This window comes from Mauremys reevesii, linkage group 2, assembly GCF_016161935.1.
Source record: "Mauremys reevesii isolate NIE-2019 linkage group 2, ASM1616193v1, whole genome shotgun sequence".
In the NCBI taxonomy this organism is placed as follows: Eukaryota; Metazoa; Chordata; order Testudines; family Geoemydidae; genus Mauremys; species Mauremys reevesii.
This window is the reverse complement of record NC_052624.1, coordinates 135,630,862-135,744,637: the sequence shown is the minus strand read 5'-3', so window position 1 is coordinate 135,744,637 and position 113,776 is coordinate 135,630,862. Positions and strand designations below refer to the sequence as shown.

Below are 113,776 nucleotides of genomic sequence, written 5' to 3'. Positions count from 1 at the left end.
AGAACTGAGAGGGTGTACTACTGGAGGATTGAGGAAACACCATACAATCAAGCAGTATCAGACACCAGGAGGATCCTATGGTGAGGATAAAAAAAGGTGTTTGAAGGAGGCTATTGGGAAGTAGCCCAGGGAGCTGTAGCGGTCAAGCAGCGGTTACAAGTAGCACTATAGAGACTGCTGCAATTCACAGGGCCCTGGGCTGGAACCTGGAGTAGAGGGCGGGCCCGGGTTCCCCCCAAGCCTCGCTACTCCTAATCAGACATAGGAGGAGGTGATCCAGACTGTGGGTTTCATCCAAGGGGAAGACCACTGAGGGGAGGAAATCTGCCAATAAGCGCAGGACCTACTAGAGGAGAGGAGGAACTTTGCCACAGTATATACAGATCATATTATATGAGTTATGTATCTATACTGGAAATTATGTTTTTAAGGTCTATGAGTTGAAGCAGGTCACCAGGAGGTGACAAACATGTTTCTTGCAGACAGGAGAGAGCATACATTTCTCACTGTCTGACTATACGTGAATTGAGTATTGTATGCCTATTTACACACTGAGCTAGCTCCTAGTCAACATTAGCAAAGTCTACAAGAAAGAAGCCTACAGGAAAGAACAGGTGAGGGGAAGGGGAGAATCCTGTCTACGTGTAAAGACTGGATTGTTGGAATATAACAAGGAGTGTACCCAGTATCCTTCTACGAGATAAGCTGGTATGTCTTACAAACAGAGGGTAACAACCAACCAGGCCGTAAAATTCTCAGCGAAAGATTTTGAAGTGAGCTAAACTTTACAGCAGGGGTTCTCAAACTGGTGGTTGGGCACTCTCAAGGGGTCATGAGGCTATTACATGGGGGATTGCGAGCTGTCAGCCTCCACCCCAAACCCTGCTTTGCCTCCAGCATTTATAATGATGTTATACATTAAAAACATGTTTTATATATTTAAGGGGGCGTGTCACACTCAGAGGCTTGCTTTGTGAAAGGAGTCACCAGTAAAAAAGTGAGAATCACTGCTCAACAGGACCTGAACACATTTTGTTAGATAAGTCTAGGTTCTGAAATGCATATATATGATTTTATTTTGTAGTAACCATTTATTTCCATTAATTGTACATACTTTTTCTCAAATAGGTATTCTTTGTTGTATACACATGGATATGTTTATAGTGAGAACAAGTACAAGTGCTATGTGTCAAAAAGAGCAGTGTTCTTGGGGTGAAACTGGTAATCTGGTGCGTTCTGTGTCTTCATGAAGAGTGGAGCTATGAATTCTGTGAATTTCCAGGGGAACTGGCCACTCCACGGGGGCGCTTGGAGGATTTTGGAGGAGGGATGGGAGTGCAGTGTGCATATTGCTTACCTGAAAAGGCACTGTGGAGCCAGGATAGTCTGAGAGGGGAGAAGTCAGGGAGCTGACCTAGGTAGACAGGCCAGGTTTCCTCATGCTAAAGGCAGGTGGTAGCAAGGTGTCTTGCAACCCAGAAGTGAAGAAAGATAGAGCCTGTGTGACTATTCAAACACGTTTATTTTGATGGGTTCCAATCCTGTGATGAAACAGGCACATGGCAGAAGTATATATTTTTAAAGCAGAATTAAAAAACAAGAAAACAACATTGGTCCTGCTAGTAAAGGCAGGGGGCTGGACTCGATGACCCTTCAGGGTCCCTTCCAGTTTGTCGAAGAAAAACTCAGTTCTCGCTTTTTGTTTGGGTGCAGCAAAATCAAATACTTTATTATTTCTCCAGTAATTACAATGGAGGGAGAGAGTGCCATAGGACACAGGGTCGCCCCAGTCCTGGACAGGTCTCTCAACTGGTAAACAATTACATCAAGCCTTTATACCTTTTGTTACAGACAATTTCTAGCAATCATGGAGACAGTAAAAAGCAACAAATACATTTTGTTTATACATAGCAGAAAGGCTTATCTTATTGTCTCACTCCTAAGAAAAGCAAGCCTGCATTTTGGTTAGTGATTGCAAGGTCGTAATAACTTTGTACACAGTTCCTGTCCTGTCGCCTCGCACTATCTTTGCTCCTACAAGTCTCACGTCATTAGGGTTACAGTATGGCCTGACTCTTGCTAACTGACTGACACGCATTAAAATCCACTTCAAATCCTTATTGAAGCTTTCCCTGCTTCCACACTCCCCCCTTTTGTACTTCTAGTACAACAAACAATTTCAAATCTCAATTCGCATTAAACCATGGATTTCAGATTCTACAGCAGACATGTCAACCTTCATGGGACGTAATGACAATGCATGATTAGCATGAACATGAAAGGTATTAGTACTATCATTATGTTTTTTCCTTTACAAAAACAACAACAACAACATAATCCTAAACTAACTAACACTACAAACAATAACATTCCCATAGGAATAAAATAATGGGGTTGTTGTACAGTTTTGGTCACAAAGCACAATACATCATACTTACTACATAAAGTAGACATTCTATAAGCTGTATGAAAGGCATTCTGTTCAGCATGATATACTGAAGCATATGAATTTGCCCATTGCAATTCAGAGATTCTTCAAACCTCTGGTAACAATGAAAGCAAATTTTAAAACCGATCAGGCACTACTCTGGTCCAATTAAAATATACCCGAAATCTAAAAGCTACTTGCAACATTCTATCTGCATTCTATCTGCAGGCCAGTAAATGATATAATTACCTGCAGCAGTGGTAAGATCAATATGTATATCTTGTAAAGTGGTATTAACGTACACACAGCTATCATTAGCTTGAAAAAGTGGGTGTCCTGTCAGGGTAGTTCCTTGACCTCTACCCTCCCAGCAAATATTGTCATAAACAGTGACAACTTCCCCTGGCTTCAGTTTCTGTACACACTGAAGCTGTGGTGGTTCTAACGGCCAAAATGTCCATAGATTTCCTAACCCCATCCAAATATCAGCTGTAATCCCAGGAGCACTAACTAAAAATCGATTAGGAGAATCAGGCGGTCTCACTTCCCAGATATCTCGGTGAATCACCCAATCCCACATGCATCCTCCCCATGGACCCGGCAGGATTCGGTATGTGGGAGCCCACACCCACCCTAACCGGTCCATATGCTTGGAAGGAGCACTGTGAATGTCCACACTTCCATCCAGAAAGTGTCCAAGTATGTCTTCATGACCACAGATCAGATGGTACTCCTGACGCGTCTGTAAGGGCAGTGGGCCAAGTCTAGTCTAGATCCCACTGCAATGCCTTCCCAGCCTCAGTGATATTCAATACCATCTCTGTCAGTAACTTCTGGGTCATAGAACTAAGGGCTGAAATGACATGTAACTTACCAACTCCAGCCTGTACTGAAGATAGCTGAGCTTCAAAAATAAGGCTAGTGGCCTTTTCTAGTTGGCCCAATTTCTTATCATGTTCTTGGCCTTTAAGAATAGTCCAAATGGCTACTACACTATTGGCCCCAGCCCACAGGGATCTGGTCAATTCCCTTTTTGTCCAGAGGAAATAACCCAGGCCTTTTTGTTGTGCTAATCTAATGGCAGCCCCTTGTGAGCAATCTGGGTATGTAGAAGTGATTTGAAAACTGGATAAGGGCAATGTCAGTTAAAATCCAATTAGGGAGGGCAATACATACTGAAGGATTTATCCAGAACACAGGGCGCAGCCTGTAGAATAAACCCCAAAATCCAATTAAGACTACAGTCCCAAGCATGGGCCCCACAAATTTCTTCCTGCCAGTATGTAATTCTTAGTTTCTTCACCAGGGTCAGTTCTCAATGTCCTTTTCAGTCAGGAATTCCTGGACTTTGGCAATGTCAGTGGAGTGAGTGTTTCTTCTTCTTTCCTGAAGCAGTTGTGGTTCAGCATCCTACAGGGGAGAGTACCAGGACATCATCCCGTAATGATTTGCTTTTTCTACAAAAGTTCAAAGGCACAGTAGTTTGTCAGTGGACAAGGGAGAGGTTGCCAGCACGTCACCTTGTCCTTTTTCCTGCTGTCCAGAAGCACAGTGGAACTAGAAGAAAGAATAGGGTAATCATCGCCCTAGGGTAATCATCAGTAGGAAAATTCTCCTGATGTGGAGGAGTCTTTTTGCAGTGAGAATCCTGGGTCCAAGCAGTCAGTCTGTGGCACTTCACAACGGTGTTGGTAGTCAGCAGGACTTGGAAAGGGCCTTTCCAGCGTGGAGCCAAGGCAGTCTTTCGTTGATGGATCTTTATGTAGACCCAGGCTCCTGGTTCCAACGAGTGGCAAGGTTGCACAGGATCCTTTGGTAGTGCTTCCATCACCTGTGTATAAAAAAGACTTAACATAATGCTTAAGTATTGTCAGGCACTAATGAAATGTGTTATCTGTCAAATGAATGTCCATCTGAACCAGGGCCGCCCAGAGGGGGGGGCAAGAGGGGCAATTTGCCCCAGGCCCCGAGCCCCACAGGGGCCCCCACCAGAGTTTTTCGGGGCCCCCGGAGCGGGGTCCCTCACTCGCTCCGGGGGGCCCGGCAAACTCTTGCGCAGCCGGGCGCAGGAGCTGCTTCTGCTCCCGGTCTTCACCGGCGGGGGGTCCTTCCGCTCCGGGGCGGAAGGACCCCCTGCTGGCGAATTACCGCCGAAGACGGAGCGGGACCCGGCGTCGAAGCGCAGCCCGGTCTTCGGCGGTAATTTGGCGGCGGGGGGCCCTTCCGTTCCAGGACCCGCCGCCGGTGCCCGAAGACCAGCGGGGCCCCGCCGAATTACCGCCAAGACCGGGCTGCGCTTTGGCGCCGGGTCCCGCTTCGTCGGTAATTCGGCGGCGGGGGGGGCCCCCGCGGGTCTTCGGGGCACTTCGGCGGCGGGTCCCGGAACGGAAGGGCCCCCCGCTGCCGAAGACCCCGGGCCCCCGGAATCCTCTGGGCGGCCCTGATCTGAACTGGGGTTAGTGGGGGTGCAGTTGGTAGTCAGCATTGGGTATCCCGTCAAAATTTCATGAGGGCTGAGTCCAGTCGTTGGATTGGGAATGGCTCTCATACTCATCAGTGCCAAAAGAAGGGCATCTGGCCACCTTAAGTTCGTTTCAGCACAAATCTGGGCCAGTTTATTCTTTAAAATCCCGTTCTGGCGTTCCACTGTCCCAACTGTGGGTGGTGAGGGCAGTGAGTTGCACATAACTCCTTTACAATCTGTCCAGTAAAATGAATTCCACGATCACTGTTGATACCCACAGGGATGGCAAAACGTGGCACAAAATCTTTAAGCAAAATTTCACAACAGTCCTGACATCTGCTTTCCTGCAGGGAAAAGCTTCAACCCAATTGGTAAATACATCAACTAAAACTAATACATATCCATAACCACAACATGTAGACATCGAAATGAAATCAATCTGAATATTTACAAAAGGTCCCCAAGGAGGAGGGTGGGCTGCCCGCTGCACACCAATTTCGTGTAACTGCAGCAACCATCCCCCCCTTGCCTTGGTAGTCAGCCAAGTCTTAGCCGTGAGCGGTGTCCTTGACCTTTTTTAACCTACAAAGGAAACTTTTACTCTGTACTTGTACACCTTCTTTTATACCATGAACACACAAACATTACTGTTATACAGTACATTAGTCATATTATTCAATGTATGCCACATATACCCTTTCACTAAAATAACCTTATTACAGAACTTTGGAACAACAAGCCAGGACAAGCACACCCACTTTGAGAAGTTCACTTAATATAACCTCTAGTCCAATAGCTTTCCACCATCCCCAGCCCTCTGGCTAAAAGTCTGAGGTAGCCAGAAGGATCCCTTGTACAATATGGGGAGTGGGTTAACTTTTCATGTCCTTGCTTCCAAAGACTGTCAGTATGCAAATTTTAACAACAATTCTCAATTAAAAGATTTGGCCAATGTAGTTTCTTTCTCTTACTTAAGAAAATGTATTAGACTTTAGTATATCACATTTTCTGATGTAACCAAACACTTTGTATTCTAAGTTGAACAAAACAAGTATCTGCATTTCAATCCAACACTTCCGCTTGAGTTCAAATCAGACCATCTCATGAAAATATTAAACACAACAATTCTGGCCACAAGACAAACACCACAAGACAGAACATAGAACACACAACATAATTTTGACTGTGCCAGTAAATCATGGTACGTTGAATGCTGTGCAGCTGGCATTAGTTTTCTTTGATTATCTGAAAGACAAAAACAGAGGTCCACCCCTTCCGGGCAGTTAAATACTTAAAATATACAAATACTCTTGTTCATTCTAGGCAAAACAGAGGAATTACCCCATATTTTCTCGTATGTGTTTCTTAGACAGCCTTGGTTCAGCGGCCTCTACCTTATCAGTTAGTTAATTTGCATTAACACAGATGCTTTCTGGCTTGCTTTTATTTCTTTTAACTCCTGCTTTTAAACACTGAAAGAAAACATCACCACTTATAGTGCCTTTAGAGCCTAATAAAAGTTTCATTACATAGCACTGTATACATTGTTCAACTGATTTAACAAAATTGTTCATAGCCAAATGATTGCAATCTAATAATTTCTTTGCCTGAATTTATTTACAAACATTTCAAAGACACCAAAAACTGTTCTCTTTAGCATTTTTACAAAGTTCAACTGCTGTTCCCTCCAGCAACCACAGAGTCAATTTTTCACTTTCCCTTAAAAATCACTTGCTTTTCCCTTCCAACAGCCACTTTACCAATGCAAATCACCATTCCAAATATCCTTCTGAGTATTTGAAATCCTCATGCTTATATTCACTTACTCCTTCTTTCCACTACACCCTCAAAAGTTTCCAACCTGTTTTCCAAATCTCTCTGTCTGTTGCCTGCCCGCCTGGGCCCGATCCTTTTTTTTTCTCGCTGAATCGTCCCGTCCATGGACACTAGCTTGTTCCACAACCAGTTCTTAGCTAGGAGGGTGGGCTACTCAACTAGCCCCCACCCTTCTGGTCTTTTCCCTAAAACATTTTTACTCCCAAAACTACTCGAGTCCTCCCTAGTAAGGCTTGCCACCTGGGCAAAAATACATGGCCATTGGGTAAAGGCCATTTACTTAACACACAATCCAAACTCCTTTGGGGGTCTACCCAGAGACCCACCCATTTGTCTGCTGACACTTAAACAGAAAAGAAAATTACACAGAGAGCAGAGAAAATTACAGTTTAAGCCAGATTTTTCCACTTCTAGTACATTGTCCGTTACAGGGGGCGGGACAGAAAGATCTCAATACAACCTCAGAGCTTCATCGCACACATGGCTTCCACTCTGAGGAATTACGAACGAGAAGTTCAGTTCTGCTCACACACCCAACGTCCAAATGAACAGAGCAGAAGAACAACAGTAACCGGTTAAACAAAACAGAACAAAACTAAATAGTGTTTCCTTATTCTATTAGGGCTCACCTATAATCATGCAATCCTTATCATATAACACCAACAATACCAAATAAAGCAAACATAAAATAACAAGGGTAAAACAGATAGATGGTGTAAATTCTGCAGGGCTCCCCCATACATAATTGCTCACCAAACTGTGACAAATTCCTGTTACTAATTTATCCCTCATGTCAGGTGATCAGACTGACAGAGCATATAATCAAATTTTAAAGCTTCATTAAAAATAATAAAACAACAATGGAGAGTGTTGGGAATGCTCCCACCTCACACAGGAAAAATATGAATGCCCCAAGCCTTAAGCCACTTTAATACTCACACATGTCTCACTGGAAAGTTAAGCTTTGCAAATATAATTCCAATTCTGTAACTTGTACTGCCTTTGGTTTGCCTGTGTCTCTATTTTTCCATAAGCAGCTGGGGCTGAAAGCAGTTTTTCTTTGCACTTAGCATAGTCCGCACTGATTCTTGACCTTGAACACAAAACAACTTCTCCTTTATCTCTGGGCGAAATTAACTTGTTCCTAGACAAATTGCTCACACTGTGTCAGAGGCTTTTCTTGGTGATTAAAAGCTCCTCTGAGATATATGATCTTATCTAGATTGAAGGTACCTTCTAATGGGCATTGTTTAAATGATTTTTTTCACGCGTGTACAGATTCCAATCATTTAAATACCTGCAGGTTTTAGGACCATAATGTACGTACATGTAATATGCTGGGGTACCCTTAGGGGGTGAGGTGGAATGTTTAGACTGTCCCTCCCCCATGTTCCAATCACACAAACTGAGGGGGTGCCCTGTCCGCGCTAGCGGATCAGAATCTAAGGATCTCTCCCTACAGGGCACTCACACAGGAGAGACTCACAAGGAAGACTACGACTCTCCTTTCAGCAAAGAGCGTCGGCTAGTCTCTGGGAGACGGCGCCGCGTACTCTAATTGCATCCAGTGAGACAAACAGATTGTCAGTAGCCCACACAGAAGGGAAAGGGGAGGGAAGATGGGTTCACACACTCCTAGACCCAGGCAGCTTCCTCGCCGGACTATGCCAGGCTGAGTCAGCCCACCGTGGGTCGGATCTCCTAAAGATCCACTAGTTATCGGGCTTGCATTAGAGCAGTCCTGATCATTAGCTTCCGCTTCACAGGGTACTCTGGCCGTCTTACGATAGCGATCACTCACACTGGTGTACACACACACACACACCAAGGCCTCTTTTCTTCCTTTTTGTTAACCCTTTTTTAACCTTTTTATCTTTTTAATTTTTTTTTTTTTTTTTACCACGATGCATCTTTACCTGGTCCGGACCAATACCATGAGGCGGTATGACAACCCCTCTTGAGGCGGTAAAACCCCCTCAGCACCGGTGCATTCTAATGCATTTACCTATGCATTACCTTATGCATTACCTTATGCATTTCCTTGGCCAACTCAGCAGTTCCCAGTACTGCTATAAACTAACCTTATTGGGGCCTCTCCCCAATACCACGTTGCATCTGATCCTGCTGCACAGTCAATAAGTTCAGATGGCGTGAGCCCAACAGAGACAGATGTCCTCACGGACAGTCCTCCTCCGATACCCCAATAGAGATTTCAAAAGGTCTCATACCTCTCATGTGGCGCCATGGGGTTCGAAGGGGAATGATCCGTAGTAGGCAATCTGTGGGTCCGTGGGCGTTGCCATCCCGGACGAGCCCCAAATTGTCGAAGAAAAACTCAGTTCTCGCTTTTGTTTGGGTGCAGCAAAATCAAATACTTTATTATTTCTCCAGTAATTACAATGGAGGGAGAGAGTGCCATAGGACACAGGGTCGCCCCAGTCCTGGACAGGTCTCTCAACTGGTAAACAATTACATCAAGCCTTTATACCTTTGTTACAGACAATTTCTAGCAATCATGGAGACAGTAAAAAGCAACAAATACATTTTGTTTATACATAGCAGAAAGGCTTATCTTATTGTCTCACTCCTAAGAAAAGCAAGCCTGCATTTTGGTTAGTGATTGCAAGGTCGTAATAACTTTGTACACAGTTCCTGTCCTGTCGCCTCGCACTATCTTTGCTCCTACAAGTCTCACGTCATTAGGGTTACAGTATGGCCTGACTCTTGCTAACTGACTGACACGCATTAAAATCCGCTTCAAATCCTTATTGAAGCTTTCCCTGCTTCCACAAGTTCTAGGAGATAGGTATATCTCCATTATTTAATAAAAAATAAAAATAAAAAAATCAACAGAGCCAGACGTGTACCCAGAAGCCTCCTACTGCAAGACAAACCCAAGAAAGAAACCAACAGGACTCCACTGGCCATCACATACAGTCCCCAGCTAAAACCCCTCCAATGAATCATCAGGGATCTACAACTCATCCTGGACAAAGATCCCTCACTTTCACAGGCCTTGGGTGGCAGGCCAGTCCTCGCCCACAGACAACCTGCCAACCTGAAGCATATTCTCACCAGTAACTGCATACTACACCATAGTAACTCTAACTCAGGAACCAATCCATGCAACAAACATTGATGCCAACTCTGCCCACATATCTACACCAGCGACACCATCACAGGACCTAACCAGATCAGCCACACCATCACTGGTTCATTCACCTGCACGTCCACCAATGTAATATACGCCATCATATGCCAGCAATGCCCCTCTGCTATGTACATTGGCCAAACTGGACAGTCCCTACAGAAAAGGATAAATGGACACAAATCAGATATTAGGAATGGCAATATACAAAAACCTGTAGGAGAACACTTCAATCTCCCTGGACACCCAATAGCGGATCTTAAGGTAGCCAGCCTGCAGCAAAAAACTTCAGGACCAGACTTCAAAGAGAAACTGCTGAGCTTCAGTTCATCTGCAAATTTGACACCATCGGCTCAGGATTAAACAGACTGTGAATGGCTTGCCAACTACAAAAGCAGTTTCTCCTCCCTTGGTTTTCACACCTCAACTCCTAGAAGAGGGCCTCATCCTCCCTGATTGAACTAACCTCGTTATCTCTAGCCCGATTCTTGCTTGTGCATATATATCTATATATCTATCTATACCTGCCCCTGGAAATTTCCACTACATGCATCCGACAAAGTGGGTATTCACCCATGAAAGCTCATGCTCCAATACGTCTGTTAGTCTCTAAGGTGCCACAGGATGCTTTGCCTTATTTTAGTGAAGTCCGTTTGTATGGAAGTTTGGTTATCTATGAGAGTCTCCAGGTTGGAGAGCTCTTTTTTGATGTTTTCCTGTTTGCTGTATAGGATGCTGATAAGGTGCTTCTATGTTACCTAGAAACAGTATTCAGTGATTCATAACCATTTTTTAAACATGTCCCTGATTGATCTACTTCTAATCCTCCCACACGGGTAATAGGAAGAGTGAGTCAGTCTATTTGGCATTGACTTGGTCTCTGCTCTTTTGTCCCCTCTCATTTTCTCAAGTGAATCAATGTATTTGTGAATACTGGACTGGAACCCACCCAGGAATTTCTCAAAATGCTGCCACATATTGCTTGAATCTATAAAGAGGAAATTAGTCAGATGACTGATGCACCTTAAGGGCAAAATATTAGATTGAGTCTTTGGCATTGAGCACCATATAAATTTACACAACAATTCCCATCAATACTAATGCAATTATCAGCGGAAAGGAGGGCTTATCTAGTGATGGTGGTGATTGTGCTGTTATTTTAAGAAGCAGATAAGAGGATGGTCTTCTGTATTTCATGCAATCACTTTTGCTGCATGTGTGTGTACGCACAGATAGAATATTGTCTTTGTGTTATAAAGAAACAATTCATGACACCATATCATGTACGCTTTATCTGTAAGGTTGGGATGGACACATTACTCATATCTGGCAAAACACTCAATGGAAATGGGGATCCTGGGGAAATAATAAGGAGTCCAGTGGCACCTTAAAGACTAACAGATTTATTTGGGTATAAGCTTTCGTGGGTAAAAAAAATCTCACTTCTTCAGATGCCTGGAGTGAAAGTTACAGATGCAGGCATTATATAATGACACATGAAGAGAAGGGGAGTTACCTCACAAGTGTAGAACCAGTGTTGACAGGGCCAATTGAATCAGGGTGGATGTAGTGCACTCCCAATAATAGATGAGGAGGTGTCAATTCCAGGAGAAGCAAAGCTGCTTCTGTAATGAGCCAGCCACTCCCAGTCCCTATTCAAGCCCAGATTAATGGTGATAAATTTGCAAATGAATTTTAGTTCTGCTGTTTCTCTTTGAAATGATAGTACAGGGGTAGGCAACCTATGGCACAGGTGCCAAAGGCGGCACACAAGCTGATTTTCAGTGGCACTCACGCTGCCTGGGTCCTGGCCACCAGTCCGGGGGGCTCTGCATTTTAATTTAATTTTTAAATGAAGCTTCTTAAACATTTTAAAAGCCTTATTTACTTTACATACAACAATAGTTTAGTTATATATTATAGACTTATAGAAAGAGACCTTCTAAAAACATTAAATGTATTACTGGCACGCGGAACCTTAAATCAGAGTGAATAAATGAAGATTCGGCACAGCACTTCTGAAAGGTTGCCGACCCTTGTGATAGTGTGATGTAATTAAAGACTATGGTCCAGGTCCTCTGCCTCACCAATTGAGTTGGGAGCTAGTTACAACTCCCTGACTCTCACAATGGATCCATACTGCTATGAGCATCAGCAGAGTTTATAGCAACTTGGTGATCACGAACTTTTCCTATCGGGCTATAGACCTCAAAGTACCATACGCCTACTTAGCATGGCTGGAGCATTAAGTGTTCCAGGTATGCCTTATCCATACCTGGCTGGCCAGATCCAGCTATTTCCCAGCCATTTTGTACTAATGAGGCAGTACAAGGAGGGCAGAATGCAAACAAGAATCTGGCCCTGTATTGCAATATATATATATAAACAAGAGGGTGAGGTTTCATGTACAGTCCTAACTAAGGCATTTACTGATTTTTTTTTCAGTGCATAACTTTGCAACCTTAGTGTTTGCTAAAACAGATTTTTTTTGTTTAGAATTTACATTTAATACAAACATTTTAAATATTCAGAGCTTTTTTCCAAAAAAGTATTTAACTGAGACTGTAAAACCATTAGTGACTCTATACACACATTCACAGAGACTTCTTGCTGCTTGTATACACATTTTAATGGAATACAATTATGCCATGTCTACAAGACTATAAAATTTACATCACAATTTAGATTTTTCAGCATAATATTCCACAGCTTTATTCTAATAGATTTAAATGGCAAAAAGCTTTATTAACTCAGAGTTAAGGTTGCCCAGTGATAGCTTGTGGCCTTACAGAGAGTGTTAAGTTCAGCAAAACTCACACAACTGAACACCAGGAAATTCCAGAATTTAAGTAACCACCCCCTCAAGCATACTACTGCCTTTTTTGAGCAATGCCCTATACACCCCTCACTTTTCTATACCCCCCGCAGACACATTCACACTCTGCCTTTTCACTGTAAATGGACGAGTGCTGTCCGCACTTGCCCTGGGATCAAATACTGAGCCTACTCCCCCAGCAGAATACCACACTTGTAAAATGTAACAACTTCATACCTTTTTACAATCCCTTCATACTTGCACACAGGATACCATCCAAACCTATAATTACTTTCCCTTACCCATAATTAAATCCATAGGCTGCTGTCATATCCCACCTCACTACAGACAATACCAATGGCAAGACGACCCCAGTGCCCTGCTACTGGCACAACCTATGCAATTCTGTATTGAAATAATGAAGAGAGAAATCTCAAAGTGCACACACCTCATTCCTTTGATAACACACATGGGGTCGTGACTTAGATCCAGGTCTCCCCATATCACATTCACAACTCTGTGACGCTCCTCAAACTAATCCCAAATCTCACAGCACAATCTCAGCTCTCCCAAACTGCTTCATCTTACTCCTCCAACATTAATACAGCTACTCCTAACACAGTGAATGCAGCAGAAATGCACAAAAATAATTCGCAGTGGCTATTGCCCGCTCCAACGGGGCAGAGTTAAGGTGCATGGGCATTTACTTTCATTCAGTATTTCCTGTTTTTCAGAAGTTTGAGTTTTGCTGAAGTCGGCATTCTTGGATGTTACTTAGTTGTGACAGTCTGCATCACTATGTTCACCCTAGACTATGATAAATTTGGTACAAAGTATGCCTTGTGAGGTATCATGTGAAAACTCAAACTGCAGAACATTATTGTCCTGGCAAAATGTGTGTGACAACATTGTATGTAAAGTTATGAAAGTCTACTGTATAAGACAGGTTCTAAGTTTAGAAAAGCAGGCACAAACAAAAGGCAGACAAAACGCAAACTGATGCCTCAGCAAAGGTGTCAACAAAATCAAATGGACTATCACCTGGTTAAGCAGCCCTTCTTTGGTGGGGGAAAAAGGGTTTGAGCAAGAAATTTACATGGTGGCAAAGAAACAGCTGGAAGTTTCTGACTCACAGACTTGCTGTAGGGTGATCAGATGTCCCGATTTTATAGGGACAGTCTCGATATTTGGGGCTTTTTTAATATGGGCTCCTATTACCCTCCAGCCCCGTCCTGATTTTTCACATTTGCTATCTGGTCACCTTAACTTGCTGTCACCTGAACCACAGCTGGAGATGATTCTCAAAGAAGAGAAATGCTATAAGAAAGGGGAGCAAACTCCTCAGATTACCTCTTTCCCCGTCTCTACTCATGGCATCAACAACACTTGAAAGACAAAGGAAGCAGCATAGAACTGGAGGAATGGATCCTGGCTAAAAGGAATCCAGACAGACTGCTGTAAGCATGTGGTGAGAGAAACCTTTTTGCTTTAAATTTACTTAGCTTGTTAAGTTAGGTATTCGTTTGCCTTTTTGCCTTTTATTTCTTTGTAACCAGTTCTGACTTTTATGCCTCATTACTTGTAATAACTTTAAGTGTAATTAATATACTTGTTTTATCTAAACCAGTGTGTGTTTGGGAAACTTCTTTTGAGATAGAAAATAATATGCACAAATCCTTCTGTTAATAAAATGATGGATTTTGTATGAACTTGTATTATCCACAAGGAAAGTGCTGGGCAATACAAGATGCACATTTCTGGAGACAAGTCTGGGGTTGGGAATTCGCTGGTGTGACTCTGCAATATAATTCAGGAGTGGCTGGCTAGAGCACTCAGATGGGAGTAATTTACACGCTAGATGCTGTGTGAGAGCAGGCCAGGAGTGGTTGCTCTCACAGCAAAGCAGTGTAAAATACAACTCAGGTTGGAGAATTGCGAGGAGACAACTGTTCAGCAGTCCAGATTGTACTCTGGGAAATGTCACAGGAGTCACGGTTGATATAATGAATACCTTAAAGGCTCTGTTTAAAGGTGCTTATCAAAACCCAACTCGTCCCAGATTACTTTTGGGGGCTATAATTTTTCATGCCTGGTTTTAGCCCCTAAATGAAAATTTGAGGTGTGTTTAATTTTAATTAAAGCTTGTTTCTTACCATTTTTATAGTTATCTGAGCTTAGAACAAACTAGGGAGAAAAATATTTTGAAAGCATATAACAAAGCTGATTTCCATACTAGTTGTGATCTAACTAACATACTAAAGTTTTGTAACCTAGCATCTGACTGAAACATTGAGTTAGCATCTCAAAATTCCATACTTTCTTTCATTGTGGCCAGATGAGTAAAGAACACACACCATCTTTCCACCAGATGTCATATTAACGAAAGTGGCTTCAGTTCCGACCAATCCCTTTCTCCCCACACATAGAATTTTACATTTTTTAAGAGTGCTGTACGAACAAATACTAGCTAATTAATCCATAAAGGATCCTTGTTGGATTAAGCATGCATTATCATCTCCATTTGACAGAGGAGAAAGTGAGCCATGTTACGTGATTCCATCACTGACTCGCTATATGGACATGGGCAAAAAGAGTTCTAATTTGAGAGATCTTGGTTCCCAGTCCCACGCTCAATCCACTATATCAGATTGCCTTACTTTTTAATTCTTGGCTCTGCTAGAGACAAAGAAGAAAACTTCACACATTTAGAAAGCGCTGCATAAAATATTTGGCTTGGGAATCTTCTGGCAGACTTGAAACAAGAGGAACAACTGCAAAAATAATTAAATATTTTGTCAACTAACACTCAGATTTATAATTTTTTTTAAAGAACAAAATAGTTAAAATCAAAGTCACGCTTTTTCCATTGCTGTCAAACATTTTAAGTACTTGTCTACCAAAACCTCACATGCACTAGGAGGGGCAGTATTGCACCCACACACGTATTGGGCTCTTGGCTGCTAATTTCAAGTGGAAGTATTATTTTCATTTTGCAAGCCAAATAAGACACCTGAAAGCCTATAACAGACAGAATTCAGAACTCTTCGAACTGCACACACAAAGGAGAGTTTGCACTTTTGCTAACAGATTCCTAACCAAGGACCCAATCCTGATTCCATTGAAGTCAATGGCAAAACTCCCCCATTGACTGCAGTAGAATCAGCATGAGACACCACTCTTTTTACTTACGTAGGCACGTGTTCCATGGTGGATACCACAGCTGTTGTATGCAGAAGGTTGTGGGGACATGTGGGTTTTTTAATGGACACACACATGGTTCAGATCCTCAGCTGATATAAAATGGGGTGGCTTCAGTGTAGTCAATAAAACAATGCAGATTTACACCAGTTGGGATTCTTGCCCATTCACAGGTCCATTAAAAGACACACATGAAAAAATTTGACAATGGAGTTAAACAGATATCCTCAGCTGATATAAATCTATCCAAGGATGGGTGAGCCACAAGAGATTCAGAAATATGGTTCATATGTGAACTTGAAAGTTCACCTGCTGATCTGAAGCTTCTTGTGACCTGGAAATCAGGCTGTCAAGCATAAAAGTGGAAAGCTTACAAGGTGGCCTCCCTCTCTACTGACAAGTGAAAACCAGGAAGTAATATCTATATTTCCATTATTCCTAGTTCAAGTCCCCATCCAAACTCAAATGTCAGAATTGGCACCTTTCCAAAATTCCACCCTCAAGAAACATCCAGATTCAAATGAGGGATGATGAATAAAAAAGCCAACTGAACCTTCAAGATGGTTCACCCTTCTCTAACATAAGGCACTGAAGGAGTTAAAACTGTGGTCCACTAGGAGTAAGTGCATGGCAATCTGTCTTTTGTGCTGCCAAACACAAAAACATAAAAATAAAATAGATGTATCAACGCACTTCTTTAGAGGTAGAACTTCCTGATTAAGAATAAATGCAGGGCACAGTGTACTTCATACTGAAATATATTCACCATTAGACTTGCATTAATACCGTTAGCCATTAATGAAAGACTTAAATGCAGAGACAGTCAAAGAGCATTGAGAAACAGCAACAGAGGCACAGGCTGAGAGGATAAGGAAAGAATAACAGCTAACTGTTCAGTAAGCATCACACTGAAATTGTCATTTCTGTCTTTAGTCAGGTTGAGGAGAGCAAGAGTTACTACACACCAGTTACCTTTACTAAGTTTAACCCTTAGAAGGCTGCAGTTTTCTAGCCTAATGTTTTAGCAGATCATTACATTGTCCAAAAACTTAGTGGCATAAAACATGCAAGTCTTGACCACAAGGCAATGTAGTCTAGGGGATAGGATAATAGACCGGGTTTCAGATCTGGATTAGATTTCCATCTCTGCCACTCATCTTGTGTGTAACCTTTTTTCATCTGCAAAACAGCAATAACCCTTCACCACCTTTAAGTGCCTCAAGCCCACAAATGACAAATTATTTTCTCCGAGTTTTAATTAATGTTTTATAGTGCTCCAAGTACTATTAAAAACAGAGATGGGTCTGAGCAGCAAAGTTTGGATGCTCATGTGAATCTGAACTGGATTTTTTTTCCAAAGTTTGGTGATGTTTGGGCCAACCTGAGATCAAAGGTACCTTTTTTTTGTTGTTTCATGGTTGATGGCGTCATCTCCATAGGGTTACTTTTTCCCTCTCACGTTTTCCCTTGCCATTGGTTTTGACAGAGGTTTGTATTTGGTCTCTGTGCACACAGTATTTGACATTTTTGCTTGTTTTATGTGCTGCAAGTATTCATTAGTGCAGACCATGGGGTACTTTTAGTATCCAGAGAGTCTTTGCATAAGTATGATATTTGCAGCATTCAGTTTCTATCACAAATTTAAGAGATGGGTCTGAGCTGCCAAGTTTGCCTCTGAACTTCTACAATGTTTGGTGGCATTTGAATCTAGGGCTTTGACTGAGGCCCATCTGTGGTAATGTCTGCTATAATGTTTCATTAATTATATTTTAATATGTATTAGAGCTAAGGATTTAGGAGAAATGGAAATGTTGGACAGTGTATCCTCCAAACATCAGTGTCAGATGTTTTGAGCTGATGTTCATGAAATGCTATTTAATATAGGCCTGATCCTGCACTGTGGAAGTCAAAGTGCACCTATATTCCCTATCTGTGGTCCAGCAAGGGCATCCACTCTAGGCTCCAGGATCCACAGCCATCACCTTTCTTGGGCAGAGATCTGAGTCTCTCCCTTCCTCCTGATCAGGGCGTTTCCAGGCTATCACAATATAGTCAGGGAACTGTGTATCCCCAGCAAAAGACAAACTTGCCTAAGCAAACCCGTTTTGCTTCTCTCCTCAGAGATGGTACACGGTGTAATTACCTCAATTAAAGTACCACACAGCTCTTCCTAAGCAAGCACATTTTTTAAGTAAAAGCATTACAGAGAAAACATATTATAACCAAAAAAGAACTTACTCTTGTGCTAATAATCTCACCAGAGATCACATCCTGACTCCAACAGTGGCAGTGGTTGGTGATTAATCCTTCAAGCCCCAAACAAGTTTTTTTTTTTCTGTGGTCACAAGTCCATCATAACTTCAGCTCAGAATGTGCATCCCCAGTTTTATGGGGGCTCAGTATTCCAAAATCCTACCAACCCTTCCCTAGAGATTAGGGGGGCCCCACTTGGACCAGAAGGAAGCCTATGAGTCAGTTTTAACTCAGGCTATTTAACCAAAAATTGTTTGTCTCTTGGTCCCGGGAGAATCCAGTTTGAACAAGTATATGCGAGCCTCTCTCCGGGTGGTGGCAGCACTATGGAGGGGTTATAACCTGAGTGAATGTGCCTAACCATCCCACCCCTTTTTAATTCCTGCTGCTCCCCCTCCCATAGAATTACATACAATCCCATAATAATACATCCACATTTTCATTTTTTTAAACAATGAACTCCCAAAATGCATAAACTTAGTTCAATAGGATTTGTCCAGGATAGTGTCACAGTAGCACCCTGACTTGAGTAGTGCATCACAAAAAGAGCTTGAAAGCAAGGTTGATTTGTACTCAAACTGTGTTGCCAAACCTCACAACTTAAAAGACTGCTCATTTCAGGTTCAAAGTGAACAAAGCCTAAATAGTTTCTGATGTGCAAACAAAACCACACCCCACATAAGTACAAAAAAATTCCAACTGTTAGCTCTTCTTATTTGTCAGAGATTGGTTTTGTTGTCAGTGATTTCATTGACACAGCTGGTGCTTACGGCGGGATATTTTCCCTGGAGTTAATTTCCTTAGAACTCAAATTGTATAAATTTTCTCAGCGATCATGCTGTGATGATCTTGTCATGTTTATTTTAAGTTTCTCTTTAAAAAGGAATAATTAACTAGGACATTTTGAAAGCTATAGAGAATTTAATTTAGGCTCCAGTGGGTCTCAGATTGCCCTATCAGCACTTTTGCTACTCCAACAGAATGGCCATACCATCTGCGTGATCTTATCTCTGTGTCTAGGGGTCCCTCCCCCCAGATGCTGGGTTCTAGGCAACTCAAGAACAGGGAGCCACCTGAGGAACTAGAGAGGCTTTTGAAGGAAAGAAGGACTTAGTCTTTATTGAGCCCATGCTTAGGGCCCACTCACAATCCTCATGGAGAGTTAGCACTGGGCACCTCATCCCCCAATGGCAAAAAGAGGGAAAGAGGCAGCCAAAACTTATTGAGGGCCGGCCAGCTAAAAAGACAGAAGTAAGGGCTCTAGGGGAATCACAGGAGACAGGGAGAGAATATGTGCGTATGTGCGCACACAGTGGGAGAGGGAAGGAGACATACTTTAAAAAGTGGCCATATATTCTAGAAGAGTCTTTGTTTTCTAACACTGTCCTGGTGTCACCAAAAGAGTAAAGCCAAAAAGTGTTTTGTCCCAGGTTTTTGTAACTCACAGTGCACAATGGTCACCTGGAAGAGCTGCCAGGGCAGATGAGCCAGTGAAATTGATAACAGCCTAGCACTGCACACATGCACAAGGAGAATTCCCAACCATGTCTATCATACACTTCTCTCTACAAAGCCCCCTAGTGAACTCCCCATTTCCTCGCTGTACAAGGACACTGTGCTGCCAAAACCATCCACTGCACGCCTCCCATACATCCCACCAGAACTGTTCCCTGTGCTACCACCCCTAGCCCTCACTACATATATCTCGGCTTCCCATTGCCTAGTATGGCAGGGTTCTCATTCTGGCACTCTCCCCTTACCCTGGAGCCCAGTGCTCAAATTTATTATGCAGATACAGAATATGTCTGCTGCCAGAAGTATTTTAATTCTGAAAATACACTTGAAGTATTTGGTGTTTGAAGCATTGTACAAATATCAAGTGCTACAAAATTGCCTATTTTTGTTTCATAGGGGCCAACTCATACCAGTGGAAAGCAGCTGTTTATTGGAGATATTCTGAACAATATGGCAAACTCCAGTTACCTACAAATCTGTACTACCGATCGTGATGGATATAAAACCCTGGACAAACCTTACTGAATTAAGTTTAGTATCTTTGAAATTCATTGTCTTACAAATGCAAGTGTTTACACACTGTGTACAATTGCATGGAAATTCGTTAGAAGGAAGACAGAATTAAGGCAATATTTGGGAGGTATTAGGAACTTCAAAGGACTTTTTTGGACAAAATGTGTCAAGTGGATTTCCTAGGAAATATTTGGGTGGGGGGGAAGAGATGAATGCAAATGCCCCCTTCCAATCCATCCTTTTGAAATTACACTGTGGGAAGAGAAACTGATTGTCTACTGATTACCTGCTTCTAGAAACTTCAGATTAAAGACCCCTGAACTGTATAAAGGATGGACAAGACTTTTCATGAGGATGCTAATTCTGAGCTAAGGCTGTTATGACCTTGTGGCCACAAAAGAGATGCCTTTGCAGGATGGGGTTAAAGGATTCATTTGCCAGAGCCCAGGTTGGAGACAGTTCAGGTGATCTCTGGTAAGTTTATTAGCATTCGTATAGGTTCTTTTATTGTTTTTAATGTTTTTGCTGTAATGTTTATAAATCAGGAACAAAGTAGGCTCTCATAGGAAGTGTGGGGGGCAACTTTTAACTATTTCAATTACACATTAAGGTGAAAGGCCAAGCAGGTCTGCTTAAGCAGTCTGATTTTACTGGTTAGTTCATAGTATAATCAAGGAGCTGCCCTATGAACCTGTTTAGAAGAATGTAGTGTCAACTGAAAAGGATTAACAAAGAGACCAGTCAGAATACAAAAAATGTCATTGCTCTGCCACTGTTGACTACAAAGAGACAATGCTGTCCGAAACATCCCCTTGAAGGCCACCAATATATAAAACATTGAATTGCACTTGCATAAAACCTGACCATTATGCATGTATTAATAGGGTGCCAATATATTTAGTTTTCAAAATGAATGAATATAGGAGACCCAGAGAGTCATGATTCTCAGCAGCTTTTTTGGTCCAATAGCTGCCCTCAAGCTTGGGAGTTACTTTCAAGAGCTGAAAAGAGCATGAAGTGATAGAGGAATCAGCAATTTGTCATCTACTGCTCCTCCCTGTGTGAGCCCAATATGAAAGTAAAATGAACAGTAACATTTCTAGCAGGATTCACAGCTCAGAAAACATCCAGAATGCCTGGGGGAAAAAAGAGAATAATGGATGTTGATGGGATTGCTTGAGCAATCCCTTTGTCTCAAAAGGGAAAACGGAAACCATTCTTTTCCAGGTTTCACACAGATTTTTGAAAGAGTTTACTTAACCCCCCCCCCAAAAACAAATCCCTAACATGCATTTCCTCCTCTTTTTTTGCTCCAGCTCAACTGTTTAATATTCAAATATACTTAAAGAAAAACTAGTAAAGAACACATTTTCCTTGGTTCTAGTTAATTAGTTTTTACAGCTATTTAGCCTCCTTCATATCATAGAAAGCCAAATTCCAACACCTTAATTCATGTTGAATAACACCTGATTTTGCATGTGACTCCATTGCTTTGAACAAGAAGTTACTTTTCAGCATCGGTAAAAGTATCAGGAATGGGCCCAGGATGTCAATGAGCAGATTGGTATTTCCTTTTATTTACACCCCTGCCCCACAGCACATGTGCATGCGTGCGTACACACACACACACACACACACACTTTTCAGTGCGATCAGAATAGTTCACTGCAATTACTCAATGGTCTTTTAAAAATGTGAGCTGTGGGCCTAATCACAAGTCATGTGATATTGTTTGTTCCCTGAGGGGTGAGTGTAGCTCTTCCTTAAGAGGAAGGTTTGAAGAAGCCACACAGGCTTTGAATCTCTTAGGGAAGTGTCACAGTTTGGGGACAGCTAAGACATATTTAAGGAATTTAAAATAACTTTTCCTTCCAGTGCAGTGAGAGTTACAGCCTTCACACTGGTGTCACAAGCGAAGTGAACCTTAACACAGCAGAGGCCAGCCCACGCTGCCTACTGGTTTCTAATCTGATTGGTGCATGGTATTTAGCCAGTCCCAACATAGGAAGCTGTAACTCTATAAGATTTAAGTGGAGTCAGCAAGATAAATCTGCAGGGCTAAAAATAATGACCTAAACCCCTCAATTCCTATTTCAGTGGTAACTGAAGTATTCAGAATCTCTTACACAAACTGTTCTCTAGACATCCCTGGAATATGGCTTCCTTGGATCATTTATCCCCCCTCCCCCAGCACTGAAGGACCTTTACACCTCCATGACACTAGATGTTAAGTTTCTTGAATCCACTGATGAAGCATCTTAATAGATCTCCTTCTGGGAGAATCAACTGTAGCATGCCAATTTGAGAAACACTAATAAGTTATCAATTGTTGGTCAGCTGTGTGAAAGCTACAAGAACTGAACTGAAAGGGGTGCCAAAAAAGAGGCTATCGATGGGCAATTACATGGGCCCTTGAGTTGAAAGATAACCAAGGTCAAGTATGTGAGTGGGAGGGACTGAGAGACTCCGTTAACGAAGAAGTGGTGCAAACTGCATCTCCCTAATTATTTTCTATTGTCTACTAAAACAATTGCATTAGAGAGCCTAATATAGGGTTCCATAAAGCTGTAGTTTAATCGCAGGGAGTGATTTTAAACAAAGTAAAAAGGAAAAGGTGAGTAGATAGAAACCATTAGGAAAGGCTATATTTCCATGAATCTTGTTGGGGGAAGCCATATCATCCCAACACACTAACTCGCTCACACTAACTCAGGCAGGGAGGGACAGAAAGAGCTGATAGACATTTCCCCTGAAAATATGGGGCCCAACTTTCAACAATCATTCACATGAGTACCCCTGAGGCAAGAAATTTTTTAGGAGCAGGCTCATAGAATGGGGGAGAGGGGAAAATGAAGTCATCTAGTTTTATGAGGTACCTGGCATTATTACAGCAGACACACCTGGGAACTTATTCTCAATTGCTTTGCACCTTAGTCTGCTCAGTGTAAGGTTAGAGGACTACAGTAAAAGAGTGTCTGCATCCTGTCTCCATGATAGCTTCCACCATTGCTACCACAGATGGGTCTGTAGGGGCAGAGAGTTATGTGTACAAAGTTTATTAGTATTGGACACAGAGACAAAGGGAGAAGATAGAAATATAGCTGGTTGCTCTGGAAACTTTATTGTTCTGGCAGAAAAACTGAAACCAACACAAAAGTGAGGCTTTGCAATGGGGAATGTTGAAACACTTAAAGGGATAGGACTTCACATTCCTCATTTTACTTTATAAAAACTTTCCAACTGCACACACGCAATCATTTACATAGGTTATATAGTGTTTCATGTTAGCTAACAAAGTTGTGGGTGGACTCCTGCAGATTCTGAAGTTGCAAGGGATTTTTCTACCCTGGAATAGCAACTCAGTAAACTAAACAATTTATAATTTCAGGTGCACAACTGATTTTCCCTCCCTCTAGTGATGGTGGTGTAGCAGTGTACTGGACAACAGGAACAGTTTGGAGTAAGGAATCAACTGGATCTGGTATCAAGGTTTCTTCCACCAAGTCATTAAAATTAGGAGTTGTAATGGATGGAAGTTCAATCAGAGGAACACAAATTCCTACTGAAATATGCCCTGACTTCAGTACTTCGAGGCTGCAACTAGTCCATATGTTGTTTCCATAAAATACCATTGGATGATTTTACCACCAAAGCCACCCCACAGGTCCCATGCATTTTACAAGTTCTCCAGGTACTAATTTCACTCCATGACTATAGTTGCTAGTCCACACTAAGTCTTCTTCTTGAAGAGGAGGAGGAGGACTCACAATCAATTTGCTTAGCTTGGGATTTGGCTAGACGTGAAGCAACACCACCACATAGGTCGTCCCAAACAGGTATGCAAAGATCACGTCAAGAATAGAGTTGCAGGTAACTTCTAGGTAGTAACATGTGGTGTGTTCCTATAGACAAAAAAGAAATTATCTAATTCCTGCTGATGACTCAAAATAGACTTGTTTGTACAAATACTTTTCATGTCTTAAGAACTAAGTGCTCCACTCAGAGGTGAAAGTAAGCTGGTAAGAGCCAGTGCGCTGTACTGAGGCAGATCGGCTTCCCCTGGCAGCAATTTAAAGGGCTTGGGGCTCCCAGCAGTGGCTGGAGCCCCAGGCCCTTTAAACTGCTGCCAGAGCCCTGCTGCCGGAGCCCTGGGGAAGAGGTGGAGGGGCTCGGGCAGCCATTTAAAGGGCCCAGGGCACCTGCTGCAGCTACTGCTCCGGGCCTTTTAAATCGTCCCCAGAGTCCTGGGATAGCAGTGGTGGGGCTCAGGTGGTGATTTAAAGGGCCAGGGGCTCGTCTGCCACTACCATCCCAGCCCTTAAAATAGCTTCTGGAGCACCGCCGCTGCTACCCCAGGGCTCTGGCAGCAGGGCTGCAGGAACGATTTAAAGAGCCTGGGATGGTAGCGGCAGCCAGAGTCCCGGGCTCTTTAAATCATTGCCTAAGCCCCCAGCTGCTGCTGCTACCCCGGGGCTCTGGCAGCATGGCTTAGGTGGTGATTTAAAGGGCTCAGGGCTCCCACTGCTGCTACCCTCCAGGGCCCTTTAAAATTGCCACCTGAGCCCCGCTGCTGGAGCCCTGGGGTAGCAGCTGTGCGGCTCTGGCAGTAATTTAAAGTGCCAGGAGCTCCCGGCTGCCGCTACTGAAGCCAAGCCCCAGGCCCTTTAAAGCTCTGCCAGAGGCCGGGGCCCTCTCCGATGGTGATTTAAAGGTCCCAGGGGTGATTTAAAGGTCCCACAGCCCCAGTCCCATTTAAATCCTGGATTTAAAGTGCCCAGGGATTTAAAGGCCCCACCTCTTCTGGTTGAGGCCCAACCCATCTTAAGGACTCTGGAGTATCGATAAGTCCTTTAAGTTACTTTCACCCCTGGTTCCACTAGTCATTTTCTAGCAGGATGGCATGGAGCAGAGCATGTGTGTTGAATTCCATTTGAAACTAGGAACTCTGGAATTCTTCAAAAACAGTATTGAGGTCCATTGTCACTCACCAACCGTAATGGTTTAACCAATTTGGTTTACAAGGTACAAAGAGGTCCAATGGTCTTGGTAGCTGTAGACGAACTCATCATTCTGGAAACTTCTGGCTATTTTGAATGGGCATTGACTGAGACTAAGAAGAAAAACAACCTTCTAAAATGTCTGGCAAAGTCCACATGAGTGTGTCTCCAATGAGTCTGAGGTCATGACCAAGAGTGTAGACTAATTGGGCCAGGATCATGTTGAATTTGATGACACATGGTACAGCACTTCACCTTCCTCTCAATGTCTGTTGATCCCTGGTCACTAGACATGACTCAGGGCTATGACCTTCATCCGTATTATGCCAAAATTACCTTTAAGATCTTCTAAAACCTGAGATTGAAGTAATTTCGAAGTGATCACTAGCATTCCCCATAAGATGCAATGGTGATTCACAGAATTAACATTGATTTGACACAAAATGTGTAAATTGGGGATTCTTATGATCCAACACTGTACTTCATAATACTATTCCTTTCACAAGAGAAAGCACATCATCCTTAGCAGTCTTTTTGTTTATGTTTATGCAAGTGATGAGTAACCTATCCATCAAATGAGATAAAACCACTTAGTCTAAAGATGCTTTGGGTTGATGGGAGCTTGGGCATGGTAGGCAAGCTATGCTGAGTCCATTTACAAAATTGACTAGTATAGGAATGAACTGAAAAGTAGCAATATCCATCTTTGCATACGAGCTGCAACTAATGACAGAATTCCATGTTTTGGTCCAAAAATTGAAAGGAATGAGCAATGATCAGTCAGCAAGATAAAATACCTATCATACAGATAAGTATGGAACTTCCGCATTCCAATAATAATGCGGAGAACTTCTCATTCTATTTGTGTATAGTTTTTCTCAGGAGTGTTCATGATGCGAAGACAATTAGTTTCTCTATGCCATTAGGAAGATTATGGGAGAGAACTGCACCCATTCCATAACATGAAGCATCACAAGTGCATTGGTACTTTGATGTAATCTCTGATGTACTCTTTAGTCCATTTCCATTTTTTCCCCTTTTCTTGTAACAAGTCATTTAAAGAGTGCCTAATTCTGTTGCCAGATTAGGCAGAAATTAAGCAGTCCTAAGAATTAAAGTAACTATGACAGTCTCTGGCAGGGGCTCTGGAAGAACTGCCTTCTCTTTCCTCTGGTGATTTCCTTAAGCCCGTGGCTTCAATTACATGCCCAAGGTATTCAGCTGAAGGTCTGAAAAACTCTTATTTGTCTTGATGTACTTTCAGTCCATTGTCTTCCAAACACTGCAAGACAACATCCAAATTTTGAGGAAGATTCTCTTGATCCTTATCTGTAAGAAAGATGTCAGCCAAATCAGACTGACTGGAGTTCAGTCCTTTCAGAATCTCATCCATAACTTTCTGGAACAGGGCAGATGCTGATATGACACCAAAAGGCAACCTGTTTTAACAAAAGGAGCCTTTTTGCATGTTTTGTGAGATGCCAGCTCAGTCTCCATTTGTAGGTATGTACCGAGCAACTACAATTTATTGAAACACTGTCTTCCAGTAAGAGTAGCTAACTAACAAACAAACAAACAAACAATCTTCAATACAAAGTAGTGGATACTGGTCTGCAAGTAAAACTGGATTCAGTGTCACCTTGTCATCTCCATAAATTTGGACAGGAGCCATTCTTTTTTATCACCAATATGATGGGGGTAGCCCACTCACTGTGTGAAACCAACTATAAGACTCCAATGTTCACTAAATGGTCCAAATCAGCTTCCACCATAGGCATCAGAGCATAAGGCACAACTCTTGGCTTGCAATATTTTGGTTTGCTGTCAGACGTAACAGTGAAATTCACTGCTCCAGTGTCCAAGTTCTTTTTTCAAAAACTTTGGAGGGTCTGTCCAGGATTTCTTGAAAGTTTTCAAAGTGTTCTGATACCATGGGCAGTGCTAGGTCTTGGCCAGTATCACTAGAGTTAGTCTGTTTCCACATTATGTATTCCTGACTTCTGTCCTTTTGTTAGGTTCAGTCTTCATAGGTGTCTTCTTCAATTGATGGTTACTCTGTGTTGCTGATTGTTGACCTGTGTGACAGGTTACCATGACATGCCCTTTCTTCTGGCACTTCCTGCAAATAACCTGGTGTACCTAGCAGTCCTTCTTAATGTGCAGTTTGTGAGCAATGGACAAATGGAAATTCCTTACATTTCCATTGTTCACTGTCTCACTGATCCAGGTGGTGAAATTCTTGGCTGATATTAAAAAATATAGAGAAATCCTTTTCTGCAGTCTCCATGACACTGCTACTTCAACAGCCTTCTTGAATGTAAGTGCTGATAGAGTCAGTAACTTTTCCAGATCTAGTCACTGTGCATCCTTTTTCCAAACTGGCATTATCCTGTCAACTTCCTTAGAGCAGTACCAAATTGTGTTACTGACTCACCACTTCCCCGATGGAACTGATATTGTTCTGCTGTCATTGATGGGTCAGGACAGGGCCGGTGCAAGGCTATTTTGCACCCTAGGCAAAACTTCCACCTTGCGTTCTCCCCCCCTCCCCGCCCCCTGGAGTATCACTTATTATAAACTCTCGAAAATGAATACAGTGGAGTCACATCTTATGTGGGGGTTAGGTTCTAAGGTCAGCACGTAAGAGGAAAATCGCGTATAGTGAAAATTACCATAAAGTACAGTACACACAGTATACACTAGAACAGGGGTCCTCAACCTACAGCACGCATGCCAAAGGTGGCACGTGAGCCAATTTTTTTTAATGGCAATCTGTGGATCCTGACCGCCCCTGAGCCTGCTGCCAGCCTGGGGTTCCGTTCACTCAGCCAGCAGCGGGCTGAGCGGGGCTGGCAGCCGGGACCCCAGACCGGCAGGAGCTGGTGGACAGAACCCCAGACCAGCAGCGGGCTCAGTGGGGCCAGCGGCTGGGACCCCAGACCAGCAGCAGGCTGAGCTGCTCAGCCCATTGCCGGTCTGGGGTTCTGTCTGCCAGCTTCTGCTAGCTGGGGTCCTGGCCGCCAGCCCTGCTCAGCCCGCTGCTGGGACCCCGGCTGGCAGGAGCCGGAGATCCTCTCTTTCTAGGTGAATTTTTTCCCCTTTAAAAAAAATTTCATCTTAGTCAGGCAATGGGAGCACTGTGCACTCCTGGGATAGAAGGTCAGCATTGACAATGTTATATTTAGACCCAGCAGAGAAGCAGATAGAAACACAGCTGTCTGCTGTGGAGATTATCATTCTGGCAGCAAATCTAAAGCCAACATGAAAGTGAGGCTTTGCATTGGGGAGGAGGGAAGTGCTCAAACATTTAAAGGGACAGGACATCACAAGTGTAGACAAGGCTTTACCATAGTCATTTATGCCTGTGAGAGGTGGTGTGAAATGCTACCACCTCAGAATGGTAGCTTTTACACTCATTTCACACAGATGTAAAGGATTCCACAAGGTACAAGACAGGGAGAATCAGGCCTGTGAACTTTGGAATACCAAAGCTGCATTTAAATATGAATTTACAAGGTGTTTGTAGCAGTAAAAAAAAAAGTACAGAATCATAACATTTGTTTACTGTGTTAGAATGAAATGGCTGCCCCACAACATGATGCATGCCACCTGTGTTTGCAGCCCACTGTGTCTTTAGGCCATATCCATCCTGGTTGTAACACCATTCACTTCAGTGAATAAATTTGGCATTTCATGCATGCACCAGAATGTTTTGAACTTTTCTTGTATCACCTGCTTTTTCAGTGCTGCCACAACTTTCATGCTAAGCTAGTCCATATTTTTGCAACCCAGGACTGAAAAGAGGAGGCACAGATACAGCCTGAGGTGTCCTCCACCAGCATGCCACAATCCAAGATAGATCCAAGAGTAAAACAGTAGGGCAGCTAGCATGCATTATTGTAGGATGCCAGCCAAAACTGTGCCAACTGTGCCTTTAAGACAGTTCAGTGGTAATCACCTTCCCCTGTGAGTGATTGAGAATGATTCATCACCTCAAAAAAAAAAAGATGTTATATCCAGTAGTGATAGCCATTTGATATTTTCAGAGTCCTGTAGAAGCAGAGAATTTAGAGTCATGTAGGTCCATACTCATAGGTCCAGATCCTGGATAGCCTTATGTAGGTGACCCCACTGAAGGCATGCAAGTAAAAGTTTGTAGGATTCAGCCCATACACGCCAGCCCTTTTCAGAGAAGAACTGGAATACATTCAGAGGCTGCACTTAGCAGTTATATGGTGAAGCCTATTTCTCAACTGTTTTCTTAATTATGTATTAATTTTATCCTTTTACAAAATATGCAAGTCTGGCATTTTCCTGATCTTCAGGCTTAGCAAAATTTGATTTTTTTAAATATAATTTTGACTGATATCAATGTTTCTTTTAAAGCATTTTTTCCTATTTATATCAATGTAAGTTTTCACACTTATGCAAAATTATGGTGTGATGCTATGCCCCACATTCTTCATAGAGATATTGTTATGGTATTAATATGGCATAACTAAGATATGTTTTATGCAAGATGGATCACACGAGGTATCATGGGAAAGGTTATGATGTACTGACTATGATTATCCTATTTGTATGCATGTATCATTGCTGTATCTGAAGTTAGGAATATTGACTATATAACGATTACAAAAGTGTTTGCACCTGGGGAATGCCCCCCAGACAAAATGCAACCAGTCTGGCTGGTTAGTAAATAAACCATTAGGGATAACAATAGGTCTTTGAAGACGCTAATTTCTGACCTTCCTGAGATGCTGCTTTGACTCTGCAGGGTCATGTGATCATGTCACCTGGTACTGGACACTATCCTGAACTGCTAGTACTTTTCCTGCCATATGTAAATCCTATTTAAGGCTGGGAAGTGAGTTAAACAGGGTTCGTTCTTCACTGACTCCCCACCCAGGATGACTGCTGGAGACATCTAAGGAAAAGGGAAATATCGATATAATAGACGCAAATCAGGAACGTGAAATAAGTAAGCTATAGTGTATATCTCCGTAACTTACGCCCCACTCGTCTCGGGATCGATGTCTCCATGTCGAGCCGACCATGCCACCGACCGTTCGGGCGGTGGAGGTGGAGTTACGATAGAGATCGGCGATATCAGATCATATATCGGAGCTAGATGACGCGCGATATATATCCCCTGAAAATCGATCGCTACCTGCTGATACGGCGGGTAGTGTAGACATAGCTTAAGAAACAAAGACAAAAGCATTGGTAGAGAGAGGGGGAAAGAGTAGCTGGGAATGGTTTCTAGTCCATGAAGGATATACCTGGATTTTTAAGCTGCAAGCAAGAGCTGAATGTCCACAAAAATTCTGCAACCTGCTTAAAGCAACATTTAGGATGAGAAATTACTACTTGTAGCCAGTTTCTTCAATGTATTGAGCTTAGTTTGCGTGTTATCTTGCCTTATAATATTATAATAATTAAAAACCTAGTTTATAAACTTATTTTTTTTTTTTTTTTTTATTTTTAATAAAACCAGTTAATGTCATTCATGGGACAAATGCATCTTGCATCTTTTCTCCACACAGAATAATTAAATGGAACTTTATGCTCCACAATTAACACAGCTAGCATGTGTGCCTGTTCTCATTCATTTAGTAGTCAGTCACACACATATGCTACAGGTACCACAGAGACCAAATAAATAGAGTCTGGAACAAATATCAAATTTGTATTTTAATCACTTTCATCATAGGACCAATTCATGTAATAAATGAATTGAACTGAGCAAATAAGAATTCTATATAAAAGGCATTAATAAAACCAGAGATGACCCGTATCTGCAGATGGGGAGTGGGCGGGGCAAAGTGAGGACAGCAGCTTCAGCAGATGTTACTGAGCATGCTCAATCCATGTGAGCATGATCAGTACAAGCCAAGAAGCAACTCGGGGGGGGGGGGGATGGCATGACCCCACATGTCCCTCCCCACTCATCACTTCTTTAATATTAATTTGTTTTATTCAGCGCCGAAGACCCATTTCCCCACTACTTATAGATGAAAAGTCAAATTCATCCCTCTTGTAATTCTACTGAAGTCCATGCAGTTACAGTAGGACGAATGTGTTTTTATATTCACACTTTTATGGGTCTCCAGAGGTGCTGTGGAGCACAGCAGAGCAGATTCCTTTAGCTTCAGAGCCAGATGCCAATATCCATTTCAATCTGGCATCCATGGCTCCTGACTGACCCCCCTAATAAAGGAACAGGCACCCAAAAATCTCAAATATCAGCAGGAAAAGGTTTGTCTACTGGGAGCTCTAGAAGTAGCCAAAAAACAAGGAGAATAGAGACTCGCCGGTCCCTAAAGAAGATGGCTGCTGTGAGGACAACTGTATGTGTTTATAACTGCTGGAGAAAGTTGTTGCAGACACAGTAGATATCAAGGTCACAGTATAACTGACTTATCTCAATTAGCTCCACTCTGCAAGCACCAACAGGACAGGTGAATTAAGCAGAAAGAAAAATATCAATGGAAGATCAGGTATAAGGGCTCTCTGCTCAGGTGCAGACTTATCTTCTCTTAAATCTAAAGTGGCAGACCTCAATGCAAGGTTTTGCTGTAACAATCTGAGAATTATAGGAATACAGTAGGAGCAGAGAAAACCAATTCCCTAGAAACTTGTTCCCCAGCTCCTTCCAGAAGTGTGTAGCCAGCCTGATGATTTGAAATTCCTGGCTCCTAAATCAGCCTCACATGACAAATTTCTCAGGATTTAGCATAAAAAAATAACAGCTAGCTCATAGAAAAAACTGTTTTTGGTGGATGCCACAAAATAAGAATGATTTTTCAAGATTTTGCAAAAAGTGTAGTTGAACAGAGATCAGCCCTCTGAAGAGTAAGGCTCAAATATTTTAAGAAATTTCCAGGGTTGGTGAGGAAGTGCATCTGTTCCAAAACCCACAAATTTTCAAAAATATTGTAGTACCACAAATTACTGCAACCCAGTGTAGAAAACTTGATGTGCCTATACCAAGGGTGAGTTAAATGAGGCAATTAAGAATATTAAAGTAGGGAAAAGCCCCCAGGACAGATGGCTTCCCTACTGAATTCTATAACCACTTCTGTGATGCTTGCAAACCAGGTCAGATCAGGGCCAGGACCAAGGCCAATTCACTTGTGTTAGTTTTCATGAAGTTTAAACATCTGAATACACATGTATACATTAGCAATTGCTTTCACCTACACTCATGGGTCATTATTTGGTTCTTGCTGATCTATTCCCATTATAAAAAAAAAACAGGAGTACTTGTGGCACCTTAAAGACTAACAAATTTATTTAAGCATGAGCTTTCGTGAGCTACAGCTCACTTCTTCGGATGCATCCGAAGAAGTGAGCTGTAGCTCACGAAAGCTCATGCTTAAATAAATTTGTTAGTCTTTAAGGTGCCACAAGTACTCCTGTTTTTTTTTGTGGATACAGACTAACAGGGCTGCTACTCTGAAACCTATTCCCATTATATATAGCTGTGAACATTTACATTTGTGTATACCCTCTAAGTAAATTACCCATCAAAGAAATCTAGTGAAATGCTAATGAAGGACTTAAGGACTTTAACAGAAAATGCTAATTTCAAAGCAAGTGGTCATTTTGTGTGATGATCAAGGTTCAGGAAGCCCTCCTGTCAACACTTTGTCAGTTTAACTGCATCACTCAGGGGTATGGATTTTCCACATCCCTGAGCAATGTAGTTATACTGAGTTTGTAGTGTAGACCTGGGCTGAGTTACTCCTAAAGAGCACCCTTTCCCCTACACTGAGGGAAGCTCTAAGATTAGTTATTCATCAACCAGTGACAGATGCCACACTATGTTCCAATTACAGGCCAATTTCACTTATTAATAGCAATGTCAAAATATTGGCAAAAGTTCTGGTGAAGAGACTGGAAGTTTTGGGCTCTATCATAAACACAAATCAAGCCTGATGTGTCTGAGGCTGTTGTGGCCCTGATAACCTTCAACAAGTTATTATTATAGCACTGAAATATGATGTCCCCAAGCCACAAGTCATATTAGCTTTAGTTACAGAAAAAGCTTTTGATAGTGTAAGCAAGAGCGCCTACTGTCTCCATTACTTTTGATTTGGCTCTTGAGCCCCTGGAAATATCTATATAGACTCACCCAGATATCTGAGGCATACAACTTGGTTCCATTGAGTATAAGGGAAGGGGACACCCTTTTGTATATATCCAAACCAGAAAGCACTATTCCAGACCTTTGGAGCAATATCTGCTTACAAAATAAATTGGGATAAATCACAACTATTAGAAGTCTCCCAGTTGTCATGGAATGGGGATTTTTCTCAATGGAATTTCCATAGGCAAACTGATGCATTTAAGGTATAAAAGTAACAAGAAACATTAACCAACTAGTGAAGATTAATTATTGGAGAAAGTACAGGATCTAAATTTGTGACAAACAGGAGGCATCCTCTTTCCCAGAACCTGAAAGGAATCATTAATGCAATAAAAAAACTGAATGTTCTGCCCAGGCGCCTCCATATTCTAAGTTTAACATTAGTAGAGCCTCTCTGTATGACCCTGGTCAACACCTATAACTATTACTTACTTGGTGGTGGTGGGGGGAGCAGCCCTACCAGATTACTGTTATGCTTTTATCTTGTCACATATGTCAAATTGGTTCCGGCATGCTAACACCCCTTACCCATGTGGCTGAAAATGGAACAGGTATTAATGCATCCAATTCCCCCAGCAGGTCTGCTTGGTTCCTCTTTTGTCCGATGGAGAAAAATAAGGTGCCTACAGCAGTGGCTGTGCAAAGGGTCAGGGCTATTCTTAGCTAGCTAAGTGGTACTAATTTCATCCTCACCATCATGCAAAAAGCATCTCTCTGGGATACATCAGACTTGGAAATTGGAGGAGGAGAGTTATAATTTCAAAGAACTGGCTGAAAAAGGTCATCATATGGATTTCCCAATTAGTCAAGGATGAGGGCTTTGGCTCTTTCTAACACTCCTCAGTGGAGCGGCAGCACTAAAAGCTAAAACACTTGCTAACATATCAATTTGGGCCCGTAATGGGGTGTGCTCTGTCCCTGTCCTCAGCTGTCCCAGGAACCATTCAGACTCTGTCCAGTGTGAGGCAACATCATCTGATTTAATTACATCCCCATCTTACATGCAGTGCTTCTCTACCTTTAGCCCTTTCCTGCAGGGCCAGAGAGGAACCCTTCCTTGAGATTTCTGCACGGACTGGGGCTCAACTAGTCCTGGTTACTCCCTCTCCCTCCACCCTTCAATACTTCCTTCCTATGTCTTCTTATACCCATCCGCTGCTGGACTAATTGGCTCATCCAGGCTCCCAGCCTGATCAGCCAATTAGCTTGCACATTCCCAACCAACCTTCTCCAGGGGAGCTGACTATAGAGGTCTGATCCAAAACCCACTGAAATTAGTTGAGTCTTTCCTTTGACTTAATGGACTTTAATTCAGGCTCTAAACCCACAGTTTTAAGTGACTGCTAATTTTGTGTGCACAACTTGGGACACCTTAAATGGAGGAGAGCTTCATAGCTGCAGAGCAGCGGGAATTCTGGCAGCAGTCCAGACTAGACTGCCAGAACTTCTCTGGGGACATTGAGAGCTGTGCTACTCTCATAGTGAGCACTGGGAAGCATGAAGCATTGCTTCAGTTCTGCAGGCTCAGTAGAGAGGCTGTTACATTGTCCTCATCCTATTCTCTTTTGGGAGGAGAGTGCAGCTCCTAATCATGCTGCTTTGTTCTCAGGGACTGCAAGGATTTGAGTTGTAGCTCCCCTGTGCAGTGATACAGGTTGTGTTTTCTTACAATTGTGTAGAGACAACGGGCCAGCCATATCCAACCCTGAAGCTCTAGCAATTTGGCGGTATGACTTTTATAAATCACTAAATTACCAGAACCATCTAGTCCCCCTTGAGATGATTTAATTGAGATCCAGTACAACTCAAAATTTACCTAGATACTGTGGGCCTACTTCTTAAACCAGTGACTATAGTCAGTGCAGTTGCTACAGCATAAAACTGGCGTGAGCGAGAAGAAACTCAAGCCCTGTATGTCAGCCCAGCTAATTATTTCCTGTTTTATGCAAAAAAATATCAAGAGAGAGGCATAAACAAAATTACAGAAAAATTCCGAGCAGTCTTCAGGAAGCATTTTTGTATTATATTTTAAATATGAACACACACATTTGGAAGTGGCCACCAGGCCAGGTTACTGCGGCCACTGGAGTAATTTAGGAAACAATTAGATGGTATCTCAGCTGGAAACCGAGAAAGGAATACGCCTTGATGGGCTGAATTGCCTCTCATATTTCGCTCTTTATTTCACTTAGAACCACATGCTGGAGTGGAATCAGTATGTAAAATAAAAGCAATATTGCTTTAGACACTTACTTGCCCAGATATTATTTCCATCAGTACATTTTCTAAAACAAAACAAATAGTGCTGAAAGGAAGACATGGATAGCAAAGCCTTAAAAATCAGAAATCCTAGAGTAAAGCCATCAATCAACATTGCATGACTATAAAATAAGGAAAACTGATCAGTAGGAACCAGTGATATGGTGTAGAACATGTTTTTTTAAACATGTACTACTGAGCTGTAGACAACTCTCCATATTTACTATAAATTGGTCTGAACATGTTATCCACGTGCCATCTGCTCCTCTTATTCCTGTATAAGGTATTATTTTACATATCCTTATTTTTTTTAAAAAAAGTCATGCTTTGTAACCCTGGACACAAGGCACTTTTATCCTAATACTCTTTCCTTCTACTCTCTGTTGAGCTGCTACTTTGACTCATTGTTTCTACCATGTAATGGCTTGATAGCAATCTATTGATGTAAAGCCTTAATGTAGGTTTTCCAATGGTATTAGACTGGTTGTTGATTACATTGGGCCAGATTCTGATGTACTACTCAGTGTGAGTAGGTGTCTTACTCTGTCAATAGTCCCAACTGAAGTCAATAGGACCACTCACATGATTTCATATCTTGACTTTCTGGCCTTGGAGTTTGTGAAATGTGAATACTTACAGAATAAGGGACTACTCAGTAAAACAGTGGAAGGACTGGAACACTATAATTTTAGTAAAGATTACCTAGATTATAACAATGGGCATCCAGGAATTTTAGATGGGAATTCACTTGTGTTTTAACTAAAACTCCAACAAAATTAAGAATTTCCTTTAAAAGAGGTCCAGTCTGTGAAAACTGCATATAGGTATAATCTCAAGACCATTGAAGTCAACTGATTGATTTAATTGCCTTTAATGGACTTTGGATCAGGCTCTAACATAGTGATTACTGCTGTGAGTGACTACTTCATTGCGATTAGTCAGAGGCTAAAGACCTGTACTAGGGTCTGATTCTATGCCTATCCCATCAATTTAAGTGGGTTACTCACCATAAGTGATAATCAGCAGTACATTTACTATTAACTGTTGGCAGAAACAGCCCCTAAAACATCATGCTAAACTCCCCAAACTCAGAAACTTTTACACTAAGCCCTGGTCTACATTACGTGGTTAGGTTGAATTTAGCCGCATTAGGTCGATTTTATAAGAAATGCATCTACATAACCAACCCCGTGCCGTCAACCTAAAGAGCTCTTAAAATTGACTGCTGTACTCCTCCAGGCAAGGGGAGTAGCATTTCTATGATCAGCTGCATGGCATTCTGGGAGGGGACCTTACCACTACCCCACCACTGTCCGTGGACACCTGCAAGTGGGGAGTCTCACACAACAGTGAGAAGGATTTTGTGGAGGAGGAGAATGTGCAGTAGGCAAGCAGAGAATCCGTTCTCTCTGGTAGCCAGGACCTTTTCATCAAGGCAGATTCCTGGACCTGAAGCCAGAGAAGTCACCTCTGCTGAGTGCACATTTGTAACTATAGACAATTGTAACAATTGCTTTTAAACCCTGTAGTAATGTCTGATTTGCCCTGAAGACTTGGGATGCATTCACGGCCAGTACAGCTACTGGAAGTCTATTAATGTGTCTGGGGATGGAGCGGGAATCCTCCAGGGATATCTCCATTAAGCTTTCCTGGAGGTACTTTGAAAGCCTTTGCAGAAGGTTTCTAGGGAGGGCTGCCTTATTTCATCCTCCATGGTAGGACACTTTACCACATCAAGCCAGTAGTAAGTAGCCTGGAATCATTGTAGCACAAAGCATGGCAGAGAATGGTCCTGGGTTTTGGTCACATTCAAGCAACATTCTGTCTATATCTATCTGTGTTAGCCTCAGGAGAGTGATATCATTCATGGTCACCTGGTTGAAATAGGGGAATTTTTGTAAGGGAACAGTAAAAGGACCCCATTCATGCTGGGCTGTTTGCACTTGGCTAAAAGGAATCATCCCTGAATAGCCACATGGTGGGGTGGGGGGGAGGAGCATGCTGCACATCCATTTGAAAACCGCAGCCCCTCCTTTTAAATGGCAAACCCAACCAGCAATGTTTGCTATGGGAAAGGAGGGTGCTGCAGTTTGAAACCATTCCCACATGTTATGAAGGCGGAAGAAGCCAACCACACTTACCCTTTCGTTTACCATGGCTGCCTGGAAACCAAATTCTGTTGCCCAGCATGTGTGATATGTCACCATACCGGAAGGTGTTCAATATAAAAGATAAAATGCGACCTTGTACCTAAAGCACATGTGCTGTCTGCTGTGAATTGCTTGATTCACTGTGAGTCTGCCTTTTGTTCTCAGAAATGTATATTCTTAAATTCTACTCTCCCTTGTTATCCCCCTGCAGGTGCAAATGTTTCTACGCTCCCCCTTATCATCTCTGTCCAAGAGGTTATCGCAGATTAGAAGGCGAAAAAAAAAATGTACTCGCACTGACATGTTTTCTGAGTTCATGCAGTCCTCCCGCACTGATCAGGCATTCAGTTGTGCACTGAGGCATACAGTGACAGAGGCCAGGAAAGCATACAGTGAGCATGATGAGCAGAGGCAGGAAGCGATGCAGAGGCTAATGGGGGGAGCAAACGGACATGCTCAGGTGTCTGGTGGAGCTGCAGAAAAGGCAACAAGAGCACAGACCACTGCTGCATCCACTGTATAACCGCCTGCCCTCCTCCCCAAGTTCCATATCCTCCTCACCCAGACGCTCAGTAATGTGGTGGGGGGGAGAGGCTCTGGGCACCCAGCCACTGCACTTCAGATGACAGCCTTCTGTTGTTTGGACCATCATTCAAACAGTTTTGATTTGTAGTGTGGCTACAATAAGCAATGTGGCTTTGTCCTTCTCTCCTCCCTCACCCCACCCGGGCTACCTTATCAGTTCTCTCACTCTCTCTCTCTCTTTTTTTTTTTTTAACATTAATAAAGAAAGAATGTATGGTTTCAAAACAATAGTGACTTTATTTCCTTTGCCAGCTGTGATCAAAGTGGGGGAGGGTGGTTGGCTTTCAGGGAATTAAAATCAACAAAGGTGGTGGGTTTGCATCAAGTTAAAAACACACACAACTGTCACACCGTAGCCTGGCCAGTCATGAAACTGGTTTTTAAAGCCTCTCTGATGCGCAGCGTGCCTAGCTGTGCTCTTCTAACCATTCTGGTGTGGGGCTGCTCAAAATCAGCCACCAGGCGATTTGCTTCAACCTCCCACCCTGCCATAAATGTCTCCCCCTTACTCTCACAGATATTATGGAGCACACAGCAAGCAGCAATAACAATGGGAATATTGGTTGCGCTGCGGTCTAACCTAGTCAGCAAACAGCGCCAGCAAGCTTTTAAACGTCCAAAGGCACATTCTACCACCCTTCTGCACTTGCTCAGCCTATAGTTGAATTGCTCCTTACTACTGTCCAGGGTCCCTGTGTATGGCTTCATGAACCATGGGAGCAAGAGGTAGGCTGGGTCTCCAAGGATAACTATTGGCATTTTAACATCCCCAACAGTAATTCTCTGGTCTGGGAAGTAAGTCCTTTCTTGCAGCTGTTCAAACAGCCCAGAGTTCCTAAAGATGTGAGCATCATGCACTTTTCCAGGCCATCCCACGTTGATGTTGATGAAACGTCCCTTGTGATCCACCAGTGCTTGCAGCACTATTGTGAAGTACCCCTTGTGGTTTACATACTGGTTGGCAAGGTGCTCCAGTGCCAAGATAGGGATATGCATTCTGTCTATTGCCCCACCACAGTTAGGGAAACCCATTGCAGCAAAGTCCATCCACTATGACCTGCATGTTTCCCAGAGTCAATACCCTTGCTAGCAGAAGGTTAGTGATTACCTTGGCTACTTGGATCACAGCAGCCCCCACAGTAGATTTGCCCACTCCAAACTGATTTTCGACTGACTGGTAGCAGTCAGATGTTGCAAGCTTCCACAGGGCTATCGCCACTCTCTTCTCAACTGTCAGGGCAGCTCTCATCTTGGTATTCCTGCACTTCAGGTGTGTGTGTGTGGGGGGGGGGGGGGAAGGAAAGCAACTCACAAAGTTCCAGGAAAGTGACCTTATGCATGCGAAAGTTTTGCAGCCACTGGGAATCATCCCATACCTGCAACACTATGCAGTCCCACCAGTCTGTGCTTGTTTGCTGGGCCCAGAATTGGTGTTTCACTGCATCAGCCTGCCCCACTGCTGCCATGATGTCCCAATTGCCACATCCCGTGCTTTCAGGAACACCTGTGTCCATATCCTCCTCACAATCGTCCTTGTGCTGGCGGCTCCTAGCCAAGTTCTGCACATACTGCAGGATAATGCGCAAGGTGTTTACTATGCTCACAACAGCAGTGGTGAGCTGAGCAGGCTCCATGCTTGCTGTGCTAGGGTGTCTGCATGGGTAACCCAGAAAAAAAGGCGCAAAATGATTGTGAAAGCAATGGCAGACAGAGGGAGGGAGGGGGGACTGACGACATGTACCCAAAACCACCCGCAACAATCAGGCATTGGGAACTTAACCGAGAATTCCAATGGGCAGTGGAGACTGTGGGGACTGTGGGATAGCTACCCACAGTGCACCACTCTGTGAGTCGATGCTAGCCATGGTATTGAGGACGCACTCTGCCGACTTAATGCGCTTAGTGGGGACACACACAATCAACTGTATAAAGTCGATTTCTAAAGATTGACTTCTATAAAATGGACCTAATTTCATAGTGTAGACATACCCTAAGGTGCTAGTCTTGCAATCAGTTCTGTAAGTAATGATGCACGATTGAACTCAAAAGGGGAGTACTCTTACACATGTGCTTTTGCAGGATCAAAACCTGTAACTACTTCTGAGAAGAATCAAGTAATAAAGACAAGCATAACTTCATGGGCATTTGAGGGCCATACTTTTTTCCTCTCCCATTTCCTTTACAATCATTTCAATTTGGCAGCTTTAATCATTCATATTCATCATGTCTCACCCTCCATGATTTACACAGTAATGCCCCTGTTAAGTGGTTGTCATAGCACATTTGCTAGTAGGATAGTGAATTTTAAGTCACAAGCAATGAATTGTGGGAATACTGAATTAACTGGGCAAAAGAAAACAGGCTGGGTAGAAGATGACAGGTTTTTTTATTCCACTGAGGTTCATATATTGCTCTCCCCCCCCGGATATCTCAGCACCTAGATGCACACTGCTATTTGGCTATTATCTCTGATGTGAAAGGAAATGCAGACACTATATAACAGTTTAGCAGGTTTGAGTAAAATGTATTTTTGGACATTTTCCCAAGCATGGCAGGGATCATTCAATGTCTGAACATAACTCTTAAGAACTCCTGTAAAGGAAGACTCAGGACTAGAGTCACAAAAGGACTTAGGCACCTAACTGCTATATTTTCTTATGTTTCTGCCACTGAGCACATGCAGACCAGACCATGCATCCAGACACTCAGGCCTGGTCTACACTAATCGTTTAAACCGGTTTTAGGAGCGTAAAACCGATTTAACGCCACACCTGTCCACACTGAGAGGCCCTTTATATCAAGATAAAGGGCTCTTTAAATCGATTTCTGTACTCCTCCCTAATGAGAGGAGTAGCGCTAGTATCGGAATTACCATATCGGATTAGGGTTAGTGTGGCCGCAGATCGACGGTATTGGCCTCCGGGTGGTATCCCACAGTGCATCACTGACTGCTCTGGACAGCAATCTGAACTCGGATGCAGTGGCCAGGTAGACAGGAAAAGCCCCGCGAACTTTTGAATATTTCCTGTTTGCCCAGCATGGAGCTCCGATCAGCACGTGTGGCGATGCAGTTAAAAATCAAAATAAAGAAAGAGCTCCAGCATGGACCATGCGAATGTGATTGCTGTAAGCGCAGGCAAATCTGTTCTATCAGCGCTCCGTTACAGAAGACGAAATTCAAAATCATTTAAAAAAAATCTCCAGACAGACGCCATAGCAGGGACTCAGCGCACTGCTGCGTGACAAGCGTAACGGAAAGCCAAAGAATCAAATGGACGCTCATGGAGGGGGGACTGGAGCGGGGACTGGAGGACTCAAGCAATCCCACAGTGCCTGCAGTCTCCGAAAAGCATTTGCATTCCTGGCTGAGCTCCAAATGCTTCTAGGGTCAAACACAGTGTCCGTGGTGGTTCAGGGCATAGCGCGGCAATTTACGCACCCCCCCCACCCCCAGAAGTGAAAGGGAAAACAATCCTCTCTTGACTCTTTTACATGTCACCCTATCTTTACTGAATGCTGCAGATAGACGGGATGCTGCAGCACTCAACACCAACATCCTTGCTCCCCCCCACCATGGGTGGCTGATGGTACAATATGGCTGATATCCATCGTCATCATGCAGCCTATTGGCACATAGGGCAGTGCAAAAGGACTGGTAACCATGCCGACTAGCATCAGTGAGATCGATCAAGGGCGCCTGCTCCTAATTTTTCCTGGTAGATGGTGCAGTATGGCTGGTAACCGTCTTCATCATAGCAACAGGGGGCTGAGCTCCATCAGCCCCCACCCTTCATGTGTAAAGAAAAGATTCAATTGCCCCTGGACTAGCAGCGGGATGCTGGGCTCCTCTCCTCCACACTGCTTAATGTCCTGTCTGGACTATCATAGCAGCTGGAGGCTGCCTTCCACTCATTTCTCACTAACAAGTCACTGTGTCTTATTCCTGCATTCTGTATTACTTCTTCACACAAGTGGGGGGACAATGCTATGGTAGCCCAGGAAGGCTGGGGGAAGAACGGAATCAACAGGTGGGGTTGTTGCAGGAGCACCCCCTGTGAATAGCATACAGCTCATAATTTCTGCAGGATCTGACACAGAGCAGCTGTGCTCTCTGGTTCTATGATACAGTGGTTCTCTAGTACACTTGCCCATATTCTAGGCAGGACTGATTCTATTTTTAGATACCAAAAAGGAGGGATTGACTCAGGGAGTCATTCCCAATTTTGGCTTTTGCGCCCCTGGCTGATCTCAGCCAGGGGCACTTATGACAGCAGCAAATGGTGCAGTGCAAAAAGACTGGTAACCATGATCATCTTATTACCAATTTATGGTATGGTAGATGGTACAGTATGGCTGGTAACCATCTCTGCTGTCATGCAAAAGCAAAAGCATGCTGCTGTGTAGCGCTGCTGAATCGCCTCTGTCAGCGGCATCTAGTACACATACAGTGACAGTCACAAAAGGCAAAACAGGCTCCATGATTGCCATGCTATGGCATCTGCCAGGGCAATCCAGGGAAAAAAAGCGTGAAATGCTTGTCTGCCGTTGCTTTCCCAGAGGAAGGAGTGACTGATGACATTTACCCAGACCCACACGCGACAATGATTTTTGCCCCATCAGGCACTGGGATCTCAACCCGGAAATTCCAAGGGGCAGGGGAGGCTGCAGGAACAATGGGATAGCTACGGAATAGCTACCCACAGTGCAATGCTCCAGAAATCGACGCTAGCCTCGGACTGTGGACGCACACCACCTATTTAATGTGTTTAGTGTGGCCGCGTGCACTCGATTTTATACAATCTGTTTTGCTAAACCGGTTTATGTAAATTCGGAATAATCCCGTAGTGTAGTCGTACCCTAAAACTGAAGAGTGCTGCAGGAACCAGGGGAAGATAGGCAGAAGAAAGCCTAACACATCTGTAGGGCCCAATCCAGAAAGCATGCTCAGAACTTGCCTACCAGGCTGCTATAAAGAATCTTACACAGAACATTGGGGATGAGGAGGAGCTCCCTAATACTTTTAGCCCAGTGGTTAGAGTATTCACCTGAGATGTGGGAGACCCCTGCTTCACATCTCCCCTCTGCCTGATGGGGAAAAGAGATTTGAAGTGGGGTCTGCCACCTCTCAGCCCACAGGCTAGGGCATTCACCTATGAGATATTCTAATATGAGGCTCTTTCAGTCTCTCCTGCTGAAGCTGTTCCACTCTGGATAAATATTTTTCAAAAGTTGGAGGAGGGGAACTGGATCTCCTACCTTGCATGTGAGCGCTCTAACAACCAGGCTACAGAGTCATTTGCATGTGTGTTCTCTTTCTCGCTGACCCATTGTTGAAGCTGTTCCACTGTTGATAAATGAAAAAATATTAGATGAGGGATAGGGGGATGCAAGCATGAGAATGACGCTGTAGCCTGGTTTAGAGCATTCATCTGGGAGACCAGGATCCAGTCCCCCTGCTCCAGTGACTTTTCAAATTTATTACTCCCCTTTCAAATTCCTGCTTCCTTTTTTCAGCGGGGGGGCAAGAATTAAACCATGGGGTCTCCCACATCTCAGACAGGAATGCAGAAGCTTCCTAAAATTGTGGGGGGGGCCTCATTGGCACGTGAACCATGGCCCTGCTCTCCTGCACCACCCACTTCTTCCCAAGGCCCCACCCCTGTGCCAGGGCCGCCCGGGGGGGCAAGAGGGGCAATTTGCCCCAGGCCCCGAGCCCCACAGGGGCCCCCACCAGAGTTTTTTGGGGCCCCTGAAGCAGGGTCCTTCACTCGCTCCGGGGTGCCCGGAAAACTCTTGCGGGGCCGGGCGCAGGAGCTTCTTCCGCTCCCGGTCTTCGCCGGCGGGGGGTCCTTCCGCTCCGGGGCGGAACGACCCCCTGCTGGCGAATTACCGCCAAAGCGGGACCCGCTGCCGAAGTTCAGCTCGGTCTTCGGCGGTAATTCAGCGGTGGGGGGCCCTTCCGTTCCGGGACCCGCCGGCGAAGTGCTCTGAAGACCCGTGGTGGGGGGGCCCCCCGCTGCTGAATTACCGCCGAAGACCGAGCTGAACTTCGGCGGCGGGTCCCACTTCGGCAGTAATTCGCCAGCGGGGGGGGGGCGCCGCGGGTCTTCGGGGCACTTCGGCAGCAGGTCCCGGAATGGAAGGGCCCCCCGCCGCCGAAGACCCCAGGCTCCCGGAATCCTCTGGGCGGCCCTGCCCTGTGCAGGCTCTTCCCCTGAGGCCATGCTCCCCCCACTCACTCCTCTTCACCCTCTCCTCCCCCATCACTCGACTTTACGACCAGTAAAAAGTGGGAGGGCACAGCACTAAAAAGTGATGGGGCCATGGCCCCCTGTTCCAGCACCTCAATCTGAGGGGAGTACCCTAACCACTTGGCTAAATGTTATGAGGGAGTTCCTCCTTTCCTTCCCCCAGTTTCTTGCTAAAAGAGCACAGGGACCTAACCCCAAGGGAGTTTTTGCAGCTGAAAAACCCAAGCATTGTGAGGTGCCTCCCTGTAGCCTGGATTTAGGACCCTATGTCCAAGAGATGTGACATGTGCCCTTAAGCTTGGCATCTGCCATTGACTATTTTCGGCAAGAAGCTGTCTAGTGTAAGGGGACTGTTGTCCCCTTACTAAAACTCAGTGGGAGTGTTTTGGTTGGGTAGTTCCAAGTACCAAAAGAAAGGGGAATGGTCAATGGGAAATCAGGACCCTGAGACTGATAGTCCCCAGGAACAATGAGAAGAGGCCAATGCTCCAGGTCAGCCTGATTGACAGGGAGGGCAGGCTAATCAAGAGGCCAGGGGGGTCCCATCCTCCAGGTGAGCTGGAATGTCCTGGGTCAGACAAAGTGGGGCTGAGCAAGGAGAAAGCAGGGACCCCAAGCTGAGCTGGGGAGCAGAGCTGTGCCAGCAGGGGCAGCTCTAGGTATTTTGTTGCCTCAAGCACGGCAGGCAGGCTGCCTTCGGCGGCTTGCCTGTGGGAGGTCCCCGGTCCCACGGATTCGGCGGCAGCCTGTGGGAGGTCCGCTGAAGCCGCGGGACCAGAGGACCTTCCACAGGCATGCTGCCAAAGGCAACCTGCCTGCTGCCCTTGTGGCGACTGGCAGAGCGCCCCCCATGGCTTGCCGCCCCAGGCATGCACTTGGCGTGCTGGTGCCTGGAGCCACCCCTGTGTGCCAGCCAGAGGGGCCAGAGAAGCAGCCCAGGGAGCTGGAGGCAGAGCAGCAGCAGCGCTGAGGCAGAGTGGAGCTGGAGCAGTCCAGAGCCAGGTGTAGTAAGCAGCTGGCAAAAGCAAGGGGGACCCTGGGCAGCAGGCCCATCACAGGGAGATGCCCCCAGCTAACATGCCTGACAGGCCAGACTTGGAGGGGAATTGTAATCCTGATGGGGCAGGGGTGAAGCTGGGAAGAAGAGTCCTGCCACCTAAAGCTTGAGGGCATGTGGCCACCGCCCGAGCAAGTATCTGACCTGCAGCACAGCCAGGGCCTGAGGAGGAGGCCTGGACTTGTGAGGAACAGACTGTGAACTGCCCTTATATTCCAGAGACACTGGTTGTGATAACCCCGCTCTATGGAACAGGGACATGTGTTGTCCTTTAACCTTTCGTACTTTTTCTTTATTTTTTAAAATTGGTTGCTGTTTAATAAATTGTATTTTCTTTGAACTGTATGTAGTGATCAGAGGGTCAGGGAAGCATCCAGTGCAGAGAGAGCACCCCAGAGTGGGGACACCCTAGCCCCTTCCCCAAGTGACCATGACAAGGTTGGGGGTGGAGCACCCCCAGGAATCCTGGGCCCAGCTTTGTTGGGATTGTGAGGACTCTGTTACACAGGAGAGTGGAAGGGGAGCCCTTGAGGTCAGGCAGGCCTCTGGGTAAAGGAAGTAGGAGTGAAGACTCGGATCCTTTCTCTAGCCCATTTCACTGGGGTAGTGTATAAGCCAGGAAAGCTCCCCACAATAGCAGGACCATTTCCTCACTTACACGAGCATGCTGGCTTTTGTGAATCCCATTCTGAAGTGCCTCTCTCTCCCCATTCTTTTTATAGGGAACCTAAGTGCTGAACTCAGGCTTTATGATGCTCAGTTATTTTTACTAAGCACCTAAATTGAGGGGTGGTGATGCTCAGCATTGCAAGGCCAAAGTGTCTATATCTCTTTGTGAATCTACCCCTTACAGTGCCACCGTTTAATGTTTAGGTCAGTGGAAATAACTCAGTGGTTGGAGCATTGGCTTACTAAACCCAGGGTTGTGAGTTCAATCTGTAAGAGGGCCATTTAGGGATCTGGGGCAAAAATCTGTCTGGAGATTGGTCCTGCTTTGAGCAGAAGGTTAGACTAGATGCCCTCCTGAGGTCCCTTCCAACCCTACGATAAACCAAAATGCAATTGAAGAAGCCTCCCTTTATCAGACAGAGGAAAAAAAAAAGTTGCCTAAAAAAACAAAAAAACACAACCCATGTGGATTCTGGGTCTTATAAAAGTGTCCAAAATGAAACTTGTTAAGAGGGTGAAGACATCCGGGCTTCTGCAATTCATTGTTTTGAATGCATTTCTAACTATTTGCTACCCCTGAACTGAGAAAAATGCCTGAGCTTGAAAACATTACTCATCCAAATGCTGTCTCCTGACCTGATTTAAACAAAAAGTGCACAAATTCTAGCATAATAACTGCAAGACAAGAGAAATAAACTGGTACTTAAGATTAATGTCAACTGCTGTATGCAAATACTTTCTGACCATCTTAAGAGAACATTATTAGTATTTTAGTACACCAAGCCTTCATATATTACAGATATTAAAACTTCAACACAAAGCCCTTTCAGGATGTTTTAATGATCAATGAATGACTTAATGAACATTGAGCTGCAGGCTATTAACCCAGAGTATGACCTCTACTAGCTATGAGTTAAGGCAGTAATAGTTGGGATGTAGCTTCCAAGGAAAGTATCTGGATAAATATGTGGAGTAGTTAAATTCTCTGCTCTAGAATTTTACAGTTCCTGTTGCTGAAACCTATGCAATTATTAAAAAAAGAGAGAGGATCACCTAAAACCTTTTGCCAAAGAAATCTAGTTTTTTGCATTGACTTTAATCTCCCTTTGGTACTTAGAAGCAAAGGTGTTCTGACAGTGAGAAGAGGGGAAAAAAAATAATCAAATTTAGGATGACTTAGCAAAACAAGCCCCTTCAAGCTTTAGGGCATAAGTTGATCACTTGCAGAGCTAGGATTTGAATATGTATTTCCACTCAAATGAGCTTGATCAAGATTGAAAAATTGGACATTTTTACCCTACTTTGAAAGAGTAATTGAAGGTCACTCCCAAAGGCAGGATACTGGAGTAGCTAGACCATTGATCTGTTCTGGTATGTTGAAACCTACATTCCTATGAATGTGTCTTGGTATTGTAGACTTTTGTTCATTTATTTGTGCTGGAATCCAAACATTTTTATTAATATTGTTTTCAGTTATGTTTCTTATTTTGAATGAATCATCAAGCTTGATAAAAACCTATATATAACTGATCAGATGAACAATGAGAACAGATAAAATGGATTTTTAAAATGGAAAAATACAATGTATGTCCCAAGTTACTAGGTATGTGATAATAAATGATCTTTTCATTCAAATATCACAATGCTAGTGATTTTTGTTTTCAAATACTAGAGCCTACAAGTACGGATTAGAGTTAGCTGTACGGAAAGCATTGGAAACTTCACAAGTCCACCAAATGCATCAACTGTCCACCATGGCAAGCTGTGTACGAATCCCAGAAGAACATATCTGATAAAGATTACAAACCTCCCATCCTAATTTTTTTGCAATTTAAGTGAATATGGCCCCAGATACCAGAGGTAAAATCCTCTTTACTCTTTACCCAGTAAATCATCTCATTCCACTTCCTATAAAAAAACTTATTGAGAAACTGAAGGGAGGATTGGGGCTCTTATTACACATAAACAAAGGAAGGTCAATTTCAAAGAAGATAACATTCATAAGTACATCAAGCATTAGGAAGAAAACAGATGAACTAAAATTTAGGTTCTCTTATATTCAGATATCTTTTTTCAGATTATAATTAAAAGCTCAAGCTTATTTTTTAAACACTGCTGCACTTCTAGCAATCAACTGAAAGGAGACTTTGTAGGCTATGGAACATGCAGAATTTGAAAAGCTCACAGTCAATCACGTGTGGTTCTTGATGGCTGCCCTACTTCACCTGAAGACAGATACAGTACTCTATGCATATTCATGAACTCTAATTCAATAAGGGATAGTGATTAGTTTTTAAATACGCACGTTGTACAGATGCCATTTTTGAATGCATGACATTTTCTGCATGACATTCATCAGTAAAATAAATGCCAAGTTCCCCATCTTATTTTGAATGATGAAAAAGCTCCTTGTAATTATCTCAAGGTCTCCTAATTCTTGCAGATCCAGTTCCTTTGTAAGTATCTCATCTATTCTCTCAAGTATTGGGAGGATTATAGCATCAGGACATATAGGAAAATATACTGCAGTACATGTTAATAGAATTCCCCATTTCCCCCTCACCGCAACATGCATGAGATAGACAAGCCTGTGGTCACTATTAAAGAAACACTATTGGTTTCTAGTTCTTGTATTTCTGCATCTTATAGTCTATGACTAAATGCATGGGAAAAGCTGCTTAGGGGGCAGGAAATTTGATTTTCTTCTCCATCTTGAGAAGGTTTGGCACCTGTAGAATGATGAGAGGGTTCAACCTCATCAGCTGTATTGATGTACCCTCTTAGCCTTGGCAACAATTCTTGAATCTGTTCTGCCATTGGTGGCTTTCTTCAACAGCTGTGCAAGTGTGCCAAACTGAAGTCAGAGTTGCAATGCAGGTCTACATGAAGGTGTAACATGAGGACACAAGGAAGTGATTTTTATTTACTTGTTCTGGTAAGATATTAGCAGGAAAAACATATCAAAGAAAGTAATTGCTTAGAGACACAAGGTGGGTGGGGTGAGGTAGTTATTTTATTGGACCAACTTGTGCTTGGTGAAAGAGGCAAGCTTTGGAGGTTACACAAACCTTTTCTTCAGGTCTGAGAAAGGTATTCAGTATCACAGTTAAATACAAGGTGGAAGCAATCTGTTTCAAGCTGTGACTCTGAGTAACTTTTCCAGACCCGAATAACAGCTCTCTGTAGGTGCCAAAGCTTGCCTCTTTCACTAACCACAAGTTGGTCCAATAAAATAGATTCTCGCCCACTTTGTCTATGGGACCAACAGAGCTGCAACAACACTGCAAACAAAGTAATTGTTTATTACACTAATACCAATTGAAGAAAGAGACATTACTAATAATTTTTTTTAAAAAGCAGCTAGAAGTGGCAAGGAATCCTGTGATAAGATAGTTTACTGGAATTTTAAGACCCTTTTATGGCTCCTATACCCTAGAATCTAAGTATACTCTACATGGCTTAAATTACAAAAACAAAACATTTTCCAAGCATAAGAAGTTAATACACTTCCCTCAGCACCAAAATCATAGGACTGGACAGGACCTCAAGAGGTCATCTAGTGTAGTCCCCTGCATTCATGGCAGGACTAAGTATTATCTAGACTGTGTCGAAAGACAGAGGCAAACATTGACAGTAGACAAGTTAGTGGTAATGAATTAGTCAGTTAGGAAAAAAAAAAAGCAAACACACAACCCTTGAGAAATCTAGATTGTAGGATAATTTCTGAATTTGGCCAGAGTCAGATTTAGATGCATTCATTAGGAGGGCATTTCAGTGACAAAGGACATCTATTGAAGAGATTTTGCCTCTGCAGTATAAGACTGTAGAGAACTGGACAGTTAGCTTTCCAGGTGAACACAGTTCCTAATCCTTTCCCCAGAAATATCCAAGTAATGGGTAGCTAAGCAAAATTTCCCCAGTGCACCTAGAATCTCCAGCATCACCTACAAACTGCTTCAGTTGGCTATGTTAGCAGCATGGAAATCCCAGAGTTAAGGTTGGTCAGACAACCTTAACTCTGTCCCTTGCTGTACACATGCATTTTAGTATTTAATCCTGTGATTTTATGCAGTTCTCCACAAGACCTTTGCTTCATTCATTGTACCATGGTAACTCCAATAGACTAAATCTTACATTCTATCAGTACAAGTGAGAGTGCACTTGGACCCTCAGTGAGTTTGGATGAACATGTGCAGTATGAGACAGGGTTGTAGTGAATGAGGTGGGCATCCCCTGGATTTCTGCCTCAATCAGTGTGCAGTTTGGAAGATCTGGAATGAATGAAGAAAGTTCATTCATTGAACAGTGAGGATAAAAAAAATTAACAGTTTCCTCATTCATTAAGTATCAACCAACCAGTGTGCTGAGTGAGGTAGGAGTAGTGTGGAAAAATCTAGCTTAAAATCATGTAATTAGAGTTGATATAAAAATGCATGCACTAAAGGGAGCAGAGTTAGAGTTGTGTGACATTTCCTAAGTTTAACTGATTCATTGTGAATTCTGGGGGGAAAAAAGAAAACTTTTAACAGTTATCTGCATTGAATTATATATTGGAATCCAACAGAAATCAGATGAACATACCTTGTTAAGATGACTAGCAATAACCCAGTGGATATGAATCTGGAAAAAATATAGTCTTTTGCACATGAAGATGAATTAGCACTGTGTCCACAAGAAAGAACTATAAAGTTTTTCAAGTTACATTTTTATATGCTGTACTAAATGATTTGGAGAATATATAGCTATAGCTCTACCTTTATCAGTTATTGCTTGGCATCTATTGAAAGCAGAAACTGACAGCCTATGAATGGGCTTTTGGTTCATTCATTTCTCTTTTTCTGACTCACTCAATATTATGGCATCTCTTAGTTCCATGATACAAGTTACAAACTGCTAATAAAAATTGTATGTGTTTAGTTTGCCTCAAATAATCACTTGCCTGGATATTAACAGTTCAAACTTCAGAGTCTACATGTACTATTGAATGCATGCAGTTCCCTGTATGCATGTGCCAGTTGAGGACTTGCATGCACACAATAGGATTTTGGTAATATTGGGTGTAAATCTAGAAAAATTAACTAATTTCAGTGAAGTTGCTCCTGATTTATATTGTAACAGAGCAGATTTTGGCTCACAGAATAGCCTTTCTTGGAGGTACTTAAACTCTAAATATCCTGTAGTTCAATACTTGTTTTGGGGGATAGTTACAACAACATCCCTGTCATGTTTTTACTCTTATGTTGCTGCTATGTATTCAGTCTTAGCTCCTGCTTAACAGCTTTTGTCTGGAGGTTGATTTAATTAAAAATTTCATGCATAAGAACTACTGGTAAATAAAAGAACCTCAAGGAATGCTAGGTGATATTTTTCCAATGATTTGAAGATAGTATATAAATCCCTTTTTTTAAATTCCATCTGAAACCTTACTTTTAGGACCAGATTCTCCAGTACCTTCTGGTTGCTTTATATCACCCTGGAGCAGCACAGAGCAGCCAGAACATACTAGCTAGATTCCTCAAGCTTCTGATCACCATATTCTCCCTCCTACCCGCAAACAACCGCCTACATTACCATCTCTCTTGCCTCCTCCCCACCCCCACATTCCCCTGCATCAGGGAAAACAGAAGCCTCCAGTGTGATCAGGAGGTGAGACACTCAGACCCCTTGATAATAATGGGAGATGGCAGCCATATTGAAAGAGCGCAATTCCTCATAGAATTCAAAAGCATCAGCTACTTTTGATTGTATAATAATGAGAAGCCTAGAGTATAATTTTTCAGAGAACTTAGCACTTTATATGTTCAGTGCAGAGCCCCTATTGACCTCTATTGCAAGTGCTCAGCGCTCCTGCAAATCAGACCTCATGTGTCTCAACCTGGGTGCCCAGACAGTGAGCAACACGTAGTGGCCACTTGTGAAAATTTTGTTTGATGAGACTTGACCAGAATCATAAAGGCAGCATCAAATTCTTTCCAGTGGCAACTAACCAAATGTAGGCACATTTTTACAGGGACAGCAAAAAGCACATCCAACATCAGCATGATCTCTCTATCAAATTTCAAGTCCCTGCTCCAAATATTGGCAGTACTAGAGCATTTCAACAAAATTGCTGTACCAATTTGTTTAACATGGACAAACTATTTTTTCCCCCTTAAGCTCCTTCTTGGAAATGGCTGAACTGTTTTAAATGAAACTTCCTAAAGAATTCAGCATTAGGCACACACCTGACATGGAAAGTGCCAGCCAAAACAGTTACATTTAGCAAACTGAAAGCAGGCTCTTACAATGGAAGCCATCAGGCAACCTTAGTTATAGAAGTCATTACCTGCACTGCATATAATTATCTTAAAATAAACCACATGTACTAGCAAGCAGACAAATTGAATCATTTTTCCAGTCAGATAACTGATCACCACATTTTCTGATCAAATCAGTGGCACAGTTTGTGAAAGTCTCTTTTCAGATATCAGTTCTGTAAATGGACACAAGTCTTACCCCAAAACCCAATTTTCTTGAATTATATGTCTTTATCTGTACTTTGTAGAAAGCAATGAAGGATAATGGGTCAAACTCTGCCTTCAGAGCTGCACTGTCATTCTCTGAGTTTTATAGTAAGGATCCAGAAAGAAGAAAGAGTAGAGAAGAAAAAGTTATAGCTATTTCCATCAGCAATAGCTACGAGATGGATAAAATGGTAATGTAAAACACCATAGGTTACACTGATCCATCCAAGCTCCTAGGTTCACAACAATCCACCTGGTCCCAATAGGAGCATACTGCAGAATCTAGCTGCTCCCTGGAGCCACTCCTTGGAGCCTTCTCACTTCCAAAACAGCTATAATAATCATACACATTTAGGGCCTAATCCTACCCGGTGGTCCAGCCCCTTGGAGTAGATGGCTCTATCTGATATGCATTTTAAAACAGCCCTCCACTAGAATGCACAACCTCCAGGACAGAGATTATTTCTTTGTGTTTATATGATGCCCAGCACAATTTTACCTCATCAGCAGATGTGCCCATAACTAGTCCAAGTCTTTCTCTACTGGTTGGGTAATATTCCCCTCCAGTCAAACTAAGGATCTTCTTCACAAGTAGTTCTTCAGCCCTTGTTTGCTAGAATGCCCACCTACCCCCTCAACCAAGATTCAGCACCAAGATGTAGGTGAGTCCATACCCTTACCCCACTATGCATTCCAGTCCACTGGCCTTAACTACAGAAGCAGCCCTCTGCTTCTGCTACAAACAGGACTGCCCAGAGGATTCAGGGGGCCTGGGACAAAGCAATTTCAGGGGCCTCTTCCATTAAAAAAAAAAGTTGCAAAACTATAGAATATTATATTCTCGTGGGGGCCCCTATGGGGCCTGGGGCAAATTGCCCCATTTGCCCCCTCCCCCTGGGCAGCCCTGGCTACAAAAAGCTATATTTTCCCTACAAGACTACTTCCCTATGCTGGTTGGCAGACCTGCATTTACACCACCCTATCTGACTGCAGGCTTCTCCAGCTGAGAGCAATTACAGTAAACAAAACTAAAGTAACACTTATCTGAGATCTCAGTTCAGCAATTTACTTTTCTGACTTGATTGTAGTAACCTTGTTCTCAACATACAGGCCCCTGCTTTTCTCAGTTCTGCTTTTTCAGACTGAGACAAGCAGGAACAGAACATTTCCTTCTTTCCCCTTAACATGAGTAAAAGCTGCTTCCTCTCTGGCTTAAGTAACTGCCTGAGTCCAGGTGGAAATTCTTTCCATAATTGGCAAGCAGGGTCGGGCAGGCCAGGCTCTCTGCCTGGCTCCCTTTCTAGGGAATTAACTCCTTCCCTGCTTAATCCGGTTTGGGGTATGATCATCCCACCACAGGCTTCTGTGAATCTATCACAGGGAACCTGATTTTGGCCTGGTTTTAATTGCTGTGTAGATGTGCCCATAGAGAGGTTTAAAACTCTGCTGCTGCATGTTAAGAGGACGGTTCTTTAGCTGAAATTGCAGAGACTCATGTTTTTGCTTCTACAGATCAAGGCATTCAGTCCCCACCACAGACAACTGAAATGGTGTTGGTGGTGTATTTGGCTATGACATCTTTAACCACTAGACCACACTCTGCCCCCAAAGCCAGGAATGAAAACCAAGAATCTTGATGCCCAGCATTCCACTGCTGTTACATAAATAGGAGTATAACCCACCAGCAATGGGGATGTTTTGTCTCCTTTTGTGGGCTGGTCCATGTACGCCTGGTCTACACTGGCAGCAGTGTAGGGTATGTGGAGCTACATGCCAAAGTGAAAAGCAGGCTGTGTCCACATTGTGGTGGGTAACTACATGCAGCAGTGTAGGGCTCTGGCAGGTGGGAGGCACCCAGGAAGACTCCAGCAGCAGGGAGCTTCCAGCATAGGCGACAACTCTATGGGTGCTCTGGGGCTGGAGCACACACAGGGAAAAATTAGCGGGTACTCTGCACCGACCAGCAGCCAAGCTCCCCCTACTCTGCACCCCGGCCCCACCTCTTCCCCACCTTCTCCCTTGAGCATGCTGCATCCCCGCTCCTCCAGCTACCTGCCAGTGCTTCCTGCCGCCTAACAGATATTTGGCGGTGCTTTGGACTTTCCGGCAGGGAGGGAGAGGAATGAGGACGCGGTGCACTCAGGGGAGAAGGCAGAGAAGAGGTGGGACAGGGCAGAGACTTGGGGGAAGGGAGTGAAATGGGGGCGGGGTGAGGGCGGTGCAGGGGCAAGAAGAGGTGGTGAAGGGGTGAGGCCAGGGGCAGGGTCGAGCACCCACTGGGCAAAGGGGAAGTCAGCACCTATGGCTTCCAGAGCCTTTCCCCCCTGCCTCCCCCTGCCAGAGCCTTTCAGTGTGGTGGGAAAAGGCTCCAGAAATGAGACACTAGTGTAGACATGAGAGGCACTACTTGGGCATATAGGGTATGTATCCTAGTGTGTGTATATTTTACTTGCCTAAGTAGTGCCTGTCTACACTGCTATTTATGCCCTGCTAGTTGGGTGTGCAGTGTCTGTACTCTACATGTCATAAGTGTAGCCATACGTATAGAGAACAACATACTCTTTCCCACACCACAGTACTCCTATAGCTCAAGTAGACAAGGCATGTGCTGTGGATTCTAACCCTGCTGATGACGCTTGTGGTGTGTGTGTGTGTGTGTGTGTGTAAGTGAGGGTAAGAGCTCTGGAATAATTGAAGGAACAGTTTTGTGTTGCAAAACATATTTAAAAATTAATTTAGATGTTCTAATATTTACTTTACTACTGTATTTTTATTATTGGTTAATGGGAGCTGTCTCTTTAAGAATAAGTGGTGGCAGATTTACAGGGTGTTTGGGACTATGAGCTGTGTATGGGAGGTTTTGTCTGTGTGCCCAGTGAGTAAAAGACTCTGCTGGTGTCAAATCCAAGAAGCTCAAAACTTGAGCTGATGTTATCTTTCTAGAAGCAATCCCCATTCTCATAGGTATAACATAAATGCTTATGGGGGCCTCCACCATTGCTAATGAGTTATGAAGTCTTTCACTTCTAGTTCACTTGTGTGACTCCTGCCCAACTTAGAAGGGATAAAAACTGTTCTCATTTAATGAATATTTGTTAGTCCCGATCTGAGATGCGTTTGAGTCCAATTCCTACATCACAAATGTATCTGTATGCTTTGTACTAGTTAACAATAATAAGGCCTGGTCTACACTAGGACTTTAATTCGAATTTAGCAGCGTTAATTCGAACTAACCGCTCAACCGTCCACACCAGGAAGCCATTTAATTCGAACTAGAGGGCTCTTTAGTTCGAATTTGGTACTCCACCCCGGCAGGTGGAGTAACGCTAAATTCGACATGGCTAGCTCGAATTAGGCTAGGTGTGGATGCAAATCGAACTTAGTAGCTCCGGGAGCTATCCCACACTGCACCACTCTGTTGACGCTCTGGACAGCAGTCCGAGCTTGGATTCTCTGGCCAGCCACACAGGAAATGACCCGGGAAAATTTGAATTCATTTTCCTGTCTGGGCACTTTGAATCTGACGTCCTGGTTGGACATCGGGGCGAGCTCCGCAGCACCTGCAACGATGCAGAGCTCTCCAGCAGAGGAGTCCGGGCAATCCCAGAATAGAAAGAGGGCCCCAGCATGGACTGACCGGGAAGTCATGGATCTGATCTCTGTGTGGGGCGAGGAGTCTGTGCTCTCGGAGCTGCGCTCCAGCAAGCGGAATGCAAAGACCTTCGAGAAGCTCTCGAAAGCCATGAAAGACAAAGGATACAGCCGGGATGCGATGCAGCGCCGCGTGAAAGTCAAGGACCTAAGACAAGGGTATCAAAAAGTCAGAGTGGCAAACGGACGCTCCGGAGCCAAGCCCCAGACATGCCGCTTCTACGAGGCACTGCATGCCATTCTAGGTGGGTCTGCCACCACTGCCCCACCAGTGACGGTGGACTCCGAGGACGGAATAGTGTACCGGGACAGTTCCTCCTCGATGTTCGGCGATGGGGAAGATGAGGAATGGTCTTTGGAGGACGGCGCAGGCGACAGCGAACCCACTCCCGCTTTCCCTGACAGCCAGGATCTCTTCATCACCCTCACAGAGATCCCCTACCAACCGTCCCCGCCCGTTAACCCGGACTCAGAATCAGGAGAAGGATCAGGCGGTAAGTGCTACAAACAGGGAAACATTTATTTTTTAAGAAACAGGTATATAAAAAATAGAAATACTATATAAAAATTTAAATCTCAAACTATACAAAAAGTAGGTCAACACATATAGGAATAGAGCAATAATCCTCTTGGGACAGTTCAAAAAAGCTCTCAGAGAGCAGCTCGAAAAGCCTCAGCAGGAGGTTCCTGGGGAGAGGTGCCTTATTGGGTGCTCCGTGGAAGCACACTCTTCAGCGCCAGGCCATCCTAATATAAAGGGGGATCATCGCCTCGACAAGCATGGCAGCATATGGTCCTGGTCTGTGCAGGGCTTCTCTTAGCATCCGCTCTCTCTGACTCCGAGTGACACGCCTCAGGGTAATGTCGTTCTGGAAGTGCTGCATCTAATTAGGGGAATTAGTGTACTGTTACTATTGTGAATGGTAGACTTTTACTTTGCATAAGAATGACCCTCGCTTAACAGCCACGTGTTGGAGGCCACAGAGGAAAAGCATACAGTGATCTTTCCCGTGCACTGCCGGGAGGGGCTGGAAAAGGCTCAGACTTTATGCTTTCCAGATTGCCTTTAGTGGGAGGGCACAGCTATCGATTAACTGTTAAGCAGACTCTACTGTAAGGCTTACCAGGACTGGCTGCTAGACGGATTCAGCTGTCCCTCCCCGCTTGGCTTCTCTCCTGTGCAAGACCGCAACCACGGAAAGCGTATTCCGAAATCTCGAACTTGGCCTGAGATCTCGTGAGACTAGGTGCCCTGTATGGTCTTGTTCACAGAAACTGACTAGACTGTGTTCACTGTTCGCAAACATGTATCTGTTCAAGGAAATCACTTACTTTTCCCCATCACACAGCTTCGGCTCTTTCCCGGACTGCCCCGTCATCCACCTCGCAGAGGCTGGCTAACATTAGGCGGCAAAAGAAAAAGACTAGGGATGACATGTTCGCGGAACTGATGGCCTGCTCCACAGCCGAGGCGGCAGAGCAGAGACAGTGGAGGGAGACCCTGTGTCAGCAGCATCGCACACACATCGAACGGGAGGATAGGTGGTGGCAGGAAGACCAGCAGGCGACTCAAACGCTGCTTGGTCTAATGAGGGAGCAAACGGACACGCTCCGGCACCTTGTAGATGTTCTGCAGGACCGCAGGCAGGAGGAGAGAGCCCCCCTGCACTGCATCTGCAACCGCCCTCCAACGCCAAGAAGTCCTGCCCCCCCCTCACCCAAAGTTACAAGAAGGAGGGGCAGTAGGGGCCATGAGAACTGTCACTGCACCGCAGCAGAGCGCTAATGTACAAGACACCTCTCGCGCTCTAAATTTGTAGAAGTTCTTCCCTTATAGGATCACCCAGTCCCAAATCCAAGTTTCAACCCCCCACTGTGTATAACATTATTAAAAGCGGTTTGCTGTTACTCTCTGTTTCCATCACGTTTCTCGTGTTAGAAGACTTTGTGTGTAGGGGGGGGATTTTTAATTGCAGTGCATAGCCCACATTACCAGGGTATAGACTTGGGGGCAGGGTCAACTGCAGGGCACACACAGACTGCAGTCACTAGGCACCAGGGTCAGTCTGTGTGGTGTATGCTGCGCCGGGTCATTCGTTGATGTGTATGGTTGTCCAGGGTCCTGGCGCCTGCCATCCCCGAATGTAAAGGCAGGCTTCCCTTACCATGCACTTCGACCGTAGCCACGAGCCTCTCCGCTGCCCTGAGCCCCAAAAAGAGCCCTCATCCAGGGACAGATACTCACCCTTCCCCCACACCCCTCACCCCTTCCAACGCCCAAACCCATCATGCAAACCCCTATCCAAAGACGGCACCCCTCGCCCCTTCCTGCAAACCCACCCATTCCTGCAAACCCACCCCTACATGCACAATCACTGTAAACCGTCCCCCACCCCACAGACCTATGTAGGAGCAGGAGGCTGTCCGTCCTGTATTGGACAAGCGGTCTGTACATCAGTGCACACCAAACCCAGCACAGTATGCTTCCATGTTTCAAACCAGGAACAGAAATGCAAAGTCAACGAAAGATTTATTATTAATTACTGTTACATTTCATTAGTTTTAAAACGTGCTTTGGAAGTGGGGGAAACTTGGAGAACCGGGTTTGTGAGCTCAGATCTAACTCGACACATACAGACACAGGCCCATGATCAGGCTCTCTTAAAATCAAGTGGACAGTCACAGGTTACCTTGCTCTGCGAGGAAACTAGCTTTCAAAGCCTCCCGGATGCACAGCGCTTCCCACTGGGATATTCTCTCGGAACGGGTGTCTGGCTGATCGTAAACAGCAGACAGGCGATTTGCCTCAACCTCCCATCCGGCCAAAAAGGTCTCGCCTTTGCTCTCACACAGATTGTGGAGCACACAGCAAGCAGCAATAACTACGGGGATATTCTTTTCGCTGATGTCCGAGCGAGTCAGTAAGCTCCGCCATCTCCCCTTGAGACGTCCGAAAGCACACTCCACGACCATTCTGCACTTGCTCAGCCGGTAGTTGAAGAGTTCCTTCTCACTGTCCAAGGCGCCTGTATAGGGCTTCATGAGCCAGGGCATTAGCGGGTAGGCCGGGTCCCCGAGGATCACTGTAGGCATCTGCACATCCCCAACCGTTATTTTGTGGTCCGGGAAGAAAGTACCTGCCTGGAGGCGTTTGAAGAGACCAGAGTTCCTGAACACACGTGCATCATGAACCTTGCCCGCCCACCCGACGAAGATGTTGGTAAAGCGTCCCCTATGGTCCACCACTGCTTGCAGCACCATTGAAAAGTAGCCCTTTCGGTTAATGTACTCGCTGGCCTGGTGGGCTGGTGCCAGGATAGGGATGTGAGTCCCATCTATAGCCCCACCGCAGTTTGGGAATCCCATCGCGGCGAAGCCATCTATGATGACCTGGACGTTTCCGAGAGTCACTACCTTTGAGAGCAGTTGCTCAACGATTGCTTGGGCTACTTGAATCACAGCAACCCCCACGGTAGATTTGCCCACGCCAAAGTGGTTCGCTACTGACCGGTAGCTGTCTGGCGTGGCAAGTTTCCAGAGGGCTATGGCCACTCGCTTCTGCACACTCAGGGCTGCTCGCATCCGTGTGTCCTGGCGCTTCAGGGCAGGGGCCAGCAAGTCACAGAGTTCAAGGAAAGTGCCCTTACGCATCCTGTAGTTTCGCAGCCACTCTGTTTCATCCCAGACCTGCAGCACTATGCGGTCCCACCAGTCTGTGCTTGTTTCCCGGGCCCAGAATCGCCGTTCCACACCATGAACTTGACCCATTGCCACCATGATCTCCACGGCGCGGCGTACCCTGCTTTGTGAGAGGCCTGCGCCACTCTCCTCACCGTGCTGCCGGAGCCTCCTCGCCCGATTTCTCAGCATCTGACTGTGGAAGAGGTGGACGATAAGGTGCGAGGAGTTGACAACGGCCATAAGTGCAGCGATGATCGCAGCGGGCTCCATGCTCGCAGTGCTGTGGCGTCCGCGCTGTAACCGACCAGAGAAGGGCGCGATCAGATTTCCCGCCGGCGCTTTCAGGGAGGGAGGGCGTGATTGACGGTTCAATGACGACAGTATCCCAAAACCTCCCTCGACACATTTTTTCCCCCAGCAGGCATTGCGAGCTCTACCCAGCATTCCAATGGGCAGCGGGGACTGCGGGAACTGTGGGATAGCTTCCCACAGTGCAACGCTTCGAAAGTCGACGCCGGCCCCATTAATGTGGACTCCAAAGTTCGAATTAGTGTATTTAGTATGGATACACAAATTCGACTTCATAAGGTCGAATCCACAAATTCGACTTAAGTAGATTCGAAATAGTCCTGTAGTGTAGACAAGGCCTAAGTTTCAATTTGTTAGTTGCTCGCAGAAGAGACTTTTTTTACTGTAAACAAAAAAAAGTGCTCACCTGTCTGATATTGAAAAAAAAAATCAGTTTGGCCTTGCACAATTGTTTTTTGATTCTTATATATGGCATATGGCAGGGAAGCAAACTGACATTCTGTCATTTCTGTTTCAATAAACTGAACTCAAATATGCTTCCATTTAAGATCACCATGATAGCTGAGCCACTTCTGACAGAAATTACGGAACTAAATTTGTTTGAAAACAATGACTATTTAATTCATGAAACTGTTAAGATTTTTTTTAAATAAAATACTGAAACAGGCAAACTCTGTAAACAATCTGGTTGAAGAGCAAAAAGGTTAAAAATATCTTTGCTCTGAAGAAAAGTTTATCTATCATAGGTGAATGTCTTGAAAATAAGCTAGCTATTCTGAAAAGCTGTATTCTTGCAAATAAGGCTGGATTCTCAATTATTTAAAAAAAAATTAAGAGCTGCATTATAATAATACTTTAAACTTTTATAGCACATTCCATGGAAGGATCTGAAAGCACTTTGACCTCTTTACAATCATGTGAAGTAGGAAAAAATTATTATCCCCATTTCACAGATGAGGAAACTAAGGCAAAAAGAAGTTAGGTGAACTGCCCAAGGTCACACAAGAAGTTTGTAACAGAACAGGGAATGGAATTCAGGTTTCCTGACTCCCAGTCCTATGCCTTAACAACACCATCCTCCTCCATTACAGGGAATTAAAATATGAATCCAGTGTATAAGGCATAATCCAGGGCCCAGCATCCAGCTCAAGCAGCTGGACAGAGTACTAGGCAGATGTGAGATGTGGTGTAATCTTGAAGTTTAAATATTCCCAATTAATAAAGATAAGGATGAAATGAACTAAACTTAGTTTTCTGGTTTGAGCTGCTAGGTTGGTTACAGAAAGACAATTTAATTCAGTGGAAGACCCTGGATATCACTTTGAATGATAGAATTAAACCGTATTTAAGAGAAAAATGATTGGTTAAGCAAAGAGGCATAGAATTACCATTTATGCAGTTGTACTCACATTCAGAAATTGAATGGTGTATCAATGGGTGATCAGTCCACTGAAAACAGAATGAAGTATAGCTTTATAATCCTGTAACTAGGGCTGTCAAGCAATTACAAAAATTAATCACGATTAATCATACTGTTAAACAATAATAGAATACCATTTATTTAAATATTTTTGGATGTTTTCTACATTTTCAAATATATTGATTTCAGTTACAATACAGAATACAAAGTGCACAGTGATCACTTTATATTTATTTTTGATTACAAGTATTTGCACTGTAAAAAACAAAAGAAATAGTATTTTTCAGTTCACCTAATACAAGTACTGCTGTGCAATCTCTTTATCATGAAAGTTGAACTTACAAATGTAGAATTATGTACAAAAAATCTGCATTCAAAAATTAAACAATGTAAAATTTTAGAGCCTGCAAGTCCACTCAGTCCAAAATTCTCAAAAACATTAATTAAAAATCCTGCTAAAACCAATTATAACCAAAACAACCACAACATAACCCTAGGTCACGTCCTTGCTAACTTGTTTTCTCATCTTACTGTCCCCAACTTTTACTTACGCTAAAAAGCTCCATTTCCCATACTCCTCTATACTTAGGCTAACTTCAGCTAAAACCTATTTTCTATTTACCCTTTAATATATTTCTACTTAACATAACCAAACAACCCTCCTATAAACTACAGTGGTGATGGGAAACATCCACGCCCCAAGCAGCAGAGCAGCTGCTCCATGAGTTAAAGCAGGCTCCAATGTCTGCTTCAGACTCCATGGGCCATTACACATCCCCTCTGTAAGGGAAGAAAGGACAAGAGGCCCCATGCAATAGCAAATCCTCCAGTCATATCCCAATCAATAATTCAGGCTACCCATATTCCACTTGTTCCTGCCCTGTGTGCTGCTACATAGGACACTTGCCCAGAGAGGGTCACTCTGCATTCAGTTCTCTGCCCTTGCACAGCAGAAGAACATTAGTTCTCTGGAGCTGCAGAGAAGCAGGCTATTTGCCCCAAAAGCACAAACACTGAGAAACAGGCCTGATCCTGTAAAAACCTCTGTGTGCATTGACATACATAGAATTTGCAGGACCAAGCTCTATATCTAGCTGCTGCTATTAAAGCTGTACAAAAAGGGCTCATTTCAGAGACTTCATTCATTCTTTTCTCGGCAGAAATTTTATTGATAACAACACAGGGAGGCCTTCTTAAATGCCAGTTTTTAGGTGGACATAATCTTTGGGTTGCATGGTTCTTCTCTTCCTTTGCCTGGCTCTGCTTTAAAATGGAGCCCTGCTGTATCTTTGGGTTGTCATCTTGTGAAGACTACTTCAGTTATTGTACTAGTCTGCATTAGGCTGTTGGGTGAGTCACAAAGCATCCTTGACATGTCCTATTGATTATGAATTGAGGTTTATAAAACCACTAAAAAGAGCATCTATCATGTAAAATTGACCCTTTTTCACAGCCTCATGGGAGTCTTGGGTGGTCACAGAATCCCTGGATATGCAAGACTTTACTCACTCTTAGAATCAGGACCAACCTTTTGGCTGCTAGTTCGTAAGTGCTAGTGCAGTTTTAGAGCTCCATCAGCTGTGGATTCAATAAGGGGCGGATAGGGCCCTAAATATGTATTTCCAAGACAGTGAGAAGCGCAACTAAGAATTAAAGGTTTTATAACACAGTAGTTTTCTACAGTACAGAACATATTAATTGGTTGACATAACCATAAAAGCTTTCCTTGCAGGATGTGTATGTGTTCATAACAGAAAACAGTAACATTGTATGAATAAGCAAATGATATACAATCACGAGCACTGCAATTAACCATCTGTTCACATTTTCTAATGTTGTGTTGTTGCTGAATGATTTAAAATGGTGGTGTAACAGATGTCTGTCTTATTCATAGACACATTTTATGTTATTCCAAACATGTAAAGCATATTTAAAATTAAATCTGAATGCTCAATTATTCTAAGAATGCCTTTAAAAAGTACAGGTGATTGTCCCTGATTAGGTGTACTGCTTTGCACATTAAAGTACATATTTAATAATACTGCATTAAGTTCCTGCATTATTTAACATACATTTTATGATTATATCATTTTTCACTTTCCTTTTTAAGTGAGTTCATTTTGCCCTTTGCTTAGCTGAATTCTAATGAGATAATATTTTAACATGTTGGTAATTATTTCCTTTTCTCTTTTATAAAAACAAAAAAGATGCATTTTATCTTTTCACAGAAACATTGGAATTGTCAAAATGAAACAGACCAATGATCCATCCAGTCCAGTATTTTGTCTGACAGTGACAAATGCTTGTGAATCAGGGAAATATTTTGTTAAAAAGCAGGATTTGGTAACTGTGTGTGCCACAATATACCATATCCACTCCTCAAGGACCTCTCCTTGACCATCACCTTTACACTTTATTCCTAGGTAACTTCATCCAGCCATTACAGTGCCTGTGCTGATGACTCACAGAACTACTTATCCACCCCTAATATTTTCTTCTCTTCAAAAACGCCCTCTGAGTATCTCTTTGACATCTCTTCCTGGGTGTCCCACCTACAATTCATACTCAACATGTCCAAAACTGGAATAATCTTTTCTCCCAACCCTCTGGTGCAACCACATGAAAAAGATTGGGTTGGGCTGGGAGAGAAGGAGGAAGAGGAATGAGAATAGGCAGGCTAGTAAAATGTCGGTGGAGAGATGTCATTCATTCCCCTCAGTGGTTGCACTTCCCCTACCTTCTCCATTAACTGCTGACAACTCCACTTTTCTCACTGTCCCACAGCTTCATCACCTATCAGTTTGTTTTTATTATTCTTTATTATTTGTATGATGGTAGTGCCTAGAGACCACAACCAAGATCAAGGGCCTGTTGTGCTAGGCACTGTACAGACACAGTAAAAGACAATCCCCTCCAATAACAATTTACAATCGTAATAGAAGAGACAGATAAAGGAAGTATTATTTCCATTTAACATATAGGGAACTGAGGCACAGAGAGATTAAATGACTTACTTACTGTCTGCAGCAGAGTTAGGAATTGAACACAAATCTCCTGAGTCCCAGGCTGCTGTCTTAAACACAAGAACATCCTTCCTCTTTTCAACTTTTTTTCCTTCCACCCCACCACATTGATGCAGTTACTAAAATTTACCACATCTCCAAAATCTGTCCCTTCTTCTCTGCTTTTATTTTTCTCCTTTCTGCTTTTTCCTCTCTTATTTTTTTGGCTCCCATACCTGTTTCCCACTCACCAGAAGGCTGCACGCTGCTTGGGTGGAGGATGTGTCATGTAATGTTCTCCACCGCTTCTGCTCTTTTCCTCTGCTTCTCCTCCCATCACCCAGCACGCTGAAAAACACAGATAAACTCTGAAGCATGAAGATCAATAGTGTTTGCAGTTTTATTTTAATTTGTGTAACTGCAAGTTTATCCTAGACAGATAAATAAGTACCTCTTTAAAAATCTTACTAAACTATTTGTCTAAAGATATCCTCTAGCAATGAATTCTATGTTATACACACACACACCCCAACTAAACATACAATTCCTTTTATCCATTTCAGATTTTCTGCCTTTGATTGAGGAGTACCCTTTTTACACTTGCATTATGGGAAAGGTAAAATAGGAACACTCAATTAGCCTTCTTCACACATTATTCTATATACCTCAGTCATATTTATTTCTTCCTCCCTTTTCTGATATTAGGAAAACAATTGTCCGATTTCTACTTTAAGTATTTTATCTTTCAAGCTAGTTCTTTCTAAAAATTGAGTTCTCTACTGAATGTTTTTGGGTACAAAAGAGAAAGAGAAAGAAAATCAGAACTTTATACAAAGGGATAATGATACATTATTGTTCCATTATATTGACTACAATAGCCTTGCAGTATTTATTTTCCCTTTTCACCCTCTTATTTCACCACTTGTTTCTAATTGTTTTTAGCTTATTTTCTCTCTCCTTCAATATTTGACTTTTGTTTTGTTTTGATAGTTCTTATTCTTTCATTTGTACTGTAGTTTCTTCTTTCTTGAGCATGTGTCAGATTATATCTTCATTTCTATTTGATCTCTTTTGTTCAGCCTCCAATAACAATAACTTGTTTTATAACACCATCTTGAATGATCCCAGTGTATGATACAGATTGCTGCATATACATGGATCAGTCATCAGTACTGAAATGCAGCCCCTCCTGGGGCTAAGTATGAATGCTATTCTGTGTCAATAACTCAACATGACAATTTTCTGTAGGACAAGTAAACAGAAGTTTGCAAATTTAAGTTACAGGGGAAATTTTAGGTAGCCAGAAAGTAGTTATCCATTGCCTTGGTTATTTTTTGCTCTTTGGCCTGTTTTTCTGTCTTCTCTGTGTTTTGCTCACTCTTTGATTTTGGTCTCTTTCTCCCTCAGCCTTTTAAAATACATTGATTTTTTTTGTCCTTGTGCGTATTATTTCCCCCCTCCCCACACACATAGACTGATGCTCTCAGCTTCCCCACTTTTGTATTGTCAGATTTCCCCTCTCTTTCTGTATCTTTTTATATGAACCATTTAATCATTTTCCAGATAAAGGAGGCATCAGTTGTAGAGGACACTTCTGCTCAGTACACAAATTCTGAAGTCTTAATTCATATTTTACTCAAAAATCCTATTTAAGTCAACAAACTAAGGACAGAGATGAGTTATTTTTTGCATGAGTAATGACTGAATTAAACCTAAGTAAAGACTACATGATTTGGCCCACAGAACCAGATTTTTAAAGGTGTAGAGAGGTGCCTAGTGGGATTTTCAAAAATGTCTAGGAGGTTAGCTCCCTTTGAAATCATAGTGACTAACAGCCACAGGCTGGGTTTCTTTTTTAGAAAATGCCTTGAATGCTTTGAATTAGATTAAGATGTTAATACTAGAGAAATATTTTCTTTGTACTTGAGGACCACTAGTAGTGATGCATCTGCCTACTCTATGTAGCTGAGATTGCTCTGTCCGCAGGTTGCCACCCCAGTGTCTCTCCTTGTGGCAAAGCATAGTGCTGCAGGCCCTTTGCCTCAGTTTACCCAATAAGTATTTCCTACCTGCTCTGGTGGTTTATGTGGCTCAGCCATCCATAAGGTCACCACAAAAATTCAATCCCAGCCCAAACTAACAGGCAAAAACAACCACCACTACCAAAGAAAAAAAACACTCCCCACATACTCTGAGTAGAGGAGCCTTTGCCCCAGCTCGTCTTAATTATCAGCCTTTCTGAGGTCATTCATCCATTCACCCTCTTGGTTTAGCTTTCCATCCCCTTCCTGTCAGGACACTATTTGCCATAACTTGGCTTAAGACCACCAGCAAAGCTTGTGTACACCCAAATAGTTCCCTATCAAGGTCTACTGTCCCTTTAGAGAGGCTTGAACAGGCAGCAATTCTACTCAACATTGGACTCCTACCCACCTTTTCTCCCCAAGGGAAGCTGTTCCTCTTCACTGCTTGCTAACCAGCCTCCTACTGACTGCATTCTCCTCTTTTGAGTCCTACCCTTCCTGTCTAACATCCACTACAGATGGTGTGGGAAGGGCTAATTAGGCTCACAGCAGTACCTTCAGATTTTGTAAACCCTATCAGAGTCCCTGAGAGCAAAATTTAGGTTTTCTCATCTTCTATCATTCATTTGAAGAACGGCTAGCCAAAAACTCCAAAGGTAATAACAAAATGTTTTTTAAGTACATCAGAAGCAGGAAGCCTGCTAAACAACCAGTGGGGCCCCTTGATGATGAAAATACAAAAGGAGCGCTTAAAGATGATAAAGTCATTGCGGAGAAACTAAATGGATTCTTTGCTTCAGTCTTCATGGCTGAGGATGTTAGGGAGATTCCCAAACCTGAGCTGGCTTTTGTAGGTGACAAATCTGAGGAACTGTCACAGATTGAAGTGTCACTAGAGGAGGTTTTGGAATTAATTGATAAACTTAACGGTAACAAGTCACCGGGACCAGATGGCATTCACCCAAGAGTTCTGAAAGAACTCACATGTGAAGTTGCGGAACTATTAACTAAGGTTTGTAACCTGTCCTTTAAATCGGCTTCGGTACCCAATGACTGGAAGTTAGCTAATGTAACGCCAATATTTAAAAAGGGCTCTAGGGGTGATCCCGGCAATTACAGACCGGTAAGTCTAACGTCGGTACTGGGCAAATTAGTTGAAACAATAGTAAAGAATAAAATTGTCAGACACATAGAAAAACATAAACTCTTGAGCAATAGTCAACATGGTTTCTGTAAAGGGAAATCGTGTCTTACTAATCTATTAGAGTTCTTTGAAGGGGTCAACAAACATGTGGACAAGGGGGATCCGGTGGACATAGTGTACTTAGATTTCCAGAAAGCCTTTGACAAGGTCCCTCACCAAAGGCTCTTACGTAAATTAAGCTGTCATGGGATAAAAGGAAAGGTCCTTTCATGGATTGAGAACTGGTTAAAGGACAGGGAACAAAGGGTAGGAATTAATGGTAAATTCTCAGAATGGAGAGGGGTAACTAGTGGTGTTCCCCAAGGGTCAGTCCTAGGACCAATCCTATTCAATTTATTCATAAATGATCTGGAGAAAGGGGTAAACAGTGAGGTGGCAAAGTTTGCAGATGATACTAAACTACTCAAGATAGTTAAGACCAAAGCAGATTGTGAAGAACTTCAAAAAGATCTCACAAAACTAAGTGATTGGGCAACAAAATGGCAAATGAAATTTAATGTGGATAAATGTAAAGTAATGCACATTGGAAAAAATAACCCCAACTATACATACAACATGATGGGGGCTAATTTAGCTACAACGAGTCAGGAAAAGATCTTGGAGTTATCGTGGATAGTTCTCTGAAGATGTCCACACAGTGTGCAGAGGCGGTCAAAAAGCAAACAGGATGTTAGGAATCATTATAAAGGGGATAGAGAATAAGACTGAGAATATATTATTGCCCTTATATAAATCCATGGTACGCCCACATCTTGAATACTGTGTACAGATGTGGTCTCCTCACCTCAAAAAAGATATTCTAGCACTAGAAAAGGTTCAGAAAAGAGCAACTAAAATGATTAGGGGTTTAGAGAGGGTCCCATATGAGGAAAGATTAAAGAGGCTAGGACTCTTCAGTTTGGAAAAGAGAAGACTAAGGGGGGACATGATAGAGGTATATAAAATCATGAGTGATGTTGAGAAAGTGGATAAGGAAAAGTTATTTACTTATTCCCATAACACAAGAACTAGGGGTCACCAAATGAAATTAATAGGCAGCAGGTTTAAAACAAATAAAAGGAAGTTCTCCTTCACGCAGCGCACAGTCAACTTGTGGAACTCCTTACCTGAGGAGGTTGTGAAGGCTAGGACTATAACAATGTTTAAAAGGGGACTGGATAAATTCATGGTGGCTAAGTCCATAAATGGCTATTAGCCAGGATGGGTAAGAATGGTGTTCCTAGCCTCTGTTCGTCAGAGGATGGAGATGGATGGCAGGAGAGAGATCACTTGATCATTGCCTGTTAGGTTCACTCCCTCAGGGGCACCTGGCATTGGCCACTGTCGATAGACAGATACTGGGCTAGATGGACCTTTGGTCTGACCCGGTACGGCCTTTCTTATGTTCTTATTTCTTATTAAATGCTGAGAAGTGAAAGTACCTGTCTGGCTAGATAGTTGCCCTTTGATTTCCTTTTCCCTTCCTTGTCAAGTCCTTTTGCTTCCTTTATTATGAGATGAAAAATCCATTGTTTTTACATACAGAATTTCTCAGATACTTTATGAGATCCGGTAAAAGTTTATGAAGTTGTAAATATATGGGATTTAAAGATTTTTTTTATTATAAAGTACTTTCTGAACATATGTATTTTAACCAGAATGGGTATTTGTACAGGTATTTTTTATGCTTGTTAGAAGATAAAAATATTTTCAAGCATATTTTATAAACTTGTAACAGCATGCATTTTTGGAAAATGGACATCAGGAAAAGAACACATGGACTACTATTTTACAAACACAATCCCTGCAGGCCACTCTGATAAAAGAAATGAACCACTGGTCTAAGAGGATGAGAGTCCTCTTGCCAACTATGCCACCCCCATTCTCCAAGGAGCACCAGCAACACTTATCTAGAAAATCTTGATTGTCCCATACTCTTTTTCAAAATGTACCTCTTTGATGCACACTCACTCTCACTATCTCAAACATAAGCAGCATTTTTCTGTTGATTGCATCCCATTCCTCTCATCTCAGGTCATCCCAAAAGCTGTAGCAATATTGTATTGTACAGAATGTAACTGTATATTTGTTATTAATAAAGGGGAGTGAGGAAGAACATGCAATATAACTCTTAAACCAAAGAGAGAATGGGGGAAGGATGAAACATGTACTGTTGACTTTTCATTTTGAAGGTGCGTGGACACACAATTTTTTCCCCATTTTCTTTCCCAGGAAGGGTGTGAGGGATAGGAGGTATTAGTCTCTGAAGCAGAGCTATCAAGCAAGGCCAATTCTGTCATATACAGCAGGTAGTTCAAATAGGTAAGATGCCTCTAAAAGACAGCAAAGTACTGGAAGGTAGCAAAATATGTGAAGTCTATTCATTGATTGCATCCGACAAAGTGGGTATTCACCCACGAAAGCTCAGGCTCCAAAACGTCTGTTAGTCTATAAGGTGCCACAGGATTCTTTGCTGCGTTCATTGATTGAGTGACTGCTTGACTCTCTCTCGCACTCTCTCTCTCTCTCTGAGGGAGAGAGAGTATATGGTTTAGCAAGAAACCTGGTTTCAGTTTTAAATATGAATTTATGACTAACACAACTCTCTCTCTGTCTCCTGGGGAAGAGGATGGGCATTTTCCAGTCACTCCAGTGTATATGTAGAGCAGAAAAGGAAACTGCAGGCAGTAGTAAATATCAAGGCTCAAGGACATTTGTTTGTTAACAGATAAATCTGAATAGATATCGCTTACCCATATCCTGCTCCTATTTTTTGTAAGTCCCCAGTAACAGCCCAAAATGCTTCAGCATGCAAATGTTAGTGAAGTGTTTTGTGGCAATAGCTGTATAATACTGTAGTCTTTATGTACAAAGGATAAATCCTGCATTGGGGTGTGGCAGTCTCATGAGAGGAGGTGTGTGTGTTGTGGTGGCATAGTTTAAGGTGGAAAAGGTATGTGAGAGACAGTTCATAGGTGTTGCAGTGTCTGGGGATGGAGGGGAGGTGTGCTGGAGGGTGATGGTGTTCAAGAGAGGGAGTGTGTAGGTGTGTGCAATGGTGATTGACCGTGTCCATGAGGCGAAAATGACTGTGTTGGAAGGGGGCACGTGACTGTGTCTATTGTGGGACAGTGCTGGGGGTGGGGGAGAACTGTTTTTCTGTCTGCTTGGGAAAGATGGATAGTGTTGGAGGGGAGCTGATTATTTATGAGGGAGAGGTAATGGTGTTGCAATGGATGATTTGTAGGGGGGAGATGATAATTTTTGAAGGGGGCAGGCAAGTATGGGTGAGGAGTTTTAAGGGAACAGGTGATTGTCCAGGGAAGGAGGGTGAGTTGTGTTGGAAAGGGGGAGCAGCTGTTTGTGTATTAGGTGGGGAAGTGACAGACTGTTGCAAAAGAGAAGTGACATGCTGGTGGGAAGGTGACTGGGGCCAGAGGGGAAGATCACTGTGTGGAAGGGGGCAGGTGACTTGTGTGCATGGAAGGTGATGATGTTGGAAGGGAATGTTTGAATATGAACATTTTTCCAATGGGGGGAGGTGACAGTGTCCTTGGAGTGTGTGGTAGGGGTGTATGTGCGTAGGTGTGTGCAGAGGGGTAGGGCTGCCACTTGTCCAGGTTTCCCCAGGATTGTCCCGCGGCCAAGGCAGCTGTCCTGGGCAATCTGTAGGGTGCCCAGTGCCCCCCGCCAGCGGTCAAGTTGTGTGGGCTCAGGATCGTGCCAGATGGACCTCAGAGGTGGCTGCCCTGGTGTGTGTGTGTCTGGGGGGGGTGGGGGGGTTGACTGTCCCTGCTGCGCGATGGTGACAGTGCCCCGGCGCGGGGGGGGGAGCCCGGGGGTGACACCCCCCGGCAGGGAGGGCGGGGGCGGGGGGCGGCGTCTCGGTGTCTGTGCCGCGTGGCGGTTGCAGTGACTGTCTCGCGCTCGCTGCCCCGCCCGGCTCGCGCCGTGTAACGGTCTCTCGCGCTCTCCGTTCGGAGGCGGCTGTTTGAGTCTGGAGCCGGAGCGGCGCGAGCCGCCCTGACAGCGGGACCCGCCCCCTCCCCCCGTCCCGCACCCGCCGCCTCCGCCCCGGTCACCTTCCCGGCTGCTCTGAGGGCGCAGAGCGGGGTCCCCGCCCCCGGGTCCGGCTCGGGCCAGCGGGTGTCCCGGGCCGGCGGGGGGATGAGCTGAGGCGGGGCGAGCAGCATCCCCGGCCCGGGGAGCCGCAGCGAGACCCCGCCGCCGCCGCCGCCCCCCTGGAGCTGCTGGTCGCGGAGGAGAGCGCGGGGCTGCGGCGGCTGCAGCCCCAGGAGAAGCCGGCGGCCGACGACCCCCCCGGGGCGGGGCAGAGCAGCGGCTCCGGCGGGACCCCTCCGGGCCCCTCCGAGGGGAGAAGCGGCGGCTCGGAGAGCCCGGGGGCCGGCGGGGCCGCGGGCGGCGAGAAACCCGAGACCCGCTCCGTGTGCGGCAGCGACAGCGGCAGCGACAGCAACCCCGGCGGCGCCGGCCCCATCTGCAAGATCTGCTTCCAGGGCGCCGAGCAGGTGAGGGCCGGCCGGCCAGGCGCCCCGGGAGGGACGGACAGGCGGGCGGACCCAGCCCGGCCGGCCAGACACGCACCCCCGCCACCCTGCGCCGCCGGCCTCTCTCTGGCGCACGCTGGCCGGGGCAGGTTGCTGGAGGCTGCCGGTCCCGGCGCGCCGCGGTCAGCACCCTGGACAGGGCTCGGAGCCGGACCCCGCGCTTCGACTTGCGCCGCCAGGGGCAGGAAAACCAGCCCCGAAGTGGCCGAGTCGAGCAGGCTCCGTTTCGTGAAGCCGCCCTGGGCTGGCTCGTAACTCAGCTCAGCGGCAGCTGGGGGCAAATGCAGTCGCGGGCCTGTACAATGGGCACAAGAGCGGGGGGCTGCGACAAGCCTCTGTGAAGAGCTTCGCCAGTCTCCGCTGCAAATCTAGAAAGGCAGGGAAATTACTGGTCTGTTTGCTTAGGATGCAGCCTCTCCCCTCAAAGGCTTCAAGAGCAAAATCCCATTCTCCAAGCTTCTTGTCTTCTACATTTTAATCAACCATTGCTAGTTTCCCAATAGTTTTATGAAGAAACCGTAGCGAAAGATTTCATGATTGGTCATTTTCACAGTATCGGAGCCGGACACTTCCACTAGCATTTTACTCTATAGCTGTCAGCTTAGTCGGCCAGCTCCCTCTCTGGGCCATTATGACATAAACAGGGAGATTTGGTTTATTTTCTCTTAAAAAGCAAGAAAATGGAAAATGGAAAATGGAAAAAAAAAAACCACCAATGCTATTATTTGTAGTATCCAGTTAGAGTTTAATATATGAGTCTACTAGCTTTGTCTTTTATTTTAGAAAATAGGTGAGGGCAGTTGTTAGTATGAGAGGTAGCCTATTACATTTTTGAGGTAGCATCACAGAAATAAGAAAGCTTCAGCTAAGCACACAGTCATCCATGTATTTGTTACAGGATGTAATTCTGATGGGAAAGACATATTTAAATTTTTTAAGTGTTTATTTTGTAGAGAATTTTTATGGTGTAATTGCTGACAGTCAGGAATCTTAACAGTACAAATGCTACTGTAAGCATTCAGTTCACTATGATGTCATACATTTCTTTCTTATCCATGATTAAGAATTACTGCAGAGAAAATACATCTAACCATCCATCTAAAGTTACTCAAAAGAGATCATAATGTGACCATTAGCATAATAATTGCACATGCAGTGAGTTACCTGTTGATTGTAATGTGGTAGAATATTTAAGTTGGAGATAATGATATCTTTAAAAGAGCTCTAACTTTTGAGTTTTATTTTAGCCAAAAATATAAAAGTGTAGGATAGGGATTAAAACAAATTCATTGTTCCAGAACAGATAACATGAAATATTGTGTAAGCAAACAAAATAAATCCCCCCTGACATTTATTTTTGTCTTGTTTCAGGGTGAATTGTTAAATCCTTGCCGATGTGATGGGTCGGTACGGTACACACATCAATTGTGCCTCTTAAAGTGGATCAGTGAAAGAGGGTCATGGACCTGTGAGCTCTGCTGTTACAGATACCATGTTATAGCAATTAAAATGAAAAAACCTTGCCAGGTAACATTTTTACATACTTACAGACCAAAAATGTTACTCAGTTTCTATATTTCAGAGCCTTGCAAATGTTAATTTATGGCACACAGGCAGATTTAATAAAATATTGATTTATTCTCCTCCTTGACATTGTCTCAACAGATCACCTCTGTGAGATTGCATGCCCTGCTGTGAGGCACTGGACCCCATTTCAAAGTGCTCAGTCATTGGGGAAGAGTACATACCAGAGTAGGATCCAGTCATTTGGTAGGGGGAGGCTCTTCTGGCCTAAGACTACTTACAGAAGAAGTTCTTGCCTCTATCCCAACAAGAGCTGTTTGGATCCCTTGCCTGTAAGCAGGGCAGTGAGGTCCTCTAAGGATGCACCCTGGAAGCATCTTCTTGAACAACATGCAGGAAGTGTTAGGGTTAAACAGTCATCCAGTAATATGCATTAGTTCTCTGGATATGGTAAAGACTCAAAGATTGGTTCCACCTATGCCCTACCACTATGGATTCAAAAGTGATAAGACCTCCTTGGATCTAAGTCAATCTTTTCCTTTGGGTCCTATTTTGGTGCTTAGCCAAGTTCTGAAAGATTGAGGTGAAGGACAAAAGGTAACTTGATGCTGCTTTTACACTTTCCCAGTCCTGCAGTCAGCTGTGGGCCACTTCAACCCCTGCTACGACCTACAGCAGCGTAAGAGTATATAAATGCAGCAGCCCCCTAGTAACTGTTCCAGAAACTGAAGCATGCAGTACCACTTTGGCCAAGCCTTCTTTTTCATGCCCACACCAAGGAGCTTCAAAGTAGAATAGCATAGAGCCATCCCTCCTGAGAAAACCCTTACTTAGGCCAGCTTAATGGCCCCTTTGCACTGACAGAATGGTTAAAAGCACTATGAGCCCTATAAATTGGAGTACTGTGTGCCTGAGTCCAAACTAAGATATTTGTATAATTTGTTGGTTCCCATGAGTCCAGGGTTGATCGAACCTCCTCAGATCCAAGGCACTCAGATCATTTCCTTGATCCTATAAGTCTGAGGGTAATGGGCTTTCCATGGATCCAAGGTGCTTAAATTCTGTCAGATCCTAGAAGTCTGAAGGTGAAAGGGCTTCCTTAGGTTGAAGGCATTCTGATCCTTTGTCCATATACTAGGTGCCTTCACAAATAGCTGTGTCTTCAGGCCTATTCTTTCAGGTTCTACATAGGGAATTCTCCCAAACTTCTCCATACTTCAGATCTAAAGGTTGTTGGGGGACCTGGCTTTGCCTCTCCTTAAACCCACAGGGACATGAATTTGAGGAAGGGTCCAGAGGATAAAGGCATGGATTCTAGTGGGTATTCTTCTGGTACTACAATTTCTGGAGCACATTTGCCAGCTTGGTTGCACAACACATGATGCGGTTTCCCAAGCTGTGTTCCTGTTGGATATTTGACCTATCACCACCATCATCAACTCTATTCTTTCAGAGAACAGGAATCTGTTTCCTTTTACCAGACAGACAATATGCCACTTGGATTCACTGATTGTGTTGATAGTCTCTGAAAGGACCAACATGGGAGGAAGGCATATTCTTCTGTGGCCTTTTGTCTTAGAAATTATGCTATTATGGGGAAGCTATGGATTGCTACACATTCTGAAAGGTTAAAAAGCTGGAGTCTCTCTTTTCACTGTCAGGGAAAGGCAGAGGGTCTCTAAATACCTATTAGACTTGGTGAGTAGGTCCTTATCTATGACTTTCTTCTGTTGGAGGTATTGTTGGTTATGATCTGTGATTAGATTAACTGCTATGATCAAATTCTGTGATCAGATTAACTGCTAGTTCACTGAGATTGGGTCAGTCTTTCTGATATCAGTGAGGCCAATATTTCCACGTCAAGCATGATTCTTTAACTGATCAGTCAGTAAAAACAAACTTCAGAGGTTACCAGAGACCTAGACTGTCTTGGTTGAATTGGCATTTTCTGTAGGTACAGCAAAGCTGTAGTTTTGCCAGAGGATCCAGAGTCAATTCCAGATTAGGCACTTTTTTACAGGCATGGCAGGATCCCTTTGGAGCAATGGGTCCTGGATTTATTGAATGGTGGCATGCCTTTCAGTTTAGGCTCATGTCCAGGGGTGGCTCCAGGCCCCAGCATGCCAAGCACGTGCTTGGGGCTGCATGCCGCGAGGGGCGCTCTGCCGGTCGCCAGGAGGGCGGCAGGCGGCTCCGGTGGACCTCCCGCAGGCGTGCCTGTGGAGGGTCTGCTGGTCCTGTGGCTTCGGTGGAGCATCCGCAGGCATGCCTGCGGGAGGTCCACCGGAGCCGCGGGACCGGTGACCAGCAGAGCGCCCCCCATGGCGTGCCACCGTGCTTGGGGCGGCGAAATGTCTAGAGCCGCCCCTGCTCATGTCAATACCCAGTCCCCTTTCCATTTTCCCCCATGGAGCCTTTTCTTTATGCTCTTAAGTGATGAGGTCTAATCTCTTCTGTAAATATAATTGGTGTGAGTGCCACAGCTTTTCTGTACCACTGGGCAATATAGTCCCTGCATTTAAATTCTCAGGATTGCTCAAGACCAGCAAGCTTCAGGATACATACATCCATATATCTGGAAGGCAGAAGCCCAGAAAGTACCTCAGTTTCAATGGTGATACTAATTTGATCACCAGAGATTATGTAATAACCTTTTGATGAACAATTGCTACAAAGGTGGATGTCTACGTGAAAACAGTTTAAAAATTTGGAGAGCCTAACGAGAGAATTCCAGTGTTTTGTCTCTTCAATTATTATAATGTTTTTTTGGTCCTTGGTGTGGTCAGGTTTGGCCTGCAATACAACCAAAAGTTACTTGGTCTTCCCTTTGTTTGTGCAAATGAGTTCAGTCTCTTTAATCCTTTAGAAAATGGTTATTTTAAAGATTCTATGACAATTTATTTTCATATTATAATTTACATATGAATATGGCTAAACTCTTGGTTCTCACAGGGTTTATGAAAGCTCCTTTTGTGCCTCTTAGTACTTGTTTCTTCTTGCATCAATCAGTGAAGTTTCCTTCACCTATGGCTATAGTACCTATCAGAAGAGTTTCAGAACCACAGTTTTTGATAGCAGATCCTCCTTGTGCAAATATTCACAATGATACAGTAGTCCTAACATCACATCTCAAATTCTAGACTATGCTGGTCTTGGACTTTCATTAAAATCAGGCAAGTTTTTTTAAACCAGGATTTTACTAAGCCTTATAATCTATTTAAGTTTGGTTCCACACTTTTGTTGTTAAGAGGGGCTCCTGGGCCATCCTAAACCGTATCCACACAACCAATGGCAGATGCAGATACTTGCTGCAGAAATGGAAAATTAAAGACTCTCCAGCATGTGACTGTGGTCACCAAGAACAGACTATGGAAAATATAACAACTCAATGCTCGATTCACAAATTGGAAGGAGGCATCACACAGCAATATTCTGCTATTACAGATGCAATTATCTGGCTTAACAATCTAAATGTAAAATTATAGTTGTTGCTCTTACATTTACATCAGCTAAATGAAAAAGGAAAAGACTGGTCATTTTCTTGACAGGAAAAAGCCCTTTAAGGTAATTTGTGGCTTTTGGTGAAAAGCTAAGACCCAATTCATTTCAGTCCAGGGATGATTCAGGTGTATCATATGCCATATTTCAGACAGGCTAAACACTCCTTGAAGTTCCTGTACAACCAGGAGCCAATGCCCTTTTACCAAAGAGCTAGAACAGGGTTAGGCAACCTATGGCATGGGTGCCAAAGGCGGCACGCGAGCTGATTTTCAGTGGTACTCACGCTGCCCAGGTCCTGGCCACCAGTCCGGGGAGCTCTTCATTTTAATTTAATTTTAAATGAAGCTTTTTAAACCTTTTAAAAGACTTATTTACTTTACATACAACAATAGTTTAGTTATATATTATAGACTTATAGAAAGAGACCTTCTAAAAACATTAAAATGTATTACTGGCATGTGAAACCTTACATTAGAGTGAATAAATGAAGATTCAGCACACTACTTCTGAAAGTTGCCGACCCCTGATCCAATCTCTCGCAGATGGGATCTGGGTAGTTTCATGAAAGAGAAAGATGGCTTTTTTACCCACATAACTTTTGTTCTCAAATGTATTGCCTCTGCAGAGCCACACCAGTCCTCTCTTTCCCCTTCTACTTCAGAGATTTACAGGATGTGCCCAGAATTAGAGAGGAAAAATTAGGAGTTGGGTTTTTTGTAACCCTTAGTTCCAGAATGTTGGAATAGCCAGCAATGTGAACATTTCTCCTAGCATCTAACTGCTTTGTATGGTTTCTGTTGCTGCATGACATGTAATCTCAAAGTGGGCCTCTATGGAGGCAGTAGATTCAGGGAACGTTTATGTTGGTAACCTCTTTTTCAGTATATTTTGTCATGGTGCACATCTAACCACATGCCAGCTAACTACCATCAAGGGGCCCACTCCTGAAAATATGCAACATGTTGACAGGATTAGGCACGAAAGCATAATTACAAACTGAGAAAATTCATATTTACTTTTAAGATTAGCCAACTGGTTTGCTGGCAGTGGGAGATGTAGATTACAAATTAATTGGAGAGATGCAAGTTGTGCATTTTCCCCCAGTATCCTGTCCTTTCAGTGAGCCAGATGTAAACAAGCATAACTCTAATAGTAAATGTTAAAGTCAGTGGAATTGCTTCTTTTTACAGCAGGGAAGAATTTGTCCCAATTCTGATGCTTGCTTTGTCTCTGGTCCAATGATTCTTTCATTTTTATCCAGTGGCCCGGGATGTGGATAAATGTATGAGAATGACTCTGTAGCCTGGTGGCTATAGCATGCATGTGGGAGACCCAGGATCTAGTCCTCCTGCTCCAATGACTTTTTTAAAATTATCCAGAGTGGAACAGCTTCAGTAGGAGAGATTAAGGGAGCCCCACATTAGAATATCCCATAGCGCAGAGGCTAGAGCACCTACCTGAGAAGCTGTGGGTATCAGTTTAAATCCTTTCTTCCCACTCAGGTAGAAGGGAAACTTGAACTGGGCAGTTCCCACATGTCAGGTGAATACCCTAACTACTGGGCTAAACATTATGAGGGAGGGTTTCCTCCCTTGCATTTTGTGTAAGCTTCTTTATAGGGGCCTGATCTGATAGGCAAGCCCCGAGCATACTTACTGGAGTGGGCCCCGCAGGCAATTAGATGGAGTAATGCCTATCTTCCCGTAGTTCGTATGTTGCTTTAGGGCTATAAAAGAGAATAATAGGCTACTTTTAAAAAAATGTTTTATATTTTAAACTGTTATATATGATCATAGAATCATCATCATTTGTGGATGGAAATGCAAGAAATATTAGTCAGTTAACACTGTAATTTGTTAGTTTTCAAGACAGAGGAGTCCTAGTGGTGAATTAATTTAGAAGCTGATTTAATGTTAAGTTGAGGAAAACATCTTAAATGTTATGCAGAAAGAACTAGCAAGATATTTTAGACATAGCCTGAATGTGAGGTCATAAAGATAGGTCTGAGTTGAAGATGATGCCCAGGTTACATGCCTGAGTGACAGGCAGGATGATGGTGATATTCAAAGGAGGTTGGTGGGGATGGCGGGGAAGAAGAGAGAGAGAGAGAGATTGCTAGAGAGAGATTAACTACTCTGTTTAGCCATGTTGATCTTGAGATGATGATTAGACATCCATGAGATGATGTCAGGGAGACATGCCAACATTTTAGTTCAGATAGAAGGCAATACAACTGGAGTAGAAAGGTAGATTGTGAGTGGTCAGCATAGGGATGGTAGCTGAATTTATGTCTGCAGATGAAATTACCAGAGATAAACTGTAGAGGGAGAGCAGTAGGAGACCTAGGACAGAGCCCTATGGAACCCCTCACAAAAAAATTGGAGAGCAGGGAATTCTACAAAGGACAGGCAGAAGAAGAGATTAAATAGGTAGGAGGAGAACATGGAAAAAGACAAACATGGAAGCCAAAGGTGGGCAAGATTTAAATAAGAATATGGTTGACAGTGTTGAAAAGGGCTGACAGGACAAGGAGGAGGAGAATAGAGTACTGATTCTGAACTTTGGTTAGGAAGAAGTCAGAGACTTTGTAGAGAGCCAGGGAGTGGAGTGCAATGGGCAGATGCAAGATTGGAGAGGTAAGGGGTGCTGCTGATGGAAACACATATTTGGTGTTTGTTATTACTACTTCAAGCAAGCCAGGGGGTGCAGCATCATCATCCCCAGCACCCCTAGTTCCAGCACTACTGGGTCTAAAATGAAATTGGAGAAGAGGAACTCTAGGCAGTGACTGTAAACAGTATGCTCAGTGATCTTAGAGATGAAAGGGAGAAGGGACAGTAGTTGAAGAGGCAAATGGGTCAAGGTTAGGGTGTTTTTAAGATGAGAAAGTCTAAACATGCTTGTGTTGTGAGAGGAGAGAGCCAGAGGAGAGTAAGAAATTAAGGAGAAGAGTAAGGGAGGGGATGAGAGGTCATGAGGGAGATCAGGAGATGGCATGGGATCACTGCGGCAAGTGGAGCCAGGACATCTTTGTGGCCCTCACCACATCATCTCATATGGATGGCTAAGTGCATGGATCACTTTACGATTACCTGTTCTATTAATTTCCTTTGGGACACCTGGCATTGGCCACTGTTGGAAGACAGGATACTGGGCTAGATAGACCTTTGGTCTGACCCAGTATGGCTGTTTTATGTTCAACACAATGGTTGAAGGGAGTCTACTAGCTTGTGTCTGACTAAAAGCACAGCATGTGTTTGTCTAAAGCATATCTTCCAAAAAGGCATCCAATCTTTATTTGAAGACATCAAAAGATGGAGACTCCATGACTTCTCTTGATAGTTTGTTCCAATGGGTAATCACCCTCACTGTTCAAATTTGTGTCTAATTTGGCTTTGTCTGGGTTCAGCTTCCATCCATTGGTTCTTGTTATGCCTTTCCCTATAAAACTATGGAGCCCTTTAGTACCCAGCATTTTCTCCACACGATACTTATACATTGTGAACAGTCACCTCTCAATCATTTTGATTAGTTAAATTGATAGCACTCTTTAAGTGTGTCTAAGCTGCAATCAGCAGATATGGCTGCAGCACTTTTAAATGCACCTTAGTAGATTTGATCTTGTGAGATCAAAGTTAGCTCACATAACAATAGCAGTGAGGCCACAGCAGCACAGGTGGCTGCCTGGGCTAATCCCACTTTCTTAGGATCCTGGGTACATACTTGAGTGGCTGCCACCCATGCTGCTGTGCATCACTGCTATTTAAGCTAGCTAGCTCAAGTATGTCTACATATTGTGCAGTCACATCTCCCAGTTGCAGTGCAGACATACCTAAGTCTCACATTGTAAGGCATTGTATCTAACCCTTTAATCTTTTTTGGCTGTTTTCTGCACTTCAGTTTTTTAGCATTCTTAAAAAATTAGACATCAGAACTGTACACAGTTACACAAAATGGTAAAAAAAGAGCAGGAATTAGGCACAATATCAACTTGCTACAAATGAAACTTGGGAAGAGGCACGTAGTTTCATGTGGTTTTATGCCTTCAGAATGCTAAAATGTTAAGAGTTAGATGGTACCTATTCAGTTGTGCTAAGTGAGTAGAGGACACAAGGTTTTCCTCTCCTTATGTCCTTCTTCCACGGGTAGATACAATCATAATCCTTGTGCTCAGGGTGGGGAACCATGGGAGTCTTAATGCCTCCAGCAGCACTAGATTCCAAAAGTGGGCAGAAAGCACCTCTTCCACACAGACCAACAAAACTGAGCATATACTACCCTTTTCAGGGTAGCCACAGTCCCTCTGAAATCAGGTGGTAGCATGCCTCACTACCAGCTCCATTATAGCCTGCAACTGAAGAATCACAATTTGCCCCTAAGTTATTAACCTCTTCCCAAAATATAGTCCTTATCACAGATCTGCTTGGAATCCTAAAATATTTGTTATGAAGAATTTAGATCAGATTTTAAAGATGGTAGACTATTCTTCTTCAAAGTTCATGTTATGGATCGTTTTAATAGCAAAGAGATGAAACAGAAGCCACCTTAAATGAATATACCCAGCTGACAAAGTAATCCAAGTGACTCATCCAGTCTTGAGAATATTGATATCCAGTTGGCATGTAAAATCAGTTTTTTCCTATTTAAACTTTTAGTAATATAGTAGAACTATAAAGGTTATTTTTCTAGATTTGTCAAACTAATGTGCAGCAGTTTCAGTTGTTACGTTTCCTCTGTCCATTATGATCATATAATTCATTTTCCAATTCATCTTCTTTATTATACCATAGTTGTGCATAAGGGTTCTATCCAATTCATACAGAAAGTAGTGGAAAGGCTCCCATTGACTTCAGTGGGAGCTGGATCATGTCCACATGACTGACATTTATATAATATATAATTATAGGTGTGCATGGCTCTTTACTTGTTACAAGGATTTAGGTCTCTGGCCAAGAGAGCACTTAAGCACACGTTTAGTTCTGTTGATGTACTTGGTATATATGACTCATCCTCAAGTGACTTAGTGTTCTACAGTATCCATGTACAAATATAATTTACTAATAGAAAATACTAAAGTAATGAATTAATCTTCATTGTGCTCCAAGCAGCAATAAGTGCAGCAAAACGGGCATTCAGATATGTGCCACCATTGTCAGTACATATGCAGATGAATTGATGCTATTGACTCTTTAAGGGCTTGGAGCTACATCTTTGATGGAGAAGTGAAAGATTTGTGAGGTTCCTGTGTGGAGCTTGTATTCAAAATGGCAGTGGACCCTATAGGTACCTACATCCAACATTTTGGTGCCATGGGCATTCACAAAACCTCTGCTTAGCACTGCTTAACCCTATAGGTCCTAAACTCCCTAGGTACCTAAGTTTCCACTGATAAAGTCCCTATGGCACCTAAATTTCTGCTGGTGGACATGTACGCAGGTGCCTCATTCCTGACACTGCCAAGCAGCTTGACACCTAACTCATAGCTAAACACTGACAGGATTCACAAAGAAGGGTGTTCTCCACCTGTGGGGCCTGATCCAGTAGATGTGCTGAGGTGCTGTTTTACAGCTCATCTACCAGCCCAAGCCCTCTATAGAACATTGGTGGTGGTGCTGTCATTTCCTCTTATAGTCAATAGTCTGCTGATTGTTCCAACTGCGTAAGTGTGCTAAGCTGATAAATTTAACAGTAATAAGTCACTAGGACCAGATGGTATTCACCCCAGAGTTCCTTCAGAACTCCTCCTCTGACACCTCAGTCTAGGACAGTTCCTCAGGTTTATTTCCTAAAGAGAATGGCTCAGGTTTGGGAATCTCCCTTACATCCTCTGCAGTGAAGACTGATGCAGATAATTAATTTAGCTTCTACACAACAGCTTTGTCTTCCTTGAGTGCTCCTTTAGCACCTCGATTGTCCATTGGCCCCACTGACTGTTTGGCAGGCATCCTGCTTCTGATGTACATAAACTAACAGCAAAAATAAAGTTTGTCTTTAGCTAGTTGTTCTTAAATTTTTTTGACACATTAAGATACCTGGACTCTAGGGGAAAGCAGCTCAAAGAGCCCATGGTAAGATGAAGTGAGAGCACTAGAAACAAGTATTCACTAGCTGAACCTCCATCAGTTGGAACAACCTTTTGGAGAATGTCTGGCTTAGGCAGAGTGTGATCATTTTCAGATCTGGCTGCAAAAACATAAAATCATATAGTAAAGAGACTCTCTTTCCATGCAGAAGATTAAGTGTTCTATTTGTTGGAATGATACAATCTCACTTATTTCAAATTAGGAAATCTAGATTATTAGGTTTTAGTTGGTGGTTTAAATGTAGAGATAATGCTCACTTAGGGTATGGCTACAGTTGCGAGTTGCAGCGCTGGTGGAGGCTTTCCAGCGCTGCAATTAGTAAGTGTCCACACCTGCAGGGCACATCCAGCGCTGCAACTCCCTGGCTGCAGCGCTGGCCGTACACCTGGCTCAGCATGGGGAATAAAGATTGCAGCGCTGGTGCTGCAGCGCTGGTCATCAAGTGTGGCCACACACCAGCGCTGTTATTGGCCTCCAGGGTATTAGCAGATATCCCAGGAATGCTTTTTTTATTTTTTGTTTTTTTGTTTTCTTTGTTTTCTTTTTTTGTGATTGTTGTTTTGTTGTGACAGCCACAGCTCCTGTTTGCTGTGGCTGTGCCTGCTCAAAAACAATCAAATGAGCTAATGAGGCAGACAATGAGTGACACAGATGAGGCAGAGGGGAGAGAGAGAGAGAGTGGGAGTTGCAGAGAGAGAGCAGTTAAGAGTTAAGAGGTAAGGGGTTAAGTGTGTTTTGTAAAGGGTGAGGGAAGTAACACACAACACACAGGTTTCAAATTTTCCTCTCTCTCCTCTCCTCTTCCTGTCACCTCGCCTCACCCACCCTCCCCTCTCTTTGAAAAGCACGTTGCCCCCACCACCCCTGGGCTTTGCTGCTTGCTGCATCTCACAAAAACAGCGCTGCAATGCAATGCAATGTGGCCCACAGCGCTGCTGGTAGCTCAAATGTGGCCACACACCAGCGCTGGCCCTGCACAGCTGGACGACCAGCGCTGCAACTACCAGCGCTGCAGATTTGTAAGTGTAGCCATACCCTTAGTATTATTGGGTTGAATGCTTTAGATCAGGGGTGGGGTTGGGGGGAGAACACCTTTATACATGTATGCCATTATTGTCCACTAATCCAGCTATATTCAGTTGTAGAGGAGAGCAGCAGCCCCAGGGAGATAGTTATAATCCCTGATTCTGAGCTGCCCAGCCCTGGCAGAAACTAGAGCAGCCAGGAGGCTACTCTAGCTTTCACTACTGGCATGGTGCTGCTCAGTCATACTTCCCCCCTCTCCTAAGTCAGACACAAGAGATAAGTCACAGCTGGCATACCTTCTAAGCTTTTCTTTGAGATTTCGACTACCACAAGAGAAGACCTTAACAGCTATCTTTGGCAATTTTAGGGCCATGGTGCAAAGTGGCTATAACAGACTGGAGAAAACCACTCATATTTCAAGGAGAACTTCCTTTACCAAAGTATGGGAGAAGAACAGAAGATTCAAGAAGTCAACTAATAACCTCGCTACAGTTCTAATTTGCTAGAAATCACGTAGATAGCATAGAAAAAAGTAACATTGATAAACACGTAGACAGACTGATTTATTTGCCATGTGACCTTGGGTAAATTGCTTAACCTCTGCAGCTCACTTTCCTCATCTGTAAAATGGGAATAGTGGCACTTGTCAACATTTGCGAAGTGCTTTGAGATCTATAGATGAAAAATGCTAAATGAGTACAAAGTAGCATAACTGGGGCTGGTATCGATATGTATAAATAAGGCTGCCTAACACTTTGCAGTGTAAGATCCCATTTTGAGTTGCTTATAATTTTGTCAAAAGTTAATCATATGGGCTAAAGTTTCCCATGCTGGGTCAGCAAAAATGGTTGAGCCATTTCCAACCATTTCACTGATGAGCTCTAGCATCTGTATGCTTTGAAGCAAAGACTTGAAGTTTCACAGGGGCTTCATTCTTGTTTCAGGGATGCCTCTTGTTATTCCCATGAAAGTCTATTCAGGTTTGGTCACGTTAGAAGCCTCTGCAAAAAAGACCACAGTTCACATATGCTCCATAGAAGTTTGTTAGAGGCTGTCAGCTTTATTTGCTGAAGGGTATACCTTCAATAACCCTATTCCATCCCAACACAGCTCCTACCTACTGACTGGATTGTGCATGTGGCATCCTCCATGGAGCAACTGAGCATGCTCCATCCTGGTGATGCAGAGGCTGAGCATGGCTTTTTCTGCAACTACTCCTTCCGGCTGCCCAGGGCCCTGTGACACAAACTGACAGCAGCAAGACTGTTTCTCCTGCACTCAATTCCTTCCTGCTAGTGCCCAACCAGATTGAACTGTGGTGCTACAAAAGGACATCTCCAGAGGATCTTAACTAGTACCTAGAGCAGAGGTGGGCAAACTCTGGCCCACGGGCCACTTCCAGGTTACAGGACCATCCTGCCCAGCCCTTGAGCTCCCAGCTGGGGAGGCTAGCCCCCGGCCCTTCCCCTGCTGTCCCCCCGCCCCCAGCCTCAGCTCACCGTGCCGCCAGCCCTCTGGGTGGTGGGGCTGCAAGCTCCTGCTTGGCAGTGCAGCTGTGAGAGCCACCAACCTGCCCCAGTGCTCTAGCCTGCACAGCTAGCTCTGGCCACCTAGTGCAGCTGACAGCCCTGGTGCTCTGAGCGGCATGCTAAGGGAGCAGGGGGTGGTGGGTTGAATAAGGGGCAGAGGATTCTGGGGGGGCAGTTAGGGGACAGGGAGTGATTGGGTAGGTGTGGTTGTTCTGGGGGAGCCTGTCAGGGGGCGGGGGTGTGGATAGGGGTCAGGGCAGTCAGGGGCCTGGGGGGGTGGATAGGGGGTGGGGGGATTTCGGGAGGGGGCGGTCAAGGGACAAGGAGCAGGGGGGATTGGATGGGTTGAGGGTTATGAGGGGGGAAGTCAGGGGGCAGGGTCCAGGCTGTTTGGGGAGGCACGGCCTTCCCTACCTGGCCCTCCATATAGTTTCAGAACCCTGATGTGGGCCTCAGGCCAAAAAGTTTTCCCACCCCTGATCTAGAGCATTCAACCCAATAATACTAAGTGAGCATTATCTCTACATTTAAAGAAAATAAACAAACCACCAACTAGAACCTAATAATCTAGATTTCCTAATTTGAAATAAGTGAGATTGTATCATTCCAACAAATAGAACACTTAATCTTCCGCATGGGAAGAGAGTCTCTTTACTATATGATTTTATTTTAGTATTGTAGTAGTCACTAACTGGACAAAACCACACTAGTGCCAGGTTAACTGCTCACAGAAAACATTTCACATTAGCACTGGCTCCAGGTATGAGGTAACAATTTTCATGTGTCTTTATTGTCAATAGAGTACATGTAATATTTAATTTTTTCTGCTGAATATTATAACATTAATGGTTGACAGTGATTATACCAAAGCAGCAAAAGTTGAAGGTTCTACTCTTAGCTTTGCCATTATCTTTGTGGCCACTTCTGTTGTTACTTAGCCTTAGATATATTAATATTAGTTAGTCATCTAGCAATTTGAAATCAGATTCCCTATGAGAAAATTAAAAGAGTGTGAGAGGAGCAGAATTTTGTCATACGATTGTAGTCTTCTACAGCTACATACATGCTGAGGTAAATGTGAGGTATTCATTTTCAAATTAAGGACATTAAACATACTTCACGGTACCAAAATAAAACTCAATTTCTGACATGTGTTGTGGTTCATATCTGATGTCCTTGTAGATACCAAAGATCACAGTAAAGTTCCTCGTAGGCACCACACAGCTTCTGAAGACGTGTAGTGCACACTTGGCTTATGGGGTAGCGGAAATTTTCAAAGACTGCTTCATGAACCAATGCATTTCAGCAAACAAAAATGGCTGATTCTCCATTCTGTCTGAGGTATGTTTGGTGCATAAATGTGAGGGAGCAAACATAACTGGCACCTTTAGACCTCCTTGACTGTTCTGGTCTGGCTTCAGGACTGCTCTAACTTATGCTCAACTGCAGTGGACCTCAGGCAGTTCCAGAGCTCAGAATAACAAGCCCCTTTTGCAGTTCTGTGCTGCATTGGCTATTATACCAAAGGTATTCACCAAGGGCTGGTTCTGATATCTTAAGTTTGTTTACTCCACCAGAACAGTATAAAAAGGCTGTAGCAGAGCAGAAATAGTCCAGAACCTCCAAAATTACATCAGTGTTCTAGCTTGAAGGTAAGGAACAAAGAAGGACATAATTTGTCACAACAGGGCTGATAAAGTATACATAAGCAAATTTAGCAGTGCTCTGCATGATAAATCTGTGGGACACAAAAGATAGGGTGCCCATTATTAACTATAAGCACCCTGCGTTTTCACGTTTAATTAAAATGTACAGCCATCAAAGCCAGAGTCTGCATTGACATAACTATGCTTGCTGCTAGACAAAGATATATCTTATAATTTAAAATACAGAAGAAACTTGTGTTTAAAAATACACATGCTTTCCAACATGTAGTCTATTTGGTCATTAAGTTAGCAACAAGTATACTGTACATTCTCTACATAGGGAACATTGTGACTGTTGCTATGCCTCAGAGAAAGTGGGTTCTCTGAATGTTTAGTCATATTTTCCATTAAAAATAAAAGAAATTAAACACGTATTTCCAAAACATCTGTTGAGCTCACAAAAATGTTGGGTTCTTTTTTGCTTGCATAAGAATCTTACATGTATACAAGCAGATTGCAAATTCTATTTTGCATAATGAATACCATGGTTAACATTTATTTGTTGGAACAATCTGCAGCTGGCAAGCAAAGCAGGGAAAAAGCCTTTATGTCTTCCAGTTGGTATCTGTTCAGCTTAGAGTATTTAGAGGTGAACAGCAAATTGGCTTCATAAAAACTTTCCTCAGCTGTAGCAATACATGGCCAATGCTCACATAGCCAGGCTAAGAGGGAGATTTAACACATTGTTAAAAAATAATTTGCTTCTTCTCCTTAGATCCAGTAACATGTCCAGTTGCCAGCACCTACTCTGACGTGACACATCAACAGCCATTGTGTTATAAAGTTATCACAAAATCTCCCCTGGGTATAGAGCTGCCTGTGGGTTAAAGGGGAGTCAGGTAGGTACTGCTTTTGTAGTACATTGTGTGGTTTTGCAGATTTTTAGGTATTCTAAATAATCATTGAAATAAAATAATCTTTAATATTTTGCAAAACTGCACAATATATTCAAAGAGATGCTTGTTTAACCTCCATAACATGGCTCTATGTCTGGTGGGGTTCTATGGTAGCTCTGAATTCTCCAGCATAGGAACAATGGAATTGTCATGCTGGATTAGACTAGTGACTAACAGCTGGTATTTCAGAAGAAGATTCAAGAACCTTGCAGAAGGCACACAGAAAATGTGTGACCCGATAATTCCATTTCTAACCTCTCAGTAGGTAGAGGCTGGTTTATGTCCTAAAGCAAAAGAGTTTCTATCTATGCCAATTTAAAAAAAATCCTTACAATGATAATTTTAGATATTCTTTTAATCCTTCTAAATCAATGCTTTTTTGAATCATGCTAAACTCTTGGCTGCAGTGATATTTTGTAACACTGAATTCCACAGGCTAGTTGTGTATCACATGAAAAAGTATTTCCTTTTCAGTTTTAAATGTGTTCCATTCAGTTTCATTGAATGTCTTCTTCTACTTGTAGTAGGAGAATGGGCAGATATCAGTGCATAAACTACCTTCACCATACCCTTATTTTTTATCATAACTTCTCATTCATTTCCTCTATTGCAAGTAATCCCAATCCTTTCACTCTCTCCTCATATGAGAGTTTTTCCATGCCTCTAACATAATTGAGATTACCTATCCCTGAACTGCTTTGCAATAGAGTGACCCAAACTGAAACTATTCCACATAAGTACATACCATTGATTTAGATAATGACAATGTAGTGTTTTTGGTATTACTCTTTATTCAATTCCTTATAAGTCTTAACACTTTGCCTTTTTGATCACTGCTGCTGCCATACATTTAATAAAGTGATATTTCAAAATGACTTGGGGCTGCTCGCGATGGTGTCCACTTCTTTTAAGTGGTTACAGTTAATTAAGAACCTAATAATAATAGGAGATATACCAGTCTCCTAGAACTGGAAGGGACCTTGAAAGGTCATTGAATCCAGCCCCCTGCCTTCACTAGCAGGACCAAGTACTGATTTTGGCCCCAGATCCCTAAGTGGCCCCCCTCAAAGATTGAGCTCATAATCCTGGGTTTAGTAGGCCAATGCTTAAACCACTGAGCTATCCCTCCCCCTAGTTAGATGTATGAGTAGGTTAAGTTATTCCCTCTTGTGTGCATTATTTTGCATATGTCAACAGTGGACTTCATCTTCCATTTATCTAGCTTGCTTAAATCCCTCCAAGTTTCCTTCATCTTCTCCAGTCTTGAGGAACCTAAATAATTGTGTCACCTGAAAATTCTACCACCTTACTGTTCACCTCCAGATAATACATATGTTGAACACCACTTACCTTTGTATGAAACCTTGTGGCTCCTCATTATTAATCTTTTGCCAGGATGAAAATTGACTGTTTATTTCTATTCTTTGTTTTCTGTTTTAGTCAATTTCTGATCCATGACAGTACTTTTTCTCTCACTTCCAAGAGAGTAGTAGTCTCTTGTGAAGTACTTTTCAAAGGCTTTTTGAAAGTTCAAATAAATGTCAACTGCCTCTCTTTTATCCACTATTTTACTGACACATTTAAAGAATGGTAAGAGCATGTTAGATATAGTAAGACGTCCTTTCAGAGCAAAAGGCAGTGAGATGATGATCAATCTCACTTTATACTGATTTTACACCAAAGTAACTGCACTGACTTCAGAAATACCACTCCTGATTTACAGAGTGATAACTCAGAAGAATCAGGCCCAGTACAGAAAGAGTGAGAGATTGCCAACATAGTTTTGGTGTTTTGCTTCTGTTCACCTGTCTAATGCCTAAAATTCAGTACCTGTTGCTACAGTCGAGAAACTTTTGTAAAAACAATTTCCATGCATTCCTGTTTAAAGAACACCTGCAAAAGGATGGATAGATCCATCAATGGCTATTAGCCAAGATGGTCAGAGATGCAACCCCATGTTCAGAGCAACCCTGAACCTTTGACTGCCAGAATCTGGCAGGGAAAGACAGGGATGGATCATTCCAACTGCCCTGTTCAGTACACGCCCCCTGAAGCTTGGGTATAGGCCACTGTCAGAGACATGACACTGGGTTAGATAGACCGTTGGTCTGACCCAATATGGCAGCTCTTATGTATATACTATATTGTGTTAAGTGAAAACCATATCACTTTCCTTCTCTAAGTTATGACTCAGTTAATGCTGGCTAGTTTAAATTTGTCATTTTAAAAATATGGGCCAGATTTGCAAATGGTGTAAATTAGCATAATTATTTTAACGTAAATGTACCTGATTTACAGCAGCTGAGGACCCTGCAACCAGGTGTGGCACTGCAGGTACACCCTGTCTTAGTTTCTCCAGTTTAGTTATCAATAAATCCAGCAAGGCTTTTATGTATCAAACAGCACACCTTCACCTTTCCACCCTTCTGAGAGTCTCATTTGTTAAAAGGAAAGATCAACACAAGCACAAGAAAGAGCTTCACCAAGGCTTCTTAGCAGGGAGGCAAACTCCATTTGAGTTTCAGTCCCACAGCCAGGACCTTCCTGCCAGCTGTAGCTCTTCTCTAGGTAGCATGCAGCTCTTTGCAAGCTACACCTACTACACAGCTATCTAGAAAAGCCCTCTCTAAGATGCTTTCCTTAGGATCCTCCTCTTTCTGGGAGCACCTCTTCTTTAACTGCATTCTGATAGCCTTTTATCAGGTCAGGTGCTCACTATCCAACCAGATGCCAACCAGCCACCTCAGCAGTTAATTACTTACAGGTGAGCTGAGATGAGCTCATTCTTCGAATGAAACCTATCACTGGCAGACTGGGCCTGGATTTCTCTTAAAGGGGCCAGATATCCTATGAAAGGAAGTTATTTTGAAAAATAACCAGACTACTTAAATAGAGGAACAATGTATCTGGGGTCAGAGTAAGAAATATGACTTGCCACTGATGCACTAGTAAAACTCCCATATAATTCAAAGGGAGTTCTAGATGAGGCTAAGGTCTTTGGTGGATTAGCAAAGCAAAATATCCAAGCGGATCTTCAAAAACATTAATGTAAATGTAGGTGAAAATGTGATTTGTTTTCAAAGGAAAGCAGGACGAATGTTCTAGTACAATCTCCATGCGGATTAGTGTAACAGTGTCTCTAATGAATATAAGGAACCCAAGTCCCCAATGCCTTTTACTTTGTGCAGTCTTATGTACCTGGCTAAGTGGGTGTAAAATGCTACAAAATCAGAATTTTGCACTTGCACATTGTTATCTCTATAAGGGCAATGTCTACAATGGAGATATTAGCCAAAGTGAAGTAGCTGCATGAGTGCAGTCTAGTAGTGTAGAATCTGTGCAAACAGGTAAATTGTGGATTGCACTGGCACAATTTACCCAACAGCCCTCTCCCATGGTTTCTAACATGGATTGGAATGCTCTCATTCAAAGATTTTGACATGGCAAATATTTTTCTGGCTAAACCAAAAATTAGACTTAAAATAGTTAGCAGACAGGTTTAATAAGGTTCAAAGACTATAAATGATTTTATATATAGTTAATATACAGAGTTACATTTAAAGATGATTAAAGATGATTTCTCTTCAAGGTGTCTTTCTCCACCTTCTTCACACATGTCTATATTGAAAAAAGGCATCTTTAAAATTTTTGATTTGCTGGCTATACATTCCCTAATTAGAAAGATCATTTTAGCAAAGTGCTCTGTAAGTTAAAAAAAAATCTAGAGATAAAGGGAACAATTTATATTCATGTTTCATAATGCCTTATTTAGGCAAGTTACCAAATTAAGAAAATGAGAAATATTTGTTGCAAAGAATGGTTTAAATTAGAATTACATTTTTCATTTCAATAACTAACTTAATTCAATTTTGAATGTTAAATCAGTTTATAAAATGCTTAGTGCAGCCTCTCAACATTAACATCCATTAAAAGATTGAGACAAACAGCAACAATTAAATGCTGTTTAACAGAAACTGAAAAAACTTGCTGATGGTAAGTAATTCATGTGATGTTTCAGTCATTTAATCTTTTAACAGCATGCAACATGGTGTGTAGTAAAGAGCTATAAATAATCATAGCCAATTAGACAAAGCTTAAATAGTTTTTGATTCCATAAAACGAGTCTTGTTCTTATGACAAAGTCTTCAATTGTTTAGCGAGTGGCTGCCTACAAGAAGGGCCTTAGTCATATGAAATTACTATAACTGTGTATTTCAGATAAGTTTCAGAAAAACAAAGTTTCATGCTAGCTGTGCTTTGTGATTAGTGGAAATAGACTTTCTGTAGTGCATATTTATGAAATCTCATTTCTGTGAGAATGTATTCTAGTGTGTCATAACAAAGAATGCCGATGTAGAAGGGTCATTTTTGTATTAAACTAAAACAAGTATTTTTGCTACCAGAAGTTACTATACCTACTTCTAAATACTATCAGTTCACAATAACTGGTTACTAACTAAAACCTGACAGATAAACAGAACCACTGGAAATCTTATGTCTGGATAAAAGTTTTCATTTGGAGATTTTTGGGGTCCTTTCACAATTTTGGCTGAAGTATTCAAAAAATTTTACAATGCAGGGAAATACAAAATTTGGGCCCTACACTACAAACTTTTCACACATGCAACTCACGAAACAGAATCTCTATGTACAGAGCTTTCAAAATTATACTCCATATGAGAAAAGTTAGTATGGTATTTACAGCTTTTGCACTTCTGTAATGCAAAGCTTTTGATTTTGTGGGCAGGATCGTATACTGGATTGTATCCAGTTCTATACTGGATCTTGCAAGGACAATGAAGTGCCAGCCTAGACTCAAGTATCTATTCATTAAAAAAATACGCCCATTTTAAAATCCAAGAGGGAAATTTCTCTAAGATTGAACATGCCAAATTGACAGGTTTCAGAGTAGCAGCCGTGTTAGTCTGTATCCGCAAAAAGAACAGGAGTACTTGTGGCACCTTAGAGACTAACAAATTTATTTGAGCATAAGCTTTCGTGGGCTACAGCCCACTTCTTCGGATGCATAGAATGGAACATATATTTAGGAGATATATATACTCATACAGAGAGCATGAAAAGGTGGGAGTTGTCTTATCAACTCTGAGAGGCCAATAAAGTAAAAGAAAAAAACTTTTGAAGTGATAATCAAGATAGCCCAGTACAGACAGTTTGATAAGAAGTGTGAGAATACTTACAAGGGGAGATAGATTCAATGTTTGTAATGGCTCAGCCATTCCCAGTCCCTATTTAAGCCTAAATTGATTGTATCTAGTTTGCATATCAATTCCAGCTCAGCAGTTTCTCATTGGAGTCTGTTTTTGAAGCTTTTCCATTGCAAAATTGCCACCCACAGGTCTGTCATTGAATGACCAGACAGGTTAAAGTGTTCTCCTACTGGTTTTTGAGTGTTATGATTCCTGATGTCAGATTTGTGTCTATTAATTCTTTTGCATAGAGACTGTCCGGTTTGGCCAATGTACATGGCAGAGGGGCATTGCTGGCACATGATGGCATATATCACATTGGTAGATGTGCAGGTGAATGAGCCCCTGATGGTATGGCTGATGTGATTAGGTCCTATGATGATGTCACTTTAATAGATATGTGGACAGAGTTGGCAAGCATGACAGGATTCTGAACTCACAGCGGCCTTTGGTCTTCCATCTCCAGGCAGCCAAAAGTACAAGTCTGGTTGTGGGAGACTAAGCCCTCCAACTGAATCTGTAGAAGTCCACCCCTTCCAGGGCTATCAAAGATCAAAAGGCAAACCAAACACAAATGAACTAACACAAGGTCATGGCAGGACACTTCCTTCAGGCAGCTGCTGATAGGCCATAGCCAGCCCAGTTTGGCACTTGCAGACAAGTCTCTAGTAATAGTCCCAAAATACTGTTTCAGACTCAAGCTCTCCATTGTCTTGGCAAGGGCTTCAAAATGCAGTTAACCCAAGCAGCTCCTGCCTTCAGCCAGGCACTTTAGGGCTGAAGAGCAAAGGTCCATTTCCCTTCCAGATCTCCCATTAGCTGAGCTTATATCTTCTCTCCAAGCCTGACATGCCTTGCAAGTGTGGTGAGGCAGGGCTGCTTGAGGCCAGAGAAGTTCATTAACCCTCACCTTCTTGGTATAGGGTTTATGCACCCCATCACAGAACCCCTTCCCCCACTCCATTACAGCTGATAGCCCAGTAATTAGAGTACTCATCTGGGATGTAGGAGATCTGTTTTCAAATCCCTGTTCTGCCTGAATTGGAGAAGGAACTTAAACTCAGTTTTCGTATCTTCCAGATGAGTGCTTTAACTTCTGGATTATAGAATAATTTTCATTCTCTTTCTAGCCCAATGAATATTTCATTAGTTATACAAAGTGGAACTACTTCAACAACAGAGATTGAAAGAGGTCCATGCAGAATAGCTGGGTGGTTAGTGCACTCACCTGGGCGACATGGGTCTAAGTCCCTGCTCCAAATCAAGCAGCGCACCTGTTGAATTCTGGGTCTCCCACATCCCAGGTGAGTGCTCTTACCACAGGGCTGATGGAGATAGTGGGACTTGCTATCTCTATCCCCAGCTGTCTTTAGTGTGGTAGGCATGCTAAGAGTCTGGCGACCACATCAGCTGGTGCAGGTGTAATAAGCAAGGGAACACCTAGTTTGTGAATCTCAGCAGGGATTAGACATGAGCTGGAATGCTGAGCAGCTCAGCGGCATCAGGAATTAGGTGCTATTGTGCATTCCCACCAGCAGAAATTCTGGCACGTAGGGAACTTTACTGGTGGAAACTTAGGTCCCTAAGACCCATCCAAGGATTTGTATCTCACACCCACATTTCTGCTTTCAAAAGCAAAGAGTAGATAAAGGGGTACCAGCCATCCTGGAAATGAAGATAGCCAATTATCAAAAGATATTGGCAAAAAACAATAGACTCACGAAAAGCAATTGTCCCTGCCTCTTTCCCAGTTGTGAATGTCATCCTTAATCCAAATGGGAACCACTGAAGTAGTCCCTCAATAATTCAGAGGGAGGAGTAAAGTCCTGTAATCTTTGTCCCAAACCAAACACTTGTATTCCCTCTCCCCTCCAGAGTGAAAACCTTTAATGATGATATCTTAAAAAAAATTATAACAGGCAATTCATTTTCTTTTAAATTAAACAACAAAACCCAAAACCAAAGACAAGCTCATGTGACCATAAGTTTATTTAAAAAGGAACCTCAAACTTGCCAAAATTGCACTGTGAAGATTTTATTTAGTTATCAGTTTATCGCTAACCTTTTCCACATATTTTAAACAATTTAATCTAGAATCATAGAATATTAGGGTTGGAAGAGACCTCAGGACATCATCTAGTCCAATCCCCTGCTCAACACCAACTAAATCATCCCAGCCAAGGCTTTGTCAAGCCAGGCCTTAAAAATCTCTAAGGATGGAGATTCCACTACCTCCCTAGGTAATCCATTCCAGTGCTTCACTTCCCTCCTAGAGAAATAGTGTTTCCTAATATCCAGCCTAGACCTCCCCCACTGCAACTTGAGACCATTACTCCTTGTTCTGTCATCTGCTACCACTGAGAACAGTCTAGCACCATCCTCTTTGGAACCACCCCCTTCAGGTAGTTGAAGGCTGCTATCAAGTCCCCCCTCCCCCTTCTCTTCTCCAGACTAAATAACCCCAGTTCCCTCAGCCTCTCCTTGTGCCCCAGCTCCGTAATCATTTTTGTTGCCCTCCGCTGGATTCTCTCCTATTTGTCCACATCCCTTCTGTAGTGGGGGGGACCAAAACTGGATTCAATACTCCAGATGTGGCCTCATCAGTGCCAAATAGAGGGGAATAATCACTTCCCTCGATGTGCTGGCAATGCTCCTACTAATTCTTAACAATTATGTGACTTATGAAAATTAATTTTTATTACATTTAAGAGTGTTGTTTTGATTTCTAACATTTAGCACAAAGTTATTCTTGTTCTGTCTCACTTTGGTAAATGTGAGAAGAGAAGAACAGAAATGTCTAACTGATAGCATTACAGAGCATAAAACTGCCAAAGGTGCTATATGGCAGTAGCTGAGAAGTATGAAATGATTTTGCTATTGAATACATGACCCTAATAAAATTCAAATATAGTTCTACAGCTTTTAAATACTGATAAAATGTATATATATACTACCTTAGTTGTAGGAAACAAACTATTCCTTCATAATATGCCACTTGTGACTGCATTTACCATTAGGCCATCTTCTGCAAATCCATCCTCTTGCTATAAGGTTTATTTTAAACAATTTTTGCCTGTGAAGTTTATTACTTGGACTCCCATTCTGTATGAAGCCCACTAAGGTACACAGCCTTTTCCTGGTCTGTGACCCTAAGGCTTTGATATTGTCCTTCCCACAGTGTCTTGATGCTACTCATTATAGAGATATGAAAGGCAAGCTGCATTTCCTGATGCTGAATATTTTTGTCCTATGTATTCATAGCAGGATTAAAATAAATGTAAATCTTCCAAAGTACATTTCTAGATGGTGATATGGACAACATTAAAAAAACTTTAACATAACCAATTTCTATACTACTAGTCTGTCTTTTTTTCCCTCATAAACTGTAGTGTCAAGAATATTAGCAAAGATCTATGAAGATTTGTATGAATATTAAAATGATTTCTGGTTTCAGGAGAAAACTGGAGTTGAATGTAAGTTTCAAAAAGTAATATTTTATCTTACACTACTTTGTTTCTCTTCTAGTGGCAAAGCATTACAATAACACTGGTTGAGAAAGTGCAGATGATTGCTGTAATCCTAGGATCTCTGTTCTTAGTAGCAAGTGTGACTTGGCTTCTATGGTCAGCCTTCAGCCCCTATGCAGTATGGCAAAGAAAGGACATCCTTTTTCAAATCTGCTATGGAATGTATGGTTTTATGGATCTAGTGTGCATAGGTAAGCTCAAAACATTAATCAGTACAGATTGTGGTTTAAGAGTATAACTATGGGTCAAACTTCCTTAGCTCTTCAATTCTCTACTTATTTATTCTTAGCTGACATATTTAGCAAACACTTGACTTTTATAAAAGTAGAGACACTGTGAGAGAGGAACCAAACAAAAGCCCAACCCCCAGACTGATCAAATCACTTTCCCTAAATGATAAATTCCCAGAATCACAATCAGTTTTGCCTACTTTGAAATTTAAAAGGATAGTAAAGTGTAGGAGGGTCAGTAGGTGAAATTATAACAAAGATTTGATGAAAAGGACTAATGATAGTTCTGTTCTCTCAAATCTTCCTTTGTTGCTAAGCAGAGTTAGTTATTTACGTCAAGGATAGAATAGGTCTCTGAAGGATTTTCTTGTAGAACTACATATCTAGAACTACACTGAACAGAGTTGTGTGAATCACTATGCTAGAAATAGAGTATAATGGATAGGCTGCACTGCTGCGGTGAGATGAAGGAACTAATTCAAGAGTTCTGTTGACATCCTAAACAGATAAAAAACACTATATAAGTGCTAAGTATTTTAATTTATTAATTATACTATGAAAGCAGAGCTCAGGTGGTTTATGATGTCATCAGAACTCTTAAAGCGTGAAGATAAAACTTTCTGAAAGCTTTTGTGTGTGTATGTGTGTATGCACTTCCTTTAATATATTGATCCCAAAATGTCTAAATAAAAACTTTTAAATAGTTAGTAAAACAACTCTGAGCTGAATGTGAAAGAGGTTACACTAAAGTAAAAATAAAGGAATTCTAGTCACTCTTAGAGTAAGTAAGGCACAGTAATTTGAACTAAGGTTCCCAGAATATTTATATCAATAACATGATGAAATGCTGTATAATTCTTTTAATTAAAAAAAAATCTCAAAATGCTTTGCAAATGTTGCTGTTAACTCAATTTTATATATGCCTCTTATTATACCATGTATACATTATCATATAGTTCAGTTGATAACATAGTTATTTGAAACTTATTGTGTTAATTGAATTTTTTCACTGGTTTAATTTGTTACAAAAATCAAACTCTTATCAGTTCAAAATGTATTGCTTAGTATCTGTAGACAGATAAAAATACATTCGTGTATTTATAGAACTAAATGTATCAATGGAACAGGGTTGTGGATGTACTAATGAGGAAATTCAATTCTAAGAAAGAACTGCTAAGAGTTATAAAGTAGTCACTGAAATGTCCAATGTAAATTTTCACATCTAGATTTAAAACAATATACAGTAGTGATACTTGGAAACTTGCCAGTGGCCTTAGATATCTAAATATATGCATATAACTACAGTCTTATAATTAATACTAATAGCATTAATTAGCACAGGGGTTCTCAAACTGGGGGTCGGGACCTCTCAGGAGGTCATGAGGTTATTACATGGAGGTCACGAGCTGTCAGCCTCCACCCTAAATCTTGCTTTGCCTCCAGCATTTATAATGGTATTAAATATACAAAAAAGTGTTTTTAATTTATAAGGTGGTCACACTCAGAGGCTTGGTATGTGAAAGGGGTCACCAATACAAAAGCTTGAGAACCATTGAATTAGCATCTCTATCTACATTTTGTAACTATAGTTTCCTTACTTGAACATTAACTTTTAATTAATGGTAGCAAGCTTAATATGTAGGGTTTTTTTTAAAAACAATTATGTTACCTAATAACTTTAAATGACTAAACTTGTGTCTGGGAATTAAGAAATAACTGGTTAACTGGTTTGGTAATTGTGCAGCATTTTTGTACTTCTGATCAGCTCAGACCATTCAAGTTCAATATACTTTCAAGTAATCTTCTGCAGCCTATTGTATTTTAAACATGTGCATCCAAGACCACTTACAAATTTTTAAAATATCTATTAGCATCTCCAACTTTACTCTATGTTAGAGGTGTCTGTTATTGTAACTTCTATAGGATAAAGGACTTTAATCTGAGTAATTGCTTTAACTGAAAATATCTGAATTAAATTCCTTAGAATGCAAATGTTTAGGTTTCTGAATGATCTTAAAAAACAAAAGATAATCTGATGACAGATATAACTTTCTAACAGCAGTTCAGTGGGCAATGATTTTATTACATTAGAAAGTTTTTGTCTTACTCTTTAATTCTTACCCACTAGCTCTAAATTATGTAAAAGGACTAACAAGTAGATGTATGCTATACTCTGTTCCTCACACACTATGACCTGTGCAGTGTTGATGCAGCCAACAGAAGTGTTATGAAGCACAAGTCTAAAAGTTAAGTGTCCCACCCCTTTATTTGTGATCATCCTGCAATAAACTCCCTGTGGATGAGTCCCTGCACCCATGAAAAGCCTCACTGATTTCAGTGGGGATTTGCATAGGCACAAGGGTGCACTCATGGATAGTTAATTTCATGGTCAGGGCTTGAGTTGTAAACTCCATGACTAAAGACCTATTCCAGTTGTCTAAAGTCATGTACATCTGTGGCTCTGCATAAACAATAAAATGTTTTCAGCCACCTAAGAAATGTAAATATCTGTACTGCTTGAAGTCTTATTGTTTTTATAATTTTGAAATGAAGTTCAATAATTGGCTAGTGAGAACTGCACAGTTATATTAAAAACCTTCACATTTAGAAACTTTAACAGATTATTTTTAGTATTTTTCCATTAAATCTGATTTAATTGTATCAATCCACAGTCCTATCCAGTAAGTAATATTTAAAAATGTCTCATACATTTTAATCTGCCAGCCTTGTCATTCATTTGTACCAAGAGAAAACTGTCAAAGCTTACAGCTCACCAGTATGCCACCCACTAAATAACTTATGTGGATTCTCTGTTCATTTCCATTTGCAGCCTATCCAGTTTTACAGGAAGTTCACTTTTGTAACATTTAACAAAGAATAAAGTTGCCTTGTATTACAAGACTCTTCTTACTCTCTATGCACAGGACAGTGTTCTATCAACATCAATTTAACTTACACATTTTAACATGTAGGTTAAATTTGTGTCCGTTGTTCAATTCATCCTCTTCTGATCTTCCCTGGGAATTCTGGGTCCCTCCTTACAGCATCCCCTTCTAATCACTTCAGTGTCAAATATGGCAATTCTCTATGCAATTCTGCATCTGAACTGGGCATGAAGTTGTTATCACAGGAAAACTTCCAGAGCATGCAAGATTTGCAGAGAAGTCTTTCACATTTGAACTAAATGGAACTGTGGCCAGTCAAAGTTGTACACATGGATATTGCCAGAGATTAGTGAGTCCCTGTTGGGATTATCAGAGAGAGAGAGAGAGAGAGAGGGTGCTCAAGGTGTTTTCATTAAAGGAATTTAGGATTCAAAAACTTTAAGGATTCCTTAAGGAATAGTACATTAGCTTCCCACTCTTCCATTGCTTGGACCTGGCTGCTCTCCTTCATCACATTGCCTCCACAAAGTTACACTATTGGAGAAGAATGACTAAGCACGTGGTAACGGAACCTTTTTGAAGTAGTAAGTTGTCAGTTAGTGTGTGTACAATTCCCCCACTCTAACATTCTTTAGAGCAATGGTATAAATAACCTCTTCCTCTAACTGTACTGCAGTATCTTTCTACTCACCAACTCTTTTCCTTCATGTTAAACAAATCTAGTTGTAAATGGTTTTTTAAATAGTTGTATTGTTAAAGTTAGATTTAATTATATTTCATGTTAATTGTTTGATCAATTCACACATTTTTGTGGGCCCATCTAAACAATAGTTTTAAAGGGTTTTCCTTATGTCCTGTGATGGTCCCTACTTGAGACAGGCAATTTATTCCACAGGGAAGAGCATTTAACTAAAAGTTGTCAAGGCCAACTCTAAAAGGGCCCACAAGGACTAAGACTTTGCTCCAGAATCTGCTCCTCCAAGAGGCACGATTCTGGGAGACCGTCTTCTGGAAGATGTCCTCTGGCATGAGTAGCATGGCAACTAGAGCTGGACAAAATATTTCAGCTTAAATGTTTTACAGCAAAAAAATGCAGATTTAGGGTACGTCTACACTACGGGACTATTCCGAATTTGCATAAACCGGTTTTGTAAAACAGATTTTATAAAATCCACACTAAACACATTAAATCGGTGGTGCGATTTCTGGAGTGTTGCACTGTGGGTAGCTATTCCTAGCTATCCCATAGTTCGGTTGAGATCCCAGTGCCTGATGGGGCAAAAATCATTGTCGCGGTGGTTCTGGGTAAATGTCCAGTCACTCCCTTCGTCTGGGAAAGCAACGGCAGACAAGCATTTTTTTCCCTGGATTGCCCTGGCAGATGCCATAGCATGGCAATCATGGAGCTTATTTCTCACCGATGTGTACTAGATGCCGCCACAGAGGCGATTCAGCAGCGCTACACAGAAGCATGCTTTGCTTTTGCATGACAGCAGAGATGGTTACTAGCCATATTGCACCATCCAAACCCTTCCATAAATTGGAACTGAGGATGATCATGGCTACCAGTCCTTTTGTACCATTTGGTCAATCAGCCAGGCGCAAAAGCCAAGAGTGGTTACTAGCCATATTGTACCTTCCATCGTTTTGTACCATTGGCTGGGAATGACTCCTGAGTCAATCCATCTAAAAATAGAATCTGTGCTGCCTAATATAGGCAAGTGTGCTAGAGAACCACCTGCTCTGTGTCAGAGCCAGAAATTATCTGTATGCTATTCACAGGGGTGCTCCTGTAACAACCCCACCTGTTGATTCCGTTCTTCCCAGCCTTTCTTGGCTACCGTAGCATTGTCCCCCCACTTGTGTGATGAATTAATAAAGAATGCAGGAATAAGACACACTGACTTGTTAGTGAGAAATGAGTGGAAGGCAGCCTCCAGCTGCTATGATAGTCCAGACAGGACATTAAGCAGTGTGTAGGAGAGAAGCCCAGCATCCCACTGCTAGTCCAGGGGCAACTGAATCTTTTCTTTACACATGAAGGGTGGGGCTGATGGAGCTCAGCCCCTGTTGCTATGATGAGGATGGTTACCAGCCATATTGCACCATCCATCCACCAGAAAAAATTAGGGCCAATAGGCTGATGACGAGGACGGTTACCAGTCCTTTTGTCCCATCAGCTGAAGCTGATCATGAGGATAGATTTCCATCATTTTGTACGATCAGCTTATGCTGATGATGAGGATGGATTTCCATCTTTTGTACCATCAGCCGCCCATGACGGGTGGGGGAGCAAGGATGTTGGTGTTGAGTGCTGCACTATCGCTATCTGCAGCATTCAGTAAAGATAGGGTGACATGTAAAAGAGTCAGAGGATTGTTTTACCTTTCGCTTCTGGGGTGGGTGGGGGTGGGTGAGTAGATGGCCAAGCTATGCCCTGACCCGCGGGCACTGTGTTTGACCCTAGAAGCATTTGGAGCTCAGCCAAGAATGCAAATAATTTTAGGAGGCTGCAGGAACTGTGGGATAGCTTCAGTCCTCCAGTCCATGCGCATCCATTTGATTCTTTGGCTTTCCGTTACGCTTGTCACGCTGCAGTGCGCTGAGTCCCTGCTCTGTCTGGAGATTTTTAAAAAGGATTCTAACGGAGCGCTGATAGAACGGATAGAACGGATTTGCCTGCCCTTACAGCGATCACATCCGCATGGTCCATGCGGGAGCTCTTTTTATTTTGATTTCGACTGCATCGCCACCCGCTGATCGGAGCTCCACGCTGGGCAAACAGGAAATATTCAAAAGTTCGCGGGCTTTTCCTGTTTACCTGACCACTGCATCCGAGTTCAGATTGCGTCCAGAGCGGTCACTGGTGCACTGTGCCACACTAACCCTAATCCGATATGTTAATACCAAAGAGCCATTAAAATCGATATAAGGTGCCTGCTAGTGTGGATTTAAACGCCTAGTGTAGACCAGGCCTTAGTGATGCTGAAATATTTCATGTTTTTGTGTCAATTTTGCTTAATTCTTTAAGTAAAAAAAGTCTTAACAATTCTGAAAAAAATCATTTTAACATTTTTAAAGTGAACTTTTTGCTTTTTGGTTCAAAAAGTACTTTCAAAATTTGCCTTAATTTTATTTTAAAAAATCAAAGCATTTAGAAATGATCAAAATCAAAATGAAACATTTTGTTCAACCTGAAATGAATTGTAGACTATTTGCTTTGCCAAACATTTTGGAAAATTTTGGTTTTGGTGTGACACAAAATGATTTTTTAGGGGGGTAGGAGAAGAGGTAATTGCTAGTGAACTGAAAAATCCATTAATTGTACAGTTTTTGAGGTGACAAAGCCAGTTTTGGTGCTGTAGCCTGATGCCAAATCACAGGTTGAATAGGATTGTCTTCTTTTAAAGGTGTTTGCAGGGACTTTTGAAATTTGTTCCATGGGCTCAGGATTCAGATTCTTTGTATGGAGCCAAGGAAAGTTCTTACAGTGGTACTATTTCTGAAAGACATCACACTAAGGGTATGTCTACACTACAAGAGTAGTTCGATTTAACTTAGGTCGAATTTGTGGATTCGACCTTATGAATTCGAATTTGTGTATCCACACTAAGGACACTAATTCGACTTTGTGAGTCCACACTAACGGGACAAGCATCGACATTGGAAGCGGTGCATTCTGGGCAGCTATCCCACAGTTCCCGCAGTCCCCGCTTCCCATTGGAATGCTGGGTAGAGCCCCCAATGCCTGCTGGGGGAAAAATGTGTCGAGGGTGGTTTTGGGTAACTGTCGTCATTCAACCGTCACTCCCGCCCTCTCTCCCTGAAAGCGCCGGCGGGAAATCTGTTACCGCACTTTTCTGGTCAGTGACAGCGCGGATGCCACAGCACTGCGAGCATGGAGCCCGCTGCGATCATCGCTGCACTTATGGCCGTTGTCAATTCCTCGCACCTTATCGTCCACCTCTTCCACAGTCAGCTGCTGAGAAATCGGGCGAGGAGGCTCCGGCAGCGCGGTGAGGACATGAAGTGTCAGAGTGGCACAGACCTCTCAGAAAGCACGGGATCCCACGCCGCGGAGATCATGGTGGCAATGGGTCACGTTCATGCTATGGGATGGCGATTCTGGGCCCGGGAAACAAGCACGGACTGGTGGGACCGCATAGTGCTGCAGGTCTGGGATGAATCACAGTGGCTGCGAAACTTCAGGATGCGTAAGGGCACTTTCCTTGAACTGTGTGAGTTGCTGGCCCCTGCCCTGAAGCGCCAGGACACCTGGATGCGAGCAGCCCTGAGTGTGCAGAAGCGAGTGGCCATAGCCCTCTGGAAACTTGCAACGCCAGACAGCTACCGGTCAGTAGCGAACCACTTTGGCGTGGGCAAATCTACCGTGGGGGTTGCTGTGATGCAAGTAGCCCACGCAATCGTTGACCTACTGCTCTCAAAGGTAGTGACCCTGGGAAACGTCCAGGTTGTCATAGATGGCTTCGCCGCGATGGGATTCCCAAACTGCGGTGGGGCTATAGATGGCACTCACATCCCTATCCTGGGACCGGCCCACCAGGCCAGCCAGTATATTAACCGAAAGGGCTACTTTTCAATGGTGCTGCAAGCACTGGTGGACCATAGGGGACGTTTTACCAACATCTACGTCAGGTGGCCGGGCAAGGTTCATGACGCACATGTTTTCAGGAACTCTTGTCTGTTTAGACGCCTGCAGGAAGGTAGTTTCTTCCCGGACCACAAAATAAGTGTTGGGGATGTGGAGATGCCTACAGTGATCCTTGGGGACCCAGCCTACCCGCTAATGCCCTGGCTCATGAAGCCCTATACAGGCGCCCTGGACAGTGACAAGGAGCTCTTCAACTACCGGCTGAGCAAGTGCAGAATGGTGGTGCAGTGTGCTTTCGGACGTCTCAAGGGGAGATGGAGGAGCTTACTGACTCGCTCGGATCTCAGCGAAACCAATATCCCCATTGTTATTGCAGCTTGCTGTGTGCTCCACAATCTCTGTGAGAGCAAGGGGGAGACCTTTATGGCGGGATGGGAGGTTGAGGCAAATCGCCTGGCTGCTGATTACGCTCAGCCAGACACCCGTGCGATTAGAAGAGCCCAGCGGGAAGCGCTGTGCATCCGGGAGGCTTTGAAAGCTAGGTTCCTCAGAGAGCAGGGTAACCTATGACTGTCCAGTCTCTTTACAGAGAAGCTGAACCTGCCCCTGTTTCAGTTACTATTGACTTTTTTCAGCGGTTACATACCCCGTTCACCAGGTTTCCCCCCTTCCAACAGACGTTTAAAAATAAAGTTATTGGAACATTTTTAATTAACAAAGTTTTCTTTACTAACGAATTCGCGTTAAAGGGTTCAAACAGGGATGCAGACTGTGGTGGGTACGGTGTGCAGTGATGTACAGACCGCTTCTACACTCGAGGACTGACAGGCTCCTGCTCCTACAGCGGTCTCGGGGAGGACGGTTACAGGAGGGTGTGCAGGAAGGGGTGGGTTTGCAGGAAGGGGTGAGGGGTGTGGGAAGGGTGAGTAGGTGTAGGGGGATGATGGCTCTGGCTGTGGCTCAGGGCATCGGAGAGGTTCATGGCTAGGGTGGAAGGGCATGGTAAGGGCAGCCTGCCTTGCCATTTGTGGATGCCAGGCGCTCGGACCCTGGGGCAGCATACACCTCCCAGACTGACCTGGGGCAGCAGACACCTCCCAGAGTGACGCGGGTGCCTAGTGACTGCACTCTGTGTGTGACCTGCTGTTGATCCTGCCCCCATGTCTGTACCCTGGTAATGGTGGCTGTCCTATGCAATTAACAAACCCCTATCTCCCCTTCACACAAAGTCTTCTGCAAAGAAACATGACGGAAACAGTAATGAACCGCAAACTATTTTTAATACTCAACTACACAGTTGGGGGATGAAACTGGGATTTTGGATTGGGTGAGCCAGGAAGGGAAGCAATTCTCATACTTTAGGGAATGAGAGCTGTTTGGTACATGAGCGCTCTGCTGGGGTGGAGTGACAGTTTTCACGGCCCCTAGCGCCCCTCCTTCTTGTGATTTTGGGTGAGGGGGAGACAGGACTTTGTGGCGGGGGAGGGCGGTTGCAGATACACTTCAGGGGGGCTCTCTGCTCCTGCGGTCCTGCAGAACATCCACAAGGCGCTGGAGCGTGTCCGTTTGCTCCCTCATTAGTCCAAGCAGCGTTTGAGTCGCCTGCTGGTCTTCCTGCCGCCACCTGTCCTCCCGTTCGCTGTGTGAGCGCTGCTGCTGAGAGAGGGTCTCCCTCCACTGGCTCTGCTGGGCCGCCTCGGCTCTGGAGCAGGCCATCAGTTCAGCGAACATCTCGTCCCGAGTCTTTTTCTTTCGCCGCCTAATCTGCGCCAGCCTCTGTGAGGGGGATGCTGGGGCAGTTCGGGAAAGAGCCGCAGCTGTGTGATGGGAAAAAGGAAGTGATTTCCTTGCAAAGATACATGTTTGCGAACACTGAACACAGTCTACTCAGTTTCTGTGAACAAGACCATACAGGGCACCTATCTCATGTGCTCTCAGGACAAGTTCGAATTTTCGGCATTCGCTTTCATTGCCTGGGGTCTTGCACTGGAGATCGGACAAGCGGGGCAGGACAGCAGAATCCATGTAGCAGCCAGGCCTGGTAAGCCGTAAACTTTAGGCTGCTTAACAGTTAATGGATAGCAGTGCCCTCCTGCTGCAGGCAATCTGGAAAGCATAAAGTCTGACCCTGTATGCTTTCCCTCTGCAACCTCCACCACGTGGCTGTTAAACGACGGTCATTGTTATGCAAAGGAAAAGTCAAGCATTCACAATAGTAACATTACAGTAATTCCCCTAATTAGATGCAGCAGTCGCCGAGTGAGATCACCCTGAGGCGGGTCACTAGGAGAGACAGAGAGCGCATGCTGCGTGAATCCCTGCACAGACCAGGGCCCTGTGCTGCCATGCTGGTCGAGGCAATGCTCCCACTGTACCTCAGGATGGCCTGGCGCAGAAGAGTGTGCTTCCACGGAGCACCCAATAAGGCACCTCTCCCCAGGAACCTCCTGCAGAAGCTTTTCGAGTACCTCTACGAGAGCTTCGTGGAACTGTCCCAAGAGGATTTCTGTTAGATCCCTATATGTATTGACCTTCTTTTCATATAGTTTTTATTCCTGTTTTTTAAAAAATAAATGTTTACATGTTTATAGCACTTACCGACTGATCCTTCCCCTGATTCAGAGTCCGGGTTAATGGCTGGGGAGGGTTGGTAGGGGATCTCTGTGAGGCTGATGAAGAGATCCTGGCTGTCGGGGAAAGCAGTATTGTAAGCGCTGTCGCCTGCCTCGTCCTCCACAAACCCTTCCTCATCTTCCCCATCCGCGAAGATCGCCGAGAAACTGCCCGTCGACACTATCCCATCCTCAGAGTCCACGGTCACTGGTGGGGCAGTGGTGGCAGACCCACCGAGAATGGCATGCAGTGCCTCGTAGAAGCGGCATGTCTGGGGCTGGGCTCCGGAGCGTCCGTTTGTCGCTTTGATTTTTTGGTAGCCTTGTCTCAGGTCCTTGATTTTCACGCGGCACTGCGTTGCATCCCAGCTGTATCCTCTGAGTGCCATGGCTTTGGAGACCTTCTTGTAGGTCTTTGCATTCCGTTTTTTGGAGCGCAGCTCTGAAAGCACAGACTCATCGCCCCACACAGCGATCAGATCCAAGACTTCCCGGTCAGTCCATGCTGGGGCCCTCTTTCTACTCTGAGATTGCGTGGACTCCTCTGCTGGAGAACTCTGCATCGCTGCCAGTGCTGCTGAGCTCGCCCCGATGTCCAACCAGGAATTGAGATTCAAACTGGCCAGACAGGAAAAGGAATTCAAATTTTCCCGGGGCTTTTCCTGTATGGCTGATCAGAACATCTGAGCTCGGACTGCTGTCCAGAGCGTCAACACAGTGGTGCACTGTGGGATAGCTCCCGGAGCTACTAAGGTCGATTTCCGTCCACACATAGGCTAACTCGACATAGCCATGTCGAATTTAGCGCTACTCCCCTCGTCGGGGTGGAGTACCGAATTCGAACTAAAGAGCCCTCTAGGTCAAACTAATTAGCTTCCTGGTGTGGACGGTTGCACGGTTAAATCGAATTAACGCTGCTAAATTTGACATAAACTCCTAGTGTAGACCAGGCCTAAGAAAAGGTGCTCCTACTGTTGGATCTGGCCAGACCGCACCGCAATCAGTTTGCTTAAATCTTAGAGATCTGAGGATACAGCTTTCTTGGATTCTGCCAGGTCAGATCCATCTGGACAATGCTCCAGGAACTCAATCCTCCAGGACTCCCCTAGAAAGTGTCCTGCAAGAAGGTGAAGGCACCAATGAAAATCCCTTGACCCCCTTCACTTGAGTCCCTGGGATCAGTAGTTGTGCCAGATGTAGAGTCAGACTCAGTGTTATGGGAGGAAATGGTGGGAAATTCTTCAGAAGTTGCCCCTTCTAGCTTATCTACTGTTGCCAGATCTGTTTTATTGTGAGTCTTGTGGTATTTAGTGTTTTATTTAAACCAACAGCTCCTTGAGACAAATGAGTATATGAGAATATCTGCTTTCATTTAAAAAAGTTTTTAGCCCTTATGGTTTCAGAGAAAGGTTTGTAAATGTAATGTGAGTGCACTTTAATGGTTGAAAAATAAGAAGGCAAATAAAGAGACCCAGCAGAGTTGCAGGCCCTTAATAATTTAAATTACAGTAGCACTTAAAGGCCTAATCAGGATCATGGCCCCATTATGTTCATACAGTGCCAAGGATGTACTAAAGAGAGAGTCCTTGCCATAAAGAGCTATGGCCTACAGATCTTATACTGTACAACATAAATATATGATTGTATTTAGGAATCACTTCACATTTCTGGTAAGAACTGTGTTGGACTTTGATCTCAGTCAGTTTATATCACTATTTGTCTTCACCTCACCAGAATGTCTAGAGCTTTGGAAGGAAAATTGTACACCCTATATATCCAGAGAGCTACTACTTAGACAGGACTAAGCAATTTAGAAAGTCGAAGAGATCATTTGTGGCCTTTGTAGAAAGTTAAACCATCTCAGGTCAAAAACTAAGTGGATATGACTATACAGCCAGTCATTATGAATGAGCTGAAGCTCAGGATTCACTCAGCTTAGGAGGATGGCAGCTTCAATATCATATATCCACAGTGTGCCCTTACCTGAAGTCTTTATGGCTGCTACAGGAAGTCACAAATCACTCTTTCCTAAAATGGCATCAAGGGCAGAAACAGGCTTTGAGAGGGCAGTGGTTCAAGTCATTGTTAGCTAGCAGGACTTCTCAGCTGTCCTCAGGGAATCAGTACTAACTAGTCTCCTACAGTGTGGTCCTGGGGAGGTAGTGTTAGAAGGAGAAACCACAACTCTTTGTTCTCAAACATATTCCCTCCATAGAGCAACATGGATCTTTTCTGCTTTAGATCCCAAGTACAATAGGGCTTCTGGAGGTAGAGGGGAATTGAAGGATGGTTAGAGGGGACCAGATATTTGTGTCCTCTATTTATGACTGTTGGGATCAAGGGAATAGTGTGAACTCTCAAAAGCCAGCTACTATTCTCAAATATTTTTGTAGCTCCCTGGCTAAACACACAACTCCTACAATTAGACTCCATGAAGACAATACATTCAGAAATCAATTATTGTTAACACTTCTTTCACTAAGAAGATGACAGAAAAAGGCTCTGATTCTTCAGTGCCAGGATTTTCCACTTGTCCTTTTCCCTCACACTTTTGATGCAGGGCTTGACACCATCTATTCAATCATACTTCTAATGATTGGCTACACAGTAACAGCTCTACAATTTTACTACTGGGAAACAAGGCAGACCAGAATGCAAGTTAGCTTTTTCTTTATTAAATCCAGTGAATTGCATACTTCCTAATGATTCAGGCAAGCAATAAGCATTGAGGTCCTGGCTATCTTCCGAAGCAATCAGTTGCATTTTCTTTCAATCTGTTTATGTCCTGGATCATCTCTTGATGAAAAAGCATCCATCCATGAACTAAACCATTCATGGTGATCTTCAGTCATTGAATTGTACAGATAATTTTTCATATGGGCAAGAGTAGAAAAGGAATATTTCCTAGACGCTATAGTCACAAACAGAGTAGCAAATAATCTTAGAAACATTTTAGTATTGATGAAAAATAGAGTTACGTTAAGTATTTCAGTAATGAAATTTGGTATCTTTTCCTTGCCAGTAATTCCTTCACTGATGATAATCAGAATCCTGATCATTATCAGGTAAATATGGCAATAAGTGGCTAACTTCATGTTCATTATAGTTCAATTTCCTAAATACACAGGCAGCAGGTTTATAAAACATGAAGCAATTTTATTGCAAGCTCAAAATATGTCATTTAGCTACATGAAAAAAACAGCCATAGTTGAGAGGAGCAGTGAACATCTAATATTCTGCTGGCTTTGTTGATAGTGACAATATGGGACATTAACCATTTTAGGACATCACATCTCCTCCTTTTTTTCCCTTACAGAAAGTTTGAAAAAGAAAAAACTTATGGTGACACACCACAAGTTTCCCTTTTCAAAACCAAAAAAATCCTAGTTGGAACCAACCACATTTTCAATTGAACTATAGCGCTAGCAACCTTAAAAAAATCCATCTCTCAAAACAAAAATATCTTAATTTTCTCTGTAAAGATTTGTCAGTGCCTATTAAAAATTGCTAAAGTTTTCTATTTTTTTAAAATTTAAGACAAAAGGGAAAAACTAAAGTTTCTCTATGAGAATTATTTCTTTTCAGTCACTGGTATTACTCACTGGAGATGACTTGGCTAAAGCTTCCAGATATATTTTCTTTTGAGTGTTTAATCTTTGATGAACTACTATTCTGATAGGCCTTGATCCTACAAATAGAATCCAGCCAATGAAACTACTCACAGCAATAAGCATTATTAGTAAAGGCCCAATATTGTAAATACTTAAACACATGCTTAGCTTTGAACATATGAATAATTCCACTGAAGTCAATTCCACTGAAGTCACATACTGACAATTAAGCATGTATGTAAATATTTGCTGGATGTGAGCCTAAGAGTAAGTGATTCTATACAGGAGATCAAATGAGCCATGTTTCCATTGAGGGATACTTAAAAAGATTCTCTGGATCTCTGCAAATCTCAAGAATGGATCCCTGTTCTCTGGCCTTCTGAGATTTGAACAGAAAGAATAAAGTCCACCACTCCAAACCCTGCTTGTGAAATAACAGTTAATGTTGACATCTCAGTTATTTTCCTGAGATAATTTTCAGAATTAATGCCACATTGGAGTAATAGGGGGAATTCACACTTATTACAACTGTTGTTTCAGGCTGTGTCAGGCTATAGGTACACAGAGAAGAACTAAGAATGTGGAGGACGCTCTTAAATCTGTTTGAGTGCCTTATACCAGTTTAGATAAGCTGCTCAAACTAAAGAATATCCACAGAAGGAGATCTGTATGAGGATGAGGCCTCTAGTAAAAATCCCTAACATAGAAGCACTTAAGCTAAACTTAAATCAGTATATGCAAGGGTTAACTCAGTTTCAGTTGGTAATTTACTAATGCAATGGAATGATTGATTTTTATTTCAATTTAGTTAAACCAATGCACTTTTCTAGTATAGACAAGGCATCAGATAACATTGGTTATGTTCAGTTCACATACAGAAGGTTTTCTTAATAATCATAAAGGCTAGAAACTTTCATTTAAAAATTTAGATTCTCATTACACTGACGGTAAGGAAGAGGAGGTAAAATTATGATGTACACTCTGAATGGACCTAAAGTTTACCTGAAATAGTTTAGATAAATTACTGGCTGATTGTATAAGTCCTCTGTATCTTTTATGGACAGTTATTTGTATTATTAGAGTTAAGATACTCACAGGGATCCTCATCTTAATTTGATAGGCACCTGCCAGTTGCAATATGATAAATGTGGTTAAATTTACATCTTTATTCATTCCCTCTTAAAATGGAGTCCAAGATTATTGTGTAGTAACTAATCATTCTTTCCTTAAATTTCAGGACTAATTGTACATGAAGGTGCATCAGTTTACAGAGTGTTTAAGCGCTGGAGGGCTGTTAATCTTCACTGGGATGTATTAAATTATGATAAAGCTACAGACATAGAAGAGAGCAATCGAGGAGCATCTTCACCGGGTAGGACATTGTGGTTACCACTAACTGCATTTAGAAACAGAAATTTAATTCATCCAACACAGTTAACCTCTCCAAGATTTCAGTGTGGCTATGTATTGCTGCATCTGTTCAATCGAATGAGACCTCATGAGGATTCATCAGAAGACAACAGTTCTGGAGAGGTTGTGATGAGAGTGACTTCAGTGTAAAGATAATGCTCACTGTGCTACACAAATAAGGATAATGTGCCCTTGACTTTACAGTACTCCGGAATGTAGTTGCAATGAATGGTGATACCATAGCACTTCTAAAAATATTTACAACTTTTAAAACATTTAATGCTTTTTATATGATCAGTTGAATTGCAAATACATTTTTCTGAAAAAGTTGTTGCTTGCTTTTTTATAGTCTGGTATATTACACAGTTTGGTCAATTTGTACTTGAAATTTATAAAAATATAATTTAACTCTCATTGCCTTGAATAATGAGGAAACCAATCTTTTAAGCCAAAAACATCTATCATAACATTAAGTGTATTTTTTCAATCGATATAGTTTTTCAAATGCATAAATTGAGGAAAATAATGACTGGTATCTCTGTGACTAACTCTAGGTATATTTAAGTGCATCATTTAGTATATTAGCTATGTAGAGGTTCAGTCACATTTCAGAAAGATGATATATAGGGGCTTGTAGAAGATGGACTCACTGTTCATGCACCCCCTTTGTCCCTGGGCAAAGCATATCGGGCTCTCCTCATCTAGTGCCCTCTGCCATAGCTGGTCCAGTCCTGGAGCAGTCTGTTTCTTCGTGTGATGTAACCCTCTAGCCAGATGATTTATAGT

The 113,776-nt window shown here is 43.1% G+C and overlaps 1 protein-coding gene and 2 long non-coding RNA genes across 5 annotated transcripts; 2 read left to right on the top strand and 1 right to left on the bottom strand.

The window, feature by feature from the left end:
• Window positions 1-444: 444 nt before the first annotated feature.
• Window positions 445-23,692, top strand: LOC120396650. Of its 2 annotated transcripts, none has more exons than XR_005593277.1 (4): window positions 445-685; window positions 13,980-14,159; window positions 20,467-20,644; window positions 23,559-23,692. It is a non-coding gene; the product is annotated as an uncharacterized LOC120396650 (long non-coding RNA). The 2 variants fall into 2 exon arrangements; XR_005593276.1 differs by having other exon boundaries at window positions 20,054-20,644.
• Window positions 23,693-23,937: 245 nt separating this feature from the next.
• Window positions 23,938-71,729, bottom strand: LOC120396651. 2 transcript variants are annotated; one of them, XR_005593279.1, is made up of 5 exons: window positions 70,817-71,729; window positions 65,108-65,204; window positions 61,844-61,883; window positions 43,570-43,657; window positions 23,938-24,072 (listed from the first exon to the last, which is right to left on the bottom strand). It is a non-coding gene; the product is annotated as an uncharacterized LOC120396651 (long non-coding RNA). The 2 variants fall into 2 exon arrangements; XR_005593278.1 differs by lacking the exon at window positions 61,844-61,883.
• Window positions 71,730-71,790: 61 nt separating this feature from the next.
• Window positions 71,791-113,320, top strand: MARCHF11 (membrane associated ring-CH-type finger 11). The gene is made up of 5 exons (XM_039522984.1): window positions 71,791-71,815; window positions 72,060-72,592; window positions 74,003-74,158; window positions 97,629-97,821; window positions 112,818-113,320. Exons 1-5 carry the CDS (start codon window positions 71,791-71,793, stop codon window positions 113,138-113,140), a joined length of 1,230 nt encoding a protein of 409 aa, XP_039378918.1. The 3' UTR covers window positions 113,141-113,320.
• Window positions 113,321-113,776: the final 456 nt, after the last annotated feature.

What these genes read in the sequence shown, in the direction of transcription:
- MARCHF11 (XM_039522984.1), top strand. Translation starts at nt 71,791, where the DNA reads ATGGACCTCAGAGGTGGCTGCCCTG. An exon ending in GCTTCCAGGGCGCCGAGCAG is followed by an intron (nt 72,593 to 74,002) that starts GTGAGGGCCGGC and finishes GTCTTGTTTCAG; the next exon opens with GGTGAATTGTTAAATCCTTG. An exon ending in AAATGAAAAAACCTTGCCAG is followed by an intron (nt 74,159 to 97,628) that starts GTAACATTTTTA and finishes TTTCTCTTCTAG; the next exon opens with TGGCAAAGCATTACAATAAC.